Source organism: Citrus clementina, unplaced genomic scaffold (genome assembly GCF_000493195.1).
Source record: "Citrus clementina cultivar Clemenules unplaced genomic scaffold, Citrus_clementina_v1.0 scaffold_4, whole genome shotgun sequence".
NCBI lineage: Eukaryota > Viridiplantae > Streptophyta > Magnoliopsida > Sapindales > Rutaceae > Citrus > Citrus x clementina.
Genome location: NW_006262274.1, coordinates 17,747,007 through 17,886,431, shown reverse-complemented (window position 1 = coordinate 17,886,431; position 139,425 = coordinate 17,747,007). Strand labels below are relative to the sequence as shown.

Here is a 139,425-nt window from a genome sequence, read left to right as displayed (position 1 = left end):
GGTTTGTGCTATTAGCGCCAACAATTTTAATTTTTTTTTTAGTTATTTCCGTGTACAAACTATTGTTAAGGGTAATATTGTCTTTGCACAGTCAACTAACGGTTAATGTTAAAATTAACTGACGGTAGGGGGTTTTTTACAAATAAATAAATTCTCGCCATCTACTTGCAACAAGCCCAAACCTCAGGGGAGGTTTTTAAAAATTACCCAAATGAAAATCAACCTCATCGAAGTCTTAATTGTTTCTTCACCATTCCCCCCCACCAATGGATAGCATCTAATGCAACAAAACCGTGATGGTGGATTGGTGACGTCCGGAAAAAAAATAATTTTTTATATTTTTTAATTTTAATAAGGGTAGTTTTCGTTGTAAATATTTGTAGAGCTCTAATTAATATATATATATATATATATATATATATATACCTTCATTATCCTTATAACACCCATTTCCCAATGTAATTACATCTAAAAATAGATATGAGTTATAACTTGAACTGTTGGCACTTCTCCAAAATTCTCTTAAATTTCCTCTCCTATTATAATTACATTTAGGGACGAAAACTCTACTATAAATCACGTATGTTTTCTTTCTCTCTCTCTCTTTTGCAATTTTTTTTCTTAAGTTCTCTATATTTTTCTTTCTTCAATAATTGATTCAATCTATTGATTATTAACAAACTCCGGTTTGACAAATTAATTATATGATTTTTATTTTATATTCATATTAAAACCTTCTTAACAATAATCTCAAAGATATTCAATTTAATTCATTGATTTGTATTAAAAAGTTTATCATGCATAGAAATTGTGTGTGGAGGCTGAGGTAATAAGACTATAAAATAATTTTAGGAGCAAGAAGATAATAGAAAATTAAAATACATAAATTAATTGTGTTTCTTAAAAAGCAGGGTGTTTTTGGCATTAAATTTAGTATAATTGAATATGGGATTGATGCTTTTGGCATTAAATTTAGTATAATTGAATATGGGATTTTAATAAGATTTTGGAGGAGTGTTAATAGTCCAACTCGATAAATATATAATTCTAATTAAATATTTTTACTCTTTCTCTCTTCCCCCCTCCCTCAAAACCCACCATATATTATTGGTTTTCTTCACAAATCCTCTCTCTTTAAATACATCAACAAGTCATTATTTATTTTTCTGTTTATGAGTCTTCAATCTTCATCTATCTAATTGCTCTATTGAAATAATTTTTGTTTCTTTCATTATTTTTTTAGAAAATTAATTATCCTCATATTAAAATCTACTTTTAGACTAAAATATAAATATGTTTATTTTAAATTAACGATTAGCATTATAGGAGTTATTAGCCAGAAAATTTTGTTGTATGGAGGGTAGATAAACAAGACTGTAAGAGAAATTTATTTTGTTTTATGAGTGAGAAATCTTTAAAAGAAAAAGAACTAATAGTAGATAGGGCTTAAGAGCAAAGGGTATTTATGGTATTAAAAAACTTGAAGTCTAAATGAAAAGAAAAAGTAGGTGTCATGAGACATTAATGCTGCGTTTACTTTTTGGATTGGAGTGGGAATCCTTGGATTAGGAGTGTGGAGTGGGAGTGGGAGTAGGGTGTTTACTTAGACTAAATGAAAGTATGGATTGTCAATTAGAATCTTAATTATTTGTTTACTTTGTCTTGGATTGGGAGTAAATTGTTTTAAATTACAATTTTATCTTTATGTACAGAATTCTAATTTGTAATTAAAAAATTAATAAAAAATATATTTGGAAAATAAAATAAATATTTTATTATATTTATAAATTAATAATAATTACTAATATTCTTAATTATGTAAATCGTAATTTTTTATTAATTTAAATTTAAATTATGTGAATAAAAATTATTAATAATAGCAACACAAATGAAATATTATTATTGATAATATAGTACAAAATTAATATTTTTTTAGAATAAAATATTTATTATTATTAAATAATTAATTAATATTTATTAAAATTAATGTTTAATATTATTAATTTAAATATAATATTTATTTATTTTTATTTTATTAAATTTAATAAAATAAATATGATATAATTATTATTTTTAATAAATATGATATTATTTATTTTATTAAATATGATATTATTTATTTATTTATTTATTTTTATAAGAATAAAATGGGAAGAGGGGGGAGTGGATTCCCACTCCCACCTCCCCCCATGGGAGTGGGAATTCCACTCCCCACTCCAAAATTGAGTGGGACTCACGGATTCCCACTCCCACTCCTCCCTTTTTTAAGGTAAGTAAACACTGGAGTGGGAGGAATCTACACTCCACACTCCCACTCCAAAAAATAAACACTACCTAAAAGGAGTGTTCGAGCTGGGCGGTGGGCGTTGGGCTGAACTTCAAAAGCATGAGAAAACCGCTGAGCCCTGCAAGCGAGACGAATTTGCACTAATAGTAAAGCCCTTAGCCATAATTAAAATAAGTAGTCAATAAAGTAATAATTACGATTATTGACTCTGCCCCAACTTCATTACTTGCCAATAGGTCTACAAGAGAAGGGACATATGTATTGGGATTTTATTTATACATATGTATATTATAATTTAAAGTATATTTAATTTTACAATTTGTAATCTTTATTGAGAATAATTTAGATCAAATTTATTATAACAAGGCCTATATTAGAGGAGATATCCATCCCTACACAATTAAATTAGGAGAAAAAATGAGTCTCAACAATTATTAGATTCAAATCCATGCTCTAAAAATGAGGTTGTCTTGTCAAAAAGCACTATAGCATCTACAAATATGACCCTTGAGTTATATAATAATGTAACTTATATCAATTCACGAGTTGTGCCGAATAGGAGCTTGGTACCTTACATATTCTGTAAGCCATATATGTTTCTAATCCTTATTAATGGCTCACTTGAGCCCACCTCCATTTCACTTATTTTGGGTGGGCGTATCTCATAGAATCTGTAAAGTAGTCATCCATGTGCCCGATAATCCAAAGGTGGTTAATAGGTAAATTACATTTGGCTTGTTTGGAAAAACTTTTTTTTGTTGTAAATTACATTATTATATAACTTAGCGACCAAGAGTATTGTGTTGCTTTTATTTATTTATTTATCTTCTTGATGAAGGTGTTACATTCACTTCTTCAATTATAATTTTATAGGTTTGGTTATATTAGAATTGCTTCACGGTGGAGCACTGATGATAATTGTAAGATCATAAAGATAAATATTAAATCTGCACTTATTGTTATGATATAACGGTTATCATTAATACTCTACGATGAAACAACTCTACTGTAACCACTACCTAATTTTATTTATCAAATTATCATAATTGTGTAATTTTCATTGTGAACCCAAATATTCACATTGCATCCTTATAAAGTTGATTTAGAATGTATCAATAAATTTAGGATAGATATTGTCATATTAGTCTATTTGTAATGTAATATTTAAAAAAAGCGCTGGTGAAAACAAAAGGCTATATATGAGAAATTTGAAACGAGCATCTTATGCTGAATATAATTCTAAGCCTATATGATTTTGCAAATCCCATTAAACACGTGCTTGAGGAAGGAAATGAGTTCGGGTCTTTACTTTGGTTAGCCATGGCTCTGCTTTCAAGCTTACTTTGAAGCTTCTACTAGCTGCTGCCGCTGCTGCCTTGATCCGATCTCTACAAATCACCGCTGCAAACCAGGCTTTGAAGCCACCGCACATTCATACACATCGCCAGCACAAGAACTAGAGTGGGAGGGAGAGAGCCGGTGCTCTACATTCTTGGCTAGTGCCAATTTTGTGAACAGTAAATTCATAATAGAGTTATTTAAATGTTGTGGCAGAATGTATGAATCTTTTATGTGTTACTATAAAATTATCTTCTCAATATAAATTAAAACAATATAAATATAGTCTCATTAATATAATATTTAATTATTTAATAAATGACTTTATTAAGATTGCACCTTAATATTTTGAAGTTTCTCACGTATTAATCTTATGAAATATAACATAATCAGAACAAATAATGCTGATCTCTAAGAAATAAATCCAACATCTTAAAGTGCACGTCAGGCTTTTGGCCCCGGTCCAGCTGTCAGATTATAATGGATTGGTGGCGTGTGAGTCACAATAAGCTTTCATTGTTGCTTAAGTGGACCACTGCCTTTTTGCCACGTAGCATTTTCAACTATCTTAGAAAGAGCCCACCAATAGTTCAGTACAACGTCATCAATTTAGGAATGATTTGAATGTCGTGACCTTCCCTAACTCTGGAACAAATATGCCTATTTTAGTGGTGTAGCACCCATGCACGCTATAGTGCGCTCAAGTTTTCAGTAGTTCATAATAAAAAATGGTCCTGCCAAGTTACAATAAAGGTTACTTACAGCGAATACAAAAATTTACGGAAATTTATAAAAATAGCCAAAAAAAATTAAGCGTTTTTCAACTTTAATCCTTCAAAGTTTTTTCTATTATAACTAGTCAAACACTCTATTCTTGGACTACATTACCCTCATCACTTTCATCAAATTTACAAAAGCATGCCACTTTTTCCTTTTCAATTCCAGCAATTCCAGCACTTCCACTATTTTTCTCTTTTCAACTTAACAAACTTCATCACTCAACAAACTCCATCACTCAATAAACTCCATCACTCTCAATAAATTAACAAATTTCATCAAACAAGTATTACATAATTGAAGATATAATTATCAATTGGAGAGCTTCTTAAGGTTAGTTTATATTCTTACCATAACCTTAACTTTTAATCTATTGATTTTATCATTTGAGTTCGAAATTGAAGTGAGTTTTTATTGCAAACATTGTTATTTTTCATTAACAAAATAATGTGACTTGTTAAAGTAGTTAGTTTGAGTTGAGAAATGAAAATCAATAATTGAAACCCTTGAAAAATCGAGCAAAATAGAAGCCCAGAACAAGTGAGACAAGCGTCAGTCTCACATAAAACCAACAGATTTATGTGAGACAGGCACCTATCCCACTTGTCTGTCTCACCAAAATATGTGCGACAGGCAAGTGGGACAGGCGCCTGTCGCACATATAAACCCACTGGTTTTATGTGAGACAGACACCTGTCATACTGTCTGTCTTACTAAATTTGAGCTATTTTCCAAAAGTAATAACTTGGGCTACATGTGTTCATTTTAGGCGTATAATATATCGTTTCGAAACTTACAATGAGACGAAGCAAATCCAAAATTGTATACTTCATTTCATCAACATAAATGTACTGTATATTCACTTTACTAGATTTTGTAGTGTGGAATCTTATCTCTTTTGTTTTTTTTTATAATTTTTAGGTTTAATGGATTCCGTTGTACTTCAATTATGTTACGACGGTTGGTGGGAGACGTTAGCAGATGGTCGTATGGAGTACGTGAATGTGAAGAATACAACATTTTTAGTTCAGAAAAATTGTATGTTTGAGCAATTTCTGGCAAGGGTGTATGAAGTTTTACAGATAAATCCTAATTAATATGGTTTGACGATGAAGACAATTTTGAGGTCTAGTAACACAATGTATCGTGCATGTTCACTACCTATGGACATATTTAATGATGAAATGATTAATGTTGTGCTGCACATGGCCTCTGATGTGGTCAATTATGGATGCCTCCCTATATTTGTCACCACATATCCTTGAGTTCCAGCCGAAAATCCTGAGCCACTTGTGGAAAGTGAAACTTTATTTAGAGCAAACGAGTCTGTCCCTGATATTGGGGAAGAGGTGTTACTACAACAAATGTCGTTCCAGCAACATTACTCACCAGTCAACGAAAACAATGACACTATTGATGATAATGGCATTACGTTAGCTGATGTTGAAGAAAATGTGTTACCATTAGGGACATCGTTAGAGCAACATTACTCTCCATTTCACAATAATGAGTTCCGCAGTTATGATGATCCTGGTTATGACACCAACAACACATAAGCTGATAATGCTTATTTGGAACCGTTCAATAGTGTGCAAGGCATGAACTCCAATACTGAAGTTGATGATAGGGGCATTGGTAATTCCGATATTCCTATCAATGATGAGGATGAGCATCAGTATGATATTCCTATTAACAATAGAGACAACCGACCTATTCCTCCGATGGCCCGTTCGAGGAGGAGGACAACAGTTAATCCCCTAGTGAGTCTTGCTCCAGTTTTGCCTTCAAACTTGATTGCTCTAGACTTAGTTAGAAGCTGTAATTCTGCTGACATTGGTGTGAAAAAGTTGTTCGCTGAGAAGAATGAGTTAATACTGGAATTGTGCAAAGTGGCCTTGTGGGAAAAGTTTGATTTCAAGATTGCACGGTCCACAACGACACGCTTTGAGGCTCACTGTTCTTCGGAATCATGTAATTGGTGTCTTCGCGCAATGAGAGGTTCAGATGAGCTGAATGTTCCTTGGGTAGTGAGAAGAGTTGATAATGTTCATACATGCTCTAATGAGGTTTTGCCTAGTGGCCTCCGTCAAGTTAGGAGTCGGGTTGTTGGCCATCTTATTGCGGATAAATTTATTCAGGATAAACAGATATACAAGCCGAATGACATTAGAGCAGACATGCAGTAAGAATACGGGGTCCAGTTAACATATCAGCAAGCATATCGGGCTAAAGAAGTCGGTCTTGAAATAGTACCAGGGAACCTTGCTGAGTCATATAACTTACTTCCCAAATACTCTCACGTTTTGAGTGGGATGGAGATAATAATTTCCTATACTACTTTGTTGCGCTTGGATCTTCCATCAAGGGCTTCACGCAGTACATTAGGCTTATGATCGCTGTAGATGGCACTCATTTAAAGGGGCTATATCGTGGAAGCATGTTTGTAGCAACATGTCTGGATGGTAATAATCAATTGTATCCGTTAGCTATTGGGGTCATGGATTCAGAAAACAATTATGCTTGGGAATGGTTTATGACGAAGTTACATGGAGTGATTGACGATATGCTAGAGTTAGTATTTATCTCTGATCGATGCACTGCCATCAAGAGAGCCATTTTAAAAGCATTTCACACTGCTGCTCATGGAGTTTGTTTTTACCATGTCAAAGGCAATATTAAGTCTAAATTCATGATGTTTAAAGCTATTTGGGATCAATTTGAATCAGCCTTTATTAATGCAGCAAAGGCATATGGACACGAAGAATTTAAAAGACAACTTGAAGGGTTGTGGATGCTCCACTCGGACGTGGCTGATTACTTAGAGAATAATGTGGGTACATGTAATTGGGCAAGGTCTGAATTTAAAGGTAGGAGATACATCATACTTACCACCAACATTGCGGAAAGCGTGAATTCTTTAATGAGGGAACCGTGGAACATGTAACTTATCTTGTTGATCACTTTAGAAAAACACTACAGCAATGGTTTTATGATAAGAAAATTATGGCTGAATCGATGAGCACTCGGCTAACGACGTAGGCAGATGAAATAGTCAGCGAAAGAAGAATTTTGGCCGAAAGAATGACCGTTCGGCCTATGTCTCAGCATTGATTTCATGTTTTGGGTGGAGGTATGAAAGAAGAGATAATTGACATTCATGAAAGAACTTGCTCCTGTAGAGTATTCTAACTCGATCAACTTGTTTGTGCGCATGCAATTGCTGCTTGTCTTACCGTCCGTGTGGATTACATAAGTCTTTGCTCTTATTATTACTCTAAAGATTCATTGGTCATGGCATATGCAGAACCAGTGGAGCTGGTTGGTGACATGACAGATTGGGACATTCCAGAAGAAATCCAGGAAATCAGAGTTAACCCACCGATCGAAGCACCGCCACCTGGTCGTCGTCCAGAGTTAAGAATTCCTTCTATCGGTGAGGATGTTAACCGAAGAACTGTGAGATGCGGTCGATGCAACCAACCAGGTCATAACCGCAAGAGATATAAAAATCTCATTGTGTCGAATCCAAACTGACTGTATCATTGTAACTAATTATGGATTCTGAACTCTTATTATAATTTATTTTACAATTATATGTAATGAGGTATATTATTTTATATTCATTTGCATAATGAGTACTAAAGTAGATCAACAATTACTTATAGCTAAATATATGAATATATCAAAAGTTTATATCTATTAGAAAAACAATCTACATCCATACATCAAGTCTAAACACAATACAATGACTTACAAGGCAATATTGTCCGTGAATATATCTACAACAATTTTCTTCCTGAAGTAATGCCCGTGGCTACTATCAAAATCAAGTTTTAGCCTGAACATCAAATACATTGTAAACATCAACATAAATACACCGCAATCACCACTTCTAGGTTCTTGTTGGGGCACATCCTTAACGATTCTTACTTTCCAAGGGTTGGCACTCTGCAGCTCATGTCGGATGTTGTAGAATCAAACATTTTGAAGCAATTGAAGGAAGACGACCTGAAGAGGTTTGAATTTATACAAATATGTTTTAGCATCGCGAAAGGTAACCAACGAGTCGTAAATCCGCACCCTCTTCGCGCAAAGGTCCGCTCGAACTAGTACCCAATGATCGCCTCCCAAATTCACAAGGATGAATATCTCCATAAAAAAATGCTAAATTAGTATATTTAATACATAATTACCATAAGATTGAGTGACAATTCTTACCATATCGACGTCCGTAAACGGTTTGGACATGATATCTTCTCGCCCATCAATATAGCAGTTCAAATTACTGCCATATTGTAATGAATGGACATCACAACTACCATTGTTCCATAATTACTTTAGGAACACTTATTACATGATGAGTAGAAAATTAATAACATTTCAAGATATTTAAAACATCGAAATTATAATTAATGATTATAGAGTTCGTAAACATGCCCAAAAGTATATATCTGTATGCGTGACGCGCTGCGGTAGTGCGTTTGGAAACCGCCGTTGCTTCTCGCTGATCAAGCAGTAATACGTGTGAATATGCTGTGAAGGGATTAGACCAAGAAAATTTAGAACATAATCCATGCCAGCGGGAATATGAACAATATTGTAATGTACTGACCATTAAACACACTTACCTCGTCACCAAGCCACCTCATCGAAGCATTGCCCACGAGTATTTCAAAGAAATTTCGGGACTGTTGGACGGGCCGATCCACGAAAAATTTATCGGTAAACCACTGATCAAACTCCTCACATAGCCTTGAATCTTCTAGTCCCCTAAGCGGATTCATATCCACACTTGATCTTTCATCAATTTCATAGTCCGTAATATTGAGTGCGGGTAGAGGCCTGACATTCCTAACTCTCTTGAAAGGAGGAATGAAGTAAGGACTGCCAAAGATATACGACGGTCGGTATGGACGGCCAAACTTACTAATGCCGGGAGGTGCCTCCGTGAATATCTGTACATTGTCACCACTTATGTCCCCATATAGACTGTACAACGACATGGGGGCGTGCTCGTCGTCATTACCAGCATCAGTAAGTGTACTGTAGCCAGCATCAACGTTCGGACCAGAGCCATCTGGGGCCTATTGATTCGAGGAGATGAACATATTAAAATAATTTCGGGTTTGAAATCATAATAACATAACAAAAGCATATGAAACTTGCTCACCGTGTGCGAGGGGCCAAACGGAGAATCATCGTACGCGCCCTTTGAAGAACCTGTGCCAAACGAAGCCATAAACCCCATGACCGCTTCTTTATATTATTGTGCTTCTCTGCGTTCTGCAAGAAGTTCTGACTTAAGTTCATTAATGGAACTGTGTCCAGCATGAAGTTCCGACCTCAACTCATGAATGGAAGACTTTATTTTGTCCAGTCGTTGAACGAAATAATCATTGCGGAACTTAGTCCTTGCCTATTATTACAAAATAAGAAAGTAATGACAAAGTGCTGAAATTAGGTATATGTGATGAAACAAAATGTTCAGGACGACATAAGTTACCTCCGGCTCATTTCTGCCATCTGAATCGTGTGTGGATTCATAATGGTCGTCGGCAGCATAATCATCCTCAACAGGACTCTGCTGTAGTCCTATTTGGTTCGTGGTGTCATGATCCGCCTCGTTTGGCCCTGTAATGGATGGCGCGTTGATTGAAGGCTGGTGCTGCACCAATTAAAAAAGAAAACAGTAAATACAAAAAATAACAAACATATAAATGACTTTGCATTCGGTTTTCAATGATACTGTAAAGGATACCCACATTACGGACCCAACTTGGCAAATATGGCACGTAATCCTCGACACTCTTCTAATAATTTGTGGCTCTCTCCTTTGCATCTGGTTTGAAGGTTTGGAAAATGGTGCCATCCTGTCATAAAGAATACCAAATTTTCTATTAGTATAACCATCTATTATTTAACAGCGATATACAGACATACATATAAATGATTTACAAGACGCTCATTGAGGTATGAATAGACTTCGCCGAAGTTTATATTTGAAGAAGCCACGGGCTTCCATCGTACGATCCGAAGACCATTCCTCCTAATTTTCACCGCCCACTGTGATGGTAGTCCTCCAATCGCTTAAAAAATCTATGCCTTCAACAAGGAAAGATACGAAGTAAAAAAATGTGTCATTTAAATAATTATTATAATAAAACTAAGTTATAAAAAAAAATTCTTCACTCATATACATTGCAGACATAAAGCCGTAAAAATTGTATTTCTCAATTCTATGCAAGGGATTTTCTGCGCTTGCCCTCTTAAATTTATTGGCTTTGCTGTTCAATGCATTATCAATGCTTTTATATATTGTTTCCCATGACAAACGACCACACGGACAACTTCGAAAGTGATTTATGTCATCTACCTCATTAAGCAACTTGAAATTGATTTGACAATGATCTTTTCTTCCATTTAGCACTCTATCAGCAAAGTAAAACATGGCGATTTTTAGCGCATCGGTGTCATCCATAGTCTTGAAGTCTAAGTTCATAAATATTTCCTCGAATTGGCCAAGATTTATACCGGGATTCCTGCCTCCAAAGTACTTTTTAAATAACCAATGACTTGTTTTATGCTTCGTCAAGAAGACATTTTTGCTATAGCAAAGTCCTATTACTGGGCATCACTCTCCAATCGATAGCCGTATCAAATGGTCGCCAACTTGAAACCATAACTCATTCTTTTCATTTCCAGCGCCATGGGACACTTGCCGAAACAATATATTGTGTACAATTACGCCTCTGAACGGATAGCTTCGGCACTGTAGGAAATGCCCAAATATATTGTCTTTGAACAGTTGCAACTGTTGCATTATTAATTTTTCTCGGATGGCATTAACAACGACATCTAATTTGCACATACTCGTGATACGCCCGGGAAAGTGATTAGCATAAGGTATCTTCATCATTCCCAGTTCTTTCGTCAGTCCGGGTGGGTTATGCAATGCTATTTTTGATTTTTCCAATTATCTGGTACAAGTTAAAAGTATTATATGTTAATAAATTATGAACAAAAGCACAAAAAAGGCAGCACCAAACATCGCGCTGTCTCTTGGTGCGACGGGGTGCCTGTCACACCAAGAGGCTGTTGTTGAGTGTTAGAAAATGTATATTTATAAAGGAGAAAATTGTCATTTTACATTTCAAGTTTTACTAACACCCTTACTTTTATGTATTTAAACTTCTTGTCATTTAATTATATGTGTTGTATTATAATTAAGTATTTTATGTATTTTAGGGGCATCATAGTCATTTCACAATGAACGAGAGATCAGATAGCAAAACGGACATCACTTTTGAACTCAGGACGGTCGAAAACCTTAGAAGGAGCATAAAAGGAAAATGGCACTGTTCACATGTACGGTACTATTCACATGTACGGTATTGTATATGTTACTGTTCACGACATTGTTCACATAGATGGATTGATGACGTGGCATTGACCGATGATATGACATTGACTGATGAGGTGTCATGATCCTATTGGACTAAAATTCTTATGCACTGTTAATCGATGACGTGACAGCATATCAGTGGACCAAAAATCTCGCGTACGGTACATGCATTACACAGGATTATTTTCAACCAAACCGCATCACTGTTCAACCCGAGTCAAACTGTGTTACTGTTCACCTGCGTGGTCAAACCGCGTATTGTTGACTGATGACGTGGCGCAATCCTGAGCGTCCAAACTATTTTTAATCTGATGGCCACAATTTACTCAATGTATCTATAAAAAAGGGGCCTCCCCCCCCCTAATTGGATATCTCTGAATTCATTTTTGGACTCAATTTTCTGTAATTCCTTCTCCATCTTGTATTTTCTACGTATTTTAATAAATTTTCTTTTTGCCCCTAGTTCAATTATGAGTAGCTAATTTTCTTTCAAACTTGGGTTGAAGGTGAAGTCTCAACATGTGTCATGGGCTTTATGTGGTAAATTTATTTTCTCTTTCCCTCTAGTTTTTGTGGATATTTTGACTTCTCGTCGACAAATAATAATAATCTTGTCTAGATATTGCCTTGGTTTCACCGGCTCTTTAGTACAAAGTTATTATTATTTGGCACGATAAGCCCTTAGCACCATATTGATTAGAGTGTGGTTCATGAGGTGTGGATTCCCCCCTTATGATTTAATTGGTATTAATAAAGAATATTTAGCCCATGGTGCATGTTGATACTGATCCAGATACCAAAGTACGTCAATTTAATAGATTTTCACTTCAATTTTCTCTTGCCATTTTAATTCAAATTTTAGGATAATCCAAATCATTTTCACCATAAATCTAACCACCATCATAGAAAATTAATTCTACATATAATTAAAATCTACCTTCTCGTGGGATAGACACTCGTCTTCATTAATATATTCTACAATAGATTCGTGCACTTGCGAGTTCAATAAAATTTGCACAACAAGTTTTTGGCACCGTTGCCGGAGAGGTAAGTTATTTTAATTTGTAGAATTAATTTTTTAGAATAATTTCTTTTATTTGTTTTCTTGTATTTTTTTTCTTATAAAAAAAAGAAAAAAAAAAGTGAATCGACATTTAGAGGTTAATATGTCTTTTCTTTTTTTCTTCTTTAAAATTCTGTAATTTAATTTTCAAGTTATTTTTTTCCTTCTTTGTAATTTTTGTTTATCTTACTAATTTATTTTTTTGTGTGTTTTTATAATAAGGTTGTAATAGCGCAATAAGGTTAGTATTATAATTTCTCATTTTTCTTTATTTTTATTTGTTTTGTTCCCATTTTTTTTTTGTTCTTTTGCATGCATGGTCGTAGGTCATTATTACCTAATCTTGAACCTATAGGCCTTGAACTTGAGAAAATACTTTGCACACACAAATAAAATGGATTTGCAACCACATGAGAGGCCATTTAAGGACTACTTCAGTCCTTTAGCTAATTTGAGCACATCATGCATAAGATACCCAAATGTAGCTGTTAGGAGTTTTGAACTAAAACCTAGTGTGCTAAATTGTCTTCCAACATTTTATGGCCTAGAAAATGAGGACCCATATAATCATTTGAATGATTTTCATGCTGTTTGTCAAATATGTAAATATGAGAATTTTTCAAATGATGATATTAAGCTTAGACTATTCCCATTTTCTTTAAAAAATAGAGCTCGTTCATGGCTCAATACATTGTCTGCTAATAGCATTACATCGTGGGAACAAATGGTTACGAAATTTTTGAATAAATATTTCCCGGTGCATAAAACCAATGCTATTTGCAGGGAAATTTCAGAATTTACCCAGAGAGAAGATGAGCAGTTTTTCAAAACATTGGAGCGATTTAATGGGCTACTCTTGAAGTGTCCACATCATGGATACGAGAAATGGCACCAATGCCAATACTTTCTGGAGGGATTATTGTCGAATGTGCAAGAATGGCTAATGGCAACAAGTGGAGGAGAGTTAATGTCAAAAAGTGCATCAGAGATTTGGGAATTCTTCCAGTAACAAGCGGATAATTCCCAACAACGGAGTCGATCACTCAAGAATACTAGAAGAATTAAGGGAGTGAATGAGGTTCACATTGGCAAGTCAAGTTCAGAAATTAAAGAAGTCAAAGCGATAATTGAAGGTCTCTCTCGATAAATAGCATCGTTATCGACTGCTAAATCAACAGAGCCACATGACCATGACTCATACTCAGATCAAGCCAATGCCATAGGTGTAATGGAAAACCATCAAATTACAACCCATACTCCAACACATATAACCCTGGATGGAGAGATCACCCCAATTTTTCATGGTCTCAAGGATTCCAACAAAATGGATCAGCAGCTCCAGCTCCATCAATGCAACCAACTCCTCAAGTTCCTCAAGCCTCTCAGCCATCATTTAGACCATACAATCAGAACCAGAACTACTCTTAACTCAGAGCATGGGAGGATGCATTCCAGAATTTCAAGAATTTTACTCACTCCACGATTGAGTAACAGAACCGCACCATTGATGGACTACGAAATGAGTTAAGAGCAGGCTTCAACTTACATGCCCAATCAGTTTCAAGCCTCGAGAAGATAGTGGGACAACTTGCTTCTTCAGTTCAGACCTTGGCAATGACTGTTGAGAAAGGCAAGTTTCCAAGTCAACAAGTGCCTAATCCTAAATGAGTACATGAAGCAAGTACCAGTTCACCACAGCAGCATGGAAAGGTCAAAGCAGTCATGACCTTGTGAAAAGGAAAAGAAGTCGACAACGAAGTGGAGATGCCGGTGACAAAAGAAAATCAAATTGTACCTGTGAATGTTGAGGACTCACCATCGAAGGAGAAAGAAGAAACTAACCCACGAGAATATGTTCCCAAAGCCCCATTTCCTCATAGGTTAGCTAAAGGAAAGAAAGGAAAATCCGCAGGTGAGATTTTTGAAATCTTCAAACAGGTAAGTGTTAACATCCTTTTGTTTGATGCTATTAAACAAGTTCCATCTTATGCCAAGTTTCTTAAAGACATTTGTACTAAAAAGAGAAACATTCATGTTCAAAAAAGGCATTTTTAACAGAAAACGTTAGTTTCATCCTCCAACATAAAATTCATCTAAATTACAAAGACCCAGGCTCCCTCACTATCTCATGTAGTATAGGGAACCACACAATTGAGAATGCTTTGTTGGATTTAGGAGCTAGTGTAAATCTATTGCCTTATTTAGTATTTGTGAAACTTGGACTTGGGAAATTACATCCAACTCCAGTGGTGTTACAGCTTGCAGATCGGTCCACGAAAATACCTTGTGGTATTATGGAGGACGTGCTTATCCAGATAGACAAGTTTTATTTTCCTGTTGATTTCATTGTTATTGACACTCAACCAATACAGGATTCAAGGAAGCACATCCCCATTATTCTAGGCCGACCTTTCTTGGCAACTGCGGATGCTCACATTCAATGCAGGACTGGAAATATGCAGTTGTCATTTGGCAACATGACTATGGAGTTGAACATCTTCAACATTGCCAAACAACCTCACAATCTATATGATGGAATTGTTGATGTAGATTTAATTGAAGTATTAGTTGATGATATTTTTCTTTCAAACCTTAGTGATGACCCTTTACAAACATATTTAACTCACTTTGGTTTGGATTTTGATATTGACAGATCAGTCGATGAAGTCAACACCCTACTTGACTCAGCACCATCCATGGACACTAATAAATGGAAGTCAAAAGTTGAACAACTAGCACCATTAGAAAAGAAACTCATCCCATCATCAGAATCACCACCGAAACTCGAGCTCAAACCATTACCCAACACTTTGGAATATGCATTTTTGGGAAAAAAAAAGTACTCTACCGACAATCATCTCATCATCCCTAAATGACGAACAAAAAAGTAAGTTGTTGGATGTTTTAAAAGAGCACAAAGGAGCATTAGGATGGACCATAGCAGACATTAAAGGTATAAACCCAGTAGACTGCATACATTACATTCACCTTGATGAAAATGCTAAATCTACTAGGGAAATGCAACGTCGGTTAAATCCTAACATGAAAGAAGTTGTTAGAACTGAAGTCTTTAAGTTATTAGACGCACGTATCATTTACCCAATTTCTGATAGTTAATGGGTCAGTCATGTACAAGTTGTCCCCAAAAAGTCAGGAGTCACAGTAGTTACGAATGCTGATATTAAATTGATACCCACTAAAGTGACTACAGGATGACGTGTATGCATTGATTATAGAAAGTTGAATTCTGTCACACGTAAAGACCATTTTCCTTTACCATTTATCGATCAAATGCTTGATAGATTGGCAGGTCATGAATTTTATTGCTTTCTAGATGGCTACTCAGGATATAATCAGATTCCCATAGCATCAAAAGATCAAGAGAAACCACTTTCACTTGCCCTTTTAGCACTTTTGCATATAGGAGGATGCCATTTGAATTATATAATGCACCTGCCACATTTCAACGATGCATGTTAAACATTTTTTCTGATATGGTTGAACGATTCCTTGAAGTCTTTATGGATGATTTTTCTATCTTTGGTGATTCATTTAATTAATATTTACATCATTTAACACTAGTTCTGCAGAGATGTATCGAAAAGAACTTGGTCTTAAATTGAGAGAAGTGTCATTTTATGGTAAAACAAGGTATTGTTCTCGGTCACATCATTTCGAGCAAAGGTATTGAGGTTGACAAAGTCAAGGTGGATCTCATTTCTAATCTTCCTCCACCCAAAACAGTCAGAGAAGTAAGATCTTTCGTTGGGCATGCTGGTTTTTATAGACGTTTCATTAAAGATTTTAGCAAAGTTTCTAGACACTTATGCAATCTACTTGCTAAGGATGTACCTTTTTTCTTTGATGATTCATGTCTTGTAGAATTTGAAAAATTAAAGCAGTTGTTGACATCATCACCCATCATTCAGCCCTCAAACTGGAGTTTACTATTTGAACTCATGTGTGATGCATCTAATTATGCAGTAGGAGCAGTGTTAGGACAAAAAGTTGATCGAATTTCCCATGTTATTTACTATGCTAGTATGACATTGAATGATGCAAAGTTGAACTATTTAACTACTGAAAAAGAAATACTAGCAGTAGTGTTTGCATTGGAAAAATTTCGATCTTATCTCATTGGTTGTAAAATAATTATATTAACAGATCATGCTGCTCTTAAATATCTTCTCACAAAAAAAGATGCAAAAGCTAGACTAATTCGTTGGGTGTTACTTTTATAGGAAAAGCTTTCAAGACCCCAATTGGGATGTCGCCCTACAGGCTAGCGTATGGAAAAGCTTGCCACCTACCTGTAGAACTCGAGCATCGTGCATATTGGGCCATCAAGAAATTCAAATTTGACATGTAGCAAACCAGCTCAAAAATAAGATTATAGCTGGCAGAACTTGAAGAAATTCGCAATGATGCATACGAAAATGCTAAGATTTACAAGCAATGAATGAAAGTCTTCCATGACATGTAAATTATGAGAAAACCATTCACTCCAGGTCAGAAATTGCTTTTATTCAATTCTCGGTTGCACATATTCCCAGGTAAGTTACGCTCTCGTTGGTCTGGCCTCTTTATTGTTTATACTATTTTTCTATATGGGGCAATTGAAATTAAGGACCTAAAGAACGGTGTCACGTTTAAAGTTAATCGTCAAATATTAAAGCCATATCTAGAGTACCAACCACATGGAGAGGACATCGATATAAATTTGAGTGACCCACCAGATTTGAATTGAGTTTTTCTTTCTTTTCGGTGATTTGATTTTTTTTTCTTTTTATTATTCTTTTGCTAATTGAAATTTTTTTTGCATGAGTGTGTTTGTTTAACCATTAAGCTTTCTCTTATCATTGTTAATCATGAGTGTCATAGCTAAACAGTTCCTCTTGAACATTCTTAAACCACTTCAACGTGTGAAATCTCATCTCAAAAGGCAGATTCGATTTTGTAAGACACATCGTATCTGAGCTCTGCAACCACCAGAGTTAGTATCCTATGTTAAGGATTTAGAAAGCCAACTCAGAGACATTGAGAGAGGTGTCTACAACATCCAGTTGGAGCTTGAGGTAAATTCAATAAGAGGACGATTTTAATTTTCTTTATGTGTTTTAATTTATTTTTCTGTTTGTGTGCTTTAGTTTGTTACCCCGGTGAAGTGGCGGATAACTGTACTCCGTGACAATCAAGTCGGTTACTTCAGTTTCCCATAATAACTGATATTCTAAGGTGAAGATATGGACAGAAACGAGATTTTAGGAAAGCTTCACAATCGATTCCCTCCACTTCCTCAAAATGCCCTCCTTACAATCTATAAAGCTCGGTTCGAACGCATGCGATTGCTCATGAGGAATAACATACATGCTGACATCCATTGGTTAATCGAGGCTAAAGTACGATTGGCAAGTGAGTTACCTCCAAAATTTATTGCATACATGCCTGGTTGTGGTAAAGGAAATTATGCAAGAAAACGACGAGCTCGAAGAATATCTGTTGCTTGTCATAAGTGTGCCAGAATGAGTTGCGATTAAAGCTCATGTTCTTTAGGAATAGTGTTTGATAACAAGGAAGATAAGATTCAATTCATTAGGGATGGCTTGAATAAGGAGTCATTGGATGATATCATTTTGTCTCTTGAAACGCATCCCAGTGGATATGTGCAAGGAGCGATTCTCCAGTTATAGCCATTATTCTAGAAAGAGCATGCACGATATAGTCTCGGGAATCTGACTATAAACGACCTTGTTTGCTAGTTTATAAGAAAACTGGATAGGAAGCCTATCCTCGACCCATAGAGGGCGTTCAAGTCGTTTCTGGACGTAAAACCAGAGGAAGATGTGAGCCACAGTCGCAACTACCTGTAAATATCCTTTTACTTCACTGTTATTTTCTTTAATAATTTTTTTTTACTGTTTTCTTTTTTACTCGCGAGCCATGTGCTTTACACGTTATTTGACACTGACATGCCACCTCATACACAGCTGTGACCCGCTGTCACCAAGATTATTAAATATGACTTTTTGTTAAGCACTCACATTATTTTTGAGAAATATTCCAATGACAGCTACTCCCAATAGACAATTCAAGAACATTTATGTGCTTTCTGGATTTAACTATGACAAACATAAAGAGTTCGTTGAGGCAGCCATAGATCTTGGTCGAAGCATTGCAGAGAGAAAATTACACTTGGTGTATTGATTAGTATTAAAAATTGTTTAATTATCAAGCGATAATATGTTATTTTATGCTTATGTTATAATTTATATTTGTGTTTATGTAATATATTATGAATTATTAATTATGTTTTAAATATATTTAATTTTGTGTATTTTTATGTGTTTATTAGGAAAATTATTAATTTCACGTACTTCGAGGCTCCAAACAAATAAACGGAGGTCAAATTTAGATTTCGGAGGTCCGAAAACCTTAAGATCAGTCAAGATCGGCTTAAAATTGGGCTTGTGTAAAAAAAGTTGACTTTTCCTGTTGACCGAGCACTGATTGGATGATGAAATGAGCTTATAATAGATATGAGTGCATGGGATAACTGGCAATCTTGACTAAATCTCAACCGTTCATGATTCAATGGCCATGATTGTGCCACGTGGCAATGGTTGGTGAAGCAAGTTGGAGGATCCGAATCTTTGTATTCGGGTCGACCCGATCCACCCATTAACCCGCCAAATCTCAACCGTTCTTTGGGCAAATCGGACGAGTCAAATGATGCCATGTGTGATGTTGACTTTTGAAGTTTGACCAGCCATTGGATCTTGATCTAAGGGTTGTGAGGAGCGCATGCATGGAGCCTATGATGGACCGCAAAGCACTGGATTATGAATTTATTTTTCTATAAATAAGGCCTCATTTTTATGTTTTAATCATCTCTCTACAACTCTCTTCTTCTCAAATTCTCTCCATCTCCTTGTAATCTTGATTTCCAGGTGTGTTTTTAATATTTTGTATAATTATTTTCATTAATAAAATTAGTTTTATTTCTAATTTTAGTTGTTTTTATTTCTTTTAATTATAAGTAATTCACTTTTACTACTTCTTTTTATTTTAATTATGCTTAACTAAATAATATTAGTTAGGGGAAGGTGAAACTCTTAAGAAATAAATATGATTTAATCAAATTCTATGTTTAATTTTATAAATTAAATTATTTTCTATTTAATTTTATACATGTTTTATATTTTGAAAATTTGATTTATTGTAGACAAACAAATGAATTTGGCACAATAAATTCTTAACATCTTAATATAAGGCATGGTGAAATGGTATTTTGACTTATTGTAGACAAATTAAATTTTGGCACAATAAATACTTAATCCATCATAAATTTAAAGGGAAAATAATAATAATTTGTATAATTAATCTTTTGGGTAATAAATCTAAAAAAAATTGGCAAAAAGAATTTATTAAGTTTTATTTATTTCTAAGAGTGGATCCATAACCCTAACTAGTTCAATTCCATAGTTTCATTTAAATTAAGTTGTTTATATTCAAATTTTAATTTTAATTTTTAGATAAAATAAAATAAACTAATTAAATCTTTTCTCTGTGGATCGACCTCGGACTCACCGAGTTATAATACAACAAGACACTCTTATACTTGAGAGTTAAAAATTATTTTTAAGTTGTGTCAAGTTTTTGGCGCCGTTGCCGGGGAAAAGTTTTTTATTTGGTTTGTTTTTCCGTTTTTATTTTTCTCTTATATGTAAAATTTCGTTTTCCCCCTTTTCCTTTTCTTAAATTCTCTTTTGTCCCTAACTCTTCTCAGAATTACGTTCAGACCCCGACATCTTTCAACTGTTTCACTTTCATTCCAAATTTCTATTCTAAACTTCTAAAAATTACAGTTTGGCCATAAAATTAAAAATAATTTGTAATAAAATCCCTAGACGAAATTCCTCAAAATAATTAAGACTTGGACATACTTTGGACATATTTTGGACATATTTGGACATATTTTGGACTAAACTAACTTTAACTACTAACTCTAATTACTAACTCTTAACTTACTAACTGCTAACTGCTAACTTTTTTAATTTCAGTTATTTAATTTTCTGCATTTATTTAATTTCGTATTTATTTATTTTTGCTTTATTGGTGGGTTCAACCACCAAACTAACTACTAACTCCTAATTTTTATTTTCAGTATTTATTTAATTTTGTATTTTGTTTTTGCTTTATTTTTTTTATTGGTGGGTTCAACCACCATTTTATTTATTTATTTTATTATTTTGCGTTTATTTTATTTTATTTTATTTTTTTACTTTATTGGTGGGTTTAACTACCATTTTTTCTTTTTCTTTCTTTTGCATTTATTTTATACTTAATTTATTGTTAACTGGTGGGTTCAACCACCAAAATTGTTATTTAATTTTCTTTTGTACACTTATATTATTTGCATATTTAATTTTTTATTTTATTTTATTATCAATTTGTGTAAATATTATCTTTATAACATAACCCTTGCATGAGACGTTGGTCTCGATCTTCAAGTGGCAAGTTAATTCGTAGATCCCAATCTCCACCACCAATCATGGATGAGAATGAAGGCGAAAACGTTTTGGGCGAACTTAATCCTCAAATTGATCAGGGAGACAACCAATCTCAACATGGGCATGATCAGAATCAACCAAGGACTCTGAGAGACTACATGAATCCAACCAGAACCGGAGCACCGTCGTGTAGAGTATTTCCTCCAGAAGCATCTCGATTCAATTTTAAACCAGGTATTATCCAACTTTTACCAACATTTCATGGTTTAGAATCTGAGAATCTGTACTTGCATCTAAGAGATTTTGAGGAAGTTTGTAATACATACACGGACCAAAATTGTAGCATGAACATAATTAAATTAAAGCTTTTTCCTTTTTCATTAAAAGATAAAGCTAAAACTTGGCTACAAAACCTTAGATCTGGATCAGTAAGAACTTGGAATAACATGCAAGAACAGTTTTTGAAAAAATTCTTTCCACCTTATAGAACAAATTCTTTTAAAAGGCAAATCACTTCTTTCACTCAAAAAAATGGAGAAACATTATACCAATGTTGGGATAGGTTTAAAGAGTTGCTTAACATATGCCCACATCATGGTTTTGAAACTTGGCGATTGGTCACTTATTTCTACGAGGGCTTAATACCCCAAAGTAGACAGGTTGTTGAAATGATGTGTAATGGTGAATTTAGGGATAAAAATCCTGAAGATGCACTAGATTACCTTGACCAATTAGCTGAAAATGCACAACATTGGGATACTGTTGGAACTTTTGAATTGACAAATAAGCAACAATCATCTCCATCTAGTGGAGGAATCCATAACCTTAGGGAAGATCATGATTTACAAGCAAAATTTGCATCCCTAGTTAGGAAAGTTGAAGCTTTGGAGCATAAAAAGAGTGATCAAGTAAAATCTGTTCAAGAAATTGCATGTAACATATGTAATTCGAATGATCATTTCACCCAAGAGTGTCCCACTTTGCCTGCACTTAAAGAATGTCTAAATGATCAAGCTAATGCCATTAACACTTTCAATAAACCAAACCCATATTCACAGACTTATAATCCTGGTTGTAGAAATCATCTGAATTTTAGTTGGAGGAATAATAATAATGCACAATCTTCACAAGCACCACCTCCACAAAATTTTCAAAATCCTCAGCCTTATGCACCATATGTTCCACCACCCTGGAAAAATTTGGAAGACACAATGCATTCATTCATCAGAAAGCAAGATGCTATTAACAATCAAAATGCACAAACTTTTTCTGATTTGAAAGATACTCTTACTAAAATTGCTTCTGCACTCACCATTCAAGAAAAAGGAAAATTTCCAGCCCAACCACAACCAAGTCCTAAAATTCAACAAAATCCACCCACAGACCAAGTCAAGTCAGTTATAACTCTTCGTAGTGGTAAGGTTGTTGATAGACCTATGCCTGAACCTTATGAAAATGATGAAAATTCAAAGGGTAAGGAAGGACTAAATGAACTTACACCTAGTGAAGAAATAACTAGTGTTCCACCTGAACCACCATTTCCGCATGCATTGAATAAACCAAAGAAATCAAACCACTCTTCTGAAATTTATGAAATCTTTAAGCAAGTGAAAGTTAACATTCCTCTATTAGATGCAATCAAGCAGGTTCCTTCATATGCCAAATTTTTAAAGGACTTGTGCACTGTTAAGAGGAAATTGAAGGTAAGAAAGAGTGCTTTCATGGCCGAACAGGTAAGTACAATTCTGTCTACTAATAATAAGTTGAAATATAAAGATCCTGGTTGTCCTACCATTTCTTGTATTATTGGTAACCACAGAATTGAGCATGCTTTACTAGATCTTGGTGCTAGTGTTAATTTGCTTCCATATTCAGTTTATCTTCAACTTAATCTTGGTGAGTTAAAATCAACTTCAACTACACTTTTGCTTGCCGATAGATCAGTTAAAGTACCAAAAGGAATAGTGGAAGATGTTTTAGTACAAGTTGATAAATTTATTTATCCTGTGGATTTTATTGTCTTGGAAACTGAACCTGTTGTGAATAGTTACAAACCAATTCCTGTAATTTTAGGTCGACCATTTTTAGCAACTGCTAATGCTTTGATTAATTGTAGGAATGGTTTAATGAATTTATCCTTTGGGAATATGACTTTGGAATTGAATGTTTTCAACATGTGCAGGCAACCTAATGAAGAAAATGAGAATGAAGATGATACTGATGAACAAAAGGAATTGTTTGAATCTTGTATCGAGGAAAATATTCAAAAAGGGAATTTTTCTGAACTTTCTAATGTTTGTTTAGTTAATTCAATTGAGTCAAATAAGCAACTTGAACTTGATATTTCTAATATAAATTCGTTGCTTGATTCTATGCAGACTTCGCAAAATTATGATGACGAGCCAAAATTTGAGGAGCTTGGAAGTATTGAAAAGACAGAACAACAAGAAGCACCTAAAATGGAATTGAAACCTTTGCCTGAAGGATTGAAATATGCTTTTCTTGGAAAAGAACAAACTTATCCTGTTGTGATTTCTTCTACTTTAACAAGCGACCAAGAAGGTAAGTTACTTACTGTTCTTAAAAAGCATAAAAAGGCAATTAGATGAACTTTAAATGATATTAAAGGCATTAATCCCTTAATCTGCACACATAGAATTAATTTGGAAGAAAATGCTAAAACATGTCAACAACCTCAAAGAAGATTAAACCCACATATGAAAGAGGTAGTCAAAACAGAAGTCCTTAAATTACTTGATGTGGGAATTATCTACCCTATTTCTGATAGTAAGTGGGTAAGTCCTACACAAGTAGTGCCTAAAAAATCTGGAATCACTGTTGTTAAAAATGAAAAAGGAGAATTAATTCCAACACGAATTACATCTAGTTGGCGCATGTGCATTGATTATAGAAAATTAAATGAAGCCACTAGAAAAGATCATTTTCCTTTACCATTTCTTGATCAAATCTTAGAAAGAGTAGCAGGACATCACTACTACTGTTTTTTAGATGGATATTCAGGCTATTATCAAATTCCTATAGCACTTGATGATCAAGAAAATACCACATTTACATGTCCATTTGGAACATTTGCATTTAAAAGAATGTCATTCGGGCTTTGTAATGCTCCTGCAACATTTCAAATATGTATGTTAAGTATTTTTTGTGATATGGTTGAACATTGTTTAGAGGTCTTTATGGATGATTTGGCTGTGTTTGGGAATTCTTTTGATGATTGCCTTGATAATTTGGAGAAAGTTTTAAAAAAATGTATTGAAAAAGAACTCGTGTTGAATTGGGAAAAATGTCACTACATGGTTACTTCGGGAATTGTTTTGGGTCATGTTGTTTCTATTAAAGGAATTGAAGTTGACAAAGCAAAGATCGAAGTCATATCTAAATTGCCACAACCAAAAACAGTTAGAGATGTGCGATCCTTTTAGGACATGCAGGATTTTATAGGAGGTTTATAAAAAACTTTAGTGCCATATCTAAACCACTTTGTAACCTCTTATTAAAAGATGCACCGTTTGAATGGAATGATGATTGCCAAAAATCTTTTGAAAAAATAATTTGTCTTTTAACATCTGCACCTATTATGCAATCTCCTGATTGGTCTTTGTCATTTGAATTAATGTGTGATGCAAGTGATTTTGCTGTTGGTGCTGTTTTAGGACAAAGAAGGGATGGTAAGCCTTTTGTGATTTATTATGCGAGTAAGACTTTGGATAGTGCTCAAATGAATTATTCTACAACTGAAAAAGAATTACTTGCTGTGGTATTTGCATTAAACAAATTCCGTTCATATTTGCTTGGCTCTAAATCTGTTGTGTTTACTGACCATGCTGCTGTGAGATATTTGATGAGTAAATAGGATGCCAAACTGAGACTAACTCGTTGGATTTTGTTACTACAAGAATTTGACCTTACCATCAAAGATAAAAAGGGTGCTGAAAATGTTGTTGCTGATCATCTATCAAGACTCACATCCGAATTCTGCAATGATATAACACCCATAAATGATTCTTTCCCTGATGAATTTTTATTTTCTATTACTTCAATGCCATGGTATGCTAATATTGTTAATTTTCTTGTTACAGGTAAAATGCCTTTGCAATGGAATGCTCAAGAGAAGAAGAAATTTTTTATTGAAGTAAAGAAATTTTATTGGGATGATCCTTATTTGTTCAAATATTGCCCAGATCAAATTTTTCGGCGATGTATTCCTGATAATGAGGTAAGTAATGTCATTAATTTTTGTCATTCTGAAGCATGTGGTGGTCACTTTTCTTCAAGAAAAACTACTGCTAAAATTTTGCAGTGTGGATTTTATTGGCCTACCATGTTTAAAGACACATATGAATTTTGCAAAAGTTGTGAAAAATGTCAAAAATTGGGATCAATTACAAAAAGAAACATGATGCCCTTAAATCCCATACTTGAAATTGAAATATTTGACTGTTGGGGAATTGATTTCATGGGTCCATTTCCATCATCTTTTGGATTTGTGTATATATTAGTTGCAGTTGATTATGTCTCAAAATGGATTGAAGCAATTTCTTGTCGAAATAATGACAGTAAAACTGTGATTAAATTTTTAAGAGAAAATATTTTAAGTCGATTTGGAATCCCTCGAGCCATTATCAGTGATGGAGGTAAGCATTTTTGTAATAAGTCATTTGAGTCTTTAATGAAGAAATATGGAATTACACATAAAATTGGTACCCCTTATCATCCTCAAACAAATGGTCAAGTTGAATTAGCAAATAGGGAGATAAAACAAATTTTGGAAAAAACGGTTAACCCAAACCGAAAAGATTGGTCTCTTAGACTTAATGATGCACTTTGGGCTTACCGCACTGCATTTAAAACATCATTAGGAATGTCACCCTATCGGTTAATTTATGGTAAACCTTGTCATTTACCTGTTGAACTTGAACATAAATCACTTTGGGCTATTAAAGCTTTTAATTCAAATTTGGATGATGCTGGTAATGTGCGAAAATTACAATTGAATGAACTTGAGGAATTAAGGAATGATGCATATGAAAATTCAAGAATTATTAAGGCAAGAACAAAAGCATTTCATGATAAAAGAATTTTTCGAAAAACATTTGAGATTGGTCAAAAAGTGTTGCTTTATAATTCTCGTCTTCATTTATTTCCAGGGAAGTTAAAGTCAAAATGGAGTGGCCCATTTGTTGTAAAAAATGTATATTCACATGGGGCCATAGAAATTGAGAATCCAAATAACGGTGTCACATTTAAAGTTAATGGTCAAAGATTAAAACCATATCTAGAACATCACCCACGTGACAAGGACACCGAAATTAATTTGGGTGACCCACCAGTTCTTGATTAAGTCTTTAATAATTTTTTTTTCTTTTTGTTTTACTATTATTTTACCGTTTCATTGTTTGATTTTTTTTCTTTTTTTTCTAGATTGATGCACTGTACATAGTTTTTTTAACATTGTTTTTCTTGTGTAAGCGTGTTTGTTCGACAGTTGTACATTCTCTCATCAATTTTCATTTTACATCATGAGCACTTCAATGAGAAAATACATGTTCGCACATATTAAAAGATTTCTGCGTATAAAATTTCACTTAAGAGGCTTGATACAAAGCTGTAAATCACATCCACTTTGGGATCTGCAACCACCAGAATTCGTGTCCTATGTTGAGGATCTAGAGGGACAACTTAGAACAGTAGAGAGTGGCATATATGAATTTCAAATGGAGCTTGAGGTTAACTCAATGAGAGGACGAATGTAAGTTCATTTTCCTTTTATATTGTGTGATTCTTTTTGCTCGCTTTCACGCTTGATTTGATTTTGGTGTGTTTTGATTTATTTTCCCGTATAAATGGCGGATAACGGTACTCCGTGACTTCTTAAGTCGGTATCTTCAGTTTCCCACAATAACTGAAACCCCAAAATCAAACATGGAAGAAATACAACATAAACTCCATAAGCATTTTCCCTCTCTCCCTCAGAATGCTCTCAGGAAAATTTACAAAGCTCGTTGTGAACGATTGCGTTTGTTAATGATTAATGGCATTCCTTCTGACATTCGTTGGTTAATTGAAGCAAAGGTCCGATTAGCAGGTGAGTTTTCTGGTCAATTTGTTTCTTACATGCCTGGTTTTGGTAAAAGTACGTTTGCTAAGAAAAGGAGAGCTAAACAACTTGGCTCAAAATGTCATAACTGTGTAAGACTTGGTTGCAAACGACCAGATTGTAAATCTTTAGGAATGGTTTCTAATACTCGTGAAGATAAAATTAAATTCGTTAAAGATGGCATGAGTAAAGAATCGTTGGATGATATCTTACGATCTCTTGAGACGCATCGAAGTGGATTTGTGCAACGTGAGATTTACAATTTGTGGATACTATTCCAAAAACAGAGTGCACAGTTTAGTCTTGGGAATCTGACTCAAAAAGACCCTGTTTGCCAGTTTATAAGAAAACTGGATAGGAAGCCGATCCTCGACCCATAGAGGGCGTTCAAGCCGTTACTGGACGTAAAACCAGAGGAAGATGTGAGCCACAATCACAACTACCAGTAAATATCCTTTCACTTCACTGTTATTTTACTTTACTGTTATTTTATCATTTGCATTATTGCATTTAGCGATGTGATTTTGTATTTAATAAATATTTGGTTTTCTTTTTCTAATCATTACTTTCTTTTTACTGTTTGTTTTTGAATTATTGAGCCACGAGCTTTACTCGTCATTTGACAAATATTGCCAACCCATTTACAGCTGTTTCTCATTATTTATGTTACCAAGATCTTTAAATATGAGCTCATTTTTCAAACACTCACAACTTGTTTTTGAAAAATTAGTCCAATGGCATCATCTTCGAGTAAACAATTCAAAAACATTTGTGTGCTTTCTGGGTTTCACTATGGAAAGTACAAAGAGTTCGTTCAGGCAGCTGTAGATCTTGGTCGTGTCATAGCAGAGAGGAAACTGCATCTTGTATATGGAGGAGGTGAACGATGGTTATCAAGACTTGTCTCAGAAGCTGTTTTTACCAGAGGAAGCCAAGTACTCGGCATTATCCCAAAACCCATGAAACCGCTAGTGTGCATGTCTGGCCCACCAATTGGAGAAGAATTAGTGGTATCAAGTATGCAAGAGAGAATATCTGAAATAATGAATCATGCTGATGCTTTTATTTTCTTGCCAGGAGATCTTGCAACTTTTGAGGCACTAATTACATTTGCATCTTGGGCCCACTTAAACATTCATAAAAAACCCATCGGTTTGTTAAATGTTAATAATTTTTATGACGGCTTGCTAACTTTTATTAACCATGCAATAAAGAATCATTTTGTTCCACATTCTGTAAAAAAACTATTTATCTCTGCTTCTACTGCTAATGAGTTACTTGATCTTTTACAAGCTTATACACCAGAGCCAGATCCACAGACTGTTGCACTGAATTGGTCGACTAATGATGGTAACGGTAACAGTAGCAGTAATAAGAAGTGCGATTTAGATTTAACTCTCCATTTGTAAATATTTTCTGTTGTAGTGTTCATGTGATGTCTTCTACACTCTTTCTCTTTCCTTTTAAAACATTGAGGACAATGTCTTTTTCAGGTTGGGGGGAGGGAATAGTTGATAATTGTGGAATGTCTTGGTCCTGGTTATGTGTTTACAAAAAAAAAAACAAAAAAAAATATTTTTTTTTCTGTAAAGACTAACTTAGGACAAATTTGAGTCGAAGATAGCAGGATATAGAGAATGTAGTCTCTCTAGAAACGCATCTTCTTAATCTTAAGAGTGTTGTTAAAAAAAAAAATTGACTTTTTCTTCATCTTTGTTATCTACTTTTAAGCTTCTGCATCAAGTTCAGGTGAGATCTCTTCTTCTTCTTCTTTTATTATTCTCTTTTATTTTTATTTATTTATTTATTTTTATTTTTTTGCATATTTGTAAAATTATAAAATGTTAAGATAATGTTTAGATTAGGTCGTGGGGTGGGGATAATTGACGTATGTTTTAAATATGTGTGTTGTATTTCTCTTTTCTCTTCTTTGTTAAAAAAAAAACAAAAAAAAACAAAAAATTTGTTTTTTGTCTAGGATGGCCGTGTAAAGAGTCACGACTTTTGAGACGCATCCTAATAGTCTTGTTGTATTATATTTTGATTTTGAGATTCATAGTAAGTTGTTTTTGTTCCCTTTTCTTTGAATTACTCAAATTTGTGAACTCTCCACTTAGTTATTAAGTTATTTAATTGTTTACTCATTTAACAGGTATTATTGAATCATTCTTCACACACACATTATGACACATACTAGTGGGTTGTAAGTTAAAATTTTACAGCATTTAGTTCTTTTGATTTATTAGGAATAGTATCTAAGGTAGTAGAAAGTGTATATTTCCAAAAAATCAAAAAATCAAAAAAAAATGTTTTTAATTTTGTTATATCTAGAAACCCGAGTAATTAAGTCCATAGGGGTGCTTCAACACCTAGTGCCCTAAGGTCAACTGGTCTGGGAGTCACTGGCCTAAAGCTCGCTACATGGGTAATAGATATATTGTTTGTTTATTAGAAACCCAAGTAATTAAGTCCGTAGGGGTGCTTCAACACCTAGTGCCCTAGGGCCAACTGGTCTGGGAGTCACTGACCTAAAGCTCGCTAAACGGGTTAGAAATGTAATATAAAAAAAAATGTGTGAATAATCTATTGCCTAAAGATATAATTTCTAATGAATTTTAGAACGAAAATGTTGTTTTTCTTTTAATGAAGCCCCATAAGTATTGTGTTAATTACTTGAGTACAAAAGAAGGTTTGATCATATTCTGGATAATGAGTGAACATCAATGTGGTAAAGGAATTTGGGAGAGTTCACTTATTTGGTAATTTAGAGGATAGATGAACAACTATTAACTTGCATGTGAATTTTATAAATCTTAATATAACGCTTTAATTGCTAGAGGGCTAGCAATAAGCTGGTTGGGGGGTGTGATTAGTATTAAAAATTGTTTAATTATCAAGCGATAATATGTTATTTTATGCTTATGTTATAATTTATATTTGTGTTTATGTAATATATTATGAATTATTAATTATGTTTTAAATATATTTAATTTTATGTATTTTTATGTGTTTATTAGGAAAATTATTAATTTCACGTACTGCGAGGCTCCAAACAAATAAACGGAGGTCAAATTTGGATTCCGGAGGTCCGAAAACCTTAAGATCAGTCAAGATCGGCTTAAAATTGAGCTTGTGTAAAAAAAGTTGACTTTTCCTGTTGACCGAGCACTGATTGGATGATGAAATGAGCTTACAATAGATATGAGTGCATGGGATAACTGGCAATCTTGACTAAATCTCAACCGTTCATAATTCAATGGCCATGATTGTGCCACGTGGCAATGGTTGGTGAAGCAAGTTGGAGGATCCGAATCTTTGTATTCGGGTCGACCCGATCCACCCATTAACCCGCCAAATCTCAACCGTTCTTTGGGCAAATCGGACGAGTCAAATGATGCCATGTGTGATGTTGACTTTTGAAGTTTGACCAGCCATTGGATCTTGATCTAAGGGTTGTGAGGAGCGCATGCATGGAGCCTATGATGGACCGCAAAGCACTGGATTATGAATTTATTTTTCTATAAATAAGGCCTCATTTTTATGTTTTAATCATCTCTCTACAACTCTCTTCTTCTCAAATTCTCTCCATCTCCTTGTAATCTTGATTTCCAGGTGTGTTTTTAATATTTTGTATAATTATTTTCATTAATAAAATTAGTTTTATTTCTAATTTTAGTTGTTTTTATTTCTTTTAATTATAAGTAATTCACTTTTACTACTTCTTTTTATTTTAATTATGCTTAACTAAATAATATTAGTTAGGGGAAGGTGAAACTCTTAAGAAATAAATATGATTTAATCAAATTCTATGTTTAATTTTATAAATTAAATTATTTTCTATTTAATTTTATACATGTTTTATATTTTGAAAATTTGATTTATTGTAGACAAACAAATGAATTTGGCACAATAAATTCTTAACATCTTAATATAAGGCATGGTGAAATGGTATTTTGACTTATTGTAGACAAATTAAATTTTGGCACAATAAATACTTAATCCATCATAAATTTAAAGGGAAAATAATAATAATTTGTATAATTAATCTTTTGGGTAATAAATCTAAAAAAAATTGGCAAAAAGAATTTATTAAGTTTTATTTATTTCTAAGAGTGGATCCATAACCCTAACTAGTTCAATTCCATAGTTTCATTTAAATTAAGTTGTTTATATTCAAATTTTAATTTTAATTTTTAGATAAAATAAAATAAACTAATTAAATCTTTTCTCTGTGGATCGACCTCGGACTCACCGAGTTATAATACAACAAGACACTCTTATACTTGAGAGTTAAAAATTACTTTTAAGTTGTGTCATGTATGAAGGAGGTAACCGAGGGTTATCAAAATTGGTCTCAGAAGCTGCATTTGTCAAAGGAAGCCAAGTGTTAGGCATCATCCCAAGAGTCATAAAACCTTTGGGTAGTTTGTCTGACTCACCAACTGGAAAAGAGTTAGTCGTCTCAGGTATGCAAGAAAGAATAACTGAAATGCTTAATCATGCTGATGCTTTTATTTTCCTTCCAGGAGATCTTGCAACACTAGAGGCACTTATCACACTAGCATCTTGGGCCCATATGCACATTCACCAGAAACTCATCGGTTTGTTAAATGTCAATAACTTTTATGATGGGTTCATCGCATTTCTTAACCATGCAATAAAAAACTATTTCATTCCTTCCAATGCGAAAAAGCTTTTTATTTGTGCTCACACTGCTAATAAACTACTTGATCTGTTATAAGCTTATAGACCAGAGCCAGACCCCTGAACCTTTATGTTGAAGCGTTCGAATAATGATGGTAACAGTAGCCGTAGTAAGAAATACAAATTAGATTTAACTCTCCGCTTGTAAATATTTTCTTCTGTGTTGCACCACCCAGGTGATGTCTTCTAAACTCTACTTCTTTCCTTTCAAACATTGAGGACAATGTTTTGTTTTGGTTGGGGGGAGGGAATAGTCGACGATTGTTGAATCTTGGTTAAGTGTTTACTGATTTTTTGTTGTAAAAACTAACTGTTATTAACTTTTTTTGTTGAAGATGGCTGAATATGGAGTGTAGTGACTCTAGAAACGTATCTTCATCGTTTGAAAAAAAAAAATTCAGACATTTTCTTTTTCTTTATTATGTTTTGATGTTCATTTTTCTTCTTTTTAATTTCTTCTTTATAAATATACATTTTCAATTTTTTTAGTCGAAGATAGCTGAATATGAAGTGCAGTGCCTCTAGAAATGCATCTTCTTAAGTAAAAAAAAAAAACCATTTTCGTTTTCTATCATTTTAAGTGTAACTTTTCTAATTAGTTTTTCTTCATCATTTTCACATTTCTGCATGCATATTTTCCTTTTATGTTTAGAATAGGTTGGGGGGTAGGATATTGTTTAAAAAAAAATTTTGTGATTTGTTTTAACATTGGATGACATGATTAATTTCAAATTTTAGTATTTGTATTATATTTGGTCTTAAGTGATGTTACACTATGTTTGCTACTCTACATGTTGACATCGGAGACAAATATGAGTTGCTTGAAGGAATAAACATGTCATAATAAGTACCAAGTGAGTTTTTGAGCCTATTATTTTTTTTGGAAAGTAACCCTTTTGCCCATTCTTTATACAGCTTAGCAGTTTATTATTGTATACATGATTTCTAGATTTCTTTTGAGTTAACCCTTAAAAAAAATTGTAAAATAAAAAAAAATGTGTGTTGCTACATATGGAGGCTCATCTAACTAGTAGATATGGAAGATTATTTAGAGCCCTAAAAAACAATAGAAATGTCATCTTTGATCCGTTTGAGCCTTTCTAGCCATCCCTTTTATCAAATATCCATAGTTAACCCTTTTGAGCCTTTAAAAAAAAAAACTTTTCTTTGTCAAACTTATCATCTTGACCCACTCAGATTTGGAGTATTACCCAATATCTTACAAGTTCCATCACCTATTTATGTTTGAGAAAAATGTAAATAAATATTTTGTATAGTGAAGTTATGCCCAACAAAAGCAAAAAAAAAATGTTGTTTCAAAAAAAAAAAGAAAAAAATAACAAAAATAGGTGAAATCCACCTTGCAACTTTCCAAAAATAAATTCCTCTACAATTTTCTCAAACATACACTTTGTTTTCCTTATTTCCTTTATTTGTTAGCCATGTCCCTAACCTACGTTACGTCGGTACGTCCTAATAAAAGTCCTTGATTTTAGGGAACTATAGTCTGAAGTAGAAGCTAGTTATATGGGCTAAAAAGATGTTGTGGTGCATAAAAAAATAATAAATAAATAAATTGGGTTGACTAGCATTTTTATTTGACTTGAAATCATATTATTTCTAAGCTGCGGGCATATTTCTTTTATTTTGGTGAGAGTATGTGATATCACTTCTTTATTATTTTCTCTTAATTACCATTTATTGGAGTAACTATTTTTATTGGGTTTAATTTCTTTGTGAGAGTGTCACTATTTCCAGTGAGATTTTGGGGTTTAACATATCATTCTTGAAAGTAGCTGTGACAAAGTCTACTAGGTTGATTCATATGGATGGTTGATGTGGGTGTGATGTTTCTTTAGACTAGAGATAATGCTTATATTTTTATTTGATTACTATCATTAGTCTGATTGAATAAACATGATTGTTTTTTATAAAAAAATCATTTTGGATTTTGAATTTTGTTTTCGCTTTATTTGCTAGGGACTAGCAATAAGCTGGTTGAGAGGTGTGTTGAGTGTTAGAAAATGTATATTTATAAAAAAGAAAATCGTCATTTTGCATTTCAAGTTTTACTAACACCCTTATTTTTATGTATTTAAACTTCTTATCATTTAATTATGTGTGTTGTATTATAATTAAGTATTTTATGTATTTTAGGGGCATCATAGTCATTTCACAATGAACGAGAGATCAGACGGCAAAACATACATCACTTTTGAACTAAGGACGGTCGAAAACCTTAGGAGGAGCATAAAAGGAAAATGACATTGTTCACATGTACGGTATTGTCTACGTTACTGTTCATGACACTGTTCACATAGACAGATTGATGACGTGGCATTGACCGATGATGTGGCATTGACTGATGAGGTGTCACGATCCTGTTGGACTAAAATTCTTATGCACTGTTGATCGATGACGTGGCAGCATATCAGTGGACCAAAAATCTCGCGTACGGTACATGCATTACACAGGATTATTTTTAACCAAACCGCGTCACTGTTCAACCCGGGTCAAACCGTGTTACTGCTCACCCACGTGGTCAAACCGCGTACTGTTGATTGATGACGTAGCGCAATCCTGAGCGTCCAAACTGTTTTTAATCCGATAGCCACGATTTACTCAATGTATCTATAAAAAGGGGGCCTCCCCCCCCTAATTGGATATCTCTGAATCCATTTTTGGACTCCATTTTCTGTAATTCTCTCTCCATCTTGTATTTTCTACATATTTTAATAAATTTACGTTTTGCCCCTAGTTCAATTATGAGTAGCTAATTTTCTTTCAAGCTTGGGTTGAAGGTGAAGTCTCAACATGTGTCATGGGCTTTATTTGGTAAATTTATTTTCTCTTCCCCTCTAGTTTTTGTGAATATTTTGACTTCTCGTCGACAAATAATAATAATCTTGTCTAGATACCGCCTTGGTTTCACCGGCTCTTTAGTACAAGGTTATTATTATTTGGCACGATAAGCCCTTAGCACCATATTGATTAGAGTGTGGTTCATGAGGTGTGAATTCCCCCCTCATGATTTAATTTGTATTAATAAGGAATATTTAGCCCATGGTGCATGTTGATACGGATCCAGATACCCAAGTACGTCAATTTAATAGATTTTCACTTCAATTTACTCTTGCCATTTTAATTCGAATTTTAGGATAATCCAAATCATTTTCACCATAAATCCAACCACTCTCATAGAAAAATAATTCTACATATAATTAAAATCCACCTCCTCGTGGGATCGACACTCGTCTCCATTAATCTATTCTACAATAGATTCGTGCACTTGCGAGTCCAATAAAATTTGCACAACAGCTGCGCTAAGTGCCAGCTGGCGCTGCATGAGCATCTCGTGCGCTAGGCTGCGCCTGTCGCATGCGAGATGCGCGCAACACACTCATCCTGGATCCTTGCGCACGACAGCCGAATCCTCGCACGCGAGATGCTCCCCTTCACTTCCCTTTCCCTTCCATTTCTCTTCCCTTTCTCTTCTCTTCCCTTTCCCACATGCATCTCACCCACCACCGCCATTAAACACCATCAACAACAACAACAACAACCCAAACAACAACAACAACAACAACATCAACAACAACAACAACAACAACAACGGCAATAACAACTCACCTAGGGTTTCCAATTTTTGCCTTTGATTTTGGAGATCTCTGAAGATTTTCAACGTGATTTAGGTTGTTTCAGCCGCCGACAACTTCCTCCGCTGCCGATCTATGTCACCGACGATGTATACGGGATTTCGGTGATGAAATTTTGGGTGAGAGGGGGAGGAATTTGCTTGAGGGAAATGTGAGAATGAGGAGGGCAATTTCGTCCACAATTTGGTGATTTGGCTAATGTTGATAGAAAAAAATTATGGGGGTTAAAGTTGAAAAACGCTTAATTTTTTTTGGCTATTTTTGTAAATTTCCCAAAAATTTACGGGACCTACTGCCATACTATAGGTTTTTGTATGGTTTTTTTTTATAGGTAATAAATTACTTTTGTTGTAAATTAGCAAAAGCCTTACCTACAGTGATTTATAAATTACTTTATTTATTTATACTCTTTCATAATATCATCTACACGATTAGCATAAATTGAAATTCATATGCAATAAGACACAATACAGGCTAAATAATATAATTTATTTTAAGAGTGATTATGGTAATTTTTTCATGGACATCGTAATACATTAATCTTATCAACTTTTAAATTTAACAATATCCTAATTATAACGTACAATATTCATGAAGTACTGTAGTCGTGTGCACTCTTAGGTGATGTTTTGTTTCATGAAATGTGAGAAAATGAAAGGAAAAGAAAGTGGAGGAAAATAGAGAAAATGAGCGGAGAGAAGAGGAGAATATTTTTCTAATATTTGGTTCGTTACAAAATTATAAAAGAAAAAGAAAAAGAAATCTCTAATTTTTAGTTTAGACAATCTTAACCTTAATTGTTGAACTTTCAATATCTATCATAAATATAATTCAAGAAATTAAACAATAAATTTATTTAATTTATTTACATAAATAATTTCTTGAAATTATTTTAAACAACACACTTATATTTATAATTAAATTTTTTTTTAATTTTTACATAATTTTATTTTGTTTTTAATTTAAGTAATAATAATTAATTTAATTTATTTCTAAATAAATTATTGTATAATATAAATAACTTCTTAATCAATATATTATAATTTAAAATTTCATTTAGAAATCAACAAAAATAAATAGAGCCGCCATACGCCATATCTGACATCGTCGCTGGCTGTTTCAAGCCGCTACCACACTATAACGTATAGACTCGTGAATGACATGAAAACGATCAAAGATTCATGATCTCTGTAATTGATCAACTCATTTAGCCAAAAAAATTGAAATTTTTTCATATCTTTAGAAGTTAAAACATTTCCAAATAAATTGAACTTGATTTGAACAGCATATGTTCACTTTGACCTCAGCAAGAACGTGTTAATGTTGTTTGTTAGCCAGCAAGTTTAAGGGGCATTGGTGGTGAGATTGCACAGGCCAGTGACGGCAGCGGCGACGACGGGTCGACGGTGGTGCACTGGCAATTGTGAAATATATATTTCTATATTATCATGTTAATTAATTAAATAAATTTATTTTTGTTAAGCTATATAAATCATTATTAAATTTAAATAATATAAAATTATTGAACATGTTAAATTGATAAAATAAAATTATAAATAATAATTATTTGATAACATTAAACATGTTAAAAAGCTGAAAGGGTCATTTTGGAAGTTTTGGTTTCCAACAAAAAAAAAATTTAAAATCTACATTATAATAAATATTAAATTCTAACAAAAATGAAATTTTTATACATTATGTTAAACTAGACAATAAAAAATAATAATTCAAATTACTTTTTTCTCCTTCATTCTCTTCTTCCAACTAAATACCACCTTAATTTTAAAGACTCACAATCTAGGAAGAGTTAAATTAGACCTTTCATCAAGGGGAAATAACTAGGGGTGGGCGCGGTTCGGTTTAGTTCGGTTTTTTACTAAATTTTTCATAATCGTTCGATTACGATTATTTTAAAATCATAATCGCGATTAATCAAATTACCGAAATAATCAAATATTCGATTAATTGAAATAATTCGATTCGATTCGGTTCGATTATTTCGATTATGAGCCTATTGGGCCTATTTTGGGCTTTTTTAAATTTAAAACCTTAAATTAATAAATCTACCACAAACATAAAAAGTTAACAAATAAAAAATCAAAATATGTCTCAAAGTATGTTCAAGAACACATAACATGTTCAAATAATAAGTTCAAATCAAAATAAATAAGCAAAAAGTCTTTTAAACTTTAACAAAACTACAAAAGCAATAAACATCAATCAACTCCCAAATTCGACCAGAAAATCAAGTGTCACAATCAGTGTCATGAAGTCAATGTTTCAAGCTAAATACAACATCTCAAGTGAAATCAAAACAACATTTTATTATCTCCAATTTTAATCTCGAACAAACTGATAAAAGGAATACAAAGTTTATTCTTCACATGTACGGACCTTGTTTATGATGCAATGCCTAAGAAATTGCAACAGTACTGTGCATTAACAAAGCATATGGATAAAAGGATTAAGAAATAGAGAAGAATTGCTAAGAAATTGCAACAGTATTGTGCATTAACAAAGCATATGGATAAAAGTTTATTCTTCACGAGTGAAATTTAATTATTTTTAATATAGCATCATTTATTTATGCTGTTTGTTCTGATCTAGAAAACTGAAAGCAAAGAAATACAACAATACAATATTGAGTAACAAAATTTCATAATTGTATGGTTTAGCAACAAATCCTGACACGTCATAACTTGAAAAGTTCAAGACGTGGATAACAAAATCAAGCTACCAAATTCATAAAACCGAAACGAAAAATTGAACCTTTTTCGTTCGATTTTTTGTTCTGCTGAGAGTTTTTTGTGACAGTTAGGGTTGGCAAAAAAGTCCGGGCCGGTCCAAGCCCTCCCGGGCCCAGCCCAGACCCACGGGCTTAGGCTCGGCCCTCACCCATGAGGATCTGGACAAGGGCCCAAGAAAAAAAAGCTCAAACAAAGCCCAAGCCCACTACTTTTTTTTTAAAAAATTTATAAATTAGAATAATATAATTAAAATTAAAAAAATAATTTAAAAAAACTTAAATTCTTAACTTATAAATCAATTATGATTAAAAAAAAACTAAAATTATGATACTAAATTCTCTCTTTTATGTCAATTAATTAAGAGAGCGTTTGAATTAGAAAATTCAGTATTAAAGAAAATTAAAGTTATGAGTTTTTATTTGCTTTATTTATTATTTTAATTTGAAATATTGATTTTCTTTAATTTATCTATGATTGTAATAATTTATTGATCATTAATTTATTTCAAATTTACAATAATTTAAAAATTTTAAAATAAATAAATAAAGCCCAAGCCCAGCCTGAGCCCGGCCCAGGCCCGCTGTTTGCCATCCCTAGTGATAGTGGCAACAGCAGAGACAAGCGGCCGCGACGAGCAGCAGCGACGAGCAGCGGCAACAATGAGCAACGAGGACGAGATTCCAACGGTTGAAGGTCACGAGTTCGATTTCGGCTGAAGATCAGAAGTGGTGTTTTGTTTAGTTAAGAGTTTAGACTTTAGGGATTTGCCGGATTGTTATTCGGTTTATTTGATACTCGGTTCGATTTTTTAATTTTTTTTTTAAACCGAAAACCGAACCAACTAATTTTATTATTTTTATTATATTACTTATTCAATTTTTTAAATATAAAAAAACACATAAAAACCGAATCAAAACAAATAATTCGGTTCAATTTTTTATTAATCAACTTTTTTTATCCACACCCCTATAGATAACAACGATTAAGTGCAACGCTGCCCGCGTGGTAGGCCCACAACTCCAGTGATAATTCCAAATCGCTACTCGCAGGGAGAAATACAGCTGTCGGAACAGAGGGAAGCAACATTGAGCCGGTCACCTGGCGTCAAACATGACGTCAGCGGAGGGGCTACATATTTGAAAACGGTGAGTACCAAATACCAATATCAAAAAGAAGGTGTACGGTAGGCGCCTGACCACTTGATGGTAGACCCCCACACAGCCCCCAGCCTCTCATCGCCAGCTGCCTGGCACCGTTGGCCCCACGCACGAGGATGACGCCACTCCCTCGCTTTTCCCAATATGCACTCTTGCCGACATCGAATTATCTCTGTCCTTTAACCCCCCAAAAAAATAGACAATAATGCTTTTATTTAAGGAAAAACCAAAAAGGTTGGAATCAAATTTATTGGGAAAAAAATTGTAAATTTTTTAAAAATCATATGATTATATTTTATTTTTTCTTCAGGAATTTAATGAATGAATGACTTAAAAAGCTAGATTAAATGGTTTTCAAATATTTTTTTTATCACCGGATTAAAAAATCAATATAGATTTACCTGTCCTGCCCTTGATTTTTTTTTTTTTTAATTTAAAAAAAAGGCTTTACTAGCACTGCTTTAATTGGGAATCTTATCAAAGTCGGACTCTCGTGTTATGAGCTAGAGTGCGAGTGGTCCATACTCATTACTCCATGTAATAAGTTCACTTACAGCTTTGCTATGATAATTAATTGCAGGTGTCCAATTGTTAGTCCTTTTGTCTTAAGACATATCATTTAACAAACCAAATTGCCTTAAAACATCATTGATTTCTTGAGCTGAGAGCATATTGATTTGAATGAGCAGCAATGGCCTAACAATTCCACAAACTTTTAGTTTCAAGAAACTAGGGAAACTTTATTTATAATGCCAAGAGGCAATCGATCAAAAACAAGCAGGAAAGTTGTTGCACTTGCATTTTAATACAAATTTAGAGTTTTGGACTTCTCAATCATGAGCACCTGCTAGATTTCGCTTTATTTCATGACCTGAACCTGAAATGGCAGTACATTACACAATAAATATGCAGTTCAGATATTCTTCAAGCACGGGAGTCAACGAGCTTGCGTCGTCAGTGACTTGCATGGTCCCGGCTCTGGAAATCCTTAACACGTGTTCTCAGTTATCTGCAGCAGAAGTGCAAGCAAGATTTAGAGGGGGATCAATACAATATTTGCTGAACATGAGTGTACCTAAGTTTGAAACTCACCATGAGGCGATCGAGAACTCGTTGCCGAGAAGTCGGATGAGGCCATAGGGATGGATATAGAGAGCTTGGTTGTTGAGAATGAGGTCTGGTGGGATCTCTTGTCTTCAAGACCAGACCATGAGTCTCTTGTCTTAGGCCACTCATCAAAGAAAGGTCGGAGAGACTGACCTTCCTGTTTTACAGGCTCACCCGAGGTGAATTCACTACTGAAAAGTGAATGCTGAGGATAATCATTCTGCAAAATGGAGGTGTTGCTGGATTTCGACTGGGGATGCGAGGAGACTCTAGATTGCATCAGAGGCCATGCACTGTCAATTGGTGAGTCCATCTGGAGACCCCTATTGCTTCCTGAAGCTTCAGTGAAGAAACTATGCTCTCCAACCTCGGGTTTAAGTCCTTGAACTTGAAGGTACCTATATGTTCACATGAATAAAGGAAACAGATAATATTTAAAGTTATTCATCGGGCACTAAATTAAATTTCTTAAACAACACTTTAGAATGAGTTCACTGATTATAGCATGTTTTTCTACATCTATATACATATTGGGTGGTCCTTTTTGTCCCCTCGGTTCCACTTAATAAATTTAGTCTTTGGGAATTAGACCAAAACTTTTAAGTAAACGTTGATGTTAGCAAATCAGTACAACTACGAACAAGTCAAAAGGAATAACAGACAATTATTACCATACCGGACACACGGAGTGGTTTTGCACAAAGCAATGACAATGGTACTGAAGTTATTCTAAACAAATTTCAGTTGTCCAAAAATGTCAAAATCATGCAACTTCATGTAGATGGCAAATGGAAGATAAAGAAGTAATTTACAAGCTTGAAGTCAAAACATCCAGAAAATAACTGCACGTATTGATTCTCTACAAGCTTGCTCACTCAAAATATCCAGTAGAAAAATGTCCAAGGCCTCTGAGCAAAACAGAAAGTGTTTTGCTCGGTACAGCTGTCTGTAAGACTACATAACTCTGGATGAACTTATAACTCCAGTCATGCTGCAAAAGTTAACAGGCATTAATCCTTTTAACATAACATATCTGCAAACTCAGCAAGTAAATAGTTATGTACCGTTTTCACCTTTCCCTTTTGACAGAGAGAGCTGAGGGTCAGTAATATACAACTAGTGCAGGCTGCTTGTCAGATTTTTGCAATGAATCTAACAGAGGAGACATAAAGCTAAAAAGCCGAACATCAAGACTGCAAAGACGGGTTTGAGGACTATCATCGTGGACATCAGGGCCCAGAAGCATAGATCTTGAAGAAAATTAAAACTAGCAACTTATCCATAACCCTGATGGCAGTAGTATACCAACATAACACCTAGCACTTTCATCAACGGGTCCAACAATGGATAGAACCAGTGACAAGTTTATTAACTGAATCTTTTGAAAATTCGTTTATAAAAATGATGTTCTTGAACATAGAAACTTTAATAGAACATAGGCAGTTAAATGTTATTAAGCAGAAGAATAAACTATAAGCTTCCGCTATAAAGGTAAGTGTGATTGGTTATTGGGTGCAGGATGCAAGAACAATGATGAAGGTTAGGGCTGCAGGCAAGTGTCTAATGAGAGGCTCAAATTTAGAAAGAAAATGACAGCTCCATTTCTCGCCATAGACTCAGGCAAATGTTGGACAAAAAAAGTTCAGCAATAACCCCATACTAAACCACCAGACACACTGGAGAGAGTTCATTATCGTTATATCTACAAACATGTTCATGACAATTTGTAATGGTTGTCAGACTTCTATGACAAATTTTGCAGAGAAAAAAGAAGGTCCAAAAGAGAAGGCTGTCTGCCAAGAAAAAATTATGTTAAGACACTATGGAGTTCATCCTTCAGAACACCAGGGCCCAGAAACCTGAGCTGAACAGAACAGAAACTTGGAAAGTTTCTGCACTATATATGTTAGCACATGGCCGATATCCACGAATTTGTTCTTACCATAGAGTTTCATCATCATGGGACCGACTATGGATCTCACACCAGGTATGGCAGCTAAAAGGAAATTCATATCACAAAGCAGATGCAGAGCACCTAAAAGATTAAAATCCATGCAATGAAGATAATCTGGTCTCAAATCATTGAAGCAGAAAGAAAACCAAAATCATTTTTCTTTACAAATTCTTTTTACCAGCAGCCAAATTGTTCAACAGTAATTTATTCTTTTAGAAACAGGAATATTATACCTGTATTCTTTGTTGGGAATTCCACAGGAAATGGAGTCCACATGATAATGGGATTGGTTGGTTCCAGAAGTAGTGCCTTGGGGATTAGCAAAGGCATGTAATGGAAGGTTCTGGTAGCTTCCAGTCCCACCACTGCTTCCAGTGGCAGTCAGTGATGTCACAGTGGATGATGACTGTGTTATGGTTTGTGATTCCACAGGCTTTCTTGAACGGTTGCGGCCGCGGTGCATGTGGCGCTCACAGTACTTTGAGTCTGGGTATGCATCTTTGGAACACCGCCATTTTTTGCCGTCAGTCCTCCTGCACCGTCCTGGTTCGGGATCAACTTTTTTCCCATAGAAGGAACAATAACCCACTGCAAAATCATACCCAAAATATCAGGCATCACACTCTTCATTACAGAATGGAACAAGCATGACATAAGATATAGCTTAAATTATGCTTCTTCAACTAAAATAATGCATCATCTGCAGCAAGGAGACAAAGCTAATGTATTATACTATGAATGCTAAGGAACTTTACAGCCAATAGCATCAGAATCCAAATAAACAAACCTTATTAAAAGTGATCTAACACTTCATCGTCAAGACATTAACAACATCACATGAATGAACAAAGAAAGACTGGAGAAAAGATTTGGCATCAGCAATATATGCCTTTAAACGCAAACAATCACAAACAGAGGGAAATAATAGGAAAATCCTTAACTATTAAATTACTTGTACAATCTAATTAAAGAATAAATAAAATCCAAGAGAAAGGCAATGAAGTCAGCAAGAAAAGTTTCTGATTAGACTATTAGAAAAAAATAAATAGAAATTTGGGCATGAAAAACCTTCCCCTTACACAAATTTAAACAAATATATTTTGAACCTTTGACACTGACATGTGATTTAACCTCATCAACTAAGCATAATCCACAAACCCCAACTGCTTTTCAGGTCAACAATGAAAGGAAATATTACAAAAAAAAATTATTTTTGTACAAGAATAATCTCTTCAAAATCCATCATTATCAACAACTCAAAAAGATGAAGAAGATAAAGAAGAAGAAAAAAAATCTGAAATGCTAATCTATGCATATCAACAAAACACAAAAAAAAGGGGATTCTTTAAAATAAAATCAAACACACCCACTTTAAAGAGAGAGAGAGAGAGAGAGCGAGAAAAGATTGAGGAAGTAAGCAGGCTTACTGGTGGGGTGATGAAAGAACCTATGAGAAATAGACTCAAAGCTCTTTTGTATAGGGAGTACAAGATCAGGTGGCACAGGCAAACCTGCCACCATGTACTTAAAGATCAAAGCTTGATGTTCCAGTTCTTGCCATTGTGATACCGTAAAAGGTGATGCCCTCATTCCCATCATCCCCAACCCACCAGCCCCACCAGCACCGCCACCGCCGTTGCCGCTATTCATCTCCACCGCCACCACTAGTACTAACAGTCACTACTATTTATAACACCACCCAAAAACCAAAACAAAAGCAAAAATACTTGTTTTTTTCTATAGCCTAATAGCATGGTCTAGAGTGACACTAAGCATTATCATAGGATCAGATTGTGTCTGAAGCTTTTGTATTTAAGTGTTTTACATACAGAAATATTAGTTAAACCCTCAGTTTGTGTTGTCCAAAAGCGGAGGCAAGGCAAAGGCCAATGAGCGGCTAAGCGAAGCCAAGGTAAAGGTTTCAGCTTTGGTCTGATTTTGTCAAGGAAGCTAAAGACTATAAAGACATTGGCATAAGTTATTAATGCAAATTGCTTAGCTGCAATTAATGAGGGTGGCTAAATTAGTGAGGATTACATTTAAGTGCAACAGTCATTTAAGCTCTGAGGTATTTTGATATTTATGAATAATAAATAATAATACAGATGATAATGAGAGTATCACACAACTCAAGTTAAAAATCTTTGGTGGGTGCCCTGGCCCGACATGAGTTGTGTTTCGTTGTCGTAGGAGAAAGAGGTGGTGTTGTTTTGTTGTTTGTCAAAGTGTAAGTGATTGTTATGCGTGTGTTTTATCAACCAGTCAAATGTGGGCAAAGGTCCGTAAAATGTGAAAATCTAAAGGGAGGATTTAAAAAACATATATATATACACACACACACTCATGTATAAATTTATTTTATATAAATTATTATGGTTTGATTCAATTATTTGTATTAACAACCTCTTAATCCACATAATAATTACAATTTTAGATTATCATCTAACCAATAAACTTATGTGACAATAGTTTGTACATGAATTTATAGTTATCATTTCTCGGTATATATTTTGAAGCACCAAACACAAATTACAATATTGTAAAATTTAGAAATAAATCAACATTGGTTTATAGGCACTATAATATAATAATGAGTTTAATATTATACCAGAGATATATCTACAAAGAACATCTTTATCAATAAATGTCTTCCTTTAACAATTTGGTTATTCCAATTGATAATCTGATGATTTTATTATTTTTTTTTTTTGGGGGCAAAGATTGATAGTTCATAACTTAACACAAATCTGAAGAAAATTTTGTGCATGATAAAGATTCAGTAATAGGTTAATTTTTTTGCTAAATACTTAATCAATTATTTAGTAAGAAAAAATAAAAATAATTTTAACCATTACTTCATTGCTCAGTAAAAATTTAGTACAACATTAAATCTTGATCCATAGGTATTTTACATAAAATCAAAAAATACAATTGCATAAACATTTGGTAAAATTTGATTTTTAAAAGTATTGTAAGTTTAAAAACAATCATAAGTATTTGAAAAAACTTTTGATTAAACTACAATGAAAATATAAATGACCAAAATGGGTACTCATTTCTAGGTTCATCGATATTGAATAAAGTGAATGCACTTCTAACATTTGCTCTACTTTTGGAGGACCGTGCATTATATCACCATATTTCGATTTTTAATATATAAATATAATCAACGTATCTCCTTGGTAAAGGATTGCTCTATAATGATCGTGAATAGTTAATATTGAATAAAATTTATTTGATAGTTGAAAAATATTTTCATCTTATTAAACTTATTTTAATTTAGTATCTCACCATGATGGGTGACAATAATAATCTCTTTAAATTTAATGATTTTATTTTATAATTAAATAAATACTATTGGATTTTTATAGTATTTGTGAGGATACACATAAAATTGTAAAACTGATCTCATAATTAGATTATGAAATACTACTCTTTTTCTATTATCTAAAATCTATTATAGGATAGAGTAACTTTACTGAAAATAATTTTTAAAAAACTCATTAACTATTAAAATTAACTTTTAATTTTTAAGAATTACTTTTAAGAGATTTGAAAGCAATTCCAAACGGCCATTAATTACAAATTTACAAATCTAATATGAAATGAATGGGGGCAAAATTCGTATCGGGTCGGTGACTCGTGACTCGTGCGTGGTCTGTTACAGTTGTCCCAAAAGGATTATGCGGAAAACGTGTCAATTCCCAATAATTGAGGGAACTTCAATCTGGTACACTCTTGGTGATTTTAGCAAAGCCCTTAAAAGAGACATAGTTGATTTGTCCCCTCACCCACCTACTGCCACCCATTTACCTGACAGCAACCACTCATGATGGGCTGGACTGTGGCTGGGCCCGTTGGGCTCAATAACCTTCTATAGCCGGTAATCCACGGGGAAAGCAACCGGTCGCTTGCCGGAAAGCAGGCGACATTCGATGTGGGGACCACATTCAAAGCAAACGCCAAAAGAGAGACTGAGTGGGGCCCAAAGCTTTTGCCACATTTTGGGGTTTTGTAATTGATCATTGTATTGTGTGGGACTATTGGGCCTAATGGTCATTTATAGCTGTATGGACCACAAGACACAAAAACAAAACCATGCTTCTCGAATTTAGCACCCTTCACCTATCTCTTTTGAGTGCGCATACCCTCCCCAGTTTTGGCATTTATTTATTTTTTTTAATATTACAATACATAGTATAACACAAATTAAATACATCAAAAGAAGTCATCCAGACCTAAGTCCACCCTAATGTCTGTCAGAACTTACCATAATCTATTAAAGTTGAGGCAAAGCTTATGTTACATTAGATGTAACAAACAGCCAATGCATATGTGTGGTTAGATTTTTATATTTCTTAATCTAATGGATGAAAATAATTTTAACCTAAAACGAGGTATGGGTGTAATAGCTTTTTACAAAAAATATTGTTTTGAATCACATATTTACTTATTTTTTCAAATAAGTCCTCATTAATTTTGTATAACTAAATGATTTTGTTAACCATCTCTTCTACATTTATTCTTAAAATTTTTAAAAGTTTTTACTATATTTTTATAAAGATCTAAATAATTATCATATTCATAAAAGGTTTATAAATTTTGAATATATATTTGCACATGAATTTATAATTTCTTATCTCTACTGAGAATAAACTAGATTTTTTTTTCTTATATATATATATATAATCTAAATTTAGCATCTTGAATTATAAGAGATATTAAATGTCATAAATATATTATGACTCTAATAAATTACTAGAAAGATGTTACAATGAATAAATCATTAGAACCTCTAATAATTTTACAAAATATATAAACTAATAAGTTACCACATTCTAACTATATACAAAGAGGATTTTCTTATGAAAAATTTTAATCATTTGATCCAATCAATAATTCAGACATGCGGGAAAATAATCAATTAAATTGAATTTCACTATATTTATAAATAAATTAAGAAACCCAAATTTATTTATAAATGAAATAGAAAAAGCAAACGATACCACATTCTAGCTATATACAAAGAGGATTTTCTTACGAAAGATTTTAATCCTCTGATCCGATCAATGATTCAGACATGCGGGAAAATAATCAATTAAATTGAATTTCGCTATATTTATTAAATAAATTAGGAAACCCAAATTTATTTATAAATGATATAGAAAAAGCAAATGAAATGTTAGAAATTAATAATTTTAATAAAGAAAATATAAAACAAATTAAAAAGTTAGGAGATCAAATGAGTAAAAAATTTAATAAAGTTAAACAATTAATAAAAGACTTCAACATTGAAGATCATGATATATTAAAGTAAGAAATCATTAATATAATGAATAAAAACTCAATAAATATAAGATTAAACAAGTTAGAGATTTAATAGAATAAAAACTTGGTACTGAATTTGCTATAAATATAAATGAAAAACTTTAAAAAAAAATTGAAGTACAATTGCAGTGCAGCTTGGTTGTAGCTTGGGGTTTAAAATAAAACTTTAAAATTTATTGACTTTTTCATAATTATTAACTTTTCTGAGGATTCAAAACTTTGTAACTGTAACGTACAGTTGATGTAAGATAAGCTTTGCCTAAAGTTGAGGTCTGAAAAATCTAATACTAAGTAACTTAAGAAAAATATATATATATGTTCTCATACGTATATGAAAAATACTTAAATCTGTAATCTCAATTCTAAAAAATGAGATAAAGAGGTGCTCATTTTCCAAAAATCAACTAAAAAATAATTTGTCGCTGATTTTATATACGATTGTTTGTTTCAGTTTATATTACATTAATAAAAACCTGAAAATAAAAATGGATATGTGAATAAACAATAATGAAGCACATTTTATTCACTTAAAATCATCTATTTAGGTGAAAGAATCCAAAGTTTATAGACTATTTACTTTCTTTTGGAGTTACTTGGTTAACAAATTATGTATTTATGTAGCTTTTGTTTGTATATTATTAACTTAAATGCATAATTTGTTAATTATTAGCTTGTTTGGGAGTGTGGTGAGGTAGTTGGGCTGCCAAAACCCAGCTACTAAGGTGTTTGGTAACACTTGTAGTTGAGATTTGACAACTTAGTAAATTTTTTTTTCCTAACTTCTATTCCACAATAACTGCAGCTTAAAAGTTACAGCACTTCACTTTCAAACACACCCTATATCCTAAATTTGGTGAATATTTATCTTTTAAATCGTACTTTTACGCTTTTTTTTTTTAATAAAGAAAAGAAAAGCATTTATTCCAAATGTAAGCATAATTTGGTGCAACTTGTGACACGGCAAGTGGTTCAAAATATGCCAAAACTATAATAAGAGCTTCGGGACTGCAACTTGTGCCAACGAATGTGACAACTTTTGTATTCACTACCGGATCGGTGTAATTGTGTATGGTCTTTTTTGTTTATTGATTATTATTTATTATATTTTATGTGTAGTTGTGAGTTGTGTTCATGAGTTTGGTATAATAAATTTTGGTGCAATTGTTTTAGAGATTTAACTTACTAAAAGCAGTATGAGAACAGTTTCATATGAACAATTTCAATACACAAATAAAGGAATTAATTTTCGTACAGAAAATGACAACAATTTCGAACCCAACTCAAGTTTAAAGAAATTAAAATTGATTTAAAGAAACATGGAATTGACTATCCACCAAACATGTTAATGTCGCTATCTAACACATTGGGAAAGAATTTTATTTTTTTTATTTTTTTTTTGAAAAATTTACATAATTTAACTATCCATTTCCAAATAATAAAAATGACTTCCTTTATCAAGTTAGGATGTAATTGTTATATTACTATCCATGGCCAAATAACAAAAATGACTTACTTTAATATATTTAAATATTACTAATTGTTATTAAAAATTGGACAAAGCTATGGTTTTTGACTAATTACACTGCAGTCCCCCCTTTTTTTTTGGCTGCAAATTAAAAATATTAGAGGCTTTAGAATTCTAATATCTAAGTCGTATATGTTTCTATAATTGACAGTTGGATTCTAGACCATATTTGATTATTATTAAATTTTTGGCATTATTATTTAGTCATATATTAATGTTATTGGTAAATTAATTTTTTATTACATATTTAAAATTATTTATTGCATATAAAATAAATTTTATGTTGTTTAAAAAATGAATTAATATTCTTGGTAACTTAATATAAGTTTATTACATATTTAAATTATTTATTATAGATTAATTAGGCACTTTTTAACTAAAATGGGTTTTCAATCATTTAAACATGCAAATTAAGAGCGCAATTATATTTTTATATGGTGAAAGTGGGTCAATGGTTAAATTAATACAAATCTAATGGAAGAGGATTGACTAATGATTTTTCAAAATATCAAGAGTGGAGTAGCAGCAAATATCATTCTATTTTGATGTGCAATTAATTAGTAGTATATATTAATGCTAATTTAAAATAAGTTATTTAAATAGTCAAACTAAGTCGATGCAATTAAGTGTAAAAATTTAAAATAATTTAGACTTTCGTGTTAAAATATTCTAACTTTTTTCATTTTTTTTTATTTGGATGCAAATAGTACAGACAATCAAGTTAATAGCCCGGTAAATCTTTCGAAGTCATTGAACTACTTTTACATTAAACCTAATGGTTAATAATAGATGATATGAAAGGGACATAATATAGGCATGATGTTAAAGCGCCACCATAACAGGATCCTTAAAAATCATTAAATTTATCCATTTGAAAATGATGTTTGCCTAACATAAACTTGGGGGTGCCATATAATTGAGATGATAACTTCTTTTTTTTTTATAAAAAAAAAAAGGTATGTGATTCAATCCTTGCTCACATGGTAGAGAATAGATCGGATTGTCCGTTAGGGTAAATTTAAAAAAAAAAACAAAAAGACACAAATCCCTATTATTCAACCAGTAATAAACCTTACACAACATTGACACACCACATCATTCGTGTGCCCATCCAGTAACATTTTTATATAAATATGATTATTTTAAAATTGAACGATCATAAAAGAAAAAATAATATGAACCCACATGATATGTATTTACTGGATGGTCTCAGTGAGGGAGTAAGATCCTCTCTTAATCTAATTTTTCATGAGTTTTTAAAATTTTTGTAATACATGTCATTTACTATTAGTGAATGATTAAAATTTAATTACTTTTTATATTTTAATTTATTAACTATCAATTATATAAATGAATCTTATTTAAGACTTTAAGAGTAAGTCAGATAATGAGAGAATTATAATGATCGAATCCACCAACGAGACCTTTCCACATAAAATTTTCAGTTAATACTTCGATTTCAGTAATAAAGTAAATTGTGGGCTTCATTCACGACAAAAGACTAAAAAATGAAGCTAAGGAAAATGGACTAAAAGCCCAAACAGAGTTGGGCCAACGGCCAGAAATGAATATCAATTCGGTCCGGCTCGGTCTGGCCGGCTCGCCAGGTTCGCACGACGACGAATCTCCAATAATTTACATCCACGGCCAGCATTTTCCCGCCAAAATTAAGAGAGAGGCAGAACGATGAGTGAAAAAAGAAGCAGCCTCAACCCTAAATCAAAATAAAATTGATTAATTCCCTATTTCTCAATGATGGCGCCATCTGCAGCAGCTGCCGATTCTTCGCCTCCTTCAAGTCCCGAAACCACGGAGAATCACCTGCAGGTTTTAACTCTTCTGTCCTCTACTACGTAGCTTTTGCGCACTTTATACCATGTTTGTTTCCCGACAAAATTTGCTGGAAAATAAAGAAATTTTCTTGTCAAATTTTATTTTGTATTTTTCATGCTTATTATGCATTTTTTAACATAGTTAAAAATATGGTGTATGGGGGTCAGGTCCCATGGGTTGCCTGCTTAATAGTTCAACATTATAATCTCATTTTGTATTAATTGATAGTCATGAAATGAAAGGTTTAGATGTCTTTGTTTTTCTCTTTTACAGCCATTCTTTGTTCTTCACGAAGCTTCTTCTCGGAAGCCTGAGAGAACCTCAACAGGAACGGTGAAAACCAGGAAAAAGATTGACTTTTCTCCATCAAAACTTAAAAATGTTGAGAAGCCAGATGTTGAGATTGCTAAAGAGGGCGGTGACGAGGGATATGGGAACCTGCGTATGGACGCTTTTGAGGTTGTGTGGTCGAAGATCGAGTCAACTATCAAAGTTTGTTTCCTTTGGCCAAATCTAGTTTAATTTGACGTCCATATTTCCTATAACCAAAATGGAGTCAGAAGTGCAAAAGAATTTAGATTTTCTATCCCTGACTGCAGGATGTTTTGAGGGATATCAATGCTAATGTCTTCAATGAAATTCATCAATGGGTTCGTGATTCATTTAGTACAATTAGATCATTTGGGATGTTTACGTTTCGTGAAGCAACTCAAGCTTTTCCCATTGTAACAGATGCTTCATCTAAACAACTATTCACTGGGCTTGTTCTAACCAGTAAGTGCTCCTTCAATTGAATATTCTGTTGATAGAGCCAATCTGTCTGAATAAGAAAAATCTAAACTCAATAACTACCGGATCATCATTTTTTATGGTTATGTGCTGATTATATTCCTTTCTATACCACAAACTTTTTGATTGACATTAATCTATAATTTTCTGACAAGTGCTAGTATGGCCTCATTTCAGCTGTAAAGGTATAATTTTTTATGAAACCTAATATAACTGTTTTGTCATATAATAGGTAGAACATTTTATTCCAACTTATCCAGGCAATGTTATCTCACAGACCAACCCTAGTCCCCTCCATACTAAAGATAACAGAGTATCTGAGCTTTTAGCGATCCATCCTTGGTTGGATTTTGTATACTATGTTATCTTCTCTTTCTCTCATTTTGTATTTTTTTCTTCTTTTCGGGCTGTCCTCATACAGCTTCTTTCATAAGATTAAATAAATAGCTTTTTCTCCAAAATTTATTCTTGATCAAGTAATGATTTGGCAGAAAATATGGAGTTTGTCGATGATCTTTTGACGTTTGAAGAGCTTGGTCGACATTTAAAATCTCAAGGATGCCATGTGGCTAACCTTTCTTCGCTAGATTTTATGGCCAAGAGTGGGATTGGTGGTTGTCTAAGAAGTTTGTTGAGACAATTCTTGGTGGCTCCTTTGGATGTGAGTTTTGAAACCTGAATACGCCTTTGAAAATTGAACTTGGTTCCTACTCCAAGAACTTAGTAATTCCTACTTGTTCCGTTTGCTGCTTTTGAGCAGGCTGCTGATATATCCATCTTAGCATCTTGGTACAGAGAACAAGGAAATTACAATAACCCAGTTGTTGTAATTGTTGATGATATTGAGCGATGTTGTGGTTCTGTATTGTCTGATTTCATACTTATGTTCAGGTATTTCTACATTGTAATCTCTCGCATCCATTTGTTTCATTTATATATTTATTGCTTATTATTAAGATTTCTGTGCTCTTAACCTGTATGTATGCTACCTATGCAACAAACTAAAGAGCTTGAATGAGTTGATATCTTATGAAGCATTTCTACTTCTTAACGTTTTACTGACCCATTTCTGAGACTTACGAGGCTGCAAGATCTGTCCTATTATCAGCACTGACAAATCCACTCCTGATTTGTATTCTGTTTCATTTCCCATTACGTTCAGAATCAAACAAATATTTTAAAAAATTGTTTTATCTTTACACTTCGGGTTACCAGGCAGTTATCTCTTAATGCTACTGGCTTTCCAAACCAGTCAAAGAGAAATGTTTGCCTGCATATTAGTTTTGCAATTTAAGAAAATGAATAATCAGCAAGCTCAGTAAATTTTTTTGTTATGTGCTTTAGAAGTTTATGAAGTTTTATCTTGTAAGTGCTTTTTTCATTTCTATCAGTGAATGGGTGCTGAAGATTCCAGTTATCTTAATAATGGGAGTTACAACAACACTTGATGCTCCAAGAAACATACTGCTTTCAAATGTGCTTCAGCGCCTGTGCCCTTGTATGTTCACTTTAGGAACCCCAAGCGAGAGAATGGATGCCATTATTGAGGCTGTTCTTGTGAGGCAATGTTCTGGGTTTAGTATTAGCCACAAAGTGGCAGTTTTTATGAGAAACTACTTCGTGAGACAGGATGGAACTATAACCTCTTTTATCAGAGCTCTGAAGGTTAGTGATTTAAACTCACCTTGAATTTTTATAACTACTTTCAGCTTGTTATAATGTTGTGGCTTTTTTCAGATGAACATGATTATATCTGTACTTGTGTTAAATTCAGAAATGTAATTTGCAGATAGCTTGTTCTCAACATTTCTCCATGGAACCTTTAAGCATTATACTGAAGGGGTTTTTCCTTGAAGAGGATAGACAGGTTGGATTTCCTTATTCTGTGTTAATAGTTTGGAGATTACCTTTCCAAAAACCTATTAGTCATTTTTTTTTTGGTTTAACATAGAGGTCAGCAATGAATCAGTTATACTCTTCATTTGCTTTTAGGCATTTTCCAGTGTACGCACGACATATATAATATGATACATTATTGTTACAGTGACATTTGTTTTTAATTACTTTGCTTGATTGTTGATGCACTAAAAATTGAAAACGTCTATTTCTCGTGATTTGTACTTTGTAAGGGCTGAATGACAGACCAATGTTTTCTTGTTGATTATCTTAAGAACCTGAGTTTGAAGATCAGTTCATTTGCCTCTAATTATCTATAATATCGGGAAGCATTGATCCTTTCAGAAAAAAGAAGGAAAAGGAATCATTGGCGTAAAGTTCAAAATTTTTAGGGCTTAAATCCTATTATTGGGCTCTTGCATATAAGCCTAAGCTTTGTGTTTAATGGTGAATCAACATAGTTTCAAAGTCAAAGTTTACCAAAGGTCTTTTGTCGGAATACCCAATTCTGGTAGTTAAATTATAAAAAAGCAAGTTAAGCCTCTTTGCTGGTGGGAGGAAGAGTTGGACCTTAAATAAAAATACTATTCTTATCATATCATAAGTTTAAGATTTTCGGATTTGTAGTGTGTGATCAAAGTTGCAAGACTATCAAGTAGCAATTACTTTTGCGTTGGCCATTTTTTCTCCTTTTAGCATGAAATATGCTTTACATTGCATATTATCATTTCATAAGGTTCACAACCAGCAAATAAACTTTGTTTTTGTTAATTCCAGCTTTGGTTATCCATATTTTTACCGGTTGTTTTCAATTTCCTTGCTAGGAGTTGCATGCAGTTGCATCCTTTATATCTATCAGATTGGCTCACTATTATATTCTTTTATTCTTTCTGATTTATGTTTTGTCGTTGCAGGGGTTACAAGATGGATTGTTGCTACAAGCAATGTTCAAACATGCTTTTGACTTACCGTCTTATGGAAGGTACTTCAAATACCTGAAAATTTCACCATAACTGTACTCCATTGTACACAAACATGCTGGCAGGAAATATGTTTGCTGACTTAGGTGATGAAATGTGTTGACTAGGAATAAAATGGGGGAAGAGAATGTTGAAAGCTTTGCTCATTGTTTATCAGAACTGAAGAGATCACAGACTCGGTGGAGAACTGTGGTTTTGGTGAGGCTTCAATCTTTTAATTTACTTTACATGCCAATCATCAGGGCTGTCATGTTCTATCTTGTATTTCTTTCTCTGTTCGTTCAAGTCCTTTATATTGATTCTTCCTCTGATGAATTGGTTGTCTATGCCAGAACTGTTTCAGTAAGTAAAATTTGTAGGTTCGGTCTTTTTACCATGATTTGTTTGCCTTTATTGCCTGGCTTTTCTAATTCCCTTTGCATACACTTCTGAGTACGCCATCCCTCCCCCCAACTGCTACCACCATCAGTTTTGTGGAGTTTCCTAATTCTCTCTATCTTGCACCCCAATATAATAACTAGGGTTCCCCCCCCAACACACACACACTAGAAAATTGATATATTTATGCTGTAATTTTGAAATTTATAACGGCGGTTGTTGCTTCTACCTTTAAGTTAAAGCTCCTTTGATGGCTGAATGGTGTAATTTCAGAAAGGTTGATAGTCATATAATGAAACTAAATCTTTCTGTTATGCTCATCTAATCTTGTGCAGTGCCTCTATGAAGCAGGAAAGGGTCATAGAATTCAACTATTGGACTTATTATGTGAGGCACTTAATCCTGCTTTGTACAGCTCTAGGACTTCAGTTACATGCACAAAAGTAGACAAAGGTCATGGTGTATCTCCTTCAAATAATTTTCCAGTTCAACAACATCCTATAATGAGAAAGGGTCGTTTGATCTGTCAGGCAGTCCAGAAGGTGAGGTAAGTAGCACAATTTTTACAATCCTGACTGGTCTTCTTATCCTTTTCCTATGTGCATTTCCTACAATTGAGTTAATTATTTTGTTTCTGAGGACAAAATTGGTATCTCTTTCTAGTATGAAATTTATTGCATTTTAAAAAAACTGTCAATTTCTATGGAAATATAAGGGATCATATCTCAAGGAGCAAATTGTTGCTTTACAAATTAAAAAATGACTTAACCACAAGGAGGCAATGTATAATCCGCTCTCTATGTTATTTATGTCCTTATAGGAATGCTGAAGAAGCAGCAGACCTGAGACAATATTTAAATATATAATAATCAACAATCCTCCTTTGAGGGTTCTATGTACGCTTTTTAATTAAAGAATTTGCATGCTCAAAGTTTATTTCCAGAAGTTAACTTTGGAATTAATAATGTTGTACTTTGTGACATCTATTTCATGATTGCCTTTTCCTGTGCGAATTTTCAAGCTGAGAAACTATTAGGTCTTACTCTTGTATTCTTACTTCTAAGCACCTTTTTTGTAATAAATAATTCGGTCAATGATTTTATTTCATGTCACTATTCTACTGAATTTTGAATTTTGATCAGGGATCTTCCAATAGCACAGCTGTATAAGTTGCTTAAAAGATGGGAGGAGCTTACTGTGGATATCAATGAGGTATACAATTTAAGTATTGGGAAAGACTATTGATCCTTGTTTATTATGATTATATCGCTATAACTTCTCATTTCACATTCTGTATCATTTCCTGCTGTATTCCTTATTCTTTATTTTTACTTATTGAAAACTGTTGAGAAACATGATTTAGTATACACTTCAAATTTTTGCTTCCTTGTCTGGAAAATATACTTGTGCAATAGATAATATTCAGAGGCTTTTGTTTGCCCACTTTTTTTCTTTGGGTGTGTGTTTTTTGTTCTTTTTACCATAATAACCCACAGAAAAATAAAAAACTGATAGACCGTTGATCTTGCTGTAATTATTTGTTGTTTATGATGTTTCAAACAAATTTAAGCTCAAATGAGCCCATTTAGCATTTTAGCTATTTGGTGGATTCTTGTTTACTACAATCAGCACTAAGACTTATTTTTTTGGACTTCACTGGTTGCATAAGGACTGAACAATAACACTTGTCACATTTAAGTAATCTAAATGTTGAATTTCATAAAACCTAAACAGCACCTTTGCCTTTTTAGCCTTCTGTTATCTGGTCTATGCTTGCTTGTGGGCTTTTGGCTTGATATTATGTAGGGTACCTTGGTTACCCTTACATGACTGTAAACCTTGATTATGTATGAAAGTATTGATAACTGATTTTTTATTTTTTTTTGGGTTTTTTTCCTCTCTACAGATCCATGCAAAATTGAAGGAGTTGCTGTCTGTAATAAAATTAGAAAATGGCAGGAGTTCAAGACAAGATATGGCTGACTCTTCCAAGTAAGTTTCTGGATATTTCTTGAACCTTTTTATCATGCTATTGTCAATCTAATATACCTAACTCTGCATGTTATGTCTACTTTTCAAATATAGTTCCTTTGAAGAATTTATCTAGTTTTCCAACACTACATAATATTTCTGATTTCTGGTTTTGTAAACTTTCACATTTCATGCATACCTTGTGATTTTAAAATCTTCCAAATTGTGTTTTTATTAATCAGAACCTAAACATCCAATTTTAGTTCAATATGGTGGAAAAATAGGTGATTGTGGTTTTATCTGATTATCTTTGTGACAGGAGACCTGTATCACGGAGTCAGTTGAATATTGAAAAGGAATCCAGAGCGGTCAATGAGAAAGCTGCTTCATTAATAGAGTGCATGGTTAGGTATGGAAATTCATTCTGTGCATCTTAATTCTAGCTGTCTTTGCCTTCCGTTTTCATGCTTCTATCGTTATATACCCAGTGGCTTTAATTCTTGTCTTCATATGAGAATAAGGACCACGTGTTTTATCCCAGATTTTTATGCTTCTCTATTCATTGTGTAAACAAATTTGGTCCTCTTTTCTGCTATTGTTTCTTTAGTATGCTTGACTGTTATCTATAACTATTCTGACATGAGATGCTTTATTTATTAAATAGGGATCATATGCAACCGGTTGAGTGCTCACCTTTGCATGAAATCGTCTGCTTTAAGAATGTTGAAACACTTCAATTGGTAAGCATCCCAAGAATAGTACCATCATGAATCTACTTAAACAAGCTCTACTGTTCTCTAGCAAGAAAATTGATTTCTGCTAGTCATTTTCTATCATCAGTTTAGTCATCTTGATCATACTATCTTATGCCACGAAATTGATAGTGATCTAACTGATTGCTTTTTAATGAAGATTTGGCTCTTTGAATAAGGATATTCTCAATTCTGATTGGTGTTAATCGAAAGCTGAAAACTTGAGAGAAATTTGATAGACAGTCTCTGGACTTCTTAACCTTTTACTTCTTTCTTGGATGGGTTGAACCAAGCAATGACTACACAATTAGTAACTTAACCTTGCTCTTGGTCCCAATTCCAAATAATCTGTTCAAACTTCCAAATGTAGTTTTCCAGCTACCAGTGGAATTTAATGTCAGTCATGCCAAATTTCTTTTTTCAGTTCGTTTCTTTTGTAAAATTTTGATACATTAATACATCTTTTAAGACAACTAGAGGATACAATAATGGCCTTGTTATGACAACAATAAATGAATTGGAGCGATTTTTGTTATGCTAGGGGAAATCAATCTTGTTTCTGTGTCCGGTTCTGGTGTATCTGTTGATTGTATTAGATAAAATGTTATTAGACAAAGCCTGCTTTTACTATGTAGGTACATCCAACTGCTCATTAACATTTGGAATGCTTCAATCTAGCATAACAAAACGTTTTTTGTGTCCCAACTTTCCAAGCTTTGCCTATCCCTTCTTCGTCATGAAAGTAATTTTATTGCCCTTTTGAAGCTTGAGATTTAAAGTCTCTGATTCTTGCCAATTATCTTTGTAATTCATATATTCTCAATTATTTAGGCTTTAATTGGAGACCCTAGAAGAAGGATTCAAATTGATCTTCTGGAATCCTACAAAATTCTCCGATGTAGTTGCTGCAGTAGGAGTGGACATTCCCTATTGCCATCATTGCATGACACATCAATTCTGTAAGTATTTCCTGATCCTTCTTGAATTAATAGAATTGTGGTGTGATGAAATCATGAAATGTACTAGGAATACTGTAGCTGTGGTCTGATTTATGTTTTTTATTTTTATGAAATTTGTCATTATTATTTCAGTTCTCTGCTGCTTTTGAGTGGAGCCTTTCTTTCTCCTCGATGAAATGTGTGATTATGAGATAGCAGAATGTTTCTAATATGTCTAAGCTTATAGTTTTCCCTTATGCATCTATTTATATAGGTGCAGAGAACAGTTTGTCATTTCATTCTTACCTTGATCCATTATGAATTTATTTCAAGAGTTGTAGATGCCTATAGAGTTTCTGTTTCTTGAAAGTTGACAGTTTGTTGATCATCTGTACTTTTAGGTATAACCTAGCTCAAGAACATGGCGATCATATCAACCTCCATGACTGGTACCAGTCATTCAAATCGAAAGTTTGTAGCTCAAGAAGTAAAGGAAAACACAAATCAAAGCAGTCCCCATTACCAAAGAAAAGAAAAGATATGAATGAACCTGATAAGCCATGTGAAGCTTCAATTCAGTATCCTTTGGTTTCTTTATCATTCTTCATATTTTCTGCTTTTCATTTTTGAAGTTGAGTCCATATGGGCGTACAACATAGTGGTATAGATATTGCTATGAAGGGATCATATGCAGATACTTCCGACTTCTCAGGAAATATAAATAGGATCTCTGATTAACTAAGTCTGGAGTTATCCTCCTCTTTCCGGCTGCCAGTATACAAATTTCAATCTTTCCCAGACTCACCCAGTTGCCATTCTTTTGGCTTTCTGGCAAACACAGATCATACTGCAAAGCTATTTGCTGCCTGGCAGCTATTCTTACATGTTCAAATGCTATATAAGTATCATCTATACCTGCATATTGTGATTCTTTTTAAGTTTGCTGCTCGCCATTCTTTTTTTTTTTTTTTTTTTTAAACCTTTAATTTTATATTGCTTGTTCTTGACTGCAAATCATCTCATTAAAAACCTAGCTCATTATCTTTCATCCAGTTATTATAATAAAGATCTGCTCCAGCTTCGGCATCTTTCATGATGTGGAGCTGCAAGATTGACCATCATAAGCTCTACTGATTTTATAACGTGTGCAGATTTGTCAACAGTTAAATCTTTGATGCATTTTGGCAAAATTCTCATGTGTCTATAAATGATTATTTCTGAAAATAAAGAACTTTCTAGGAGATCCTTGACCTTTGTCTCCTACAGAGCGCGGTTTTGCAAGGCAGTTACAGAGCTCCAGATTACGGGGCTGATTCGGATGCCTACCAAAAGACGACCGGATTTTGTACAGAGAGTGGCCTTTGGTCTGTGATATGAAGCAATGCAAATGACCTTTAATATCCTGTCTGATTCATTTGTCAAGTCTGTTGTGTCTGTCCCTTATGTACGCATATTGCAAATTGATTTTTGATCTTTTCTGCAATAATGTAATTATTTTTCTTGACACAAGCCAATAAGAACGTAAATTTAAAGCAGGGTTGTCAATTTTTCTTTTTTTTTTTCCTTGTCTTCTAATTTTTGAAGTGCTTTTTAGTAGATGATGTGCTGTCTTTTTCGTTATGTATGAATATCAAGGTGTGAAAATGCAAAGGAGCTGTCGGTGGGAGATGGCACTGTGCCACTGTGGAAGATATTTGCTGTAAAGGCCGAAGAGTATCTGGGTCCTAACGTCGTAATAAAAACAGTAGGCTTGGCCCATTTTTGGAAAGCTACTCGCGTTCTCTTAACACAAGAAAGGGCATCAAAGAGTCAGGAATGTACAGTTGTACACAATCCACATCCTAAAAGTCTGTGGTTCCACAAATCCTGTGGTGCCGATACTCGATGGGCGGGAAGCTGGAAAACATTAATAATTGTTAAAAGGACACAGAATTGTAATACGTGTTGCTCATTATATGGCTTAACCAATCCCGATTTATTTTTATTATCAGCAGAAAAATCACATCGCCAATCACGACAAAAATACATACACACGTTATTTGATATGTTTGGGGACCGGTGTTTGGCCCGTGTGAGATGGATTTTAATTTTCAGCTGATGATTCTTTTCTTCTGCAGCCAGCAAATTTGGAACTTCCCGCTTGTATTGTAATTTTGATAAACTATAAGGGGCAGTTCGTTCTTTGAGAGGGTCAAACAAAAAATAAAATCATTGGTCCAGCAAAGCACAGCTCAATAATGTCACGTGTAGTGGAATATTACCAATTTACCGCGGTTTTTTTTAAACAAAAACGACGCAACCTGTTATTTGTGGGTCTCGCTACGGTGCATAATCTTCATCGTGCGGACATGATTTCCCCATGGCAATCGACGAGGAGCTGACACATGTTACAATGGATGACTTGCTGCTCCGGTAACATCCGCCTCGCTGAAACTATTCAGACTCTTTTCATATTAGTCCCAGCAGGCTTGGCAAAATCCGGGTCCGGTCCGGGTTTTGGTGTTGCCCGGGACCGGACCGGATGAGAGAAATGCAAACCCGGACCCGGGTTAAAACCCGGTTTTTCTGGGTGCGGTCCGGGCTTGAGCCCGGCACCTTCTGGGTCCGGGTTTTGATCCAGGCTTTTTAAACCCGTATGTGATAAATTTAATTTTTTTTCAATTTTTTTTTTCAATTTTTTTTTTCAATTTTTTTTTAATTTCTCTAACAATACAAATTTTTAAAAAGAAAATAATCAAATAAACTCATTCAATTTCAAATTTTAAAAAAGAAAATAGTCAAATACAAATATATAACACATTAACAATACAAATTTTGCACAAATGATAAATAAAAATTATTTCAATCTACTTTTTAATACCTAAATTTATCCAATTTCTAACTTAAACTCATTCAATCTATATATAAAATAAATAAATTAAATTCAACAACACAATAATTACACAATAAATTTAAATAACATCCAATATATCATAAATTCATAATTATATATTTATATATAATATATTTATTTTTTTTAAATTTATTAAAAAATCGGGCCCGGTCCGAGTTCTGGATTTTTTGTGTTGAACCCGGATCCGGTTTTTATATGCATGCGGTCCGGGTTTTGCCCGGACCGGATTGGCCTGGTCCGGTCCGGGCGGGCTTTTTTGACACCCCTAAGTCCCAGTGTAACTACCCAAGTTGCCGGTTGCCGTTCTTTTCCCTTGCCATTTCGAAGCTATCCCAACCGTCCAAATATCTAACAAATAATAAACCAACGGCGGTTATGAATTTTGCTGCATGGTGCGGATAATGCATCATAGGCGGATCCGTTATTTCTATGGGAAATAGAATCTATAAAAACGGCAGGCTCTTATGGCTCAAAAACAACGCGTCATAGGCACCGCTGAATCCTGAATCCTCGCTCTTACACTGAATTCTAGTCTTATAATTTTCCAACTAAGTCCAAAGTCCTAAACCCACAATAATAAAAATAAAAATTCTTTCTTTTTTAGTTACTAATGCCCTAATAATTCTTCTTCTTCATCTTCCACATCTCATTTTGCTCAGGTACTCTTCTCTTTCTCGTAACCATTCTTTTTATTTATTTATTCTGTTATCTGTTTCTTGATTTAGTTATAACAATGTAATGGTGCTGATCTGTTATTTATTATTATTATTGTTTTACATTTGATTTTAGAATTTTTCTTGTTTTCATTTGATTATGGAACTGAAATTTGATGCATTTGATTGTTCGTCTGCTTTTGTTTAATTGTTGGATTTATATTCTTGAATATGTTGAGATATAAATCTAGAGAAATATCATTTGGCAAGAAAAATAATAACAACCCAGAATTTTAGATCTGGTATTTTTCACTTATTTGAGCTGAAAAAACTTTCTTTATAAGTGATTCATTTTCACTTACCATTTCTTTTATAGGAACTAAAAAAGAGGTTGAATTATTTGCTGTTGATTCTTAACCGTTTTCCAATGACCATGCAGATCCTGTTGTATTCAACAATTTATTACTAGCTGCAATGTCTCTGTGTGTGCCCGAGGTGACTGCCAACAGGGAAACAAAAGATAACAAACCCTTTAAGATCTTTGTGGGCTATGATCCGCGTGAAGATCTTGCTTATAGGGTCTGCCATCGTTCCATCTTGAAAAGATCCTCCATCCCTGTGAAGATCACACCCATTGTCCAATCAGATCTTCGCAAGAGTGGCCTTTATTGGCGTGAAAGAGGCCAAACTGAGAGCACTGAGTTCTCATTTTCCCGGTTCTTGACCCCTTACTTAGCTGGTTTTGATGGGTGGGCTGTGTTTGTTGATTGTGATTTTCTTTATCTGGCGGATATTAAGGAGTTGTGTGACTTGATTGATGATAAGTATGCTATTATGTGTGTCCATCATGATTATACCCCTAAAGAGACCACAAAAATGGACGGGGCGGTGCAAACCGTGTACCCGAGGAAGAATTGGTCATCTATGGTTTTGTACAATTGTGGGCATCCGAAGAACAAGATACTGACACCTGAGGTTGTGAACACGCAGACAGGTGCATTTCTTCACAGGTTCCAGTGGCTTGAGGATGAAGAAATTGGGTCAATCCCATTTGTATGGAACTTTCTTGAGGGTCACAACATGGTTGTTGAGAATGACCCCACGACATTCCCAAAAGCGATACATTATACTCGTGGGGGGCCATGGTTTGAAGCTTGGAAGCACTGTGAGTTTGCCGATCTTTGGTTGAAGGAGATGGAAGAGTACAAGAATGAAGCTAACAAGACAGTTGAAAAATAGATAGGATCATCTGCTTACTAGTAGTATTTGATGTCCAGCTTTATTAGTAAAGTCTACCCTTCTATTATCTTTTGGTTGATTTCACCATTGTATTCTAGATTTATTGACTCCTTGGTTGAGAGTCGAATTTTCCTTTGCAGTAGTTATCAGATAGGCATTCCAGGTATACGTATGCCTTACATATATATGTGATGTTGAATTTGTTTAAAAAAACCACTTATAAGTGTCAATTCTTACTTTGTCACTCCTTAGCGCTTGTAATTCATATCAATTGATAGTTAGTGAAAGCTATATATATATATATATATATCTATGTAGGCACACACATATATATATGTATTCCCTTGCTTGTTCTTTATTGCTGTCTTCGAGTTGATGGTTCATCTCGATTTATATAGCAGCAATTCTTTTAGTGACACTGAACTGATTGATCACATCAGTTTCTGCTAGCTGCTAGCCTCTTCTGTATTTTGATTCACTATTTGAAGCAAAGCTTCAGCCTGTTCTAGTTCTTCAATGGAAACCATTTGAAACCAAAATCAAACATCTCAATTCATGTTGGTTTTCAATTTGCTCAGTTCCAAAGATTAAGTGTTGCTTTCAGTAATTTTGCTCTGGAATGAATTTTTCTTGCTGCTGTTCAACTTGCCAACATCACAACAGCCTAGTGTCATATAGTTATTTTCTTCTTTCATTTTCCCTTTTCTCTAAACAAACAAAACATCTATATGACAAGATTCTAGAGGTTAATAGTCATACGCCTTCCCCACCCCCCCATTTCTGATATATATTTGGAGCACGAATGTAGTTTATTTATTTCCTTAAATGGCTCATTGTTGACTCCAAGCCAAAACTGCATAAGCCAGTTGAGCAGATTATCGTGAGCAAAAAGGCGGATGGGCACGGCTATTAACTATTACCAAAAGTCACGATCTCACAAGCTGGGCCAGGCAGATTACTTTATGTTCACCGACGTTATACGTGTGATTTTGCCATGCCAGCTCTGCCGCTGATAATTATTTACAGCCATTTCAAAACATTCTTCACAAAATTAAAAAAAAAAAATCTTATACGGGGGGAACATTGTTGTTGGGCATTTTGGGGATTTGGGCCAAGTTTTTCGGTTTTAGCCTTAAATAATCCATTATCGTTTTTATAGTGAACTAGCATTTACATTATTTCCTTTTGATGCCATGGCGTGGGTCCGTATCTGTGGGGCACAGATTTCCACGTGCCCACTCCTTACAGCTTGAAAATTTTGTTTTGCTCTAATCTTATAAATCGGACTTGGGAGTTGTGTGATGTGTCCTTCCGATAATCTATTATAAGTTTGCATTATTTTGACTTTGTCCTTCACAGCATCTCTCTCTGCGTATCACTAATATGAAAGGTTCAAAACCCCAAATAAATATGGGCCCAAATAAAAACTTTTTACATGAAATAACTCATGTTTGTCCCTTATGAGAATTACTTAAATATTTAGAATTTTAAGTCAAGTATTTAAATACAAAATATAATAAAGTACCGATGGTGTGATTTTATAAAGAAAAACCTAAATTCATTCTATAAAAAAAGAAGATCTAAATCTATTATTTAGAAGGAACGACTTAATGGTGCGTTTACTTATCGGATTGGGAAATCAGAATCCGGAATCGAAATGATTGATGATGTTTACTTCACAAATATAGAGCAGGAATCGGAATGATGGGGCCCACCACTATTTGGGAATGAGGAATGAGAGATTGATTCTATGGGGAGGTGGAAATGAGTCTCCCATTCCTAAGATTGACCATTTTACCCTCCTCCAAAATAAAAAATGCCCACTTTGTCCTCTTTTATAATTAATTAATATAATATTATAATTAATTAATTAATTAATATATTATGATTAATTAATAAATATATTATTAACTATAATTATTAAAAATTATAGTTATTGAATAAATAATCACATTAATTAATTTATTATTATTATTGTTGTTATTTTAATTAATTAATTAATTAATGTACTAATATAATAATTATTAATATAATTAATTTATATATTATTATTAATGAATTAATATAATTATTACTATTAATTAATATATTATTGTTTCTTGAATAAATAATCACAATAATTAATATTAACAATAATAATAATTAATTAATATACTATTATAATAATAATTATTATTATTATTAATTCATATATTATTATTAATTAAATAATATATTTATTACTAATAATTAATATATTAATATATTATTAACAATAATTATTAATAATTATAATTTTTGAATAAATAATCACAATAATTAATATATTATTTTAATTAAGTAATTAATATTAATATTATTAGTTAATACAATAATTTTTATTATAGTTATTATAATTAATTAAAAAAATTTACAATTAATTAATAATTATTATGACAATAATTCATTAAGTACTTTTTAGTAATTTGTTACAATTTAATTCATTCTGATTCTGATTCCAAGACAAAGTAAACACATTAATAGCAATCTAGCTCATTCCGATTTCGATTCCTACAGTTTAAGTAAACAACTTATTTTGATTCACATTCCCTATTCCCATTTCAGCTCATTTTCATTCCTGTCAATTCCGATTCCAGCTCATTCCGATTCCAATTTAGTAAACGCAGCATAAGTTTATTCCTTATAAAGAATGATATAAATATTTAAAAAATATTCTTAACTCAAATGCCCAAAGAATGAGTTTTGACAAAGTGTCAAAGACATAATTCGATAAAGAAGGACCTATGTCTATTCTTTGCAAAAAATGACAAATGTCTATTTTTTATAAAGAACGATTGTAAGTTCATTCTTTACAAAAAAAAAATGATTTAAGCACTCACAAAAAAGAGTATGCCTAAAAGCAAATATACATTCTACGAAAATGCACATATCAAGAAATATAAGATTAACATAATGAGATTACGGGCAAACAAACATTCTACGGAATGAGCCTATGAGCTAAATAAACATTTTATAGCATGCGCCTACGAAAAAAAGAACATTTCATGGAATAAGCATGTGGGATAGCAAACGTTCCTTAGAATAAGTCCACGGGCTAACAAATATTCTATGAAATGAGCTTATGACATAGCAAACATTTTACAAAATGAGACTACAAGCTAACAAACATTATACAGAATACACTATGGGCAAAACTTTTTAAAATTAGCTTACAAACAAATGGGTTTGAGTTTAAATTCGACACTTACGTTGGTTTCTCACAAAATCAAGACAAGTCTCCACATAAAACTTGTCATGAACAAGTCTTGAACACATATTGATAGATGTCCTCGTGCATGGGTTTTGTGGACAAATGTCACAATGATAATGCTATATGCCATAATAACTCTTCCACCTTATACTTCAAGTTGCCTATATAAAGGCCAAGCATCCCACATTTAAAGATAAGATGAAAAATATATAATATGAGTACAAAAACTTGTCCATCTCGCTCTAGATTTTTTATCTCTAAAAATGAAGTGAAAAAATGACTTGAACGTTGAACGGTTATCATCGGCATGCCACAATTTTTTTTTTATAAAATAATTAATCATAAAAGACACATGATTTGAGGCACTTGACAAAAAAAAAAGTCACAAAGCTTGATTCAAAAGAAAGTTCGGAATACAAAGCAAAAAATTACATAAACAAATTTATATATATATGTATATATATATAAATTCAGGTCTTGTTTAGTATTATAGTTAAACAATTATATAATTTATAAGTTATAATATTAAAATGTATAATAAAACACTAGAGCGTGTTTATATCATGCTTTAATCCAGAGCTCTTAATATCTAAAAATGAAATATGATTATTGTTTGTTATTCAAGTAATTGTTCGTAAACGAATGAATGATGATAATAAGTTGATAACTATGAAGGGTACATTTGTCCACATTGGTGATTCTGAATTCTGTTTAAATTTTCTACGAAACTGGAAGAGTCACCACATTTGCGATAGTTGTACGCGCTTTACAGTGTGTGCCCACCGCTCGCACTTGGGGTTTTTAATTAAATATGCCTTAAAAGTAGGGTATTTAGTTAAATATACCCCATACTTGAAAATTATCTAAATATGCCTTTGTATGTGGTACATTGTCTAAAATGTCCCTAAAGAAAAATATAAAACACACACAATTCACAACACTCTTTACTTCACTCTTTAACTCCACACAACAAAAACTCACACTACACTCAAAATCGGAAATCACTCACAAACAGCTAATGCACTGAGATTTTTGTTTGCAGCTGGGTGTATTATTCATCCCATGAATAAGGTATTTGAAACTTTTTATTTTTTATTTTGAGCTATCTATTCAATTTGTTGACATTATATTATTTTTAGGGTTTTGTTTGGTTTGTGATAAACACTAAAGTAACTCATATTTTCATTGCATTTGCATCATATGACTGTTATTTGATGGATTTTATAACTACATTTGTTAAAACCTGAAGTTGTTGTCAAATTTTTTTTCTGCACCCGACATACACGACAGCTGTCGTGTATGTATGTATTTACGCGACTGTAGTCGTGAAAATGTGCAAAAAAAATTCAATTATTATGACACCTTATCATTCTATTGGTTCAAAAAATATATATTTTTCACTATATATATCATTTTACTATTACTGGACTATAGTCGTGTGTGTTAATAAGTTACACGACTACTAGTGTGTACGTATAAATTTACATACTATAATTGTATATATATGTAAAATGTTCCAATTGGTATGAGATCCCAACATTTTTTTAAAGAAGAAATACGTCCTTTGATTATTTACTGAGTCATGTATTTTTGCAACTTACACGACTTCTGTCATGTATGTATAAATTTACACGACAACAATCGTGCAAGTTTGAAAGATATAGTAGTTGTTATGACACTTAGCATTCTGTTAGTACAAAGATTACAGTTATATTTTATTAAATACATCATCTGACTGTTTACAGAACTATAGTTGTGTATTTTAGCAAGTTACACAACTATTGTCGTGTAAACTATCAATTACACGACGTCAGTTGTGTAAATAGGCAGACAGATCCACACTCCATTATAAATCTTGTTTGATTTTATTTTTATATTTGTTGTATAATCAACTGTTGTATTATTACAGGAAATGACTTCAGTACGTGTGCCTATTATGTTTTGTGGTGAATGGATTGAGCAAAACGACCATTATAGGTTTAATGGTACGGAGGCAAGAGGGATCATGGTGCCTCGTTCTACAACGTATGCACAATTGATAGAAAAAGTATCTCGGGTTATTTGTATTGATATTTCTGAATTTGATATTGAAATGAAGTTCAAGCTCAAAACATTCGATCCAATGCCGCCCGTCCCAATTATGAATGATGATGATGTAGATTATTTTCTAGAGGAAACAATTAGTGGAGCTGAGTTGAAGATTCCTCTTTGCATTACCTACCAAAGAAAACAGATTTTGGTTACCCCTATTACTCATGTGGACCCTAATTTCGGGCCAGATAGATGTCCAGAAGAACATGTTGAGCCATATGTTGAAGGTGAATGTTTAAGTCCAAATAATTTTGTTGCTGAAGATCAGTCAATATTCGAATTTGTTCCTGAAACACAACCTAATGATAGAAGGTCAAATGAGGAAAATGTGAATGTTATTGTTCATGATGATGTTGATGGGATAACAGTTAGTGATCCAACACTAGGGAATGTAGCACATTCCAATAATAGATATATGCCTAGAGTTAATTTGTTTACATGCAGCAGTTCATTCGACACTGATAACTCACATTCTAATACTATTAACTTGCCATCTACGGAAATTGTTGGTGATAGTGATTGGTTAATGGGAAAAAAATTGTTTAGTTCGAAAGAAGAGTTGCAACAAGTGCTTTTTATGGAAGCTCTAAGGAAAAATTTTGAGTTTAAAACCTTCAAGTCGGGGAAGAATATTCTTGTTGTTAAGTGTGTTGACGATACTTGTAAGTGGCGACTTCGTGCTCTGAAGTTTGGGAGTTTGAATATGTTTAAAATCACAAAGTACTATAGTGTCCATAGTTGTGCACTTGATGTCCGTAAGAGAGATCATCGTCATGCTTCATTTAAACTTATCGGACATAAGATTTGTCATAAGTTTGATGGTGCTTCATCCTCATATAGGCCTGGTGATATCAAAGAAGATTTTCAGAAACAGTTTGGGTATGAAATAAGTTATCACAAGGCATGGAAAGCAAGAGAATATGCAATGGAGAAAGTTAGAGGCACGCCTGAGGATTCATTCAAGTTACTCCCTTTATACATGGAAATGTTAAAGAAGAAAAATTCGGGCACCTGCACGTTTCTTGAAGTTGACAATGCAAATAACTTTAAATATTTTTTTATGGCAATTGGGGGTTGTATACATGGATTTATTTCATCAATAAGGCCAGTCATTGCAATTGATGGCACGTTCTTGAAGGGAAAATTTAAAGGAACTTTGTTCATTGCGACAGCACTTGATGGTAACAATCAACTTTATCCTGTTGCATTTGGTGTTGGTGACAGTGAGAATGATGCATCATGGGGATGGTTTCTAATGAAGTTAAAAGTAGCAATAGGTGAAGTTTCTAATTTGGTTTTCATTTCTGATAGGCACCCAAGTATCCAAAAGAATGTTAACATCGCATTCCCAAATGCTGCATATGGTATTTGTACGCACCATTTAAAGCAAAACTTACGAGCTAAGTTTAAAGAAATCGAGGTAGGTGCAATTGTTGAACTAGCTGCAAAAGCTTATCGACCACAACATTTTAATTACTTTATGAATGAGATACAAAAGGTCGATGAAAGAGTTGTTAAATATCTTCAAGATGCAGGGTATGAGAAGTGGGCTCGTTGTCATTTTGATGGGTTGCGTTATAGTATTATGACAACAAACATAGCAGAATCCATGAATTCTGTTCTTAAAAACCCCCGACAGTTGCCCATTCACAAGTTATTGGATTCGATCATTGATAAGCTACGGGAGTGGTTTTGTGATAGGCGAGAAGAGGCAGTTAATTGTCATACTCGACTTACAAAATGGGCTGAAAAGGAGTTGTTAACAAAATCTGAGAATTCTCGTACATATAAAGTGGTGACACTAAATATGTATGAGTTTATTGTTAAAGATGGTGACCTTAATGGTCATGTCAACATTCTTGACAAGACATGCAGTTGTCGGGAATTTCAACTCGATCAACTACCTTGTGAATATGCATTAGCTGTTTGTAGGTATCGAGAAACATTGTCTGTATATGACATGTGTTCTCGTTACTATTCCAGTGAAGCATGGGTTGCAGCATACGCAGAAACAATATATCCTGTTGGCACAGAAGAAGAATGGGAGGTTTTAGAAGAAGTGCAAAGTAATGAGGTTTTGCCCCCTGTGGAAAAACGGAAAAAGGGTCGGCCACAAAAAATTAGGATACCATCACAAGGCGAAGAGAAGTTGCGCCGTAAGTGTGGTAGGTGTGGTTCTCGAGGACATAATCGACTGACTTGCAGTGCACCAATCCCACTGTCTAACAATGAGCCCGTAGTTAGACCAAATGAAACATAAACAAGCACATGTACTACTATGAACCTTATATACTTGTTATTTTTTGTTGTTTTTATTTTTTTAATATCTTTCATATTTAGTGATAAATTTCTACCTTTTTGTTTCGCAGATGAATAACCGTGTTTGTGTGGCTTTATAAGAATAAGTATTGAAGGGAGGTGACCAGATGCTTATAAAATATGGACCGCGTTTTTGGGTTGAATATGCCAAAAAATTATGATGAATGTTAAACAACTTCTATTGTATTACGACTTATTTATGTAGTTAGTGTCATTTATTTGAAGTTTGATATGTTTAAAATCTATATTGATTGTGTCATTAATATAATTAATGATTGAAAAGAGTTTTTATTCTGTGCACATACCCGAGTACAATCATGTATTTTGGCTATTACAGAACTGGTCATATTTATTTCTAAATACTCGACTACAGTCGTGTATCTGTGCAAATACCCGACTGCAGTCGTGTATTTTGTCACAGAGAGCTTGTCATGTTGATTTCTAAATACCCGATTGTAGTCGTGTATCTGTGCAAATACCCGACTGCAGTCGAGTATTTTGTCACAGAGAGCTTGTCATGTTGATTTCTAAATACCCGACTGTAGTCGTGTATCTGTGCAAATACCCGACTGCAGTCGAGTATTTTGTCACAGAGAGCTTGTCATGTTGATTTCTAAATACCCGATAGCAGTCGTGTATCTGTACATAAACTCGACTGCAGTCGTGTATTTTCTTACAGTGTATTCCCTGTGCATATATGGCAATCCTGTTATATATCACATAGATTGTACAAACTATCTTATCTATCATTAATATAATTAATAAAGAAATAAAATATATTAATGTTGTCAATTGTCTTTAATGACATCAGATATCAACAACATCCTCGTCATAACTATTACATTTCATAGTCCAAAAAATGACACTACAAAGTTTTTTTCCATGACCTATGCCTAAATAATTTTACAGCCAAGGCTTGTCGAAATTGTGTAACATGATCTTGTTGGCAATATGAATTGACATCAAGTCCATAGGCTAGGACCTCCAAGTACCGCAACAAAAATGCTCCACAATCGCCACTAAAAAAATTCATATAAATCAATTGTTAAAAAGAAATCATTCTTATTATTATGTTCAAAACACATTATATATATAGTACATACCCTGATTTTTGTTGCGGGATGTCACGCACTCGCACGATGGGCCAAGGAATTTTTGATATAACCTCACTACAATTTGGATGTGTTTCGTGATATTCTATCTTTTGAAGTACTAGAGGTATCATGTCTGCAACAGGCAGCAATTGTCTCACCAAAACTGAATCCTTTGTTAAATCTATCATAGAGTCATAAATAGAAATCTTGCCCCCAAGTATATCCACCACACCGAGAACCCAATGATCATTCATGAATATTGGCAAATACACCTACGAAATACAGACAATATTCTTAACAAGTAACGGCAAATATATCTACGAAATGCAGTAACTGTTTGTATCTACTTGCAGTGCATATGATAATGTGTTTAACTAAACATAAAATGTGAAACTTACAGTGGAAACATTTTTCCAAGGAGTGGCACAATCCAACTTTGCACCATTAGCATAATCAATGCAGTAACAATCCTTTTCCCACACCCTATCTGGGTCTCCCAGATACACCTTGTGTCTGTCTCTCAAATTATTCTAGAAAATTTAACAATAATATATTAGCTGTTATTATTCTAAGAAGTTAAGGAGTAGGCTACAGAAAAATGACTATACCAGAAAATTACTGTCCATAATGGCACAAGCTTGTCCATTCCGAGTCGGAGCCTTGGATATTTCTTTCCTTAAGTAGTAGCAGCCAATGTCGATGTGCTAAACATAAAGGGTGAAATAAGTAAAAAAAATTACAAATATTTATCGTAATAATCACAACAAATTTTATGACTTACGAGATTAGATAGCCACATGTCCGGTGTGTATAATTTACGGAAAAATTCACGGTTAACCTCCATAAGAGTCAAATCAATATATTTACTGCATATAATCAATTATAAAGTTAGTAAAACTATTAAATAAACATACAGTATAATTATCTGGAGTTAAAAAAAATTAATATCATAATATAAGATAACTCACGGCTCTGTTTTATCATTTTTATTGTTCATCCATCGCTGCAGCTCCAATAACTCCTCTTCGAGTATAAGGGGACACACTTCGAAGCTCTTTGTCTCTTGAGGATGCACCTCAACATCTGTCGTCTCTCGCGGCTTCTTTAAAGGATTAGTGTACGGTGTCCGTAAATAAGTGGAAGTTTTCATATCCTTTCTCTTCCGTAAATTGTACACAAATCTACAATCTTTTTCTTGCGTTGAGACGATAATAGGATCCCCCTCTGTACCATGCGAATCATCTGGCGTCATCATGTCTGTAGCCCTTTCTGTACTACAAATATTGACAAGCGTCTCCAAAGATTGTTGCATAGGTGACTGACCCGATGCGACGTCCATGGGATCGTTCATAGGCTGTAGACATAACAACCAAATTGTTAGCTAATTAAATAAACATATATATTAAATGAAAAATATTAATATTTTTATATATCAAACCTTAAAATCAACCCCCTGAGGTTCTGAGGTTGAAGACTCCTCAAGTAACTGAATAAGCCTACTCAATTTATTGTCGATCACGTTAATATGATCGATTTTCCCCTCAATGTTATCAATCTTTGTGTCCATATTCTTCATGGTATTTTCCATCTTGGCAATATTTTCTTCAATGTTTTGAATGCGACAACCAAGATGAGTAACCTTTTCCTCGAGAATAGAACCATCAAACGCACGGGAGGCATGTTGAGATGGACTACCCTGACATGTATAAAAAGTTTCAAAATATTATATTAGCCTTGATGTAGTCGTGTACAGTCATGTAAGGTATCCATTACACAACCACAGTCGAGTGAAGTATTTATTACCCGACTGTGGTCGTGTATAGTAGAAAATGAAGTAGTGTATCAAAAATATTGAAGCAAATATATATTTTCGAGGACTGAGAAATACAAATAACCATAAACTAAAATCATTTGACTCAATAGAAAATGAAACAAATATTACAACAACAAAGCAATCAAATCAAAAGTTCCAAAGTCGATGCTCATAAATAGGCTGCAACTTAGTATTTTGTTTACTAAGTAATGAACTTATTGGATAATAAATAAGTTAGTATCGCAGTATTTTGTTACTTACTCCCTTCATAACAGATATGCATAAATAGTAAACAATTTATGGCATAAATTACAGCATAGTTTAATAGAACAGTGACTTACCTTTTTTTTTATGACCTCAGCTGGTATTGATGTTGATTTATTTAAATGTTCTGGAGGCAATGTTCTTGGACCACTGGAGGTGGGTGCACCATCTGAATCACTATCATCAGGAAAACCATCAAAACTATTTAACTCACTATCATGTGATTCATTATCTTCATGTGAAGGATTTTCTTCTGCATGACTATCTGACTCAATAGCATTATCATTCTCTTCACCGATCTCTTCAAACCACTCATCTTCACTAAAATAGCTCATGTAATGCTTATTTGCCTCGACATCTCCGGTAGCATGTAATTTTTCTATGAAAACCATCCTGGAGGCTTTTTTATTCAATACATTCATTTGAATCTCTTCAAACTCTTTAGGCTTTGTTGATTTCCATCTCAAAATCCTTGGAAATAAATCACCATAACGCTTTGCACATTTATCACCGATGACGGAAACTGCTTCATATGCCCACACCTGTATAATCATTGACACAATTTATTTTCAGCAAAAAAATTGGTAAATTCTAAATAGAAAGATAATACTCAATAAGCGATTAATAAATTAGTTTAGTTTTGTTACCATAAAAGCATGAGGGAAACCATGTACACTATACGTTGCTCCCTTGTATTTAGAATCCGCAGTTGACTTCTTCTTAGGCTTCGCCACACGCTCTGCAACGCCTTTTCTCAAACTATCAATGGTCATCTTGAAAGAAATGCGTCCCCAAGGAAATTCATTAAACTCGGTAAAATTGTCCACAAGGAGTACATTAGTTTCATTTATATGATTTCTATTCTCCTTTCCAAGTAACACGGACTCAACAAAATACAACATGGCTAGCTTGACCATTTTCATGTCATCAGTTGACTTAGCCTGCAAGAACTTTGTACGAAGTTCTTGTGTTGTGATTGCACAATTTCCATCTAGGAACTCATCAACTATTGTGTAATCATCATCATTATTTTCAGTATCGGGCTCATACGATGGACTGCAATCTAAGCCTGTCACCAAGGCAAACTCCTCCAATGAAAATCGAATATTTTTTCGTCCGATCCTAAACCACATTGCATTTTCATCTGATTTTACTTCTCTCAATAATATGCTGTGGAGTAACTGAGCAGAAAACTTTAACTCTTTCACATCCAAAAAATGACCGAAACAAGAACGCCTGAAAATATTTTTCTGCGCCTCAGAGAGTTTATCTTTAATGTCCTTCACTGCCTGTAGTGATGATCGATTTGAAATCTTTGCTTTGAAGTATTCAGATTCCTTGATCTTCGGTTCCATCTGCATAAATACAAAAACATTTATCAATCAATATATAAAATGATTGAAAAGTTACATAATAATATATTTTAAACCAATCATAAAAATTACACGACATACTAGTCGAGTAAATCATTCATTACACGACTACAGTCGAGTAAATCATTCATTACACGACTACAGTCGAGTAAATCATTCATTACACGACTACAGTCGAGTAAAACATGCATTGATCTACAGTCTACTATATAAACTATAGATTTTTTGTAACATTGGAAATACAGTGTTCATACCCAACGCATGTCCAGTGAAGAATTCTTTACAAACTACAGTCCAGTAAAGAACTAATTATGCGAATATAGTGGAGTAAAATGTTCATACCCGACTGCTGTCGAGTAAAGTATTCATCACACAACAACAGTCATGTAAAGAATTCTTTACTCGACAGCAGTTGTGTATGAAATTCTTTACTCGACAGGTAAAGAAATTCTTTACACGACAGCAGTTGTGTAAAGAATTCTTTACACGACTTCGGGGTAAAAGTTAGGTAAATAAATGCTTTACACAACTGCATTGGAGAATTCTTTACACGACTCCATAGTAAAAGTCATGTAAATAAATGCTTTACACAACTGCATTGGAGAATTCTTTACACGACTCCATAGTAAAAGTCATGTAAAGAAATTCTTTACACAACTGCATTGGAGGTTAGATTATAATAACTAAAAAAAGGAAATTGAGCTGCAAATCACAACCATAGACTACACATAGTAGAATACAATTAATTAAACGAAATCAATAAAAAAATATAAACAAATTAATTGGTGAGATGTATCAACAGTGAACTGTTCAACTCCTGAATCAACTTTAGTTATGGCTATTTTATGTGATTTCAGCATTGAAGTATTTGCAGGTACTATACAGAGGCATCTCAGTTCTCATATTGTGATTTCAACATTGAAGTACTTCCCAATTTCAAAATACTGGTAACAGAAACACATTTTGGCAGTAAAACATTTTTCCTGACAAATTTGTAAACCACAAGTTATTCCTCTTTTTCTCTTTTCTAATCTAACATTATTAATCAAACAAACTGCAATTAATTTGTTCAATGACTTTATCACAGCTTCGTGAACTAATTTCAAGACAACTCCTAGTCTTAGTTCTCAACTATAAGTATTGAAGTTGGGTTGATTATTTCTCGATAGAAATGACACCAAATTCGAAATTGATGTGCATTTTATATGTGTAATTTGCCCAAAAAGAATTAAAGATTCAAGAACCTTGCAAGGAGAGAAAGTTGCTGTGTGTGCAAATGTGGTCCACTTAAATAAAAATGAAATTATGGAGACGAACAAAACAACAAAATGTACACGTTGCCATCTGCATTCACTCAAAACTCAATTCGCTTAACCGGGCCATATACTCCTCATGGATGGAAAGTAAAATCTTAGTCCCACCTAACATTTCCACAGATATTAAATTGATAAATTACCTTCAATTTTTCTCGTTTTACTTATTTTGCCGCGTTTCGATGAGAGTGCAGAAGAGTTGTTGTAAAATGGAAGATGAGACGCTGAAGGAGAGTGGGGGAATTGCAGCTACTGGTTTGCACAAAAGCACCGTCGATTTACTTGTTTTGCTGCGTTTCGGCTAGAGCGTGTAGAAGAATTGTTGTAAAATTACAGATATTTGTAAAATGGAGAAAGAGAAATTCAGAAGAAGGGTTGAAGGAGACGTTGTTCTGTTCGTGAGAGAATTGGGGGTTTTGTTAATTGGTTGTGGTAGTTTGGTTGATTTAGGTTTTTCATTAGGTTAATTTCGTAACTGCACATAAAAAAAAGCATATACAGATAATTTTTAAGTATGGGGGTATTTTTAGACAAATACCCTATTTTTGGGGTATACCACAGACAAATCCCTGCTCGCACTTCTTCATTCTTTCTGGAAGAAAAAAAGAAAAAAGGCTCTCCGACATCCAATCAGAAATGTCCGCGTGTCTCCGCCCTTCCCTCCTCCCAGCCCCTCCTCCGGCTCCTACGTGGCGAAGTTCCCTGCTTTTTGGAGTGAGCTCTTTCTCGAGGAAGCTAATAACTCGAGCGTCATCTACGACGTCGACGACGACGATGAGTGACGCTGCCGCACGTGAGCTGAAAGAAGGAATAGCTGAGTTCTACGACGAGTCGTCTAGTCTTTGGGAAGACATTTGGGGCGACCACATGCACCACGGATTCTACGAGCCGGATTCCTCCGTCTCCGTCTCCGACCACCGCGCCGCCCAGGTCCGCATGATCGAAGAGACGCTCCGTTTCGCCGGCGTTTCCGGTCAGTGATGTAGCTTCTTTCTCACTCTGTATATATCAGCCTATGATAATAACTACAGTAACAATAATAAGAATGGGTTAATAATAACAACAACAACAATGATAATATAAAATAAGAACGATGTGAAATTAAATTATTAACAAAATTATTATTTTCGACACAATCTCCAACCCTATTCTTTTTTTTTTTTTTTTAACTTGCAGAATAGCTTTGATAATTGAACTGTAAAATTCTCTATTTTCATTTATGTTACTGTGTTTTCGTGTTGGTGAATATTTTTTTGACAACTGATTTATTTATTTATTTATTATTTTTTTAATATGTGAATTGGGTTCAGAGGACCCAACGAAGAGGCCAAAGAATGTTGTGGATGTTGGCTGTGGGATAGGAGGCAGCTCTAGATACTTGGCTAAGAAATTTGGCGCTAAATGCCAAGGCATCACTCTCAGTCCCGTCCAAGCACAGAGGGCTAATGCCCTTGCTGCTGCTCGAGGCTTAGCCGATAAGGTTGGTCCAATTTTTTTGGTTTCTTAAATTTCAAGCTTTGCATTCGTTCATCATCATTGAAGGAAATTACAAGTTTCTCATATTAGTTCACAACACTCCTCCGCTTTCCTGAGCTCCCTAGGACAGTCAAATTATATTTGATGAATTAATGGGGGTTCCTGACATTAATATATTTGCTGAAGTGATACCTTAACATCTTGCCCATATTTCTTATTTTCAAATAGAATAAAAGCCTCCCGTGTTCTTTAATTTATCATAAATGAGGTGTTTAGTTGTTTTGTATCTTTTCCAGTCATTATTTATTTGTTTTTAATTGCACTCTGTTGATATCTTTTACGGATCCAGTTGGTGAACATAGTTCTTATCTCTGCGCGAGCCAATGTTCAGAAGGACTGGCTTCCTTTTATGTTGCCGTAAAAGGAGTAGTGTTAGAAATGACAATGTGAAATGTCTGCAGGTTTCCTTTCAAGTTGGAGATGCTTTGCAGCAACCGTTTCCTGATGGGCAATTTGATCTAGTTTGGTCCATGGAGAGTGGAGAACACATGCCTGACAAATCAAAGGTTTTTTCTTCCTCTAAATTCTTCAGATTCAATTGAGGTCCATTTCTTTTAGTTTCACTTGTTCATCCTATAGGATAATGGCATGTATTCCTGAATGTTCTCATTGTTACTTAACTCCTTCAAACTGGCAGTTTGTCAGTGAGCTGGCTCGAGTTACTGCCCCAGCAGGTACTATAATAATAGTAACATGGTGCCATAGGGATCTTGCACCTTCCGAAGAGTCTTTGCAGCCATGGGAGCAAGAGCTCTTGAAAAAGATATGTGATGCTTATTACCTGCCAGCTTGGTGCTCTACTGCTGATTATGTCAAATTACTTCAGTCCCTTTCCCTTGAGGTAAAAACTTCATGTTCATATTGTTAAGCTTGAACATTTTTAAAGCAGAGTGAAACATTTGTTTTATTGTTTGATTTAATAGATTGAGTTATTTATTGTCTGAGAAAAATACCCACTTGAAAATTGGTATCTTCATTTTTACGTACTGATCAATATTTAAAGTCGGGAGTTAATTTGTCAATTTTCATCTTGGTGTATAAATAGCTTGATTTTTGGGCGACATAACTAATTGTGGAATTTGCAAACTGCTGTGGCAGGATATAAAGGCAGAGGATTGGTCTCAGAATGTTGCACCATTCTGGCCAGCAGTGATACGCTCAGCATTGACATGGAAGGGCTTCACATCACTGCTGCGAACTGGTAAGCTTAGCATTCTTTGCTGCGGGAACCTATATGTGATTTCATATAATTACCTTGATATTTTTGCAAAAAGGCTGAACATTACTTTATGGATAAGCTAGAAATCTTTACACGCAGAAAGGTTTTATTTTGCAATCATATAGAGGAAGTTTTTCCCAATGCACTAAGTGGAAGTTGATTTGATGATAAAGCTATTGGTTTACTTAAGGAAAGATTCTGATTGCTATCAGTACAAACTTGGCTTTTTCTCCATTTTGTTGATATGGGTTGAATGCCATGTTAATCAGGATTAAAAACCATAAAAGGAGCATTGGCAATGCCATTGATGATCGAAGGATACCAGAAGAATCTTATTAAATTCGCCATCATTACATGTCGAAAGCCTCGTTAACTGATGGAGGCATGAATGCTGCAGCGATAAGCGGGACTTAGCAGCAATATGAATTGTATTTCCCACACACACAAATTTACATTTTTTGTTTTTCTTTACTTTTCTTTTGTGGATTCCTTGAAGTGAATAAGGGATAGCAGAGAAACCATCCAACATAGAAATTGTAGCCTGCTTGGCATTTTCACAGACAATTATTCACTGTTTGTTTTGCTTGAGATTGTCATAATTATTCATAAACATTATTATTATGTGTCCGTGATGAGGACATTGTTTAGTAGCACACTTTTCAGAAAAGCATCCATCGGGACCCTTCCTGAAAATGTAATGTAATAGTGTTTATAACAAATCGGTTCAACTAATCAATATCAACTAATTATCGAAGGTTCAACTAACCGTGTATTAAAACTTGCCTTGTCGAGTCCCTATGTTACAATTAATGTAACATACACACTCAACAACAACCACATAAATGATGGGCCCATATAATTTGTGTGGTTGTTGTTGAGTGTGTATGTTACATTAATTGTAAGATAGCATTTGCCTATTAAAGCCCAAATCAATAGCAAGCAATCCTTATCATTTTATTACTCAAACCATGTATATTATTAGGGTGTTATAACCTAAAAGTTACAGTTACTGTAGAACTAAAATCTAAAAGTTATAGTTACTATAGAAATAAAAAAAGTTGTATCGATGAAAAAAATAGATAGTATGCAATAAATATTACTTTTAAATAAAAATGATATTATAGGTTTTTTTTATCATACAAATATGAGATCAAATCAATTTATCTTTTAAGGCACAATATCTAGTGTTGGGATGACAAAATATTAGGCTACTAAAATGTCTTAATTTCACATTCTATATCTTCTTATTATGTTTTAATAATTTTTTTTAGGTTAGATTAGGTTTTAAAAGTTGGGCTTAAAGGATTTAAAATTTGAAGCATCTGTTATAGGTGGGTTAAACTATGTTAAAAGGTGTATCTAATATATTTATTAGAGTAATGACATAGTCATGAACTCTTGTACAAATTTATTTTATACAAACTGATGTGGTATGATAAAATTGGTTGAATTAAATATCTCTTGGGTTACATTATTTATTTTTATTATTTTATGTTTTTATTCAACCAATGAATTAATGTTACATCAATTTGTACAAGAGTTTGTGACTGTATCATCACTCTATATATTAATAGTTTTCTAATCACGGATCCTCGACTTTAATAAAGTCAGGGATTAGTTAAAAGAAAAAAAATTAAATTTTAATATACTACATGACAAAATGCAGTGCATTGGAGCATGTGTTTATTTTGTCTTTTAGCTAATCTCTGATTTATTAAATCAGGAATCATTGATTGAAAACTATTCATATATGAGAAATTTTAAAATATCTCATATGTATTACAACTAATTGATGTATGACTGATATATGTAGTTAAATTTAATACAACTACCACTTACATGATGATTTTTCAAAATAAATATATATATGTTATGACATTATTTGCTTGTTGTATAACTGACATGGTACCTTAGATTTCTAAAATTTCTTCATATATATATATATATATATATATATATATATATATTAAGCTTTCGAGCCAAGCTCTGTCTTTTTAGGTGAAGCTCAAGTCTAGCCTTAGTGTTTAGAAAATATATTTGGGTTGGACTAAGTTCGGTAATGTTTATTGAACACTTTAATATTATAACTTTTAAATTATAATTGCATAATCTTGATACATAACGGGGCCTTTATTCAATGCTCTTAACGAAGTTAAGGAATGCGTTAGTAATGATCAACCAAACACGTCCTCAACATGATTCTTATGTTCAGAGCATATGAGTAAACACTATTCTTTTTACTTTTTTTTTCTTTTAATTATTATTTTTTTCTTTTCTTAAAGCAGCCAAATCTTACTGCCCTGTTGTTGGCAAATACTTTCCCTTTTTTGATATTTGCTAAAAAAGGAATAAAGAAAAATTCTTTAGAGGAGACAATAGACCAAAATTACATCTAGGGCATATGTTTAACACGTGTTCAACTGACGTGGCGGCAAAAAATAAATTATTTTGTAGAGATATTATTGGATTAATATATTTTATTTTCCACGAAGAAAATTATAAAAATAAAAACTCACAGCTAAAAGCTTTAAAACCGCCATTTCATCAAAACCCTCTTCTCTCCTGGCTTCGCTTGTCTCAGGTGTTATTTTTTCTGAGTGATTCTTTATTGTCTTTTTTAAAGAGACAAAGGCAAAGGAAAGAGACACAGAGTTTTAGAGGGAGGAAATGAGGCCGTTTTAGAGAGAGGGAGAGAGAGCGCGCGCAAAAACGACATCGTAACCGAGTTTAAGGAGAGAAAGAGAGTGAGAGAGAGAGGCAGAATCCAATTCCTGAGTATTGAATGAGGTTTGTTTTTTCTTTACTTTTCTAAACGCTTTCTTTGTTCTCATCGATATCCATCCCTCGTTGTTTTCGTTTTATTTCGATTCTTTTTGAGGGTTCGGTGATTAGGTTTTTGTCTTTTTATTACTGATTGTTGTGTTTAGTGTTTATGTGATATAACGAGTGATTTTGTTCGACAATGATTTGGTTTTGTTGAGTAATTTTTAAGTTACTAATACGCTGAGGCAAGATTAAAGGTGTCATATTGTTGATCGATTTTGTGTAACTAGCCAGGAAATCGTATTGATTAGAGCAATTAAGATTCTCAGATGAATAATTATGGTTTAATAACAATTAATTCCTTTTTTATAGAAAATAATTATTATGACAGTAGTAACAATAGACTTTAGATTGTATCGTGGGCTTTATTTGCATTTCCCTTGGAACCGTTCTTGTTCTGGAATCTTCTATGTGGTATTAACTTTTTAGGTGGATTCACTTTTTGAATGCGTTGAGCTGTTATTATTGGGGAGGCAATCGTTTTGATGTGGAATCAAATGTAATCTCATAGTCTCATTTTATGCTTATTATGGATATGTTTAGGTAACGGATAATCAAAGGCCTTGCAAAATTGTTGTCAGATAACACGTTTTTCCCTCTAGATAGTTGTTTTTGATATGTAAGGCTGCATGTGAAGCGATAGAACTCCTCTTTATTTTCAATTAACTAGTGCTTGAATATTTTGTTTGATTTCTAATTGCCTGATTGGTGGTTTGGGTAGAAAATTAACTATAACAATTGTTTTTCCATGAGAATTTAATGTGAATGTTCTTGTGGGAAGATGTACAATAAGCAGACTTCTGTGGCAGTTAAATTACTTCATATATAATTGTGTTAATTGGGGGACCCCTAGATTTCTGTTGGCTACCCATGACTGTTTACCGTTTGTTCCTGGCCATGGTTTGTAGGAATTTTGGGGAAGACCCCAAATTTTTTCATAAGGGAAAGTAAGGGATTAGATAAAGGTGTTAATTTTTTTGAGGTCTATTTTGTTTGCTTGCAGTTGGAAAATTGAATTCGAGCTTCAACTCTGAATTCATTGTTTGCATTTTACAAATGAATTTGGGTTTTTATCTAAATTGCTATCTGCTGGGCATTTTTAACTTCATTTCAAATGAAAATTAATTATTAGAATTTGAAATGTTATGGCTTTAATATTCCACAGCTCTTCCTCTAACCCTTTTGTCTTCATCGTTTTAAACATTCCATAACTCATTTGGTTATATCTTTAGAATGTTCAATGCCAAGACAGGCTCTCTGTTACCTGGTTAACAGTATTTTGGGCCTAATGTAGATCGAAAACATATGAAAGCTTGGTCTGGTTTTACTGTATCTAGTTATTAATGTGGACAAAAACATGAATCTATGGAGAATATTTTTATTTTCTTTTGTTACCGGTGAACAAAAAAAATAAACTTTTTATTAACTTTGGATTTTCAGTCTGGTTGCACGTTGAAAATTTCTTTCCAAATAGAACTTTTTTCATATTCCTGATCACTCTACAACTTGAGATACGCAAAGGTGCAAGTTTCAATGTCTAGTATGCCTTCAACTTCTTGTCGAGAATGCGCTTATAGTTTTAGACATGGATAACCAAAGCAACAATGATAGAAATATACAATCCTTAAATTACGTGATGTATGTTAAAAGATATGGAGTCAGAAAGGTTATAGTGACATGAACACATTGCTATAGGATAAATGTATCAATATTTAGTTATTGACTGGCTTGTATCTGCCACATATTTGTTTTTTGTGTGTGTATCCTGAACATGATGTAGACAGTCTTAATCATGGGCCAAAATATCAAAAATCATTTTAATGTTTATAATAGATTCAACAATGAAAAGAACCCCCTTGATTCTTTTTTCCCCTCTTGAAAAGAAGTTGGAGATAGGTTAAATGTGTAATTTCATCTAATTTGTCTGTCATATAGATAGCAATGGAAATTTGGTGCGTTGTCGGTGTAGGTCATATTTGGATTATTCAGAAATTTTCACTTCAACATTTTGCTCGATCTTAAAATGATACCAAGAACTGATGGGGCATCTAGGGGCCAGAGGACCAAGCATATACAGGGTGAGGGGCCGAATTGGATTCTTATTGCTGGTGGTGCCTTATTAAGTACGTTATCAATTCGCCTCGGTTATAAGCTGAAGCAGACATTTGACTCAAGGCAACAACAGGCAAATGCTAATAATGCTCTGAAAGGTCTTGGAAGATAATGTTTATTGCATCAAGAAGTTGTATGTAATATAATTTTTTTTTTTAACATTTATACGTTGTGTACATGCAGGAAATGGAACACATTCTGGCAGGAGGAGGTCACCTGCTCGCCATTTGCAAACAAACATGTATTCCTTTACGCAAGACAACGGCAGTTGCTTCAACTGCGTTTCAGGTGTGAAATTCCTTCTGTGTTTTATTGTAGTTTGAACTGTATATTGATTAAAGGTTGCTGGTATCAAGCACAGCAAATGTTAGTGCTCCTGCAATAGCTTTTTTGACATATTGATAGTTCTTTTTTTTTGTCCCACTTAATTACTTTTTGGCGGGGGGGTGTGAATGCAAGGTCCAGATAATTCTTAGTCAGGAGGTTACTGGCTGTTCTAAGAATTCAGCTTTGTGTTGACAGTAAGTGCTTTTTTTTTTTTTTTCCGGAAAGTTTGTAACGGATGATTTTTCCAAGTGAGGACATGATTTTTCCGGAAAGTTTTGAGCTCTGCTCTCTTACTGTACTCATCGTGATTTTAGCTAATACAGAATGATATGCTTTTTCCTGCTAGAATTTCTTGTGTGTGATAAGTTGGCTGTTGCTATGCCAGTTGTTTCCCCTGCTTAATTTGGCATTACTTTACAGAACTCCTTTGTTAAGATAATACATATTTGTTGTTCTTATAATATTTTATTTAGTTTTATATGATATTTGGTTTTGCAACAGGAAATGAAGGCATGGTGGAGATGAAGCACCCGCCAAACGGCCCGCTTCTGTCTGAAACTGACGTTCCTCTTGCACTTGTGACAGTTCCTGCCCCAGAATTTGGCAAGGAGAATGGGGTTTTGTGGGCGTCATCTCCTGATCGTCTTGAGGTGCCTCCAAAGCCGTTTCATCATTCAAACTGCTCTGATTCACCATGTGTCTCAGAATCTGGCTCCGATATCTTCAGCAAACGAGAAGTTATATGCAAGCTAAGGCAGCAGTTGAAGAGGAGAGATGATATGATACTTGAGATGCAAGACCAAATTGTTGAGTTGCAGAACTCTCTTAATGCTCAGCTTGAGCACTCTACTCATTTGCAGTCACAGCTTGATGCTGCAAACAAAGACTTGTTTGATTCTGAGAGAGAAGTCCAGAGGCTGAGGAAAGCTATTGCAGATCATTGTGTGGGACATGTGGGTACCAACGACAAGCCCCTGACTCACGCAATTTGGCCAACTGAGGCAAGAAATGGCCTTGCAAATGGGTACATCGATGGTGAGAATAATCACGATAATCTGGAAAAGGGTAGGGGAGATGGGGGAAAAATTGAGATGCTTAGGAAGGAAGTCGGCGAATTGAAGGAAGTGATAGACGGGAAAGACTACTTGTTGCAGAGCTACAAGGAGCAGAAGACAGAGTTGTCGATGAAAGTCAAGGAGCTGCAGCAGAGACTGGATTCCCAGCTTCCCAATATTTTGTAGTTACAATTTAGGTTTTTGTGTATTCTTTGTTTCCTTTGTTCCCCCATCCCCCCCTTTTTTTTTTTTTTGGGTGGTGGTTTAGGATGTGGTTTGGTGATTTTTTAGGAGAAAAATAGTCTAGGAGAAGCTTTTGTTTCCGATTTCGTTTGTCACTGCTGTTGGTTAAGATTTGAGTTGGATGCTATGTTCTATGCTTGTGATGATGGTGTGTGCATATGAGTGATAAGAGGACGGTGAGGCAAAAGCTAAAGGGAAGAGGGTGGTTGCCTATTAGCATTGGGTTTTGAATTGCAATCTCTTGGGGCAAATGGCTGCTCTCGTTTGTCCTTTCACAAATTTTTTGAAGCTTTCGCTAAGGTTGGCTTGTTATTTTCATTTCCCTTTATTTTTTTTCCTCTGATCTTTTAGTGATATAAATGGCAGCTTCATTCACCAAAGATGAGATACAAAATGATGGTGATTTGTTACTTCTTTCAATGTTATATCACTTTACAAACCTGTATAGTAGCCCATATCAGAAAACAGATGCTTCCAATGGATAAAGTGAAGTATTTTCCAAATGTCAATTACAGTTCGAAATTTTCAGAATTTTCAGATTTGCAATTGATGTTCGTAACACTTTACTTCTAACCCTCAAAATTGAGATCAATTGTGCTCTTAGTTCTGAGGCACGGCCAATTGAACAAGTTGATACCTACAGCTCTACCCTTTCCCTTGTAACTGTTGTATTGTGTGATCCCTTTAAATTTGGCAATACATTTCCCATCTTTTAAATTTCGCACGGTAGGTTTTTTTTTTAATCTTTTAAAATTATACATATATTTAATCTTTAATAGAAAATTTGGTTTGCACATATTTTGGATATTACGAACAACTTGGATGGTAAAAAATTGGGAGCTCATGACATGCTATAGTTTGTATGAAAATTACTCTTGACCTCAGTAACTGCTTCACAATTACGATTCGTATGGTTCACAATGCTGCTCGACAGTATTAATCAAATTTAAGTTCTGTAATTTGAGAAATTTGATCGATGGTATGCTGTAATTTGAGACAAAAAATTAATGTTTTTGAGTAATGTGATGGTTAGAAATTTTGTATAAACTAATATGAAAATGATCTTATTGATTGGATGACAATATAAAATTAAAAAAAAAATTATGCAAGATAAGTAATTTTCATTCAACTAATATGTGATGTTACATCAATTTGTACAAAAAAATTTGTGATTGTATCATTGCTCTCAAGATTTTATGCAAATTGTTCGTAAAGAGGTAATCATTTTAATAAATGCAATAACTTGACCATCACTTTGAGAAGAAGAAAATATATATAGTGAAGTTACACAAGACTTGTGTAACAATTTAGTTGTGTAACAACTCAGTTATGGATCCGCCTATGTTGCAACAGTTATACAGTGGCCCAACTTTTGTCTTTTATGATTTAACTACTGTCAAATTTACTTCAGCACCTTGTTCTCTTTTCATTCACAATTTGTTTATAAATCTTAGATGGACAGAATTATCCTTCCTAACAAATGTTGAAGAAAATTGATGAGGTGTAGAGTTCAAGTACTTTTGTGCTCATGAAAAGCCACGGCAACAATGGAAGGGTAACGACTTTAGCAAACAAAGTCCACTGTTGTCGAGGTAGGGAGAAAGAGATTGGATAAGTGGAATTTGATGGGTAGACTTTGGAATAAAGCTAGCTCTTTGGTAGTGCGGCTTTTTTGAGGCTAGAAATAATTTATGTTAAGAAACATGAAGTGGGTTTATTGATGTTAGTTTGAACCTCAAGATCATGTTTTTTTTTTTTTTTTGGGATTTTGCTGATTTTGGATCGAAAAATACAATAGTATCTTCTTTTTCTTTTTAGGAATTTTGTTGATTTTGGATCCGAAAGCATAATAGTATCTTATTCTTCTTCTTTTTGTGGGTTTTGTATTTTAATTTTGAAAGTAAAATAATATTTTCTTCTTCTTAAAATATGCGAAGATGTAGGAGAAGATGATAATGATGGAGGAAGATGAAGGTGAAGAGTGATGATGATGGAGACAAAAGTGAAAGGAAAGAGAAATTTAAGGGTATTGTCGTCTTTTTGTTTATATTAGTGTTTTTGGTTATTAATACATCTTGGATGTAAACAAATAAATACTTTAATATTTATAAAAAATAATAAATAAAGAGTGTAAGGCGACTCAATAGAATTTTATCAGTGTATGTGAGTGGAAAATACTATAATATTTCTTGATATCTTATGAATAAAAAGGGAGTATAAGGTGCTCAATGAAATTTAACATTAGTTAAATCACAAAAAACAAAAGCGGAGGTTTGGTACAACCGTTGCAACATAGGTGAACCCCTTAGTTCTACAAGCGAAGTAAGAGAAGTTAAAATTTTAAATAAATTAAAAAAACATCTCTAAACTCAATGGACTTAGCTATGTTGCAACTGTGGTATCGTGCCACAGTTGCAACCAGCCATTAGATCCACTTGAATTCACTATTGCACCCCTCATCCAAGTGAATCCAATGACTAGTTGTAACTGTGGCACGGTACCACAGTTGCAACATAGCCGGACCCTAACTTAATTATACCAATCTTTGAATTCCATATTAGGTACCATCATTAAGCAAGTACTAGCAGATATTGTCGAGCAATACCATTTAAAACGTTCATTCCAACAATAAAACCATTTTTTTAGTAGAACAATTAAATTCATTAAAAAAAATCTCATTATTGTATTATTAATTTTAATATCCTCCAATATCTTAATTGGCTCTATTGATAGCTTACCTTATAGCTCAAGTAATATTTCAAAATTCAATAAGATCATCTTTCACTAAATTTAGAAAGATGATATAGATAATAAAAATTTACGTGGAACATTGGCTAACATATTACACAATGTTATATATTTATTTATCATATTTTTCCAAAGACAATCACGCAATATTAATTGATCATAAATAATTTGTCGATATAACTAAGCAACTCTTTTACAAGTGAAAAATTTATCGTCAATGCATATGAATTGAGATTTGAGAGTGACATGTACATGAACAATCTAGAAGAATGAGACAAGCCAAATCATATATATATAAAATCAAATTAAGTGGTGCAAAATCATTACGAATTTACGATTATAACATAAAAATTCAAACTCCAAATCATGGATGCACCTTCTTCTTCTTGACTTGACAATTACAATCATGAATTGAAGTAATGCACCCAAATTTCCTCTTCATCTCTTTCCACATGCTAGGCTTCTCATTTTTCTGTTTATTTTTATCATTATGATTATTATGTTGCTGCAAGCTGCAACTCTTCTGAAGTTCTTTCCTCATCACAAGGCACTCTCTTTCAAGCTCCATCACCTTGTTGCTCATTATCTTCATTTCTTTAATCACCATTGCTTCATCTTCCGCCGCCACCTCCTCCTCCTCCATTTCTTCCTTGACGATCATTTTATCATCAGGAAACAATGCCACCTCTCTAGTGATTGTATCTCTTATGTGCAACTGTGCCGCAAACAGTGCTTGCACCACCACCCTCAACGGCAATCTTTCATTTCTTGCCGCGTGCTCGCAGGCTTCCAGGGACAGCTTGCGGCAGTCTAAAACTCTACATACTTGTTCTCTTTCTGATTCAGTTAAGTATCTGTGCTTGTGGAAGTATATATCAATAGCCATGTAAATTCCATCAGAGTTTCTTTGTGTCACTGTGGGCACTTCAGCTGACATTTCCACAATGGAAAGAAACGTATTCACCTTCAAATCTATGTCAGCCGCAATCTCTGCTAAGAATTTCTCAATCAGCTCTGCCACTTTGATGTATCCTGGAAACTGAGATGAAGGAGAATAGCTGCCACAGAAATTCCTCAAAATCCTCCTCAAACACTCGATATCATATTGAACTTCTTTAGCATAGCCTTGAGATGGAATTAGGAGGTCTCTTACTGTTGCCTGATCAAGCTGTTTCCCAATTCTGATCTCAAATCCAGTTCTGCAGTCAGAGCTAGCTTCCAAAACAATTGCGTATCGAAGCATTTCAAACAACAATGTGCACGGAACGAGTCCTCTTTCATAAGGCAAGAGCTTTTCCACGGCTTCAAGTACATCCCTCTGAGTTTTCCTCTTGTAAATTGACACTGTTTCATCTCCAACGGTGCTTGATAGAACCCATCTTTTTGTGTACTGACAAACGGATGAGGCCACAAACTCTGGGGGCACCCCATGCTGATTCATTGAACGAATGGTGGCATCGAAAAGCTGAAGAGACAGTACGGTTAAATCCTCTGATTTCCAATCAATAACGAAGAGCTTTCTCCTCGCGTTTGGCCTATATGCATCATCAGCGTCCTCACTATCTTCATCACAACTCAAATTCTTCATCGGAGCCCCGAGAAGGTGGGGATCAGCCACCGCCTTCTCAATGAGAGACCTAAAACAGGCATCAACCAGGCCAAGCTGTACAGCCTGTTGAAGGAAATCATCTGCTACTCGGAGAGCCTTAATGGTTTCATTCCAGCTGGGGAGAACTTCCTGTTCAAAGAAGATGAGAGCCCTCCTCAACAGATTGTTTCTGCAGTGAGCTTCAGTCATCTCCAAGTAGTCAGCGAGGCCAATGATGGGTATCACATTTTCAGTGGAGATCTGGGGTTCAAAGCCGTGGCAGAATCTTAGAACAAGCTCAAAAGTTTCAGTATCAGGTGAAATGTCTCGGAGGAAATAAGAGAGGTCTTGATTGGGATTCTCATCCAGTATAGCAGCAACCTTGGCCGATTTTGAAGCAAGGAGTTCCTACGCATTTGTGAAACAATTATATTTAAACTTGGAAACGACAAAGTGTCAACTTAAACAAAATGAAGGGAATCTTATTCCTCACTCTGTCCAAAATGAAAGGCAAGCCGTTAACATAGAGCTGCACATCAGTCAAGGTTGTAGACTTTGGCAACCTGAAATGACCCAGCAAATTTGTAAAACAACTCAACCTTTTCAAAATCTAAAACTAAAAGGGTGTGGGAAGAAATAGTTTATTACCTTGTGCTTTGCCTATTGGCCATATTTCGACTCCTGTTGATGTTTCTTACTCTGATAATGCCAGAAAACAGCAGTAAGATATCAATTTTAGGAGTCACCCCATTTAAAAAGATAAAATTTATGCATCATATGTTACACTAAACAAACAAACAAACAGATAAGAAGACGGCACTAATCAGATTCTAAAAGTTTAAACTAATAAATTGAGCACTCCATAATGGTAAAGAACCTGTTGATGAAATATATATGTGTGCGTGTGTGTGTATATATATATATATATACATATGCCAAATTAAACAATCTGTCACTGTGACTGTGATCATCAATATCATAAAAGAAGAATGAAGCAGAGAAGCACTATGACAATATAATCATGGATCTTTAATAAGTTGGGTGTTCGTAAATAATAGAAAGTGAAGACAACTCACACGACAGGATCAGAGAGACCGCAAAGTCATTTTTGTTAATTCATTTGACTCATAAAGAGTGAGATATATCAGTGAGGTCAGTGTGAAACTTTCAAAACAAAACCACCAACGTTCGAAAAATCAGATTCTCCTAATTTTATGAGATTTTTTGTGCCACCTTCCTTTCGTATCTCAATTAGGATTCTGATTGAATTAAAAAAATATATATTTAAATTTCATTGACCTGGGTATAGTATATCACTTTAACCTCATATAATTTATCCTTTTGACACCCCATAAATACAAACTCTTTTTCTTTTAAACGCAACTTGACTCAATTTAAACCTTTAAAAAAAAAATTATTTTGACGCAAATGGAGAAAGAAATTGCCGAATGGAAAAGTGAGAATTTATGAATGTAGAATTAATATGTAGTCCTTTGTAACAATTTGTTTTTTTTTATTCTTTTTTCATACAAATAAAATGTAACAATAAGAAAAATAGAAATATAATTCTTTTGTATATGATGAACAGATGAAGTTTTGACTCATGATCTCATGTTTATAGGAAATATAACCGAAGAATGGTTGAATCGTAACTTTATCTCTCCAGATGATCAAATCGTTGACGTTCAGAAAAACGATCCCTGTATAGTAAGATAATGAAGGGATAGCTGTAGCCATACCCATCATATTTTACTAATTCTTTTCTGGCACAAAAATCTTCAAGAACAGTAGCAGGCTACTCTACAAGAAGTTAACAAGGATTACAAGACTTGCATTTCCGCATTCATTTATATACAAGGCTGGTGCCAAAGTATTGAACTCCAGTTTCTTTCCAGGAGTGCTGAAATGGACTACTTTTCTGTTAGTATTTTTGAACCTTCATAAGAGAATAAGCGAATTGCATTTCTGTAGCTTAGTTCTGCAAGTTCTTCTTTAGTCATGTCAAGCAAGGATGCCACATAATCAAGAACCTGAAACCAAAGTCATTAAGATTTGTTACATGTTAAAGCATAGAGTTACAATTCCTCCAGCATGATCTAAAAGCGTGTCCTGTCTGACGGATATGGGAATTATTATGAGAAAATTACCCAGATACAGTCGAAAAGGGGAAGAGCAAAAATAACAAAACAATGCATTGTGGAGAAAGTAAAAGGTCAGAAATTTATTCATGTAATGCTAAGGAAATATCGATCAAGAGTCAAAGAAACATACGTTATGGATGTTTGCCGGGTGATTAAGTGTTTCTCTTGGCAGTGTTGATGAATCTTTTGAAGCATGGAACTGGTTATCAGATGCACTACCAACATTTGGTGAATGCTCTTCCTTTGCAGAAAGCTCTTGAGGGAGGGAAGGGTCTCCATCAACCAAGAAGAGAGAATTTAACTCTGCCTTTGGCAATGCATCAGGTGCATCTGTCTCCAATAGAATCCTTTCTGAAGGCACCTAATAGAAGCTTGAAATTAAGTATACCAAAGAGTTCAAAATATTTTAGAGACAACCGACAGTGACTGATGTTACCACTTTCAACATTTTCTTTGCCTTTTGTGCTTTCATGGACATGAGAAATCCAGAGAATGAAAAGTATGCACCAAGCTTTGATAATTCAGGAACCATCTCGGCAGAACCCAGGTAAGAATGAATAATGACACCATCAGGGAAAGGCCCCACAGATCTGAAGAAACAAAATGTCATAGTAAGAATGCACGTAAATAATATACATCATGCCTATTAAGCCATTAAGAAGCAAGTGGTGGCCCAAACTTAAAATATCCAATAAACAGGACACAAGGTGAATTGTAAGCCCCAACCACAGCAGAATGAGCATTTTCGGGAACTAGCCCTCTTGCCATCACTCCAGAGGGCAGTATCAAGTAGCACAATTGTAGTAAAGGTATGGTGTGAAAAAGAGATGTTAAACCATAAAGAAATACTTGCAAAAAGCATATCAAAGACCTTGATTCACATACTTCATGGTGAACTGTAACATGCTATTTATGGAAGATAGCATAGCGGATACATTCATCTGAGGTTAATTAACAAAAGAGTTGTACAGATGCTATGTTTTCTTCTGTTGTTCTATCTGGAGAGTCAAGAGTAATCCATTTTAAGCTACAAATCTGAGCAGAGTGACATGCATCTTAGATTTTAGTAACCATGGACAATTGGAAACTTTTTTGGAGCTTCACTTGTCAAAAAAAACTTAAGAGGGTCCTCTAATTCATCTTGTCTGTTTAAGTAACCATGATCCTTTCACACCCAATGACTTGAAGAGATTGTGGCTTTTCAGGTTAACTACAAACATCTACTGAACAGTTGCCACCAAGAAAGAGAGTTCCAATCCTCGTGGTAAATCTTGGCCCATTGTTCAACCGGACGTATTTATAAAGGAAAAAACTTGTTTCCAAATATGATCCTCCCACTGAACACCAATATAATCTCCAAAAGATCTACTTTAATACAATTATCTTGTTATATGTACATATTTATAGTCTCCAACACATAAAACCTTCATCAAGACTAGTACTGCAGAGAAACAAAGAAACCTTGTGCACTACATGTTTCCTGGCTTCTCAAAGATGTTTGAAACTATAAGCATCACAGAATTTGTGCAAAACATCAAACTTAGAAAGGGAAGCTCTAGAAAAACTAAGAATATAGCAGGGTTGATCACATTTGGCTGCCTGAAAAGGTTCACAGAGAAGCTTGCCTAAGAATAAACAGAATGACTTAATGATTATATGTATTAGCACGTGGCGTAGCACAAAGAATAAAAGGCTAAAGCCCTTTTGAACAATCTTATTCACGAATGCTGGAACCCAAAACAATTCAAATCAATATTAAACTTGCTAAAATTTCCATTTCAACCAAGAAGCAAGAATGGATAATTTTCAATTGTCCATTCTATAATACTTTGGGATAAAAATATTTAAGTGAAAATAGAAACATAAAAAGAACATACTTCATTATCTCAAGCAGATCACCAAATGCACGAACACAGTGTATGGATGCTGGTCTTTTCAACTCTTTTGCCAGTTCAAGCTGTTGCCTGAATACTCCAACCTGGAATGAGAAAACACCATGTGTACAAAAGAAAATTCAGGATTTATCTAAGTCTGAGAATTAAATAATTGAAAAAAAAAGTATATTATTTACATATTTTGAGAAACAGTATATTGTTAATTATACATAGATATATGTCTTATACATTATTTAGATTTATGTGTTTCTTTGGCATATGCAAACAGGTCAAAGTCTAAGAGAAAAACATGAATTATAAAAATACGATTTAGGCCATTTAAGAAGGCCACTGCAACATGTGATAGGATTGAGAAAGGAACTCACTACTGAAATAACAAAACCATAAGGTATTCTTGTTTAGTGTAAAGACACAATCTTGTCAGAACATTGCTTCGACTACCAAGATTGTCGTACGAAAGAAAAGTTAACTCAGTGTATATTTAAAATAAATTGGTATACTCCCAGTGCGGCCTTCATGATGGAAAATAATCAACAGAATAACGAATGCTAAAGAAATTCTAAGATTAAGGTTGCAGTGGAACAAGTAGATTTAGGTTTCTAATTCCATTTGACATCACCAGAGATTGAAATGAATTATTCCCACAAAAAAAGAAAAAAGAAAAAAAGATCATTATTGTTGCTTGTTCGCAGTAACAAGTTACGTATAAATCAAGCAAGGAAAGGCAAGGATAGTAAAACCTGATCCATAAAGTCAATCTCCCTTCCCTTTGAACCTTTGTCTAAACCAATCTGCAGAAGTTCATATGCATGTTTCTGTTAGATGTGGTCTCAAACATGATAATTTCACACATTTCCAAAATTTCAAAAGTACATAGAATACACACGTATATTTTCCTTCTTGTCATTTCATTTCTTAAATTCCCGAAACTAAGGGGAAAAAAAACCTTAAAAACATGCGATAATTTCGCCCATCAGAGTTACAGGAACTACATTTCACTCTAGTTTTCAAGAAAGGTTCGAAGTACAAATATATTCCCATTGTTGGGAAACCCCAAAAAAAAAAAAAAATTAAAAGGAAAGAGAAAAATTGCAGCCTAAAACCTAAAAGAATCTAACCTCTCCAACAGCAGCAGCAGGAGTGGTCTCAAAGAATTCCTTAAGAGTACTAAACCAGTTGGGAGTCCTCTCTTGAACAAACCTAAAAATGAAACAAACCCAATCCATAATATACAAATATTTATCAAGCCCATCAGTAATATATTTCAAGAACTCAATAAGAACGAGTAGGAGTGTTCTCAGTTCTTACCATGGATGAACTCCGAAGCAGGGGATTACAGAAGGATGGCGTTCACTCATATCTTTAACCAAGTTCCAATCTTCCTGCAATGACAAGAAAATAATTCATAAAATGAATGATAAGAAATAAGTTGTAGCGCAACCCCATCAACGCCCACCACCAACGCCCCCCCGCCCCCCCCCCCCCCCCCCCCCCCCCCCCGCCCGGAACCTCAAAAAAAAGAAAAAAAGAAGAGAAGAAAACCCATGAGCACTTACCTCGGAGACGCCATTTACAGCAAAATGAAGTACTCCAGAATTCACCGTGGTGGCAATCAATTGAGGTGCTTTGTGAAAGATTCTTGGGTCTTGAAGGTGACAGTGTGCATCAAATAGCTTCATTTGCTCTGCCTCTGCTCCGCACTACTGAATTTTTTTTGTCATGGCAAACAGGTCACTCAAATACTAAAGCGATGCAACCTGTATCCTTAATGGTTTTTTTATAAGTTTAGGGACCTTGGATGTTATTAGCCAATTCGAACAATACAAATGGACGTTGGTTAAAGATGGCGCTGTCGTGAATACACACGCCGTTTAGTGAGTTAAAAAATTTGTGAATCAGACGAAAAATGTACATAGAATAGGAATAATAGATATTTTTATCTTAATTTTTATTTTAAATGGTGAGTTATTAATTAAATAGTTAATAATTTTTTTATAAAATTTAACTAAATTAATTATATTTTTTATTAATCAATCGATGAATATTATATAATTTGAGATTGTTTTTTGGGGACAAAAAATTTGAGAAAGGTAAAGTTTTAATTTTTTTTTCTAACTTTTATCTAGAATTGGGCAAACAAACTGTGGTCTTGAAAAAATAAAATCGAACCGGCAGTTTGGTTCCAATTAAGATTCGTTTTAATCTTTAAAAATAACCAAAATATATGATTTGTAAAAAAAAGGAATGCCGGTTCGGTTTTCAGTTCACTCAACTAAACAAAAAAACTAAACCGAAGAACTGAGTTATTTTTGAGATTTTATTTAAATTGACACGTGTTAAATTTTAATTGGATGTGTAAAATAACTAAAATAGGCATGCACACACACAATTATAGGTATATATATGTTACAATTTCACCCAAAACAAAAAATCAAAATCAAATCACCCACCCAAAGGCACTGCAATCACAACCGACACTGCCCACCGGTGACACTGTCACAGTTGAACAGCTTGTACCCACCGTGCAACATCTTCTTCCACCGTGCGACATCCATTAGCTTCTTCTCATCGTACGAAAGCCCATAACTTCTTTTCACCGCAAGATGGTTTCTACTCGCCGGCCACCGTCAATAGTTTCTACTCTACTTACCGAACACTATGCGACAACTTTTGCTCTACTCGCCAACTACCGTGCGCCACTAGGTATGTCTGGAATAGTACATATACTTTGCATGCCTTGCTTCTTCGATTTTCTACAATTATAATTAATACATGATTTTTTAATCATTATATGTTTTAATAAATGTAAGAAAATATATATAATCTCAAGGTGTTTGCTTCAATGATTCTATCATTTATTTTATGTTTTGAATGCATGATTTAGTTTTTAGAGGATATTGTGATTTGTTTATATTCGAAGCATAATTTAGTTTTATGTATATATGTATATATGTATATATAAGTTATAATATAAATCTACATGTGTGTATGTATATGTATATGTGGCAAGAAATGTTGGCCACTGGCTTTAAATCAAATTAGATGATTTACAAAAATGGCTACCGATTATGTTTTTAATATGGCTGCTGAATGTATGTTGGGCAGTGGCTATAAATTTGCTAATTTACAAATATGACTGTTGTTTATCCTTATAATATGGCTTCCGATTATATGTTGGACAATGGCTATATTTAGGTTTTATTTTGACATTATGATTGTTCTAATTTTGTAGGATGGTTGACAATATTGGTGAAGTATAAGAGGCTAAAAATGAAGTGTAAGAAATTAATGATAAAGCACAACAAGTCAGTCATGAATAAGAGATCAGCAAGAGTAAAAAAAGAAAAATTATGTTGAGATCATTTGTGTGGAAATATTTTTCGAAGCTACTTGGAGGAGAAAGAGTTAAGTGTCATTATTGCAGCAAAAGTTATGCAGCCCATAGTACTAATTCTAGAGCAAGCGGTTTGAAGAATCATTTGGACAGATGTAAAGTGCGCAAAAAATTGAAGGCTGCAAATGATGCAAAACAACAGACATTAGTTCGTGGTAAAGGTACAGATGATGGTACTGCTAAACTTATGCACATATGATTTAATAGAGAGTATTGTAGAATGACATTTGTAAAAGTGATAATCAAAGATGAGTTGCTTTTTAGATTTGTAGAGGCTGAATGGTTTTTGGAGTTCATGGAAACTTGTTGTCCGAAGATTGAGGTACCATCTCAAAGAACAATTACAAATGATATTCTTGAAATGTATTAAAATGAAAAAGGGGTTACTGAAAAGTGTTTTGAGTGCAGATAAACAGAGAGTGTGTATTACTACTAATACATGGACTTCAATTCAAATGTCAAACTTTATGATAATTATAGATCACTTTATTGACGAAGAGTGGGCTTTGCATAAGAGTATTCTCACTTTTACACCTATATCTAATCATTAAAAAAGAAGCTAATTGAAAATTGTTTGATTGATTGGGGATTGAAATGTTGTTCACAATTACAATGGATAATGTAAGTGCTAATACACTTGCAATATCTTATGTGAAGAAGAAGTTGGCAAATTGGAGTGGAAATTTGATGGTTTTGAATGGTTTGTATATGCATGTGGGGTGTTTGGCGCATATAATCAACTTAATTGTGCAAGATAGGTTGTCACAGGTAAATCAATCAATAGCTAGTATCTGAAATACAACGAAATATGTTAGATCCTCCTTGACAAGATTACAAAAGTTCAAAACATGTGTTGATAGGGAGAAAATCTCATGTAGAGGGCTTATGATGTTAGATGTGTCGACTCTATGAAATTCAACGTATTTAATATTAGGAAAAGTGGTAGCATTTAAGAAAGCATTTGATAGGCTAAAGGAAGATGATGACCATTATACAAACTGGTATGATGAGGATGAGAGTGAGAAAAGGAGGGTGCGGCCACCGATTGACGAGGATTGGGAAAATACAAAGAGGTTAGTCAAGTGTCTTTCAGTATTTTTATCATGTGACTTTAAAAATTAGTTATTCTCTAACTGTCACTTCCAATAATTATTTGAATGAAATGTGGAAAGTTTATATTCATGTGAAGTCACTTTTTGATTCTAATGATTTTTTGTTAAATCAAGTAGGTTGCAAGATGGAGTAAAAGTTTGTCAAATATTGAGGTCATTCTTTTGGAAAGGTTAACATGCTGTTGATTATGGCAAATGTGTTTGATTATCGTTGCAAACTTGACTTTGTTACACGATATTTTAGTAGCTTGTATGATACTATAAAGGTTGATGAATTGAGAGTTAACATTAAAGATTTGCTGTTGAAGCTTTTTGAAAGCTATAGTGGTGAGAGTAATCCAAACAGAGGTGAGAGAAATAGTGTTGTGTATGATGGTGCTAATAGTAGTTATAGGTCATTTGATCATTTTACACAATTTAGAAAGAGGAAAGAAAGTTCAAAGACGACATTAGTGGAAAAAATGATGTTAAAAAATAATTTTCAGAGACTTGTGAAAGTGCTAGTAATCCCTATTTTGATATTTGACTTAGTGGAAATTGAATGGGCCTCGGTATATGATTTTGTCTCAAATTGCCAAAGATGGTTTGACAAGTCCAGTGTCTATTATGGCTTCTAAATCAAATTTAGCACATGAGGGCGCATTCTTAATCCTTTTAGGAGTTCTTTAACTAAAAAACTGTCGAGTCATTGATCTGTACTTAAAATTGGCTTCGTTCAACTCTATTAAGAGAGCACACAATACAACCAAGTCAGGAGGAAGCTGAATTCTATGAATTAGTTGAAACATGTAATATTGTTATTTATTATGTAATTTTTGTGATCTCACTTATAACATTTTATTTATTAGAATTAATGATTTTAATATAATTGTTTCAATTTCTTAAAGATTTTTTTAGGCCAATGCTATCTCAACAACAACAAGTAGTTGAGGAGCAAATGATAGTTGATTAATGTTTTTGACTAGTAAGTTTGTTTTATTTTTTTGAAAAAAAATACTAGTATCTTGTTATATAGATTGTTTATTTAATTATTTATTATGTAATTTTTTTTATAGATCCAAATATTGAGCTGGAAAATGCCAAAAGTTGATCATGATATTGATGAAGATGGGAGAATATTGTTGGCGTTTGTTTGCAATTTTTTTTTATTTTGTGTTGTAAGTTGTAACTGTTGTTATTTTTATTTGTCTTTACAACATTTTGTTTATGTAGATAAAATATTGGAGTTTGGTTTTGAATTTTGAAATCTTAATATTTCATTAGGAGTACCTTATTAGTAGTTAGTAAGACATTAGTGATAAATGTGTTTTGAATACTTTGTGTTTATTGTTAGTATTTGCAATGAAAATATGATGAATTGATTGATGAAAAAAATTATTCTATTCATGAGGCCCAATAGGCCAAGAATCGAAAAAACCAAACAAAACCGAACCGATCCGAAAAGATCCGTTCATATTTTGTTTTTATTGAGCTCAGTTCTTATTCGGTTCTTTTTATAAAATAATCGATTTAAATCGATTTTGTTTTATTTCGATCCGAATCGAACCGTGCCCACCCCTACTTTTATCTTTCTTAAATTTTGAACTCTATTAATTAACTAAATATAACTACTTAAAAATTATTCGATTGCACTTTTAGGGACACATAGCCTTTAAAAGCACATAAAATAAGTGTCTGTTTGTTATGATATATCTAATGGTCATAAGTACTTATTTAATCTTATAAGCTTTTATCATAATTTTTATTGTTGTTTGTTTTTTTTAGTAAAGCTTTTATAGTTTAAATAAGTTATTTTGCATTTACTAGAAAAAACTCAAATTTTGAATTTTTGAGAGTAAAGGTTAAAAAGTTTTTTTAAATATTAAAATATCATCTACTTATTTGACAATTTTATTTTATTCTTTTCATAACATAACTTAAAAAAATTTGCCTATTAAAGTAATTTTTTAGATTTTTAATAAAAGCTCTTATTGAAAATCAATCAACTAAAATTTCTTAGGTAAAAGTTCTATTTGTTAAAGTTTTACTGTCAAAAGCTCTACTTGAAAAGTTGTACCACTTGAAAAGATGTACCAAACGAAGCCTAAGTATTATATCAAGACTACGATTAGACTAAGGTGGCGTTTGATTTTTAACTTAATGACCTAAAGTGACTTAACTTAATTAATTAAGTTAAGCCAATTTTTTTGGCTTTTTATTTAATGGAGAAATCTGAATTAAATCAATTACTTACTAATGTAAAAAATATCCATACTTTATAATTTATTTTTCATGTCTATCCCAAAACTCACCTATAGACATTTACCTCACATAAAAATATCTTTATTTTTTCTTTCTTTATTATATACGATAAAATTTGAAATTTTTGGTATTTTATATATTAAAATTCTAAAATAATTATGTATTCACTTGAATATAGTTTTACTTATAAATGTTAAAATATTGTGGTATTTAATATATTATTTATTTGACATTCAAATTTAATAAGGATACAAATGTAAAAATATATATTTTCAGCTTTTTAAGTTAAACGAAAAACAACTTAATACTTATTTTCTGAGATTCAGACGAAAAAATAAACATATTATTCAGATTCAGACTTTCAGATCTATTTAGAATTCAAACTAATTCAGGTTTATTCAGATTTCAGACAAAAAAATAATAATAATAAATGACACCTAAGTGCTTGTTTGGTATGCCTTATTTAATGGCCGTAAGTGCTTATTTTATCTCATAAATTATTATCATAATTTTTTTTTTCGTTTGATTGTTTTCTAATAAAGTCTTTAAAGCTCAAATAAGATATTTTACCTCAACTAACAAAAACTCAAATTTTGCGCTTTTAGAAGTAGAGGTTAAAAAACTCTTTTTAAATATTAAAATATCTAATAAATTGTCTAGTTATTTGATAATCTTTTTTTTTATATAATATAACTTTAAAAAACTTGCCTTTGGGAGTTGTGAAACTGACCGTGGATGGTTGCTTTAGGGGCAATCCTGGGATGGCTGCCTCAGGTGGTATTCTCCGTGATCATCGGGGGGAATTTTTGGCTGCTTTTGGATCTTTTCTTGATCACCAACCAATACTTTATGCTGAGCTTATGGCTATCTATGAGGGATTAGATCTCACAGTTCAACTTGGACATTCTGTGTTAGAAGTAGAGTCAGACTCCACCACTATGGTTTCTTGGATTCATTCCTAGAGTCCTGTTCGTTGGGACTATGGTTACTCGTTGCGTAGAGTGTGTGATTTGACATCTTCGTTCCCTATTGTGCTAAGACATGTACTCAGGGAGGCTACTTCTGCTGCTGATTTTCTGGCTAATTGAGCTTGCACTCATCAGGTTAGCCGACGTTTTTTGTCTTCTCGGGATATTCTCACTGGCCTATGTAGCATTCTTCATTTGGATGCTGAGGAGATTCCTCATATCAGACGATATGATTGCTTTTTCTATTATGTTGCTGCTTTATACTTTTGCCTTCTATATTCTTATGTATTTGTATTTACTTGGGGAGGTTTTGACTTATATCCCCCTCCTTTTGTACTTCTTCATCATTGATTTATATCACAGATAGGGGTCCTGTCTAACTCTCATCACTTGGTGGTTTAAAATAAAAAAAATTTAAAAACTTGTCTATTAAAATAATTTTATAAAATTTTAATAAAAATTTTTATTGACAACTAAATAACTAAATTTTCTTTTAGTAAAAATTCTAATTATAAAAATTTTATTGATAAAAGTTCTATTTAAAAAATTATACCAATTATTTCAAAAGTTCGAGAAAGGAACCGCGTGACATAATAAAATGAAAATAGTGTATGTTGTATTTGAAACAAAATTTTTTGATGGGAGAGCATAGTTGACCTCATTCAACAAATAATTTATGTTAAAAGTTCAACGCTGGGTGGGTGTCTTCGCTCAAGACATAGCTTTTTCGAGCAAGTAAATTACTGAGGGTGCCAATTGAGTCCCTATATGACTCTAGACTATAATATACCTTTTATGTAATAATTAAAGAAATTATTTTATGCACCGAAGTTCCGAATATTGTATTAGAGATATCACCCAAATGCAAAAGATACTATTCTCAAAAAGATTATTAAGATATTTCTGAGAATGAACTTGGAAGCTTCTAAACTCTAAATTCTTCCTTCTCCCACAATAATAAGTTAATAATTTCATTTCGTTAAAAATAGGTAATTTCATGTTCAAAAACGAAACACGTTTTCTCAAACAACAGAGAGCCGTAGTTAAAAAACGTGTCACTGACCACACAAATTGAAGTCGCATAAACAAAAGGATCATTGGACGGCAAATAGAACACGTAGCTCACTGTACAGGCCATCCCGTGCCACAGAATCTCACTCAACCAATCATAACGCAACTTGTCGATCTCCTCTTCCCCACTTTAACCTTCGATAACGACTTTTGTTCACTTTCAAGTGTCAAAGCCTCTCTTACTCAGAAACTGATTCTTTCTTATATAAATTTGGGACTAATATGCAAGATTTTATCAATATATACACAAATATCCCACTTCTCCCCTGGCCTCAGATTACCATTTGAGGCTCAAATTTGCAACCTCTTTTTTTTTTTTTTAATGTTTTTGGCATCTGGGTCATGATGAAGTAATGCGTTTTGTGTTTTGTTGTCAAAATCAAGAACTGGGTTGTTGTTGTCGTCGTTTTTACTGAAATGGAAGTGGGGGTTGCCCTTGCCTCTGCCTCTGCCTCTTGTGTGTTCTGTGGAAGCCGGAGTGTGCCTGTAACTACAAGGAAAACTTTAGCTTTGAATGTCAGAAGGTTTAATTCTAGTGTTTGGCATCCAGCTCCATTGAAGTTTTCTGTTTGTTCATCTGTTAGATCCATTTGTTTGTTTATTGGATACAAGTCAAGTTCTTCGTTTGAATTTTTTCAACCCCAGCAATTTGTTCCTTACAATAGCAGCAGCAGCAGCAGTAGCACTAAGTCTAGTACTACCTTTAAGAAAAAGCCTAGAAGAAAAAGCAGTGGTTTTTCCAAATCCAAAATCCAAAGGACTAAAACTTTATCTGGTCCTAACAGTTCTACTAAGGCCAATGTTAGCAGTTTAGTTGAGAAATCAAGTGGTGAGAAGCAACAGGAGCAGCCTAAGAAGAGTGATAATGCAGTCAATGTGCAAGCTTTGTCTCAAAATGGGAACCCTTTGGGTAGAAGAGAACTTGGTAAGGGTGTTGTGAGGTGGATATGCCAGGGAATGCGAGCAATGGCTTCAGATTTTGCTTCTGCTGAGATTCAAGGAGAATTTTCTGAGCTGAGGCAGCGGATGGGGCCTGGTCTTACGTTTGTTATAGAAGCGCAGCCTTATTTGAATGCCATTCCTATGCCGGTGGGGCTGGAGGCCGTTTGTTTGAAGGCAGGCACTCATTATCCGACTCTGTTTGATCACTTTCAGAGGGAATTGCGTGATGTTCTTCAGGAATTGCAGCAGAAATTATTGGTTCAAGATTGGCACGAGACTGAGTCTTGGAAGCTGCTCAAAGAGCTTGCTAATTCAGGTTCTTCTCTCTTGCTGACACTATGTTTTTCATTACATTTTTCATGTAGACAAACTGAGATTTGATCTCTAAGACAGCACAGTATCTTCTGGGGAAAATCATTGTTGAAGACCACATTTATTGGTTGCTCATAGTACAAGTTTTGCTTATAGTACAAGTTAATCAATCTGTAAATTGATTTTGGTGCATTTGCAGCCCAGCACCGGGCTATTGTGCGCAAGGTTACCCAGCCAAAGCCTGTGCAAGGTGTTTTAGGAATGGATTTGGAAAGGGTTAAGACTATACAGAGCAGGCTTGATGAGTTTACGCAACGGATGTCAGAATTGCTTCGTATAGAGAGGGATGCTGAGTTGGAGTTCACTCAGGAGGAGTTGAATGCTGTTCCAACCCCTGACGAGAATTCTGATTCATCGAAGCCGATCGAGTTTTTGGTTAGCCATGGACGGGCTCCACAAGAACTATGTGATACCATCTGCAACTTGTTTGCAGTCAGCACCTCTACAGGTTATGTAGCAATTTATCTTCACCTTGATTAGTAGTTTTCTTGAATGTGACATTGATTAACCTTTGATTTTTTTTGGATATCTCTTATTTATTTATTTTTTCGAATTGTGTGTTACCTTCCTTAATTTCAATTTGGTTTAGTAATATATTGGGATTGGGATGTGTCCACAGGACTAGGAGGAATGCATTTGGTATTGTTTAGGGTTGAAGGAAATCATCGACTGCCACCTACAACCCTTTCTCCTGGAGACATGGTTTGTGTGAGGATTTGCGACAGTAGGGGTGCATGTGCCACTTCTTGCATACAGGGGTTTGTTCACAATCTTGGGGAGGATGGTTGCACCATCAGTGTGGCTCTGGAATCTCGCCATGGCGATCCCACATTCTCTAAGCTCTTTGGCAAGAGTGTGCGCATTGACCGTATCCAAGGATTGGCGGACACTCTAACTTATGAGGTATGGATACTTTTCAGTTATCCTTGTTTTGGAGGGAATGATTTTTCTCAATTAATCATGCTATACATTGTATGGGGACAAATATTTTAGTGTTGCAGCCCAAGTTCTTCTTATGTTGCATTCAAAATTCGGCTTGAGTACCCCAAGCCCTTGCTTGTGGGTATTCTTACGTGTTCCCATTATCTTGGATTTGCACACATTTTGCTATCTTTTGGTTGTGTTCAGAATGCTATAAAAGTGTGCAATATTCACCTCTAGTAGAGATGGCAATGGGATGAAAGTGGCTGGAAATTCATTCTTTTATTGAATCAAATCACTGACACTCTTCATCTGTTTTTCCTTTTTTTGAGAGTTTCTCACTCTGCATATTTCTCATCATACTTTGATTGAGTTTCCCATTTTATTTCAGAATTTCTATAATCCATTTCGTAAACCATATGGCCTGTTGTAATTACTTCTGTCTTCCTTGCCACAGCCTGTTCTCATAGTTGAACTTCTAACAGTTGATTAAATCAAGAATTATTCCTCAATATAAAAGACCTGCACCATTCAAAACATTTTGGCAAGTTTATTTTTCCTCTTTTTTCAATTTTATCTGGATTTACCTCACTAAATCACCACATCCACCCAGTCCACAAAATGTTAGTGATGCTCTGTTGAATGGCATTAAAGCTGAAGCCATCCATGCTCTAATCTTGATGAAATTAGTGTAGTGTAAAAAATAAAACGGATCACGCTATGAAGGCAGTGCAGTACAGATGACATTCCTCGAGTCAGGTTAAGTTTTTTGCCTTTGGATCAGCTTCCTAATTTACTGGGTTATACAAGGTTATATAGGTATAGTTGTATCATTATGCCACTTACGGTAGGGCATAGGACCTCAAAGCCACATGTTTTGTAGCTGTTGCAATTAAGGTTTTTCTTTGGATAGTGGCTTTGCACTTTTCTTAATCACTAACATGTTGTGTTTCTCTTTTGCAGCGCAATTGTGAGGCGTTGATGCTCCTTCAAAAGAATGGTTTGCACAAGAGAAATCCTTCTATTGCTGCAGTAGTTACATTATTTGGAGACAAGGAAGATGTTACATGGCTTGAAGAGAATGATTTAGCAGATTGGTCTGAAGTGAAATTGGATGGAATAATGGGCAAAACTTTTGATGACTCGCAGAAAAAGGCTATTGCCTTGGGTTTAAATAAGAAGCGGCCACTGCTGATAATCCAAGGACCTCCTGGTACTGGTAAGACAGGTTTGCTTAAGGAAATTATAGCTCGTGCTGTCCAACAAGGTGAAAGGGTACTAGTAACAGCGCCTACAAATGCAGCTGTTGACAACATGGTTGAAAAACTTTCAGACGTTGGATTAAATATTGTGCGGGTTGGAAACCCAGCACGCATATCTCCAGCTGTAGCATCAAAGTCTTTGGGTGAAATTGTCAAGTCAAAGCTTGCAAGTTTTGTGGCTGAGTTTGAAAGGAAGAAGTCAGATCTTAGAAAAGATCTGAGACAGTGTTTGAAGGATGATTCATTAGCTGCTGGCATACGTCAACTTTTAAAACAGCTTGGAAAGACACTGAAGAAGAAGGAGAAAGAGACTGTGAAGGAAGTTCTATCAAGTGCTCAGGTGGTGCTTGCCACAAACACTGGAGCAGCTGATCCATTGATACGAAGGCTAGATACATTTGACCTAGTTGTTATTGATGAAGCAGCACAGGCAATTGAACCTTCTTGTTTGATCCCAATATTGCAGGGAAAACGCTGTATTCTTGCCGGTGATCAATGCCAGCTTGCTCCGGTGATTCTTTCTAGGAAAGCTTTGGAGGGTGGGCTTGGAGTATCCCTATTGGAGAGAGCTGCAACTTTGCATGAAGGGGTTCTTGCTACTAAGTTAACAACCCAGTATCGTATGAATGATGCAATTGCAAGCTGGGCCTCAAAAGAGATGTATGGTGGATCATTAATCTCGTCTTCTACTGTTGCTAGTCATCTTCTTGTTGATACTCCATTTGTCAAGGTAGGGTGGGTCGGTGAAGCATGTTTAGATAGTCCTTTACTTCCTACTTTAGTTTTGTTTATAATATCTTAATCTTCTTACCTGAGATTGTCAAGGCATCACTTGAAAAAGTTCCCGCCGATCTTTGCAGCCCACATGGATAACACAGTGCCCATTGTTGTTGCTTGATACAAGGCTGCCATACGGAAGTTTATCACTTGGTTGTGAAGAGCATCTAGATCTAGCTGGCACAGGCTCATTCTACAATGAAGGGGAAGCAGAAATTGTTGTGCATCATGTTTTCTCCTTGATTTGTGCAGGTAATTATAGACTTACGTGTGAACTCATTCTTGAAATTTCATTGTTGTCTTAATAAAAACTAAACTGAATCATGAATCAATTTCGACACACAAGCTGTGCATTTCAGTAAGAAGTTGAGTTTGAGAATTATAAATATGGCAAACACATCTATATGCAATATATTATTATTATAGAAAAACCCTATCAATTTGACCGGATAATTTGATTAAATTGATTAAAACTGTAGGAATCTCGTTTTGCTATGTTAACAATACCTCTTTTTGCATAATTTTTGTGCCATACTTCTTGTTGTAGAAACCCCCATGAATCTGAAGTCATGCTTGATGCATAATTAATTAATGATGTATGTGCTTTCTGTTGTGGGCTTCATATACTTTTGTGCTCAGTAATTGGGTTCCCCTTTATTGTCATAAGAATTACTGATAAAAGATAGCCGCCTTGATGCTGACAATCAAACATAATTGGGTTTTCATAAGTGACAACCATATTGTATATCCATATGTATTGTATATTTTGTTTCATGTAATGATATGTGACGATTTGATTGGTTTGGGTCCTGTAACAGTATATGATTATTTCCATTTTGAAACCATTATCAGAAGAAATGATTTTATGCTTGTCTAGTTGGATCGGTCTTAAAAGAATTGGTTGAATTTACAGTTCATACAAAATCCAATAATTGACAAAGTAGGCAATCATTTTTCGTTTCAAATCCACTATGCAGGTGTTAGCCCATCAGCAATTGCAGTGCAATCACCTTACGTTGCTCAGGTACAACTCCTGAGAGAAAGGCTTGATGAGCTTCCAGAGGCTGCAGGTGTTGAGGTAGCAACTATTGATAGCTTTCAAGGCCGGGAGGCTGATGCAGTGATTATATCAATGGTATGTTCCTACAGTAGGTTGACAGTTTTATGTATCACATGACAGCTCATATTTCTCATTAAGCTTGAAAATCCTGTCCTAATATTTTTTGTGTTCTTCATACCTGATTGGTACTATAAAAGGCACGAATTGCTTCTTGGAGCATATAAAAACTAGAACCTGTTCGATAACTACTTATGAAGGTCTTTGGCTTGTTGGTTGATCACAACGGTCCATACCAACTAATGTCTTTACCATCATATACAGCTTCTGAGTCACAAAATTATTTCTTCTTGTATAGTGTCTTACTTTTCTTCCCCTGGACGGTTTTTTATCACAATTTTTCGGGATCATATATGAACCATACTGTAGACCCTTTTGAAGATGAAGTTAACCACGCAGATACTCACTAAACAGGAAGGATGAAAAAAACAAATCAAGACAGCTCAAAGTCAAAGTAGTTCAGTGCGGGCACCACATACAGTCTTCTGTGTCATGCATAAAAATTTAATTACCAAGTAATGTGTTTCTTAGGCATGTACTTTTTCTGAGTCTGTACCATCACATATTCTCAATCCTACACTTTGTGCACAACAATGTAAAATCATTTTCATTGAAATTTCAGTACTTGAGTTCAGGTTTCATCTGATATTCTGCTGCATTATTGCTAACTTTAATTGAACTTTCATATATCAATGTAAAATGTTTTTTCTTTCAATTTTAAGGTCCGGTCAAACACTTTGGGAGCTGTTGGCTTTCTTGGGGATAGTAGGCGAATGAATGTTGCCATAACAAGAGCATGCAAACATGTAGCAGTTGTGTGCGACAGCTCAACAATATGTCACAATACCTTCCTGGCCAGACTCTTGCGTCATATCCGTTATTTTGGTAGGGTGAAGCATGCCGAACCTGGTTCGTTTGGTGGATCTGGACTTGGCATGGACCCAATGTTGCCATCAATCAGTTAACAAAAGCTTAAGCAGAACAATTTGGTAACTTCTATTTCTTTCTTAGGCAGTGATTGTTTGGGAGGACTTCAGTAATGTAGATTCTTGTCCTCTTTTCTTCTCAGCATCTGCTTCTGCATCAATTTATGTACAGCCCCACCTTCATTTTTTCAACAGAAAAAAGTTGTTCGTAATTGCATTGACAGTCGAATATGGATTTGTATATAAACTACACAGATTATACGTTCTGATTTTGATACGATACAAATGAAAAAGAAAAAAAATTGTTGCAATTATATTATACGCTAATCTCAAATGATTGCTCTGTCTGTAACTAATGTTGAAAGATTGTAGAATGTAGTGTCCACTCAGGTATTTTTACTGCTATTGCAAATTTGGCAATTTGCCATCCTTGCTAATTCTTCAGATTATGTGTAATAAGAATTCAGGTTTTGGTTCGTGTTTTCTTTGTTAATCTCATAGGAAACTAATCTTGAATGATTTAATCTCATGATTTGGTTCATTTGGGAGGTTCCCAACTTGTCATGAGGTTTATTAACCAGTGTTGCAGTAATATTTTGAACTCACTGCTCTCTTAGATGCGAAACCATTGATTTTGTTGAATGAATTGATTTGTTGAATGAATTGATTCTGTAAGAAAGCTAATGTAGACATGAAAGCTTAACATTCTTCGGATCAGGAAACTCCCAAATCTTAATTAAGACTTAAGGTAACTTTACTTGCAGGGCGGTATGTTCTGCATTTTACATAATATTATGAGCAAATACTGAAAAATTATATTCTGTGTTATATATCTTGGAAAATTATATAATGTGTTAAACTCCTTTAGTACAGATATCTCCATGTTATAACATTTAAATTTAATTTCATAGTGATTTATGGCTCTTGTATTTGTGTAGAATAAATCTGAATTTTATAATGGGTGAGCATTCATATTGGGCTACTGGGCAAACTTGAGGGGTGTAAGTTCGAGTCCTAACTAATGGCTGGGGTTTCAGACTCTATTTTCCTCTTAATTGGACAGGAACAAATAATCTCTCTTGCAAATATGAATAGAATAGATACTAAATATTAGTGGGATTACATATATTTTATTATAAGAACAGAAATTAGATTGTGACATTAAAAATATGTAAACACATCAGTATTTAAGAAAACATTCGCATTGGAGAATAATTATGTAGTGTTTACTTGGTCAAATCAAGTAACAAAGAATTCAATGAGAGATTCAACCAAAAACTGGAAAAGTGGTTTTCTTCTTGGCTACTCCTTGCCTATCATTAATGCAACCGATAAGGCAATAACTTATCTAATTACCAGACTAAATAACTTATTAATTAAATAAACTATATCTTTATCTCTCTCTTTTTCCTCCGATTTTATCATCTGTTACACTTCGAATCTCAGGCATTTTCTTCATCCATTAATGCTTAGTCCTCATGTGACTTTTTCTTTCGCTTAGCTTTTCCTTTGATTCATGTCCCAAAATTAAATCAAACCCAAATGAGTCAATCTCCCTCTGACTTCTATGATACATGATTAGATTTTTCCAAGTGCAGTCACACTCATCTAACAAAATAAAAACGGCTCATTTGAGGCTAAACGTTTATATAATAACCAAAGCAGAAAGGAAAACTAAAATAATAATAATAATAATTAAAAAAAAAAAACAAACGAACCCATTTGGATAATTCGAAATTTTCTTTTACTTCATCGCTTTAAAACACATTCTGATAATTTTTCTCTTGTTTATTTCCCTTCAGCTTCTTCCTGCTAATCGCAATGCAGCAATTCATGGAAGCCATAGTTCAAGCCTTGACAGCCAACACAAGCATAAGATTAAAATGGCTGCTTTTCTGCTGACAAACCGGGCACCAATTCCACCTTCAGGACCATCAAAAGGACACGACAAGCAGCCAAAAGTTGGCGGTCCGGTTGGCTCAGCCAGGGATAGTGATATAGCCTAGCCATGACTCTAAACGCAGACACGATACATAAATAAGAGGCGCGAAGGCGAAAAGAAAGAAAAAGATGTAGGCTGTGTCAGTCTTTCAGCTTATTTTAAACATGTACTGTTGCATGCAGAATATGTTAGTGTGTCAACCAAGTGAAGACACGATTTCTTGTCTTCATTATTTGATTCTATAAATCAGATATGCTATTGTCTGTCTTAATCCTTTTTGTTTCTTGATCTTCTTGCACTTTCGACGTACACGTATATGTATACAGAGTCACGATTAGTAGGCAATATTGGTCTTGTTATGATGAAAGGTATAATACTATCATCACATAAAGTCATCTAATTAATCTAATATAGGCGACCTCACTCAGCAAATAATTTCTGTATACAATCTAAAAACAATGATTTACGGTGCGTTTGAGATTGAGATTGGGCAGTTATAACTTAAAAATTATAGTACTAAAGTGTTTGGTAAACACTAGCTGCTGTAACTTGAAAGTTATGTTGATATAATTTTTCACATGTATACTGAAAAATCTATTATATATTTAATAATTTTATTAAAATTATTATTTAAAATTTACATTTACTATATTTTACTAACTGTTATAATTGTTTTTTAATAATAGATGTAACTTAAAAAGTATAACACCTTAATTTCAAACGTACCCTTAATGCACTATCATTGGTGGAGCTGTGTTGTGAGATTCACGTTCCCATGAATGATAGTTTGATACGCATGCATTTACGCACCATATCACCACTCTATGAACTAATATGTATGATTTCTATAAGATGATTAAACTCTTTCTTTAATGATGCTCCTCTTTTAATTCATCATCCGTTACATCTCAAACCTCTGACATATCTCCATCATTAACGCATAGTCTTAGATGACTACTTTGCCCTTTCTTTTGTTCATTTCCATAATAAATCAAGCCCCAAATGATCCAATATATTCTCTCTTTTGACTTTCTAAAATATGCCACAAGCACATAGATGATATGGACAAATATTTGGTAGACCTCTACCATGCATCCAGGAAGAGGAAAAGAAAAATTAAGACTAATTTAATCGATAGCTCATATCCTTTTGATCTAACTCATCTCGATGTCTCTGATTTATTTGAAGACACAAAGAGGAAAAAGATCACTTAGTTAGCGATGGAAATATCCACATTAATAAGCTCTCAAGATTATGCCATAATTATTAAGTTATTAATATGTTTTTTTTGTGTGTGTTTTTTTTTGTAGTTTCATCTTATGTACTTAATGTTTTTATCCAATCCTAATGACTAAAGTGAAGTTTTATTTAATGTAAGGTTATAAATTTTAGAAAGAAATTATCCTTTTTGGAAATGAAAGATGCGGATGTATGCTTGGTTGACAATGTAACCATACATACTATTCTTCAAGATAAAAAAATATTTGTTCAAAATAAAATTACTTGAAGGAAAAATAAATATTATATCTGATCCTGTAGACCTGATAAAAGGGTCTGGAAGAGTCATACTCTTGTTGGCAAGTGGAATAAAATTAATAATCCAAAATACTTGTATTCAGCAAAATAAAAAAGAAATTTATTTAACTTTAAAGATATCCGCCGAAATGGATATTATATTGAGACTTTAAAAAAAATAATGCATAATATCTCTACATTATTAAAAATGTCTTAGGGAAAAAAATACATATTAGAAAATCTTCCAACATCCACATCAGGATTATATTACACAATCATAAATGCGATTGAAAGCTAGCAGTGATGAACCATAAGTTCAGAGATCCAAAAATGTTTATGTTGTGGCATAATTGCCTTGGACATCTTGGATCAACAATGATGCGTAGAATTATTGAAAACTCTCACGAGCATCCATTAAATATAAGGTTAAGCCATCCCCTTCTAAGGTTGATCGTGAATTTCCATTGTTTCTACAAAGAGTTCAAGAAAAAAATATATAGACCAATCCACCCCTTATTGAACCATTTCATTACTTTGTGATTTTGATGATGCATCTACATGGTGGTCACATGTTTGTTTAGTGTCCACATCCAATGTTGCATTTGCAAGATTACTTGCCCGAATTATAAGATTAAGGGCACAATTTCTAAATTATCCAATTAAAACCACATGTCTAAATAATACTGATGAGTTTATATCTAAAACATTTGATGACTATTGGACATCAACTTTGAGCATTCAATTACACATATAAATACACAAAATGAATTGGTATAATCGTTGATTAAGCAGTTGTAAATAATTGCAAGAACTTTACTTATGCATACAAAGTTACCAACATCTGCACGGGGTCATGCTATTTTGCACATTGTGGTATTGGTTTGTCTTAGACCCACTGCTTATCATCAATATTCTTCATTATATCTTGTACTTGGTCAATAACCTAACATCTCTCATCTAGGTACTTCTGGTTGTGCTACGCATGTTTTTATATCACCTCCTCAGCATACAAAGATAAGACATCAACATCGTTTAGGGATTTATGTGGGTTTCAACTCACCTTTAATTATAAGATACCTCAAACCTCTGATTGATGATCTTTTCACCACACATTTTGCATATTATCATTTTTATGAGACAATTCTTCCATCATTAGAGAATGAAAAGCGTTTTATAGTAAGGCATAAATTTTCTTGAAAAGTTCTCACCTTGTCCCATTTAAATCCTCATATCATTTAATGTGAAAATGAAGTACGAAGAATAGTACAACAAATTACAAATCAATTACAAGATGCATTTACAGATGCTGTAAAGCTAGCTAAGCACACATTCCAGCTGCCAATGCACCAACTCAGGTGGTTATTCCTACTGAACAATCAAGTGCGAAAGCAGCCAATGAGTTATCTGTTATATGTCAAAAATGTGATAGAACACTTAGTTCCAAAGACTACTCCATTGAAGAGAAGAATGAAAGATCAAGATCTTGTTGAAAATAATGCTTGAGTTATAAATGTACCCAAATTACTTGAATTACCAGTTCCAAAAAAACTGATGGTCCCTAAAGAGATACAAGTCCCTAAAGAGACAGTAACTATTGAAGAGGTACGAAAACATAAAAATGAGAAAAAAGTCTACAAATTATACTTATATAAGGGAAATGTTGGATCATATTGAAACAAACATCCAAAGTGTATTTTATTCATAGTAGCTAATGAAATTACAAATAATTTTGAGCCTGAAATTGTCGATAAATGTAGACAAAGACACGACTGGCCTCAATGGAAAAAAGCAATTCAAGCATAATTGACTTATTCTAGCTAAATGTAAAGTTTTTAGATATGTATTCCAGGGACTTGAAAATGTCAAACCCGTTGAATACAAATGGGTATTCATGAGGAAACGTAAAAGCATGATGAAGTCACTAGATAGAAAGCTTGACTACTTGCACAATGTTTCTCATAGGGATTTGGTATTGATTATGAGGATACGTATTCTCTAGTGATGGATGCTATTACGTTTAGATTTTTAATCAGCTTAGCAATCTTGAAAAAAAATAAATCTTGACATGCATCTCATGGATGTAGTGATTACTTATCTGTATGGATCACTCAACACTAATATTTACATCAAAATCTCTGAAGAATTCAAAATACCTAAAGCATTTAAATTAAAGGATCATATTTGTGTTCAATCAAGCTACAATAGTCCTTGTATGGATTGGAACAATCTAGATGCACGCGGTACAATCCTTTGAGTAAATATTTGGTTAAAGAAAGGTACAAAAATGATCTAATATATTAATACATATTCATTAGAAAATTTGAATCTAGATTTTCAATTGTAGTAGTTCATTGGAACTTTAGAAGAAGTCTTAAAAATTGCTTAATATTTAAAAAAAAATTGAAATGAAGATTTAGGGAAAATAAAATATCGTTTCAGCTTACAGATCGAACATAAAACCAATGAAGTGCTTATCCATCAATTATCTTATGTTTAAAAAATCTTAAAGTGGTTGAACATGGATAATGCTCATTCGTTAAGCACTACCATGGTTGTTCGATCTCTCGATCCTAAAAAAAATTCATTCTAACCCAAAGAGGATGACAAAAAGATACTTGGTCCATAAGTGTCATATCTAAATTTATTGTATCTAGCTCAGTGTACCAAACCAGACATTGCATTCTCTGTGAATTTGTTGGTGAGATTTAACTAAGCACCAACATGACGACATTGGAATAGCATCAAATATCTCTTTTGATATCTTTGCAGAACGATGGACTTGGGGTTATTTGATTCAAGTCAACCAACAGAGAATCATGGTCTTATCAGTTATGTAGACGCAGGCTATATCTCTGATTCCTACAAGGCCCGTTCCAAACTGGATATGTTTTTAATTACAATGGCACAATAAGTTCATGGCGATCTACTAAGTAGACTTTTTGCCACCTCCGCGAATCATTCTGAGATCCATGTATTACATGAAGTAAACAGAGAGTGTGTTTGGCTACGGTGTATTATCCATCTTATTTAAAGCACGTGCAATTTAAGTTCCGGAATTGATATTCTAACAAATTATATATAAAGGCAATGCTGCTTACATTGTTCAAATTAGAGGAGGATACATCAAGGGAGATAAAACCAAGCATATCTCCTCAAAGTTCTTTTACACTTCATGAGTTATTGTAGGTAAAAAAAATTGATATCAAGCAAATATGCTCTACTGATAGTTTTGTTGATCTTTTACTAAAGTTTTGCCACATGGACATTTGAAAAGTTAGTCCATAATATTGACATGCGTCAACTAAAAAAATTATCAAATTAATACATGACATTTGAGGAGATATTTCATTAAGTGGAGCATATTTTGAAGATAAGAGTCTTTGCAGCTATATTAGACAAATATATACTCTTTTGTTTTTCCTTCAATTAGCTTTTGTCCCACTTCATTTTGCTAGGAAGATTTTAACGAGATAGTATTAAGCACACTTAGATAGGTAACTATGAAGTTCAAGGGGGAGTGTTGTGAAATTGATGAACTTTCACCAATTGGAAGTTGCAATCCCACATAAAAACTTTATCCCTTCCCCCCTAGCTTTTTAATTCTATATATATGTGATACATGTGATTGTTTTGGTAATAAAAAAAAAATTGACTTAACATAAGCTTGGTAACAAGGTACTTAAAGTATTTTGTTTAGTTTAAAATTTTCTTCATTTATAATGGAAACAACTCATATAATTCATTTTTTACCTAAATCATGAAGGAATGATTTCTTGCCTTCAATATAAAAATAATCTCATTAAGTTTTTCTTATCTTCTCTTCGTCCATGATACAATTGTGCCTAAGATTTCATTTTCTTGCTTTCGAAATTGAAAGAACTGCAAACTACTTGCTTTAATTAATTTTATTTTTTAGGTACACTTGTCCTTTTTCTATTTATTTTACCCCATTATACACACATATCATTTCTGTTTTATTATTTATCTAAATCTCAATTAAATTTTCTGAATATAAACAAACATATATTTTCAAGCAACGTTTGGCTCTAAGATGAATACCAATATGCCATATATTAAAAGTTGCGTCTTAAACAAGGGACGCAGACACATTTGTGCTTGCCAGCCCATATGATCTCTTTGGAAAATATATATGATCTATACATGTATATATATGGTAGAACAATTACCAAGTTACGGAATCAAGCTCCTAAATTTGGCACAACTAAATTGATTTTTTTTTTTTTAGTCTTTTCATTTTCTTTTTGGGATTTATAGCCTGACCTCTTTAAAAAATGCACATTATCCAGCCTTTCTTGCTTGAATCTCCTTCCCATGTCCGTCGGGCTTGAGGCTATTTGCTTGAAGGCATTGTTTTATCACTTAGATTATTCGGATTTTTCCCTTTTGATAACGAATTTGATGAGTCACGTTAATAACCACGAATGAACGTAACCTTGTATTTTGCTCACCGCAAGATTAGGTTAACATAAAATCTAAATATAATGGTGGATATTAAAAGTGAAAATAATATTTAATGATGATGGTTATTCATCCACCATTAGATTTCCAAAAATCAATGGCGCACTTAAGTTAGAATAGTTTAACCCTGGTCGAGTTTACGCACTTAATCCGGCCAAGTGTAACTTTGCTTGGGGGTACATTTTACACTAATATCATAAGCCAACCATGTTTGGATATTCCTAATTTCACAGAAAATGCAAAAGTATATAACATAGAATGTTAATTAATTTTTAAAGATGGTAGATAAAAGAAACCCAAATTGATAACTTGCTGAGTTGCTGTAGCCATATTCTAAAGTAAAAAGAAACAGAGCTTTTGCTCTTCACCAGGGATAAGGAAACAGGAAACTTTAGCAAAGAGTTTACAAGTTGCCTCTTTTCAATGATCAAACACAACACATACGACACATATCAAATGTAACTATACGTATATAAAGATAGATATATAGAAATGTACAAGTATATACGCATATAGTAATAATTTAGTATGTAATAATATTCATTTACATCAAGTGAAAAAGAGCATGCAATGATTTAATGCACGACATTAATTTGTCTCTTATTACTAGACTCAAAACTCAGTTAACGCAAACAGTTTCCTTATATTATTTCTCTTTAGGCATCCGTTACACTTCAACTCTGACATTCTCCTTGTCTATTAGTGCTACTCTTTGATGACTTTACCTTTTTTTTTCACTCTCACTTATTATTTTCTTCATGCATGCCTCCAATTAAATGAAAACCCTAATTAATGAGCCAACCTCTCTTTTGACTTCCCTGAGACAAGCAACAAATAATTTTAATTATATACATAAACTAAACTGTCTTAATCTTGTAAAATGTAACCTAAAACTTATTTTCTGAACAAACGTCCGATCCACTCCAGAGACTATCCATCCTATATATAATAACCCAAGCAGAAGAAAAGCTCAAACAGAAAACACAATTTTCTTGGAACTTGCTTTTCCTTCATGGCTCCGAAAAACATTTTGATCACTTTCCTCTTGTTTCTTTCCCTTCCGCTTCTTCCTGCTCGTTGCATTGCAGCAAATTATAGAAGCCATAGTTTCTTAAGCCTTCACTACAAAAGCAAGCATAACATGGGTGGCTTTCTGCTGACAAAAGGAGCACCAATCCCACCTTCAGGACCATCGGGAAGAGGCAACGTCAACCACTCCAAACACGGCGCTCCGGAAGGCTCAGCCAAGGATGGTGATAAAGCCTAGCCATGAATGAACAAATAAGATTATATATAAGTGAGGTGATGAAGCAAGATATTGTGGGTTTTGGTCTGCTAGGGTGCCTACAAAATGAAGACATGATAGTTCCTTGTGTTTTATGTTCCTCTCTCAACTTGATTCTTGCTTATTCATCTTTTACATTTCTTATGTGAGTGACTCGATTGTGTTCAAGATTTCACGTCTGTTTGATACTATTGTTACAGAGTTGTAGCTTAAAAGTTACAACTATATAATATTTGATAAACACTTGCAACAACTTTTAAGCCTAGATGAATTTGTAATTCAACATATATTAAAAGTTATTGAAGCACGAATACGTAGGTGCCAATTATTTTAGGTTGCGTTTTGTACAAGGGATAACTTTTATCTATTTGTGCTATAAATGAAAGTAACAAAGTCAAGAAATGAAGCTCCTTAATTTGGCACAACCACAGTCCGAATTTTTAGTTTTCGACCCTTTTCATGCTGTCTTTGGACCAACCAGATCATTGATTCCTTTTCAATCAATGGCTCAACGTGTATCCAACTTCTTTTTCACTTTATCTTAATGAACAGAGTTCTAAAGAAACAAGGCAAAACTCCCTTCAATCATTTTCTTTTTTTCCTTTTTAAGTTTTCCTGAATCAGATAAATTTTAGACTTTTGTTTTCTCAACGACACGACCATTTACATTGTTCTTTTAACAATGGAGAAGGAACTAGAAAAGAAAAAGGTATAGCTAATTTAAATCTTCGAATAAAAACTCCCAACCTCGAACCCACGAATAAAACAAAATCGAGCTCAACCGAGTTTTCCACAACAACCCTGCTTCTTTCCTTGTAACATTAGGAACGTTCTTCTAGGTTATTAATATATTGTAGTGTCAAAATGAAATAAATTCCATAATAGGATTAGCCAACATGAATGGAAAGCTATGGCCTCACTGAATTCATACTGTTGTGATTGTTTAACAATGGGGCAAATTTCTTTCATTTCCTCTAGGAATACGCAAACAATAAGTTTCGAACATACGAAGGCCGGCCATACTTGTGATGGAAGAAAACTTACAGATAAGAACTGGTTAAAAGTAAGACATGGAACAAAGAAGTAAAGGAGTTTGTGTTCCTATTGAAGACTTGAAGACTGCTTAATCACTTTTCGACATCTGCTTCAGCAGGAGTTTTGGTGGTCATCGAGTCGACCGCGTGCACTGTACTTTGAAGCTCCTCCCATATGGCTTTGTACACCATCCGTTGCCTATTCACTGCGGATTGTCCCTCAAAGGCTGAAGCGATCACATCAATACTGAATACACGTGGCAGAAAGTCTCAATCAAGAATCAAAATTTAGAGAACTACAAGGCTAAAAAATGGATGTGGGCATGTCTAGTACTACCAAACGTGCCACAGATATTTATTCATGGCCTGGATGTCCAGCAAGATTTCTAATTATCATCTAAATAGATTCTGAGTCTAAGAAAATATTAAGGGATGATGCAGTTACAGGTCGAAAATGCAATAAAATAGTTGAAAAGAGTAGCAGCAACATTTGCAACAGCAAAAATGCAAAATGTGCTTTAATCTCATCTTGATAGCCCATAAATTCTTTTTCTGCCTACCAATGCTTAAAGATGACCTGAGCCATATGTATTCAGGCATTCTTCACTAAGGGTGACAGATTAATTTAACTCATTAGACTTTCTTTCTCTTTGAAGGATTCAGAAAAGATAAATTACAACAATTATGACTTCAAGGGGCCTCTAAACTCCTTTATGAAAATTTCTCATTTTTATCTCCAAACCCCCACCTTGGAAATGAGACAAATAGGTAACAGAAATAAACAAAAACCATCATGAACAATCTATTTAGGCTATTCTTTTTTATTATTAAAGAAGAAAGCACAGATAAAATAATAAAAACACAGACAACCAACCTAGAAGGCAATATAAATTTCTCCATTTTTAACCTACGAACAAACATCTCAGTGAGAACATAATACGAGCTCACCTAACATGGCGACCATCCCCATAAGCATCTTTAACTGTTACTGACTCTGCATTGAGATGCTCCTTGATCTGTTAAAGCAAATTGAAAGAAAATAACAAAGGGGATAGACATTTCAATAAGAGCATATATCCAAGTACTAGCAAAAGTGTTTAATTCCAATAATATGGCATCAACAGAAGTGCTCCCAATCCACTAGAGAAACATGGCCAGAAATGATCAGCACTACAACTATTTCTTATTACTCAAACCAAAATATGTTTCTCCATCTAATAAACAAAATGCAGAAAGAAATGAAAATAAACACTACATTTATTCCCCAAACATGACTATGAAAGCCCTATATTCATTGCTTTCTTGAAGGTCGGACTGGTTGAGTCTGACAAGATGCAAAAGAACGAACAGTAAGGCTTAAGACTTGTTCCCCAAATATAGGAATTATGTTTAGAACAGCTTTTCGACCTCAAATTGCATTGGTTGCTCGTCGATCAACTTCATCTAAATCTCTTTCTGTCATCAGATAAGCCACCACTGATTGCATATTGGAGACAGATTCTCTTTCTACTCAACATTAGTTAAGGGAAATAAAGATCCCTAGAAAATACATCTATTAACAATATATATTAGCAACAATATAAAACTAGTTATCTAAAATAAGGAAACACTATACTAGATAAACTTGTTTCTTAGTCACGCTAACAAAAGCACCAAAGAGCTCATAATGTATCAGTACAAACCAAAGGTCTCTTTCATTGTGAACTTAAAAAGAGGTTACAGAACATAAACCATATGCGACAGCACATGAAAAACGATAATAAGCTTGGAGCCTGTTCCTCCAACATTACTATACATCCAAAGTATTTTCTTTACCAACTAAGGTTCGGAACCGGAAGCTTGAAAAATATATCTAATCATAAGAAAACCATTCGAGTTTTGAATATTAAGTTGTTTTCCTTCTAAAATTCTTTTCATATTCTTATTTACTATTTTAATAAAATTAAAAGCTTGCATTAACAAAATACAACTCCTTGGCTCACTTCAACAAAGTCTTAACTGTTAATATGATTCTCAAAATTAAACAGGATTATTATTCACCGTTATACTATCGAATGCTGACATTGTAATTTAAAACGTAAGATTAGGGACCTATTCGATACGAAATGTACAAAGGAGGTCCTTAAGTTAGAAATTATGAAAAAGAGGGGCATGTATGTTATTAACCCAGTTAAAAAATTCATACCTTATTCTCCATGGATGCCATGCGAGACGGGTCAATAGAGCCAGCGTCGTTGACATGGGTGGCTCTGGTGGAGAATCTACGATGACCCACGCGTCCAAACCGCGATTGGCCGTCACTTTGGATTGGTAGCTTGGTTCTGTTGCCGCTATTACAAGACGACAACAACGACGAGCTTGTTTGTGCTTGGCTTCCATTAAGAAAGGTCCTGGTTTGAGAAACGAAGGATCTCTTCGGACGGATAAAGAAACAACAAAGGCTTCTCGATGACGACGAGAAAATGTACGGACGCGATATCAGAGTCTTGGTGGCCATTGTTAGAAGTGTAGAGAGGCTGCAGAGAACTGCTGCTACTTTCATTTTCTATGGCAGGTAGTTATGGGTCGGCCTGGGCCGTTTAAATATTGAAACGGGCTGGACTAGCCAACGACAGGCCCGATTCAATTGTTCTCTACAAGATAATAAGCGAACAACAATTGAACACACACTTGACAAATGCTAAGAAACTTACAGTGTTTACTTCGTGAATTAGGGAATGAGAATGGGTCTCATTTTTCATTGATGGTGTTCATTTATGAAAAATATAGAGGAATAAGAATAGACTTTACGTGAATCCATAAATTTAGAAATGAGAAGTGATATCTCACTCCATAAAAAAAGTGGAAATAAAAATGGAGAAATGAAAATGGGGAGTAATGATGGTAAAATGGCCAGACTTATCCCTTAGCCCGATTAACTCGATCTTAATTTTTAGGATTTTAACTTAAATTTAAAAAATCAAAGATCTAGGCTTAAGGAATCAAAATTGAGCCAGGGTTAGGGTTTTACCAAAAAGTCCTGACCTGACCCGACCCTTGACCATTAAATTAATTTTTTAAATAATAAAATATAATACTTAAAAGTTATTAACACACACAAACACCCACACGTGGACACAACTACACGTTACGTATATTCGTCTCTATCTCATATTAATTTACTTTTTTATATTTGATTTATGTGTTTGTTAGTTTGGTTAATATGTTAATTTGGTTAAATTGTTACATCTTATATTTTATTAAAGGATAAAGAATACGAGTCATTTTCTAAACAAAAAAAGTTAAAAAAATTATAACCAAGCTCGGATAAAGCCCGAGCTCCACTATGACTCGAGCTTTCTAACGACTAAAGCTCTTCATTTCAGCCATATGGTTGGGCTAGGGATTGGCATGGCTCGAGATCCCGCCATTGTCAATCCTTACGAGGAGTGAATTTACCCCTAAGCAAAAATTAAAAATTATTTTTTTACCCAATTTAAATATTAAATAATAATTATTATTATTATTATAAACAAAGTAATAGTAGTAATAATGAACAAACAAATATATTAATAGCAATAATAAGAATTAATAATAATAATAATAATATTATTATTATTATTATTATTAACAATTATTATAATACTAGTAGTAATTAAAATTACAATAATAATGGTAATATTTATAGAAACTATTATAAAAGTAAGAATAATTATTTTATTTTTATTATAATAATTGTAATAATAATAATGGTAATAATATTGACTCTTTATTTTGTTAGTGAACAAATATATGATTGTAACTAAGAGTATTTTAATAACTTGTAATAATATATTCCAATTATAAGTTAAGTAAATACATCAATGAGAATACAATTCATTTCAATTCTTACTCATGCAGCTCAAGTAAACAACTTATTTAAATTCTCATTCCTCGTTTTGATTCTTGTCTATTTCAATTTCGAAAAGTAAACACAACGTCAATACATTTACTAATCCCATAACACACCTATAATTTATGAGTAAATTTATTTAAAAAGTAAAAATAATTATGAAATGAATGTTGGTGAATATTAAGAATATGGAGTCAAAGAACAAAGAAAATTTCTTACACAACGTCAATACATTTACTAATCCCATAACACACCTATAATTTATGAGTAAATTTATTTAAAAAGTAAAAATAATTATGAAATGAATGTTGGTGAATATTAAGAATATGGAGTCAAAGAACAAAGAAAATTTCTTACACAACGTCAATACATTTACTAATCCCATAACACACCTATAATTTATGAGTAAATTTATTTAAAAAGTAAAAATAATTATGAAATGAATGTTGGTGAATATTAAGAATATGGAGGCAAAGAACAAAGAAAATTTCTTAAGATTTGAGACGTGTTTGCACACTTTCCTTTAAGGTTTTATTTGCTCTCACCAATCTTGGTTTGCTATAGAGTTTTAATGGCAAATTACCCCCAAGATATATTAAATCCTGAATACAATATCTAACAAATAAGATTGTATTTCCAGAACATATATGAAACCTGCAAAATATGATATTAATCTAATTGTATGTCTTTCTTTAATCAAGAAGATGTTTATTTGAAAGAATACAACCATTAGAAATGGTACTTCTTCAAAGACACTCTTTTGGTTTGAATTTGCATCGATTGACAATTGAAAATTTCCAGCTTGCTAACTGTTTTTCCAGTTGACGCCTCTTTGGAAATAAACGGTTAGCCATTTTCTCAATAAAACGGCTTGCTGTTTTATTCCAGAATGTTAATAAGTTGTTCTCTGTAAATAAACGGTTAGCCGTTTTCTAAATAACGGTGAGCTGTTTTCTCTAGAACATAAAACATTCTCTCTAGAGTTAAACGGTTAGCCGTTTTCTCAATAACGGTGAGCTGTTTTATTCCAGAACAGAAAACATGCTTTCTGGAATTATTTTCTTCTAGAATATCAAACCAAAGATTGAAAAATGTTACAACATCTCTTACAATGAATTATGTGGACTATGTGATACTTTTGTCCAATGAATCAATTCATACTATATAAGATTTATCTTAACTTATATAAAATATTTATACAGACGGTATCATTGTTAAAGAATTGACCTATCGACACCCTTTTGATTTCCTAAGAAAAGCTCGTTTTTAATTACACCTCTTAAATATTTTTGCATTATACATATCTTCCAGAAACTGTTCCTTAATTCCAAACATATTTTCAAGACTTTGCTCTCCGTATCTATTCATTTTTTAATCTTGTTGCTTTAATAATGAATAAATAAATTTACTTTTCGTGTCCCTTCGTGATCCTGTTCAGTGTTTTAAAAAGGCAGCAAAGAGTTCCATGGTACATTTACTGAGCTGGAGTAGATAGAAGTTTGGGGACAAGAAGCTAAAGTTAGAGCAGCTGAAGAAAAAGCTTGTGGAGATGAAATATAACCATGTCCAGTATGAAGAAGGAAATAAGATCCAAAGCATAGAAAAATAAATCGAAGATTTGTTGATGGATGAAGAGATATACTGGAGGCAAAGATCTAGAGTTGAGTGGCTTAGAGAAGGGGATAAAAACACCAATTTTTTCACTCCAAAGCCTTGTCTAGGAAGAAAAAGAACATAATTTGGGGGGTGATGAACAAGCAGAACAATTGGGTTGTAGATGAAGAAGAAGTCGAGAAGCATTTTTGCGAATATTTTGCTGAGTTGTTTACCTCCACAGAGCCTACTACAGATCACATTTCAGCTGCCCTCTCTGACCTTGGCCCAACAGTTACAGCAGAGATGAATCAACAGTTGGACAACCCTTTCACAGCAGAAGAAGTCTTTGCAACTCTCTCTCAGATGAGCCCTACAAAGGCTCCCGGACCTAATGGGCAACCAGCTGCTTTCTACCAAAAGCATTGGCACTCAGTCAAGTTTGGAGTCTTAAAAACATGTTTTTATATTCTAAATGACAGAGGCTCTATTGCTCCTTTAAATCACACACATTGTATTGATACCTAAGGTGACAAAGCCATTGAGAGTGGCAGACTTTAGACTCATTAGCCTTTGCAATGTAATCTATAGGGTTATAGCCAAAACAATTGCAAATAGACTTAAACATATTCTCCACCATGTCATATCACCAACTCAAAGTGTGTTTATCCCAAATAGATTAATTTCGGATAACACCATTATAGGCTACGAATGCTTGCACAAAATAAGACGTAGCAAAGGGAAAAAAAATGGGCTAGTGGCTTTTAAGTTAGATGTTAGTAAAGCCTATGACAAGGTTGAATGGTCGTTCCTAGAACAAGCTATGTTGAGAATGGGGTTCTTGAGGTGATGGGTCGATTTGGTCATGAACTGTATCACTACAGTTTCGTCTTCAGTAATTGTAAATAGAGCTGCAAAAGGGTTGTTTTATCCGCAAAGAGGACTTAGACAGGGTTGTCCTTTGTCACCATATCTGTTTATTATTTGCGCTGAAGTTTTTTTTAATCTCATTAGACAGGCTGAACAAAACAAGTTTATTCATGGCCTCAGATTTAGTAGAGAGCTGTCCATCTCCCACTTGTTTTTTGCTGATGACAGCTTAATTTTCACCACAACAACTGTTGAGGATTGTACAAGTTTAAAGAGGCTTTTTGAGTGCTATGAAAAGGCTGCAGGTCAGGTGTTCAACATAGAAAAATCATCCATGTTTTTTAGTAGTAGCACAAAACCAGAGCATGTACAAGCAATCAGGCAGATTTTTCAGCTCAATGTCGTTTCAAAGCATGAAAAATATCTCGGGTTGCCTTCAATGATAAGGAGGAGGACAAAGTGTTTTTTCAATGAGATAAAGCTAAGGGTCTTGCGGAAAATATCCAACTAGCATCACAAGTTCTTCTCATGCGGTGGTAAAGAGATTCTTATCAAAGCAGTGGTACAAGCTGTCCCAACTTATGCCATGAGTGTTTTCAAGTTCCCTTTGGGACTTTGTGATGACATACAAGGAGCAATAACTAAATTTTGGTGGGGTTCAACAGAGGTGAAGAAAAGTATTCACTGGTCAAGGTGGGAAATCTTGAGTCAAGCCAAAATTAGGGGAGGTTTGGGTTTCAAAGACCTTTCTTGTTTCAACCAAGCCTTAGTTGACAAACAAGCTAGAGAATCATTAAGGACCTGGATTCACTAGTGGCTCGAATTTTGAAAGCAAGGTATTTCAAGCACTCATCTTTTTTTGAAGCTGGTTTAGGTTTGAAACCATCCTACATCTGGAGAAGCGTATTATGGGGTAGAGAAGTGCTGTTAAAAGGTTATAGGTGGAGAATAGGTGATGGAAAGTAGATAAATATTTTCAGCAGTTGCTGGACACCCAGATCTTCAACTTTCAAACCTATAACACCCCCGAATATGCCTGGTGACACATGTGTTGCTGAGCTAATTGACGAGAATAACTGCTGGAAGGAAGACAAAATATATTAACACTTCGGCAAATATGATGTTGATTGTATGGTGCATATTCCTTTACCAAGAAGGCAGAGTAAGGATACTATTATTTGGCACTACGACAAGAGAGGGCAATATCTTGTAAAGAGTGGTTATCAAGTGGCTTTCAACCATAAGCATCAAGGTATCCCTAGTTGCTCAAACCTCAATCCAGGTCACTGTAGCGTCATTTGGAAGCTGAAGATTCCTGAAAAAGTGAAGATTTTTCTCTGAAGAGCAGCTAAGGATATTTTGCCTACTGCTGAAAATCTATGGATGAAAAGAGTAATGCAAGAAGCTACATGTCCAGTGTGTACACGTTAGTTGGAGAACACAAGCCATGCATTATTGGACTATAAAATTGCGAGGAAGGTGTGGAGAGCTTTACCAATTGGAAGTGTTGTTCAAGGGGAGAAATTTCCAGATGTTATCACTCTGCTGCACTCCCTGCAACAGCAACAAAACGACATAAGTGGTGAGCTAGTTGCATATCTTTTGTGGACTATTTGGATTGCTAGGAAGAATCTGCTCTTTAATGGTAGGCGTGAAGATCCAGTGAGATTGGCGGCCAGAGCAGCTTCAGTGGCTGATTCGATTAAAAGAATACAACAACCAGAAGTTGATTTCCTTGCAATTCCATCCTTGATGCAGCAAAACAAATGGAGTCCACCTGAAGAAGGATGACTAAAAATAAATGTGGATGCTGCAATTGATGGGGAGAATCGTTTAGCTGGCTTAAGGGCTATAATTAGAAATCATAAAGGTGAATTAGTTGGTGCTGCTATTAACGCAGTAAAAAGCCTCGGGGATGTGGAGATGAATGAAGCAAGAGTTGTTTTGTGGGGAATACAAGCAACTATTAAGGTAGGGGCAATTTTAGTAGTCTTAGAATCTGACTCAAAATGAGTAATAGAGCTCATCAACAACAAGAGAGGTTCTTTAACAGAAATTTTTTGGGTGATCTTTGACATTCTGGAAAGTAAGAGAAGTTTTCAAAATTTTAAAGCTCAACATGTTCCTAGAAAGTGTAATACCATAGCTCATGATATGGCTAAATTTGCTCTAAGGAAGTTAGACCCTTGTATTTGATTGGATGAAATTCCAGATGATGTTTTGTATCTTATTCCATCTTTGAATCAATGAAACGTGTACTTTCTTTTCAAAAAAAAAAAAAAGTACTGAGAATTTTCTGTTGGCTGCCAAACGTGGCCTTCCGTAAACAAGGTTTATAATTTTATATAATTATGAACACATTATTATCCAACGATAATACAAGAAAAAGAAAAAGATTATAATACAAAGAAAAAGAAAAAAGATTAACATTTGTTTGCAGTTCAAAGAAATTAGCACTCAGCAAATACGTTATTACACATTCTACAGAGCAGAAGTAATGAAATTAGTATTACTCTCGGCGGCAACCATCTCATTTTCCCCCTTTAAAGTCTTCTCCAGCTCCTCTACAAACCTCGCCATGGCCGGAGCCGGCAGGCAAACCGGCACAACAATTCCCTCCTCTCCTTTCTTGTTCCTAAACGGAATATAAAAACTCGCCACCCCTGGAATCGCCCCGACTCCCCCTTTCGCCGGCCCTCCGTATACCGGCTTCCCCCACCCGAAGTCCACATCCCCGAACCCCGCCCGCGTCACATCCGAAACAAGATAAGAACGTACCACCGCGAAGTGGGGCCTGCCCTTTATCACCATCAAGTCCGCCAGCGACCTCATATACTCGTCGTTCACATCGTTCTTGGCTTTTCTCACTAGCTCCAACGCAAACCCTAACGGGTTCTTGCTCAATTTCTCCGCCGTCGTTATCGCCACCGGGAAAGCGAACCCGTTGCCGTAGTATCCGGCCGGCAACGGCGGGTTGATCTTGGAACGGGCGTTGACGATGCATATGATGCGCATTTCCTCGTTGGGGTCCGGTTGGAGGGCGATTGTGCGGCAGCGGAAGAGGCAGGCCGTCAGGATTTCGAAGGCGGAGCAGCGGCGGAGGTGTTGTGGGAGGATGCGGCGGATGGCGGATACCTCCTGCGGGCCGAAGAAGAACGAGCGGTGCGACATGTCGTCCAGCGGGATGATTGTGTTTTTGGTGTCGGCAACTTCGTCGTACTCGTGGTGCGTGCATGTCACCCGAGGCGGGTCTCGCGCGTTGAGGACGTGTCTCTCCCACACTGGAGGAACTGTGGGGGCCCGTAAGCCGCGTGCGAGTTCGCCCACTGCAGACATGAATTGGACCAGACCGGCTGCGTCGCCCATTGTGTGGTTGAGCCGGAGGGCGAAAATAAAACCACCGCATTTCAGGCGCGTCACCTGTCAATTCATTTGCGCAATATATTATTATACAAAGTTTAATTATGCTCTTAAAAAAAAAAAAAAAAAGAATGAAGCAGTCCAAAAATTTAGTGAGAGTGGAATTTGATAAATTGTAAGGTAGGAGCTTTTTTATAAATATAAAATTAAATGCCTTTGATTTCAATAAATAAATAAATAAATAAGAAATAGAACTCAAAATTGAAGTTTTGGGGTCTACATTTTTCAATAATTATTTTTCATTAGTCTCTTTCAATTCTTTTGCGAAAGGAAAAAGACTAACAACTTCCAAAAGTTTGTTCAAATGTATATTAAGACTTTGAAAAAAATATGTCTCAACAACTCAGTCAAAAATAGGAAGACAAACTTCTATGTATCTATTTTTGAAATCAATAAAATGTACAACATGTATTTAAACAAACTTTGGGACTTTAAGTGTAATATGTCCCTTTATTAAACGACTATGAATTCATTTGCCAATTTTATAAATAGCTTGGCGTATATATAATAATATTCGTATAACTTTGTTCCATATCAACCAAGGGTAAAAAAAGGAAAAAGGAAAAAAAAAAGGTCATTTATGAGGTGAAGGATGATTTTTCGAACCTATTTTGCTTTTTTCCTTTTGTTCAGTCGTTTGTCAGCCTGTATAATATTAAGCTTTTATACAGCTTCTTTTGTTTAATTTGCTCAGTAAGATGCCTTTTTATTTAGTTCATGAAACTAATAAACTTCTTTTCCATGCAAAATAATTGATAAAATATATATGTAGCAAAAAAAAAAAAAAGGGTATATATTCTCCGGAAACAAGTTTAAATTGAAAAGATTGAAACGTTTAGAACTCTAATAATTTCTGTTCACTATTTTGCAAAAAATAATTTCATAAAACAGTATCCAACCGGCATATTTTGTAGTAATATAATAATATTAAGACAAATGAAAGAGGACAAAAAATTATCTTGAAGATGATGGGATTGTGAACACACGACGACGTTCCACCAACCTCCGGGCTCTGTCTTTATATCACCATCTTCAGAAAAAAGCATTTCACAGAAAATAATTCAAATCGATCATGGAGTTGTGTTGTCTCAGTCTTTTGGCTATTCCCTCAAACTGACTCGTTGCAGACCAATAATTTTTTATCTTTCATGCCGTTGTTGGTTTTCAAAAATTCGATTTAGTAATTCAAATATTTTTTAAAACCAAATTTGATTAACAAAATATAAATTTTCTTAAACAGTTTATGAGAAATCTCCATGGTCAAGAATGCAAATACTATTTATAATTATCACTTCTTCGAATATTCCTCATACAAAACTGTGGCGCACTCAAGTAAATCGTTAGTAATTTTGTATTATGATGAAAAAAGTCACAATTCATATCATTCATAACAAAAAAAATTGTAAAGGATCGTTTAAGCTTTTCATATTTTTTTAGTTAAGTATTCATTCAAATTTTATACTTAAAATAATAACTTATCAACTTAATATTAGAAGTAATATAAAAATTTGTACAAATTTTTAAAATTTTAAATTATTATTATTTTATTTTTAGGATTTCGTTAATCAGTTTTTTTATAAAATAATTATTAATAAGATTATTATACAAGGACAAAAAATATTAGTTCTTTCACTTTTATATTTATTGGTTAATTTAACAGTTAATAATTACTGGTTAATTTATTGATTAACTTTTTTATAAATAAATTAATATATATTCAGAATATTGTTGGAAGGATATTGTTATAAAAGGAAAAAAAAAAAAAAAAAAAGAGTAAGAATATAACGTGCATGTTAAAAGGATGTTTTGAATTACTTATTTTTAAAACTTTTGCGGAATAACGAAGCATTTATCCAATCAAAAATATTAATGTAAAAGATTAATGATTATGAAAGAAAATATATATGTATATACCTGAATGAGTAACAATGGGCAGTTAAGCACTCCAGCAGAGCCCGGAACATCAAAAAGAAGCTCTTCGAGGCCAGGAAACGGAGGCTGAAGAGCATCACCAAACTGCTCGAGCGTAACATCAGCATCGGCTTCAATAAACAGCACGCCTTCACCGGTACAATCCACCATAAGTTTCCGGTTGGGCCCTTCGCGGAGCCTACCGGCAAACGGGTAGTAGGAAACAAGCGTTTGCGCAACGGCCTCTCTGATCACCTTAACGGGGTCTTTGCCATTCACAAAAGGGTTATATTTGTAGAACTGTATCACCGGGATGTGGAACCGGAGGCCCTCTTGGTCGTCGATATCCGACAAGGGTTTGAGTTCCCGGGGCGTCGGCTTGGCCGGAGCAATGAGCTCGGGGGCGCGCCTGAGGACTTTGAAGGTGAGGGAGGTGGCCATATGTAATGTTAAGTCTTAAGAATATGAAAGGGGGAGTGCGATTGCTTTTGTTGTGTGCTTTGGCAAGTTTTGTAAGTGGGAGAAGCGGGCCATTTTATAGCGGGAAGTGACTGTGGAAAAAAAAAATGCATGGAGGGTGAATTTTCCTGGCTGCTATCGCGGTTCTACTGACTCTCGATGGTGGACTTGACTCGATGACCAACAGTTCTAGGCTCTGTGTGTTTATTATTGCGCCAACTCTCGCCAACCGTGGGGCCAGTTAACGTTCACAAAACAACTCGCGGATTATTTTTCTCTTATTTCATAGTTAGAAGTCGATATTGTGGATAAGAATGTCCGTAAATATGATGATCGATCAAATCACCTGTTAAAAAAATAGTAAATTAGCAATTAATTTTCATAATTTTGACCTAATTTCAAGTAATAAAAACTAAAGGGAATCACATATTCACATGTATTATAAAGCACTTTGAGAAGAAGCCAAGTAAAAGCCTTCGGCTTCGGGGAAAAGAATTCCAAGACCAAGAGCCCCACATTGTCAAGAAAGTTTTGAATATCAAGGAAAGCTTGAAGGGTCAACATCAATCCTCAACTCGGCATATTATTATAAGGGATTGTAATTTGAGGAAACCTGTGGTACAACTGTAGTATCGTGTTACAGTTGCATCCAGCCGTTGGATATCAGTAGACCTCACCAATCTAAGTGCATCCAACGGCTAGATGCAACTGTGGCACGGTACCACAGTTGCATCGTAGCCTAATTTAAGTTGTTACTCTCTAAATTTGTCTAAAAGAAAGAAGTTTTGAACATTAGCTAGCTAGTGGGTTGTTAAGAACTAATTTATTAAATCAGCAACATCAGCCTTCGATTTTCGATACGAGCAGTAGCATTGACTTGAGTTTACTTCCTATTTCCATGGCATGATCTTCCAAATTGCCGAGAAAAGTCATTGGAAAGCAATGTGGTCACCGTATGAAAAACAAAAGTGGATTCTAACTTCCGAGAAGCCGCCAGGAGATTTCAATGCAAAATCAAATCAAACGCAGACTAGAATTGAGAGGTCTTCGCGTATACCAGACGATTTTTTGTCTTTTTTTTTAAAAAAAAATCTTCGGATGAACTCGAAGAACACCATTTGAAAATTGAATTGCATTCACATTATTACAACAACCATTACATTGTCCGTATTTTCACAACAATTTCATGCATGCGTTGACGCTTTCACACTGGGTATGCATTTTCACGAAGGATTTTCTGAATTTTATTTAAAAAATTCTTATAGTTAGGGATAAGGACAATTGAGTTCTTATCCTTTTGAAGTTTTGAATTCCTTTTTTTAATTCTTTCGAAAAATCTGTTTTTCAATTGGGGGATGAGAACTTTAATTTACTGATTATAAGGCTTGCCAAGATTAATGTCCTTATCTTCATCCAATAGATGATAAAATTTACTAAAAGCCCAAGGTTTTGAATGTTTATTAAGGGTTTGGCTGTCCATAATGATCCATTAAAATAAATTTCAGAGATTAACTGACTATTTATTATCTAGTATTCTTTATCCCTGAAAAAAGTATAATCCAAGAACATAAAATTAATTATATATCTTCATTTTATCCACAAAAACTTTTTATTTTGTAGTTTTAGTTTAAGAAAGAAAATATTGACCTTGGTGTATTTCTCCAAATCTAAAAAAAAAATGAACATTTTACAATCTTAAAAATGTCAAAAATACATTAATTGACAATAAAAAAAACATATTCAACATCGTAAAAATTCTTTTACTTCATAAAAAAACAACAAACTCTTTTATGGAATTTGGTACTTCTATGCTTTGGAGGCATGCAATTTTTTCATTTTTTTTATTTTTGGAAAGTTACTTGAGGCATACATTGAATCTTCTTTAAATGGAATCATACGAACTGCAAGTCAAAAAAGATATGGCAATTGCTATTAGTGCTTAATTACTTTTTAAGTAAACAACATACTTTTTTTTTATAACTTTTTTAATACAAACAATTTTTCTAAAAATTAATCTGTATGCAAACTCGATAATTGAAACCATTAATTGTACAGATGCCGCATTATTACTTTATTTATTCATGTTAATTATATAAAAAAGAGAAAAAATGAAAACTTATTTTTTTTTATGACATGAGACTATTGCTCAAATTACAACTCATATTACATGAGAGTATAACTGATATTTATTATCATATATATATATATATATATATATATATATATTGAGACCTGTTGACATCAATGCTGATATGGCACCGCTCAGATTTTTAACCCTCTCAAATATTCGAGGGACGTCAACTCCCATCCTAAGAGAAAGATTGCCTTCACTCAAACTCTGGGACTCCAAGGAAGGACATTTGAGGGAAGTGGTTGTAGCCACTTGACTAAGCCCAAGTGGTTAAATGAAAACTTATTATAAAACTAAATGTTACGTATTAAAGATAGTAATGTCGTAGGTGCATTTAAGATGGGTTGGCAAGTGGAGCTTTTCTTGTACGTTTTTAAAGTGAGTTTCTCTTAGTCAATTAATATGAAGTTTTCACGTAATTATATTATGATATTTTAGACAATCCAACATCATTTGCTAAGAAACTACACGTTTTTGGAAAAGCATTTACCAAACAGGCTCTTGATCATTTGATAAGAGTTTGAAATTAATTCTTCTTGTTGAATTTTGGAGTGTGTGTGTGTGTATAGATGCACACACAAAACACCAATACGCATATCGATTATTTATTATAATTTTTTTAATTGCAATTGTTTACGATAATTAAAAATTAATATCAAAATCATAACTGGGGCGTGCAGCACAACGGTTGATTTTTGACGGTTTTGTAGGGTTCTAGAAATTAATGTCACCAAACATTAACTTTGACTTGAATTTCTGCGTGTTTTCATACAAATGGACCAATTTGAAAATTGGAAAAAATACGAGTTTGCGACCAAGATAACCTAAAGACATAAATTTCGCTCCTTTTAAGAATTTGCAACTGCAAGCTCTAAATTTTATATATCGATTCATTTTCTCAAAGTCCCTTTTTTTCATTTTTTTTTGTAAATTTATGCTAATAAAAAAATATTTCTTTTGTTATGTAAAAATAATTAAGAATTTACTTATTTATGGTAAATTTGGATTATTCACTGAAACCTTAGATATAAAAAGAGTAAAAAGTGGTGTGATAGCTATGATTATCTTTGAGTTATTCATACTTTTCTTAAGTGAATTAAGAATATGTGCTCTTAGATTACCACTAATATTGCTTTCACTTCGTCAAAGATTAAACAGTGAAAGTCGTTGAACAGTCACGGCCCAGCTAGGGGTGGCAAAAATATCCATCCGGTCCAGACCCAGATCGCGCCCGGACATTTTGGGTCGGGTATTACCCGGTCAGGGTATAAAGCGGGGCTGTTCTTGGGCATCACTTGATAAACTTAAAATCCAAATTTTATTAAAAAATATAATAAAATATATATTATTTTAAATATTTATATTTATTTGACTCATTTATTACACATAAAAAATTTTAAACACTTAAAGTTCATATTTTCATGTTAAATTTTATTAAAATAAATTTAAAACTTATAAAATTACCAAAAAATAAAAAATACATATATAATATTAAAAAATATAAAATCTGGGTACCTAGATTAAAACCGGCACAACCCGACTCAGGCATCTATGCATCCGGGTCGGGTCCAGTCATTACTATACCCATACCCAGCCCGGGGTTTTGCCAACCCTAGGTCCAGCGCCTCCAAGTGAATAGCGTTGCAATGCATCCCAATAAATTAACTTGGGATTTTTCTATTTTAATTAAAGCAGGGTTCATCTGCTACTGCCGTGCCTGTGCAATGCAAGGTGCAACACACCAAACACGATCCCAAGTCTTATCCATAGTTTTTGTTGGCCCTTTTAATGCACGAGCACCCTACATGCACAAGAGTTTATGCAATTTGTGGTCATGATCAATTACAACATTCTTTATTCATTTATTATTAAAGCATCATAGATAATGACTTGACGGAAAAGGCAGAATTATTGTAGTTAAGTTACTCTCTAATCACTGTAATGAATTCTTTTTTAAAAATAATGGGAACCCAGCGACCAACACCAATCAATTTGATGGAGTAGGATGGTGATGCTTCATGAGTATCGTGGTACTTTTTGGTATGATGAGTAGCTGCTCGGCAGCACTTCCAAGCAAACATTTACTGCAACAAAAGCCGAATCTTTTAAACCCGCGATGTTATGTACCATGGGTTCAAGCGGGATCTGATTATTTTTTTTTCCTCTCCCTCATGAACGAACTTGATTTATTTATAATCACTTAAAGAAGATAATAACAAAGTTGAATGTGAAGTTTGAACTATCCAAACTATGAAGTATGATTCGTTTCACATGGTTTCTGGCCTCCTCCTATAATTAGGGGTGGACATTGGTTGGTTTGAATTGAGTTTTAAGTAAACTCAAATCAAATTACAAAAGTTTAGGTCTAATCCAAACTAATTCAAATATTTTTAATTCAACCCAAACCAATCCATTTGGCTTTGGTTTGAATTTAATTATCAAAATATTTTTTATTTATCAATAAATTTAATTATATCAAAATTATGATAATTGTTAATTGTTATTAAAATATGAAAAAATATAGTGGATAAAAATTATAAATAATAAATTTTACAATAACTTCATCCTTAAATTAAAGAATACTAGAAAATTAAAATAAATTTTAATCATGAAAATCATTATTTCTCAATAAATAAGAGTATAAACTCTAATAATAATCTTCCACAAACATGACACTAACAAGTAAACATAACACCAAAAGGACATATTATAAGATTTTTCATCTCTTTAGACTCTTCCCAACCTCATCAATAACAAAAATATCTTCAAAGTAAGGTGTCATATATTTTAACATATAACAAGGATCAAGAATAACTGAAATGAGCGACAAATTATTCAAGCTATCAATTGAACCACAATACTTGTCATACTTTTTTTTTTCATACTTGTGGCCATTTTTGATGAGACAAGATCATCGCCACTTTCAATTAGTAATATTAAATCGGAATGAATTGAGTATATTTCATAAAAAGATAAGTTTGAAGTCATGTACATTGAAGCACTCTCCAACATTAAGTTAGAATTTTAAAGCATTCTCCAACATTAAGTTGGTGGAATTCCACCTAGTGGACATATCTTGAAACCACAAGGCCACTACCTTCAATTCTCTCATGCTCCACACATATTTTAAACTTTTTAGGGTTATTTTTCGCCACCCCCTATAAGAATCGACAAATATTACTGCACACCTTAATTTTTCAACAACTATCACCGCGCACCCATTCCGTTAGAAATCACCGTTGACTTTAACGGTTTTGACAGATATTTGCTGAAATCACCGCACTGCCCCCTATACAAATTGAATTGATTGCGAGTACTAAATGACCCATACATTTATAAAGAAATTACAGGAATATATTATCTGACAGTTGCCAATTTATTTTCTTGAAAAGATAATTTTAAAACGTAAAACAGAAATGATGAAATATAGACCGAAAATAATTACAATAAATTAAGCTTTTTTTAAAGAAATTAAACTAAAACTAAAATTACTTGGAATTATCAGTTCTAGAACCAAAGCCCAGAGTCCAACTCTTCTGCTCCAACATCGTCACATTTCTCACTTCCCATTCTTGATAGCAATATCCTGAATATTTACTTTAAAAGCACCACAAACAACCTAAACTTTCAATTTCTATGCACAATCAAAATAATTTATATATCAAACAAGTTATAAAATATCCAAACCTAAAAATGAGTAAACAATAACATGGAAACCCTAAAATTTTAGGTTTGTGATTTTACAGTTGTTAGTCACCATTGATGATGTCGCGTTAGTCAGCAACAAGCCATTACTCTGCGTATTGCCATAAGCCTCCGGATCTCGCGCCACGCTCCTGTCGCTTGTTTCCACCCAAAAATGAGCATTCGTTATGGCAGTGTAGTTGGTTATGTGACCCTTGTGACGTCGATGGAAGGGAAAAGCGAACAGCCCTTGTTGGGGAGCGTAAATGAAAAAGGGTAGAAATAAGCGCTTGTTATGGAGTGTGAATAGAGGAGAGACGAAGATGGAGTGTGAATGGAGTTGTGGTGAAGGAAGGAAAAAAAAATAAATTTTTTTCTTTCTTTTTCATGTATTCATCCCTATAACTTTACTATTCTATCCTTGTAACAGTTAAGTTAACGATGATTTCTAACGGAATGGGTGTGCAATAATAGTTGTTGAAACATTAGGGTGTGAGGTAATATTTGTCGATTCTTATGGGGGGTGGCAAAAAATAACCCAACTTTTTAAGCCTTGCGGGGAAGGACTTTAGATATTTGATAGCATTACGAATTCTGAAAATTGACATATGCAAGTCTCTCAACCCTTAATTCACAATTAAATTCAAAATATGCTCACAACATCTCATATGTAAAAAGTCACCATCTAGCACAAGGACATTCTCTTCAATTTCTTTTTGACATAATTGATAACTAACTCATTTGAACTAGCATTATCAACAGTAATGGTAAATACTAGGGGTGAGCAAAATTAAGTTCAAATTAACCTGATCGAGTTTCGGATCAATCGGGTTGGAGAACAAATCATCCGAACTCAACCTGAATTTTTTATTCAGATAAAAAATTCGAGTTGAGTTCGGATTGAAATCAAGTTAAAATGCATTTGGGTTATATGAGTATCCATTCTAAAT

The 139,425-nt window shown here is 33.9% G+C and overlaps 12 protein-coding genes, 1 long non-coding RNA gene and 1 other non-coding gene across 20 annotated transcripts; 7 read left to right on the top strand and 7 right to left on the bottom strand.

The window, feature by feature from the left end:
- Nucleotides 1–21,418: 21,418 nt before the first annotated feature.
- On the top strand, nucleotides 21,419–26,370 carry LOC112099160 (the record flags this gene model as incomplete). The annotated part of the gene is made up of 5 exons (XM_024186270.1): nucleotides 21,419–21,660; nucleotides 21,940–23,624; nucleotides 23,682–23,939; nucleotides 25,478–25,613; nucleotides 26,226–26,370. Coding segments are annotated over exons 1-5 (2,466 nt in total), but the record flags the coding sequence as incomplete, so codon positions are not given.
- LOC112099457 lies at nucleotides 21,870–21,978 on the bottom strand. The gene has a single exon (XR_002906258.1). It is a non-coding gene; the product is annotated as a small nucleolar RNA R71 (small nucleolar RNA).
- A 14,124-nt stretch (nucleotides 26,371–40,494) lies between the features above and the next one.
- On the bottom strand, nucleotides 40,495–44,809 carry LOC18045311 (growth-regulating factor 4). The gene is made up of 4 exons (XM_006437359.2): nucleotides 44,248–44,809; nucleotides 43,054–43,408; nucleotides 40,852–41,264; nucleotides 40,495–40,768 (listed from the first exon to the last, which is right to left on the bottom strand). Exons 1-4 carry the CDS (start codon nucleotides 44,468–44,470, stop codon nucleotides 40,761–40,763), a joined length of 999 nt encoding a protein of 332 aa, XP_006437422.1. The 5' UTR covers nucleotides 44,471–44,809; the 3' UTR covers nucleotides 40,495–40,760.
- A 6,527-nt stretch (nucleotides 44,810–51,336) lies between these two features.
- On the top strand, nucleotides 51,337–60,743 carry LOC18045310 (origin of replication complex subunit 3). 3 transcript variants are annotated; one of them, XM_024186814.1, is made up of 17 exons: nucleotides 51,337–51,500; nucleotides 51,780–51,998; nucleotides 52,106–52,280; nucleotides 52,787–52,956; nucleotides 53,056–53,186; nucleotides 53,687–53,960; nucleotides 54,085–54,162; nucleotides 55,106–55,173; nucleotides 55,279–55,369; nucleotides 55,885–56,096; nucleotides 56,692–56,761; nucleotides 57,456–57,541; nucleotides 57,840–57,929; nucleotides 58,185–58,260; nucleotides 59,104–59,231; nucleotides 59,612–59,788; nucleotides 60,477–60,743. In XM_024186814.1, the coding sequence occupies exons 1-17, from the start codon at nucleotides 51,426–51,428 to the stop codon at nucleotides 60,580–60,582; spliced, it is 2,226 nt and encodes a 741-aa protein (XP_024042582.1). In that variant the 5' UTR covers nucleotides 51,337–51,425; the 3' UTR covers nucleotides 60,583–60,743. The 3 variants fall into 3 exon arrangements, with proteins under 3 accessions (XP_024042582.1, XP_024042583.1, XP_024042584.1); XM_024186816.1 differs by lacking the exon at nucleotides 51,337–51,500 and having other exon boundaries at nucleotides 51,987–51,998; nucleotides 52,106–52,156; nucleotides 52,239–52,280; XM_024186815.1 differs by lacking the exon at nucleotides 51,337–51,500 and having other exon boundaries at nucleotides 51,942–52,156; nucleotides 52,239–52,280.
- A 1,811-nt stretch (nucleotides 60,744–62,554) lies between these two features.
- Nucleotides 62,555–64,239, top strand: LOC18045308 (protein CDI). The gene is made up of 2 exons (XM_006437356.2): nucleotides 62,555–62,762; nucleotides 63,196–64,239. The coding sequence occupies exon 2, from the start codon at nucleotides 63,231–63,233 to the stop codon at nucleotides 63,993–63,995; it is 765 nt and encodes a 254-aa protein (XP_006437419.1). The 5' UTR covers nucleotides 62,555–62,762; nucleotides 63,196–63,230; the 3' UTR covers nucleotides 63,996–64,239.
- Nucleotides 64,240–72,499: 8,260 nt separating this feature from the next.
- On the bottom strand, nucleotides 72,500–76,441 carry LOC112099158. The gene is made up of 10 exons (XM_024186269.1): nucleotides 76,433–76,441; nucleotides 75,453–76,160; nucleotides 74,883–75,347; nucleotides 74,167–74,424; nucleotides 73,697–74,082; nucleotides 73,510–73,594; nucleotides 73,337–73,432; nucleotides 73,127–73,258; nucleotides 72,738–73,000; nucleotides 72,500–72,653 (listed from the first exon to the last, which is right to left on the bottom strand). The coding sequence occupies exons 1-10, from the start codon at nucleotides 76,439–76,441 to the stop codon at nucleotides 72,500–72,502; spliced, it is 2,556 nt and encodes an 851-aa protein (XP_024042037.1).
- A 1,595-nt stretch (nucleotides 76,442–78,036) lies between these two features.
- On the top strand, nucleotides 78,037–80,810 carry LOC18045307 (probable tocopherol O-methyltransferase, chloroplastic). The gene is made up of 6 exons (XM_006437354.2): nucleotides 78,037–78,464; nucleotides 78,802–78,971; nucleotides 79,429–79,533; nucleotides 79,665–79,868; nucleotides 80,126–80,228; nucleotides 80,516–80,810. Exons 1-6 carry the CDS (start codon nucleotides 78,128–78,130, stop codon nucleotides 80,617–80,619), a joined length of 1,023 nt encoding a protein of 340 aa, XP_006437417.1. The 5' UTR covers nucleotides 78,037–78,127; the 3' UTR covers nucleotides 80,620–80,810.
- Nucleotides 80,811–82,765: 1,955 nt separating this feature from the next.
- Nucleotides 82,766–87,216, top strand: LOC18045306. Of its 2 annotated transcripts, none has more exons than XM_024185946.1 (4): nucleotides 82,766–83,033; nucleotides 85,039–85,279; nucleotides 85,365–85,469; nucleotides 86,010–87,216. In XM_024185946.1, the coding sequence occupies exons 2-4, from the start codon at nucleotides 85,093–85,095 to the stop codon at nucleotides 86,747–86,749; spliced, it is 1,032 nt and encodes a 343-aa protein (XP_024041714.1). In that variant the 5' UTR covers nucleotides 82,766–83,033; nucleotides 85,039–85,092; the 3' UTR covers nucleotides 86,750–87,216. The 2 variants fall into 2 exon arrangements, with proteins under 2 accessions (XP_024041714.1, XP_006437416.1); XM_006437353.2 differs by having other exon boundaries at nucleotides 85,005–85,279.
- Nucleotides 87,217–89,918: 2,702 nt separating this feature from the next.
- Nucleotides 89,919–92,880, bottom strand: LOC18045187 (BTB/POZ domain-containing protein At5g17580). 2 transcript variants are annotated; one of them, XM_006437351.2, is made up of 4 exons: nucleotides 92,796–92,880; nucleotides 91,791–91,841; nucleotides 91,636–91,705; nucleotides 89,919–91,550 (listed from the first exon to the last, which is right to left on the bottom strand). In XM_006437351.2, exons 2-4 carry the CDS (start codon nucleotides 91,811–91,813, stop codon nucleotides 89,919–89,921), a joined length of 1,725 nt encoding a protein of 574 aa, XP_006437414.2. In that variant the 5' UTR covers nucleotides 91,814–91,841; nucleotides 92,796–92,880. The 2 variants fall into 2 exon arrangements, with proteins under 2 accessions (XP_006437414.2, XP_024042452.1); XM_024186684.1 differs by lacking the exon at nucleotides 92,796–92,880 and adding an exon at nucleotides 92,219–92,232.
- Nucleotides 92,822–96,937, bottom strand: LOC18045186 (uncharacterized metal-dependent hydrolase YabD). Its single transcript, XM_006437349.2, has 8 exons — nucleotides 96,735–96,937; nucleotides 96,487–96,560; nucleotides 96,297–96,378; nucleotides 95,919–95,969; nucleotides 95,161–95,261; nucleotides 93,720–93,873; nucleotides 93,414–93,644; nucleotides 92,822–93,172 (listed from the first exon to the last, which is right to left on the bottom strand). Exons 1-8 carry the CDS (start codon nucleotides 96,855–96,857, stop codon nucleotides 93,053–93,055), a joined length of 936 nt encoding a protein of 311 aa, XP_006437412.1. The 5' UTR covers nucleotides 96,858–96,937; the 3' UTR covers nucleotides 92,822–93,052.
- A 686-nt stretch (nucleotides 96,938–97,623) lies between these two features.
- LOC112098981 lies at nucleotides 97,624–98,839 on the top strand. Its single transcript, XR_002906019.1, has 2 exons — nucleotides 97,624–97,881; nucleotides 98,411–98,839. It is a non-coding gene; the product is annotated as an uncharacterized LOC112098981 (long non-coding RNA).
- Nucleotides 98,840–104,071: 5,232 nt separating this feature from the next.
- On the top strand, nucleotides 104,072–112,361 carry LOC18045185 (DNA-binding protein SMUBP-2). Of its 3 annotated transcripts, XM_024185701.1 has the most exons (8): nucleotides 104,074–105,222; nucleotides 105,418–105,726; nucleotides 105,898–106,181; nucleotides 107,163–108,191; nucleotides 108,322–108,490; nucleotides 109,216–109,373; nucleotides 110,078–110,344; nucleotides 112,084–112,361. In XM_024185701.1, the coding sequence occupies exons 1-7, from the start codon at nucleotides 104,382–104,384 to the stop codon at nucleotides 110,318–110,320; spliced, it is 3,033 nt and encodes a 1,010-aa protein (XP_024041469.1). In that variant the 5' UTR covers nucleotides 104,074–104,381; the 3' UTR covers nucleotides 110,321–110,344; nucleotides 112,084–112,361. The 3 variants fall into 3 exon arrangements, 2 of the variants coding, with proteins under 2 accessions (XP_024041469.1, XP_006437411.1); XR_002905958.1 differs by lacking the exon at nucleotides 112,084–112,361 and having other exon boundaries at nucleotides 104,072–105,222; nucleotides 108,303–108,490; nucleotides 110,078–110,700; XM_006437348.2 differs by lacking the exon at nucleotides 112,084–112,361 and having other exon boundaries at nucleotides 110,078–110,700.
- An 8,038-nt stretch (nucleotides 112,362–120,399) lies between these two features.
- Nucleotides 120,400–123,094, bottom strand: LOC18045183 (protein BOLA4, chloroplastic/mitochondrial). The gene is made up of 3 exons (XM_006437346.2): nucleotides 122,722–123,094; nucleotides 121,485–121,552; nucleotides 120,400–120,783 (listed from the first exon to the last, which is right to left on the bottom strand). Exons 1-3 carry the CDS (start codon nucleotides 123,076–123,078, stop codon nucleotides 120,630–120,632), a joined length of 579 nt encoding a protein of 192 aa, XP_006437409.1. The 5' UTR covers nucleotides 123,079–123,094; the 3' UTR covers nucleotides 120,400–120,629.
- A 6,186-nt stretch (nucleotides 123,095–129,280) lies between these two features.
- LOC18045182 (benzyl alcohol O-benzoyltransferase) lies at nucleotides 129,281–132,719 on the bottom strand. Its single transcript, XM_006437345.2, has 2 exons — nucleotides 132,205–132,719; nucleotides 129,281–130,290 (listed from the first exon to the last, which is right to left on the bottom strand). The coding sequence occupies exons 1-2, from the start codon at nucleotides 132,640–132,642 to the stop codon at nucleotides 129,352–129,354; spliced, it is 1,377 nt and encodes a 458-aa protein (XP_006437408.1). The 5' UTR covers nucleotides 132,643–132,719; the 3' UTR covers nucleotides 129,281–129,351.
- Between the last annotated feature and the right edge of the window lie 6,706 nt (nucleotides 132,720–139,425).

Bases quoted from the DNA above. Each gene is read 5' to 3' on its own strand.
- LOC18045183 (XM_006437346.2), bottom strand. From the start codon at position 123,078: ATGAAAGTAGCAGCAGTTCTCTGCAGCCTCTCTACACTTCTAACAATG. The intron at 121,553-122,721 runs GTATGAATTTTT...TTGCTTTAACAG, and splicing joins TGGCATCCATGGAGAATAAG to ATCAAGGAGCATCTCAATGC. The intron at 120,784-121,484 runs GTGAGCTCGTAT...ACGTGTATTCAG, and splicing joins GGGGATGGTCGCCATGTTAG to TATTGATGTGATCGCTTCAG.
- LOC18045310 (XM_024186814.1), top strand. From the start codon at position 51,426: ATGATGGCGCCATCTGCAGCAGCTGCCGATTCTTCGCCTCCTTCAAGT. The intron at 54,163-55,105 runs GTTGGATTTCCT...TTGTCGTTGCAG, and splicing joins TCCTTGAAGAGGATAGACAG to GGGTTACAAGATGGATTGTT. The intron at 59,232-59,611 runs GTAAGTATTTCC...CTGTACTTTTAG, and splicing joins TTGCATGACACATCAATTCT to GTATAACCTAGCTCAAGAAC.
- LOC18045306 (XM_024185946.1), top strand. From the start codon at position 85,093: ATGATACCAAGAACTGATGGGGCATCTAGGGGCCAGAGGACCAAGCAT. The intron at 85,280-85,364 runs GTCTTGGAAGAT...GTGTACATGCAG, and splicing joins TGCTAATAATGCTCTGAAAG to GAAATGGAACACATTCTGGC. The intron at 85,470-86,009 runs GTGTGAAATTCC...GTTTTGCAACAG, and splicing joins TTGCTTCAACTGCGTTTCAG to GAAATGAAGGCATGGTGGAG.
- LOC18045185 (XM_024185701.1), top strand. From the start codon at position 104,382: ATGGAAGTGGGGGTTGCCCTTGCCTCTGCCTCTGCCTCTTGTGTGTTC. The intron at 108,192-108,321 runs GTAGGGTGGGTC...CGATCTTTGCAG, and splicing joins TTGATACTCCATTTGTCAAG to CCCACATGGATAACACAGTG. The intron at 108,491-109,215 runs GTAATTATAGAC...TCCACTATGCAG, and splicing joins TTTCTCCTTGATTTGTGCAG to GTGTTAGCCCATCAGCAATT.
- LOC18045308 (XM_006437356.2), top strand. From the start codon at position 63,231: ATGTCTCTGTGTGTGCCCGAGGTGACTGCCAACAGGGAAACAAAAGAT.
- LOC18045186 (XM_006437349.2), bottom strand. From the start codon at position 96,857: ATGAAGCTATTTGATGCACACTGTCACCTTCAAGACCCAAGAATCTTT. The intron at 96,561-96,734 runs GTAAGTGCTCAT...TTGTCATTGCAG, and splicing joins CTGTAAATGGCGTCTCCGAG to GAAGATTGGAACTTGGTTAA. The intron at 93,874-95,160 runs GTATGTTCTTTT...TTGTTTCTTCAG, and splicing joins GATCTGCTTGAGATAATGAA to ATCTGTGGGGCCTTTCCCTG.
- LOC18045187 (XM_006437351.2), bottom strand. From the start codon at position 91,813: ATGGCCAATAGGCAAAGCACAAG. The intron at 91,706-91,790 runs GTAATAAACTAT...GGGTCATTTCAG, and splicing joins GCCAATAGGCAAAGCACAAG to GTTGCCAAAGTCTACAACCT. The intron at 91,551-91,635 runs GTGAGGAATAAG...ACAAATGCGTAG, and splicing joins TGCCTTTCATTTTGGACAGA to GAACTCCTTGCTTCAAAATC.
- LOC112099158 (XM_024186269.1), bottom strand. The intron at 74,083-74,166 runs GTTTGATATATA...TTATGTCTACAG, and splicing joins CTCAGGGGGTTGATTTTAAG to CCTATGAACGATCCCATGGA. The intron at 73,001-73,126 runs GTAAGTTTCACA...TGTATTTCGTAG, and splicing joins CTTGGAAAAATGTTTCCACT to GTGTATTTGCCAATATTCAT.
- LOC18045307 (XM_006437354.2), top strand. From the start codon at position 78,128: ATGTCCGCGTGTCTCCGCCCTTCCCTCCTCCCAGCCCCTCCTCCGGCT. The intron at 79,534-79,664 runs GTTTTTTCTTCC...TCAAACTGGCAG, and splicing joins ACATGCCTGACAAATCAAAG to TTTGTCAGTGAGCTGGCTCG. The intron at 80,229-80,515 runs GTAAGCTTAGCA...CATGTTAATCAG, and splicing joins CACATCACTGCTGCGAACTG to GATTAAAAACCATAAAAGGA.
- LOC18045182 (XM_006437345.2), bottom strand. From the start codon at position 132,642: ATGGCCACCTCCCTCACCTTCAAAGTCCTCAGGCGCGCCCCCGAGCTC. The intron at 130,291-132,204 runs GTATATACATAT...ATGAATTGACAG, and splicing joins GCCCATTGTTACTCATTCAG to GTGACGCGCCTGAAATGCGG.
- LOC18045311 (XM_006437359.2), bottom strand. From the start codon at position 44,470: ATGAATAGCGGCAACGGCGGTGGCGGTGCTGGTGGGGCTGGTGGGTTG. The intron at 43,409-44,247 runs GTAAGCCTGCTT...ATGATTTTGCAG, and splicing joins GTTCTTTCATCACCCCACCA to TGGGTTATTGTTCCTTCTAT. The intron at 41,265-43,053 runs GTATAATATTCC...GTGAACATATAG, and splicing joins ATTCCCAACAAAGAATACAG to GTACCTTCAAGTTCAAGGAC.